We start from the raw sequence: 144179 nt of genomic DNA, 5'->3' as shown, positions 1-144179 counted from the left end.
CATGCACATGCACATGCATATGCACACAGTTCATTTTTAAGAAATCTGCATTGATGTGCCCCCTAAATCTGTCTGTGTACACCCAGAATGCTTTGTAATTAAATCAAGTTCAGTGTACTTATTGATCCCTTTATCATAGCAGGTTTAAGTCAGACACAGGACACCAAATCTCAGCAAGAATCAGCTTCTGTGTGATGTCTATGTTACACAGGTTCAGTGTGTAATAGATGGTCTTCATCTTCTTTAGTGGTCCACTCCGGGAGGTTGGCTGTTGCTGCTGCTGCTGCAGTGAGGGCAGTCGCACGGAACTGTTCTGTCCTCTTCATGACCTGATAGAAGCAAGGAGAAGTGGGAGGGAGGGAGGGAGGGAGGGAGGGAGGGAGGGAGGGAGGGAAAAGAAACAAAGTAACAAAAAAGTCAATTAATTTGATGAGATCTTCTTGTACACTTTCCATTCTGAAACCAGTGATCTGTGCAACCGTGAAAATACATAGCGATTGACAGTATAGCAATAGTCTTGACCCATCATTTTCAATCCCTCAGTTACATACATTGTGAAAGGGTTATACAACAGACCATTTACCATTCCAAGTTCTTCAATGTGTGTGTTGACATTTGTTCTCATCTTGTCACGACTTCCGCCGAAATTGGTTCCTCTCCTTGTTCAGGCGGCGTTCGGTGGTCGGCGTCGCCGGTCTTCTAGCCATCATCGATCCACTTTTCATTTTCCTTTTTTTTTTCTTGTCTAACCACACACCTGGTTTCAATTCCATCATTACATGTTGTGTATTTAACCCTATGTTCCCCCCATGTCCTTGTCCGGAATTGTTTATTGTAAGTGCTTGTGCACGTTATTCTGGTGTGCAACGGGTTTTGTACCCATTGTATTGATTGTTCTGTTTACAGTGATTTTTATTATTAAACTGCGCCGTTGTAACACAGTTTTTGCTCTCCTGCGCCTGACTCGGGGCGGCAGGGTAGCCTAGTGGTTAGAGCGTTGGACTAGTAACCGAAAGGTTGCAAGTTCAAATCCCCGAGCTGACAAGGTACAAATCTGTCGTTCTGCCCCTGAACAGGCAGTTAACCCACTGTTCCTAGGCCGTCATTGAAAATAAGAATTTGTTCTTAACTGACTTGCCTAGTTAAATAAAGGTTAATAAAATAAAAAAAACTTCTCTGCCGCCAGTGCGCACCCCTTACACATCTCCTTTTGTGCATACCCATTGTTAATCTTTGAGAGGAGTTTTATTTTTTTATAATTTTACTTCTTAAGGCTTTTGACATACTCAAGGGATAATTTCCCTCACCCATCACATAGCTTTCTGATCTTTCCTCTGACCTGGTCTCCTTGGACAAATACAACAAAAACATCCTTCTTAACTAGATCCTCATATGAGCAGAAAACAGTCAAAACCACCACAAACCTGCCAGAGGAAAGAAGAGGAAGGCATCATGCTTCTAAGGGGGCAAAAATATGTTGTTACTTGGTTGTAATCTGGTTATCTGACTTCTCAACAACCAGACAACAACCTGAAAATGATGTAATAATGACTTCCCACGCCCATTGGGTAGCAGGCACACACACTGTAAGACCTTCTCTAGTGCTTTTTTCCATAGTTAGCCTGACTAGTAACATGAGGTTAAACATCCACCCAAGTTGGTGCTGGTGTAACTGTTGCGTTGGCTTGTCATCCTGGACGAGTACACTGAGTCCTCAGAAGGAAGATCAGCTGGGACTCAGCCTATAGGCACAACATGAGAAAAGAACAGGACTGTTAATGTTATTATTCTTTATGACATTTACGCCCTCCTGCCATCCCAGTATTGGTCATAGGAGGGCGTAAGTCTAATGCTATCGGTCATTTACCTCCTCAAAAAAGTCAGCAGTCATCTGCAGGAGATGGTTGATCTCCATTAGTTGAGTGAAGTTCTTCCTGAGTGTCTCAGTTTGAGTTGGTCTTCAGATCCTACTCCAGTTTATCAAAGATAGACTGAGGTAACAGAAATAGAGGAATGTGGATGCCATTCAAATCAATTTGTTTCAAAGGATAGTCGTTGGCATAACTTGGCATAAACAAGTTAAACTTAAAACTAATGATAACACAAGCTGGGAAAGATATTATGTTGGAGAAAACCATGAGAGCAAGGATCTCACCTCTGAATCCAGAACATTTTGTGCTAAAGATATTCTCTCACTGCTGGGATGGGGATGTTTGCCTTCACAACCTCCTTTTTCAGGAATCCTGGTAGAAGTGTAGCACAATATTTAGTCAGGAAATATTATATGTATCAATCAAAAGGGGCTTTCGTCCAGAGTCCTATTGTAACAGTCCTGACCTATTTATGTTAGTTTTTATGTGTTTTTGGTCAGGGCATGTGTTTTGGGTGGGCAGTCTATGTTACCTGTTTCTATGTTGGTTTCGGTTTGCCTGGTATGGCTCTTGATTAGAGGCAGGTGGTTTGCATTTTCCTCTAATCAAGAGTCATATTTAGGTAGGGCATTATCACTGTGTGTTTGTGGGTGATTGTCTCCTGTGATGTCTTCGTTATGTTAGATGTATTCACTTTTGGAGCTGTTTGGCTGTTCGTTCGTTTCGATGTCCGTTCCTGTTCGTGAGTTTACGTTTGTCCATGTAAGTTTATGTTCAGGTTGCGTGTACGTCGTTTTCTTATTTTGTAGTTTGTTGAAAGTGTTTTGTTTAGTTTTCGTGTTGCTATTTTCATCGTTGTCATATGTAAAATAAAGATGGCATATTTCCCTAACTCCGCATTTTGGTCCGAAGATCCTTCTCTCCTCACCTCATCTGAGGATGAGGAGAGCGGCAGCTATGACAGAATCACCCACCAAAATACAGAGACCAAGCGGTATGGAAAAAATGCTCGACGGAGCAACAAGGACTTTTGGACTTGGGAGGAGATCCTGTCTGGTAGAGGACCCTGGGCGCAAACTGGAGGAAATCGCTGCTCTCGTGAGAAGAGTGAGGCAGCCACAGCCCAGGAGCGCTGGTATGAGGAGGCAGCTAGGAGACGTGGATGGAAGCCGGAGATTCAAGCTCGTAACCGGAATTATGAGGGGACACGTCTTGCACGGAAGCCCGAAAAGCCCGTGAGTAACTCCCAAAAATTTCTTGGGGGGGGGGCTAAGGGGTTGTGGGCCAAGGGCAGGTAGGAGACCTGCGCCCACTTCCCAGGCTAACCGTGGAGAGCGGGAGTACGGGCAGACACCGTGTTACGCAGTAGAGCGCACGGTGTCTCCTGTACGTGTGCATAGCCCAGTGCGGGTTATTCCACCTCCCCGCACTGGTAGGGCTAGATTGGGCATTGAGCCAGGTGTCATGAGGCCGGCTCAACGCGTCTGGTCTCCAGTGCGTCTCCTCGGGCCGGCATACATGGCACCTGCCTTACGCATGGTTTCCCCGGTTCGCCTGCATAGCCCAGTGCGGGCTATTCCACCTCGCCGCACTGGCAGGGCGACCGGGAGCATTCAACCAGGTAAGGTTGGGCAGGCTCAATGCTCAAGAGAGCCAGTACGCCTGCACGGTCCGGTATTTCCGGCGCCACCTCCCCACCCCAGCCTAGTACCTACAGTGCCTATATTACGCACTAGGCTACCAGTGCATTTCCAGAGCCCTGTTCCTCCTCCACGCACTCTCCCTGTAGTGCGTGTATCCAGTTCGGTGCCTCCAGTTCCGGCCCCACGCACTAAGCCACCTGTGCGTCTCCCAAGTCCTGTACACACTGTCACTTCTCCCCGTACTAGTCCTGAGGTGCGTGCCCTCAGCCAGGTGCCACCAGTGCCGGTACCACGCACCAGGTATAGAGTACGCTTTGAGAGTTCAGTGTGCCCTGTCTCTGCTCCCCGCACTAGTAGGAAGGTGCTTATCATTAGCACGGTGCCTCCAGTTCCGGCACCACGCACCAGGTCTACAGTGCGCCATATCCGGCCAGAGCCATCCGTCTCCCCAGCGCCATCTGAGCCATCCGTCTCCCCAGCGCCATCTGAGCCATCTGTCTCCCCAGCGCCATCTGAGCCATCTGTCTCCTCAGCGCCATCTGAGCCATCCGTCTCCCCAGCGCCATCTGAGCCATCCGTCTGCCAGGAGCCTGCAAAGCCGCCCGTCTGCCATGAGCCTGCAAAGCCGCCCGTCTGCCATGAGCCTACAGAGCCGTCAGCCAGACAGGAGCCGCTAGAGCCATCAGCCAGACAGGAGCCGCTAGAGCCGCCAGCCAGACAGGATCTGCCAGAGCCGCCAACCAGACAGGATCTGCCAGAGCCGCCAACCAGACAGGATCTGCCAGAGCCGCCAACCAGACAGGATCTGCCAGAGCCGCCAACCAGACAGGATCTGCCAGAGCCGCCAACCAGACAGGATCTGCCAGAGCCGCCAACCAGACAGGATCTGCCAGAGCCGCCAACCAGACAGGATCTGCCAGAGCCGCTAACCAGACAGGATCTGCCAGAGCCGTCAGTGAGCCATGAGCAGCCAGAGCCGTCAGTGAGCCATGAGCAGCCAGAGCCGTCAGTGAGCCATGAGCAGCCAGAGCCGTCAGTGAGCCATGAGCAGCCAGAGCCGTCAGTGAGCCATGAGCAGCCAGAGCCGTCAGTGAGCCATGAGCAGCCAGAGCCGTCAAAGAGCCATGAGCAGCCAGAGCCGTCAGTGAGCCATGAGCAGCCAGAGCCGTCAGAGCGCCATGAGCGTCGTGAGCCGTCAGAGCGCCATGAGCGTCGTGAGCCGTCAGCCTGCCATGAGCGTCGAGAGCCGTCAGCCTGCCATGAGCGTCGAGAGCCGTCAGCCTGCCATGAGCGTCGAGAGCCGTCAGCCTGCCATGAGCGTCGAGAGCCGTCAGCCTGCCATGAGCGTCGAGAGCCGTCAGCCTGCCATGAGCGTCGAGAGCCGTCAGCCTGCCATGAGCGTCGAGAGCCGTCAGCCTGCCATGAGCGTCGAGAGCCGTCAGTCTGCCATGAGCGTCGAGAGCCGTCAGCCAGCATGGACCTGCCAGAGCCGTCCAAACAGGACCTGCCAGAGTCCTTCAGCCGGGATCTGCCCCTTGTCCCGGTGTTGCCCCTTGTCCCGGTGTTGCCCCTTGTCCCGGTGCTGCCCCTTGTCCCGGTGCTGCCCCTTGTCCCGGTGCTGCCCCTTGTCCCGGTGCTGCCCCTTGTCCCGGTGCTGCCCCTTGTCCCGGTGCTGCCCCTTGTCCCGGTGCTGCCCCTTGTCCCGGTGCTGCCCCTTGTCCCGGTGCTGCCCCTTGTCCCGGTGCTGCCCCTTGTCCCGGTGCTGCCCCTTGTCCCGGTGCTGCCCCTTGTCCCGGTGCTGCCCCTTGTCCCAGTGATGGTCCTTATCCTGGTGCTGCCCCTTGTTTTTGTGCTGCCCCTTGTCCCGGTGCTACCCCTTGTCCCGGTGCTGCCCCTTGTTCCGGTGCTAGCTGATTATTTAGGGGAAGGTAATGTTTGGGTGGTCAGTGGTAGGGGTAGACAGAAGAGGGGAGTGACTATGGTGGTATGGGGACAGCGTCCGGAACCGGAACCACCACCGTGGTCAACTGCCCACCCGGACCCTCCCCTGGACTTTGTGCTGGTGCGCCCGGCGTTCGCACCTTGGGGGGGGGGGTACTGTAACAGTCCTGACCTATTTATGTTAGTTTTTATGTGTTTTTGGTCAGGGCATGTGTTTTGGGTGGGCAGTCTGTTACCTGTTTCTATGTTGGTTTCGGTTTGCCTGGTATGGCTCTTGATTAGAGGCAGGTGGTTTGCATTTTCCTCTAATCAAGAGTCATATTTAGGTAGGGCATTATCACTGTGTGTTTGTGGGTGATTGTCTCCTGTGATGTCTTCGTTATGTTAGATGTATTCACTTTTGGAGCTGTTTGGCTGTTCGTTCGTTTCGATGTCCGTTCCTGTTCGTGAGTTTACGTTTGTCCATGTAAGTTTATGTTCAGGTTGCGTGTACGTCGTTTTCTTATTTTGTAGTTTGTTGAAAGATTTTTGTTTAGTTTTCGTGTTGCTATTTTCATCGTTGTCATATGTAAAATAAAGATGGCATATTTCCCTAACTCCGCATTTTGGTCCGAAGATCCTTCTCTCCTCACCTCATCCGAGGATGAGGAGAGCGGCAGCTATGACACCTATGTATTTAAATCTACCTTTAAAAACACCAAACTTATGAATAATTCTCTCCATCTCCTCACATTTCTTCACTGCCCTCAAAAATCTACACTGTAAGGCCACTGTTCCAGGATTTAGCTAAAACATACAAATATACTGTATACTTCAATTGGCTTATATAGCCTACCTGTTAGGAATAGCCCAATTAGCTGTTTAATTAATGATTTCAGTGTCAACTATTTTCTCATACTCTGTGTGAAGTGTTTACCTTTATTAGAAAACACAACTAACACTAAACCAAGTAATTTAACCAAACTTAACGACAAAAATAATCAATAACCTTTTACAATCATGTAATTTCATAAGTAAATGCATGATAATAAATTATGGACAAAAAGAAAGTGTGGTTTTGCATGGTGAATGTTTTTGGGGAAGGCTTCACAGACAACATCCATTAATCTTAACCTGAGAGGGCAATCAAAAGGCCTATCCATGTATAATACAGACCATCCACGTTTTGCGTGTTATTTGACATTACAATGCATTATACATTGGATAGTTTCAGCTCTTTCCTTCAATGACTATATGATTTCAACTTACAGTAACATTTTAATACGAACACACATTTTAGAGTGATATTGCATTCCGAGTACATGGTAGAATCAATATGTTATAGACTGTTGTGCAGATAAATGGATGTGTCACGCCCTGGCCTTATTATTCTTTGTTTTCTTTATTATTTTAGTTAGGTCAGGGTGTGACATGGGTAATGTTTATGTTTTGTTGGTTTTGGGTGTTTATTTGGTAAAGGGGTTATGGGGTGTAGTAGATGGTTTTGTGTTGAGTGTATATGTCTAGCGTTGTCTATGTTGGTTAGTTATCTAGGAGAGTCTATGGTTACCTGAATGAGTTCCCAATTAGAGACAGCTGATTTCGGTTGTCTCTGATTGGGAGCCTTATTTAGGGTAGCCATAGGCTCTCATTGGTTGTGGGTAATTGTCTATGTAAGAACGTTAGTAGCCTGTATGTTTGTGCACAACGTTTGTAGCTTCACGGTCGTTTTGTTGTTTTGTTAAAGTGTTTTTGTGTCGTGTTCATCTTCGTGTTATAATAAAAGAAGATGGCTTATTTTCCAAAAGCTGCATTTTGGTCCGTTAATCCGCCACACGATCGTGACAGAATTACCCACCATAGGACCAAGCGGCATGGAAGGCGGCAACAGGACCTACCCACAAAGGATTTCTGGACATGGGAGGAGATACTGGATGGTAAGGGGCCGTGGGATCAACCTGGAGAATATCGCCTCCCTCGTGAAGAGCTGGAGGCAGCGAAAGCCGAGAGGAGGCGATATGAGGAGGCAGCACGGAGACAAGGCTGGAAGCCCGTGAGTACAACCCAAAAATTTCTTGGGGGGGCCTTAAAGGGAGTGTGGCGAAGTCAGGTAGGAAACCTGCGCCTACTCCCTGTACTTACCGTGGAGAGCGAGAGTACGGGCAGACACCGTGTTACGCAGTAGAGCGCACGGTGTCTCCTGTACGCGTGCATAGCCCGGTTCGGTACATTTCAGCTCCACGTATCGGCCGGGCTAGACTGAGCGTTGAGCCATATGTCATGAAGCCGGCCCAACGCATCTGGTCACCAGTGCGTCTCCTCGGGCCGGCGTACATGGCACCAGCCTTACGCATGGTGTCCCCGGTTCGCCTACATAGGCCGGTGCGGGTTATTCCACCTCCCCGCACTGGTCAGGCGACAGGGAGCATAGAACCAGGTAAGGTTGGGCAGGCTCGGCGTTCAAGGGAGCCAGTACGCCTGCACGGTCCGGTATTTCCGGCGCCACCTCCCCGCCCCAACCCAGTACCACCAGTGCCTCCTCCACGCACTAGCTATATGGTGCGTGTCTCCAGCCCTTTACCACCAGTGTCTAAACCACGCACCAAGCCTCCTGTGTGTCCCCAGAGTCCTGTGCGTCCTGTTGCTGCTCCCCGCACTAGCCCTGAGATGCGTGTCCCCAGCCCGGTGCCACCAGTCCCGGCACCACGCACCAGGCCTACAGTGCGCCTCAGCCGGCAGGAGTCTGCCGTCTGCACAGCGTTGACTGAACTGCTCGTCTCCCCAGCGCCATCTGAGCCATCCGTCTCCCCAGCGCCATCTGAGCCATCCGTCTCCCCAGCGCCATCTGAGCCATCCGTCTGCCATGAGCCTGCAAAGCCGCCCGTCTGCCATGAGCCCACTGAGCCGTCCGCCAGACAGGAGCCGCTAGAGCCGTCCGCCAGACAGGAGCCGCTAGAGCCGTCCGCCAGACAGGAGCCGCTAGAGCCGCCAGCCAGACAGGAGCCGCTAGAGCCGTCCGTCAGACAGGATCTGCCAGAGCCGCCAACCAGACAGGATCTGCCAGAGCCGCCAACCAGACAGGATCTGCCAGAGCCGCCAACCAGACAGGATCTGCCAGAGCCGCCAACCAGACAGGATCTGCCAGAGCCGCCAACCAGACAGGATCTGCCAGAGCCGCCAACCAGACAGGAGCAGCCAGATCAGTCAGCCAGCCATGAGCAGCCAGATCCGTCAGCTAGCCATGAGCAGCCAGATCCGTCAGCTAGCCATGAGCAGCCAGATCCGTCAGCTAGCCATGAGCAGCCAGATCCGTCAGCTAGCCATGAGCAGCCAGATCCGTCAGCTAGCCATGAGCAGCCAGATCCGTCAGCTAGCCATGAGCAGCCAGATCCGTCAGCTAGCCATGAGCAGCCAGATCCGTCAGCTAGCCATGAGCAGCCAGATCCGTCAGCTAGCCATGAGCAGCCAGATCCGTCAGCTAGCCATGAGCAGCCAGATCCGTCAGCTAGCCATGAGCAGCCAGATCCGTCAGCTAGCCATGAGCAGCCAGATCCGTCAGCTAGCCATGAGCAGCCAGATCCGTCAGCCAGCCATGAGCAGCCAGATCCGTTAGCCAGCCATGAGCAGCCAGATCCGTTAGCCAGCCATGAGCAGCCAGATCCGTTAGCCAGCCATGAGCAGCCAGATCTGTCAGCCAGCCATGGGCCGTCCCTCAGTCCGGAGCTGCAGTCCCTCAGTCCGGAGCTGCAGTCCCTCAGTCCGGAGCTGCAGTCCCTCAGTCCGGAGCTGCAGTCCCTCAGTCCGGAGCTGCCATTCCTCAGTCCGGAGCTGCCCCTTACCCTGGAGCTGCCCCTTACCCTGGAGCTGCCCCTTACCCTGGTACTGCCCCTTATCCTGGTACTGCCCCTGACCCTGGTACTGCCCCTTACCCTGGTACTGGTCCTTAGTCCGGAGCTGTCCCTTAGTCCGGAACTCCCCCTTAATGCAATGGGGTTAATGTGGAGGGGGGTCGTTTGGAGGAAGCCTAGGAGGTGGTTAGGTACTGTGGTGACGTGGGGACTACGACCGGAGCCGCCACCGTGGAGGGGAGCCCACCCAGACCCTCCCCTAGACTGTGTATGGTGCGCCCGGAGTTCGCGCCTCAAGGGGGGGGTTATGTCACGCCCTGGCCTTATTATTCTTTGTTTTCTTTATTATTTTAGTTAGGTCAGGGTGTGACATGGGTAATGTTTATGTTTTGTTGGTTTTGGGTGTTTATTTGGTAAAGGGGTTATGGGGTGTAGTAGATGGTTTTGTGTTGAGTGTATATGTCTAGCGTTGTCTATGTTGGTTAGTTATCTAGGAGAGTCTATGGTTACCTGAATGAGTTCCCAATTAGAGACAGCTGATTTCGGTTGTCTCTGATTGGGAGCCTTATTTAGGGTAGCCATAGGCTCTCATTGGTTGTGGGTAATTGTCTATGTAAGAACGTTAGTAGCCTGTATGTTTGTGCACAACGTTTGTAGCTTCACGGTCGTTTTGTTGTTTTGTTGTTTTGTTAAAGTGTTTTTGTGTCGTGTTCATCTTCGTGTTATAATAAAAGAAGATGGCTTATTTTCCAAAAGCTGCATTTTGGTCCGTTAATCCGCCACACGATCGTGACAGGATGTAACCTTCATGCCATTAGCCATATTGTGCTCAGTTTAACACCTATTTAAACTGGGGTGACCGTTACAAAAAAATGTTTTTTTATTTGATTAATTGAATATGAAAAAAATATCAACTAAATTAATATTTCAACATATTCATGAGAAACATAAACGTGGTAGATACAGTGAACAACACAGTGCACCACATTTCCACTGATTTGACTGTAAATGTGATTGTTTTACTCACATCTTTAAATTGCACCAGTCCTAGATGCTCAAACTCATTGATGCAGTTGTGAGCTGACTCAGTTAGTGAAAACAGCCCCGCAAGGCACATGTCTTCACTCCGAAAAAAAGAATCCATCTTTTAGTCAAACTAGTCCTGATTTATCTTTGGTAATCTCTTTGGTGATCCTGAAATCTCAGGTGTCTGGCAAAGGCTTGACTGTGATTGCATTGTTATATGTGGTAATACTTATCAATGTGTCTTTTGAACAGCAGCCCAAACATGAAATGGAAAGAGTGGTTGTGTTATCAGGATCAATAATGCCACTGATGTTGTGGTCTACAACACCACATGGTATGCTGCGCCACTGCAGTGCAAGGACTGAGAGAACCATAGAGACGCAATATGAGCCATGTAATAAGTCATGTAATATATAAGCCATGTTATCAAAATGTATTGTACCAAATATTTTACCATGAAATGCTTGCTTGCGAGCCCTTCCCAACATGTATAAGCGTGTAATAAACCATGTAATAAGCCTCTAGTTAGGCTACTCATGAGGTCAACTGCTACTGACAGTGCCAGAACAATCAGTTTGAGTGTTTTGAACATAATTATTATTTAGAAATGTCATGATTCACAATTTGTGAAATTGTAATTTATACTAGTTGGTAAGTAACCTGGGAATCATCAATTTAACATGGATTGGTAAACTGTCAATCTGTATTTTCTATCTGCCAGATAGGCAGAGAAGATATTTTTTTATACGTGAAAGAGCACATATGGCTTGCATTTTTTATACTTTAATTAACGTAATTGTCTTACTCCTTGATTACGAAATAAAGTTAGTATCCTTAGGCTGTAGCCTTTGTACAGTTTTAGCAAATGTCGCTTTATAACGTATCCCAGTAGGCTACAACCGGAATCCCCTCCCCACACATTTTATGGTGTGATCTTGCCGCTCCACCGCAAAGTGTGCTTCAATGATTGGGGGTGGCCTCGCGTCATGTGATACCTAAGCGTCACCGAAATCCTTTGTTGATGGTGATTCACAAAACCTCACTCAGACATTGTCTGGGTAAATTGCTACAACAAAATCATTTATTTTCGCCTTTGTGGGATTGTGTTGTGGAAGGATGCAGAGATATTCTCGGAGGGACATTTTAAACCAGCTGTTTGCCGCTGGGATAAAATAGAGGCAGACGCGTCAAAGGTAAATGCGACAGTCAAAATAGCTCATTATCGCACACCCTATCCCGTACGACGGCCAGACGAGCGATCAATAGAGCAAAGCCAACATTTCGTTTGTGCAATTTGTGAGCTAAAGTCCGATATAATGCCGTTTTTTTCTATGGCTATGCTGGGAGATAATCCCCGTTCTGCAAAGGAGATGAAACCTTTTTTTAGCCGTGGGTGAAACAGTTTGCCAACAACAACGCGTTTTGTTCTCCGTCTATCAATTCACATCTGGTGGATTCGTTGATGTTTTTCTGCCATTTGAATGAAAAAAGGCATATGTTGTGATTTGGAGAAAATACGGTGTCCACTCAGCATCTTAAGCATCATGTCCATAGGATATCCCCTCTCATCTCACGGACCCTCGGCAGGCCGTTTTTTCTCTCTCCTCTGCCTTTTGGCCGTCTCTACACTGCCTGGAGCACAAGCCTCTTACCCCGAGAGCAGCGAATGTATCTCAGGAAAAGGCAAGGACTGCTTGGGTGAGTATCAATACATTTTCTTTATCAATAAACTTTTCCAAAGCAAGCACTTCTATGGGAATGATATGTGTTTATCCGACACACATCCTGGGTTTCTGCAACACAGGAGCTCATGAGGTGTGTATCGTCCTTGCTGAATGAACGCTGGTCGGTAATTGGGCAATCTCCTATCCCAGCAGACAAAGCACATCATGCTCAATTGGTCTGGATTAGACAGACATAAAGCTGGCAGTGTCACTGCTTCATAAGAGGAATCACTGAGTCAATGCATGTTAAAAAAAAAATATATGTATACATTTGGGAAATGTGATTTCATAGGCCTATGTTTATTGGGGGGTGGCTCGATCTGTCCCCTCTTGTTGGTGAGGTGCATGCAGGGAAACATTTCCATATTTGAACCCCACCCTGGATTGTCCTGCTGTTTTTGTTTGGGTTTCATTATTAAATGGAAACAGTAATTTCTCAGTTTCCTGGTTAGGAGTAATGACTTTTGTTTATATACACCAGTTGTAGAAAAAGTACCCAACCGACCTAATTGAGTAAAAAAAGTAAAGATACCTTAATAGAAAATGACTCAAGTAAAAGTGAAAGTCACCCAGTAAAATACTACTTGAGTAAAAGTCTAAAAGTATTTGGCATTAAATATCCTTAAGTATCAAAATTAAATGTAATTGCTAAAATATAATTAAGTATCGAAAGTAAAAGTAAATTATTTCAAATTCCTTATGTTAAGCAAACTAGACGGCACCACTTAGTTTTTGTTTATTTACAGATAGCCAGGTGCAACCTTCGACATAATTTACAAACGAAGCATGTGTGTTCAGTGAGTCCGCCAGATCAGAGGCAGTAGGGATGACCAGGGATGTTCTCTGCATAACACCTTGCCCAAACCGGCTGCGCGTGTGCGCTATCGTGCATACATTTATTTTGCCCCCCCACACTAAACGTGATCACGACACGCAGGTTAAAATATCAAAACAAACTTTAATCCAATGACATTAATTTGGGGACAGGTCGAAAAGCATTAAACATGTATGGTAATTTAGCTAGTTAGCTTGCTCTTGCTAGCTAACGTTAATTTGTCCTATTCAGCTAGCTTGCTGTTGCTAGCTAATTTGTCCTGGGATATAAGCATTGAGTTGTTATTTTACCTGAAATGCACAAGGATCTCTACTCCGACAATTAATCCACATATAAAACGGCCAACTGAATCGTTTCTAGTCATCTCTCCTCCTTCCAGGCTTTTTCGTCGTTTAAATGATATGGTGATCGCATCTAAACATTCATTGTATTACCACGACTACCGGCAAAACAGTTCGTCTTTCTATCACCCACGTGGGTATAACCAATGAGGAGATGGCACGTGAGTACCTGCTTCTATAAACCAATGAGGAGATGGGAGAGGCAGGACTTGCAGTGCGATCTGCGTCAGAAATAGGAACGACATCTATTTTAGCCCTTGGTGCCGCAGACGCTCGTTGGCGCGCGCAAGCAGTGTGGGTGCAATAATTGAATAACATGGATTTCTAAATGTATTTTGCGACGCACGCAACGTGTCCGGTCTGGTCAGCATGTGAGTGCGGGAATTGGAACATTTTCCTGTCCTGCTTAGCATTCAAAATGTAATGAGTACTTTTGGGTGTTAGGGAAAATGTATGGAGTAAAAAGTACATTATTTTCTGTAGGAATGTAGTGAAGTAAAAGCAATCAAAAATATAAATTACCCCACCCATCCACCCCCAAACGACTTAAGTATTACTTTAAAGTAGTTTTACTCAAGTACTTTACACCACCGGTATACAGTGTCATCGTGGGTTAAATTGAGGGTAAATAAATTTTACTCTTTATATCCGGAATATATAATATGCTTGCTAAAAGTTCACATCTGCTATGTGGTTTCCTAAGGGGTTCCACCCAAAGCCAACATTATGGGACTTTGACAGATTGGCCTATGTTTGATGATATTTAAGATGAATGGAAACGTAAACCTGTTGTGGATCTAGTTCCACCCTCTCCATAATCCCATAAACCATGAGTGATGTCCTCTCGTTCCCATAATAACTGTTTGTTATGAAGGCCTATGTATTGTGTTCATTCAGTAGGCTACGGTTTCCCCTTTTATTTAAAAGCAGTCCAATTTATAGCGAAGAGTGAGCTGTCCTGATAAAGCCAAATGTTTTCCTCTTGTCAAGCTATTTGTTTACATTTGCTGCTTGCCTGATTAACTTCCGTCCTTAAGCAGGCCATTCCTTTTCCCCATGGTCCTGGTTGCTCCTCAATGCTCCTAAAAACAACCTATAATTGGGTGCTGATCCCAAACCTCTTAGGAAACCCCATAGCAGATGTGACCTTAGCAACCGTTAGTATTCTGGATATAAAGATTCATTTCAGAAATGAATGGAAAATATAATCACTGTATCATTTCTTGCCTTTATTCGGGGCTTTTCTTTTCCATGGTTTTCAGGTTGAGGCATGTTGCTGGATCTAGGATACCCAAATGATAATGTGGGATGTGGATTAAGCTTGACCTGGCATTAGACTACTTCTGAAAATATTGGACAACATTTTAATTTTAGAGTGAACTGTCCCTTTAAATGCAGTGAAGTGTGGTGTTTCCCCACTGTTACTGAGAAATACAGATTGTATTTCTCAAGGCATCCATTGATTGGGTTGAATTCAGTGGAAGCGCGGTTGTTGTTAACCTGCACTGCTGTAAAGAACAAACATTGGTAAAACAGCCAGAATTACCGTACTTACATTACTGCACCTATGCGCCTATTTTGCAGGTCAGGATCAATGCTATTTCATTAGGGTTTTATTTAATTCAAGCCCTGGTACCACTATGACTTCTACTGCAGTGTTTTAAAGGCTAGTGTTCCTATACAGTGGTGGTATTGATTGATTACAGAGGAGTTTTAGGTCATGGCCTGTATTTAATGGGCTAGCTTCGGAATCCCAGGGTGACAGTGACTGTAATGAGGAAATGAACAGTTTGGTCAATAGTCCTTTATGTACAAGGTGACTAGGATCGGGGCTAGCCCCTTTATATCGAGACTGTGACCATTGGTTGAGTAACACACAGATCTATTTAGAAGAGGGGATTGTTAGGAGTGGCTGATTATAATCTTTGGCCTGGAACTACTTTGCCTCCCATTTGTTGAAAGGTTGGGTTATTATTAGTCCCTGTGGCGTGCTTACCTGTCTAAAGACAATGGATTAGTTGTGTAGTGGCTTCCTCTTCTTAAACCTTCTCTAACAGTGGGGATAAGACAACATAAAGCTCCTACTGCATGTTGAGATATGTCTTCCCTCATGGGGACTGGCGATGAGAGCAGGAGGGAACTTCAGTTCAAACCTCGGTGGGGTAGGATTCTTCCATTCCCATCACCTCTCCTATTCTCTCTTTTTCTCTCTCCCTACCTCCATCCATCCCTCTCTCTCACTCTCCTTCACTCCCTCTTTTTCTGTCCTTCGCTCCCTCTTATCTCTTCCTCTCCTTTTATGTCTTCATTTCTCTCTCATTCTCTCTCCTTCTCTCCCTCCCCCCTATGTCTCCCCCCTCACTGTAAATCTCACAGACCAGGGGTTTTCCAATGTTCTGCTAGTTGATAGGAGTGCTGTGTGATAATGTTGTTGACCCCAGGAGGATGTAAATGGCTGCTGTCAAACCTGCCTGGAAGGCTGGGAAGGTCTTCTCATTCCTCCATTAGAGCTCTGTGAGATTCAAACTCTCCCTCAGGGTGTCCATGAACCTAGAGTTGTTCTAGCACAGTAGCACAGCAGTCATTTTGCTCACCTACTGTAGTTATCAAAGCTAGTGAAAAACAGATTATACTACAACTGAATGTCAACAGGGGAAATAAAATCCTCTAAGTTCACTTCATCCGTAATGTTTTTGACAGTTTACTGTTACTGGTTGGTTAAAGTTAATATTGAAGACTTGCAGCACTGAGAAGTTGTTTTGACCAAATTCATTGATCCTGATGATATAATCCAATGTAATTCCCTACTTCTGACCAGGCTAATGATGAACTTATTCAAACAATATTGTGATGGCATACTTTACTATAAGTGCCTTGTAAGCCCACTTTGGCAACCTGAAATCATATTTTTCCTATCAGGAATGCCTCTCACGCATAATGTGCTTGAGCTCCTGATCAAAGATTATCAGATCGGACTTGACCCTCTTCTCCAATCTTTTCAAGTCAGCTTTCTGGGTCCCTGTTGATGGTTCGTGGCTTTGCTTTCCCTTGATCATGCAATGCCAAGGCATTACTGTGTAAACGAGGACCAACTTGTCCGAATGACCAGTAGTGACTCAATTTCTCAGTCCAGTTATGCTGGGCAGTGACTGTTGTACCTTGCACATTCCATTGACTCTCAGTAAAGTTGTACAAATGATGCGTAGCTAAGCTCTCTCTGTACCGGATCTCTCAATAGTCCAACCATTGACGAAATGAGGCGATGACTATTGATGTCTTGTGGCAAAGGAGTCGGATGGCTACGTGTTGCTAATGACCCGGGTCTTCGCTACATTGACTCCTCTCTTCCATTGATTTGTCCTTCTCCTTCCTCTGATAAATACCGCTCCGTGTGAGAGAGTGAGAGATGTTCAAGTGTATTTCTGGCTAAAGGGGAAGCTATGGGCTTTGGTGTGTCGGATGGATGAAAGTCATTACTGGAAGATGTATTCAAGTGGCCGTGAACTCTTATCAGGGCTTTGGTTCATAGTGTATTTTAGCCTGGAATCCAGACAGATTTACTCTGTTTTGTGATGAAACAGAGCATATCAGTTTGGATTCAAGGCTAGCTGTATTTTAGGTAAAGAAAAGTGCTTCCAGGTAGGCTATACCATAGCAGTTTTTTCTCAAAGGCTGTAGTTTGGGAAAGAATTGTGTTTTGAGTTTAACGTTTTCACACACTATTTGCTCCAATCTTCATGTTAGAAAGTTTTTCCCAGATAGAAAAGCAATGTCACATAAATACTAGTACACAACATAGACTATACTAGATATTCATATGGTTTTACAATTGGAGCAATAAAATAAGGGTATTTCACTGCCTTGCTGATAAGAACACCTTGTTTTTACCAGATTTGTCTGAGAAGAAAAGTGACCTGAGAGTGTGTGACGCTGCGTCATGTCGTTACGGGGGGACATGTCAAGAGAACGGGGCTGACCTGAAATGTGTCTGCCAGTTCCATGTAAGTAACACAGCGGAATAAAGGCTATCATGTTCTCTGTTGTCAAGTAAGACTGTCATTACCATTGCCATGAGCAAGAAAGCAAGCAGGAATGGCTTTGCCAAAGCAAATCAGCTCCAATTGATTTTAATTTCGGAACTCTGTTCCCATAGTATTCCCACACATAATATAGAGATATACTGTATGTGATCGTATACAAATGTAAACAAGGTGTTAGTCAAATGTAATATCTGTTTGGGCTTCTTGCAGTACATTTGGTCCCGTGGCTGAATCTACTTGCTGATCCCTGGTCTAGACTATGATGGTTCAGTAACATCCTTTCATTGCCCGTTGTGTCTTAGTGCTCGAAGAAGTACATCCCTGTTTGTGGGTCCAACGGAGACACCTATCAGAATGAGTGCTTCTTGAGGAGAGCAGCATGCAAGCAGCAGAAGTCCATATCACAGGTCTCTGACGTGGCCTGTTATACAGGTGAGTCTTAGTCGCAGGTTGCACACTTTCACTCAAGAGAGTACAGAATCACCTTTATGGAGCGCATTTTTCATCACCTGGGTTCTGTCCCTAGTCATTTTGTTATTAGTCATTTTAGACCAAGCTGAAGCTAACTCATTTTTTTATGCTGTAACACACAGATGGCAGTTCTGGATCAGGCGACGGAGGTACAGTGTCGTAACTTGGTCTTGCTTCACTTTAATACGTTTGACTTGACAACCCATGTTACAATGTTACAGTAAAAGCTGGTTAAACATAGCCTGCTTAAACAAAAACTTTGCAGATCCAACCACTAATAGAACAATATTAACTCTGTTTGACAGCTAACATTTTTTAAATACTCTCCTTTTCTACAGATGATGAAGGATCAGGCACAGGCAGAGGGAAAAAGCCCACAAAATGCGTCAACTGCAAGTTTGGAGCAGAATGCGATGTGGACTCTGAGGATATATTGTGAGTACTTTCCACTGCAGCTATTGTGCTCTCAGTAGTCTCTAAGGAGGACTCGTCTTCATCAGCTGTTGTACTCTCAGTAGTCTAAGGAGGACTCGTCTTCATCAGCTACTGTGCTCTCAGTAGTTTCTGAAAGGAGGGCTCGTCTTCATCAGCTGTTGTACTCTCAGTAGTCTCTGAGGATTCTTCTTCATCAGCTATTGTGCTCTCAGTAGTTTCTGAAAGGAGGACTCGTCTTCATCAGCTGTTGTACTCTCAGTAGTCTAAGGAGGACTCGTCTTCATCAGCTATTGTGCTCTCAGCAGTCTCTGAGGATTCTTCTTCATCAGCTATTGTGCTCTCAGTAGTTTTTGAAAGGAGGACTCGTCTTCATCAGCTGTTGTGCTCTCAGTAGTTTCTGAAAGGAAGACTCGTCTTCATCAGCTATTGGGCTCTCAGTAGTCTCTGAGGATTCTTCTTCATCAGCTATTGTGCTCTCAGTAGTTTCTGAAAGGAGGACTCGTCTTCATCAGCTGTGCTCTCATTAGTTTCTGAATGGAGGACTCGTCTTCATCAGCTGTGCTCTCAGTAGTTTCTGAAAGGAAGACTCGTCTTCATCAGCTATTGGGCTCTCAGTAGTCTCTGAGGATTCTTCTTCATCAGCTATTGTGCTCTCAGTAGTTTCTGAAAGGAGGACTCGTCTTCATCAGCTGTGCTCTCATTAGTTTCTGAATGGAGGACTCGTCTTCATCAGCTGTGCTGTCAGTAGTTTCTGAAAGGAGGACTCGTCTTCATGAGCTGTTGTGCTCTCAGTAGTTTCTGAAAGGAGGACTCTTCTTCATCAGCTATTGTGCTCTCAGTAGTTTCTGAAAGGAGGACTCGTCTTCATCAGCTATTGTGCTCTCAGTAGTTTCTGAAAGGAGGACTCGTCTTCATCAGCTATTGGGCTCTCAGTAGTCTCTGAGGATTCTTCTTCATCAGCTATTGGGCTCTCAGTAGTCTCTGAGGACTCGTCTTCATCAGCTGTTGTACTCTCAGTAGTTTCTTAAAGGAGGTCTCATCTTCATCAGCTATTGTGCTCTCGGTAGTTTCTGAAAGGAGGACTCGTCTTCATCTGGAAGACGACTAGTGAACACTAGTCCATCATAGATATCTTCGCTTATTTTCTCCATGTACTGGGGTCCTGGATTGTCACATTCGATTCAAATTGATTGATGATGTATGTTTGGCACTTTTAGTGAACACAGTGTTAATACAGTGTTCATTAAACAGATTTTTATATCAATGTTTTCTTCGACACCCAGGTGTATGTGCAACATTGACTGCAGTGGCCATAATGACAACCCGGTGTGTGGAACAGACGGAAAATCTTACATTACCCCCTGTCACGTAAGAGAGGCTTCGTGCTTGAAGCAGGTGAAGATTGACGTGAAGCATCTAGGGAGGTGTCCAGGTAATGCCATGTTCTAACATCAAAATGTCATTTGGAAACATGTAATTTTGTGCCCCATGTCCTGTATTTGCACTGCATTGTGGGAAAAAAACAATGGATTGTGGTTTTCGATGGATTTGATTTATTATTCACAATCTCAAGGAAGGAAAATAAATCAAAATTTTATATTTGACTGAGATTTTTGGTGTAGAGATGAGGGGATCCTGCTGTAATGCGACATCCTACTTAATAGTTGAATACAATGTCCTAGATATTCTCCCCTGCATGGGTTGCTGGTGCCAGTCCTGATATTCCTGATATGTGCTGTTTATATAAGCATCCCACCCACCAGTCTTGACTTTCCTCTAATTCTTTATCACTTTATCCTGCCAGTGACCTATATGATGGCTAGTTCCTGTCAAACTCTGATGTTTATGACGCCCACCCCAATTGGTTGATTGATCCTCACTATGACAATGCCGTGCGGTGATGACTGAGACTATTAGGTTTGTCCCGACATACAACATCTTTCTACAGCGCATCAAAAGACTTAAGATTCTTCTTTCAAATGCAGACTGCTTTGTGGACATAACCTCAATCTGGATGCACACAATTAGGATTTGGGCCACATTATAATGACCAAGGGGCATCGGGCAACCAGCTGGTCAAATAACTACAAAGATGTTTCTTACCAGAACATCTGTTTAAAGCCGTTCAAAAAATGTAATTCTCCATTTGAGGGCGAAGATTTACTACCCCAAATATGTCCCTGTTTTCAAAAACGTCCCACAATCAAGTTCTAAAGTGTAGGGCTAAAAGATCTATTTACATAAATAATCTATATATTTTTTGTTTCACAGAGCATACATTGACCCTAAATATTACATGAACTTGCATACCTTATTCAAAATGCAATAGAATGCATCCCAACTTGGAAATCTGAGAACAAGTTATGGATGTTCCAATATTCCTAGAATAGGATTCCTATCATTTCACATTACTAATGTCAGTCGCTCTGGATAAGAGTGTTTATTTGTTACCATAGTGATATTACATTTCTTCTCAGAGACTAATTGTTGTGCATGTCCTGAGATGTTTTTTAACAACATTTGTCATGTGACCCTATGTACGTGTCTATCTCTTAAATCAGTTTGGAGGCATTTCTGCTGATGGTGCAGTTGGCCAATTCTTGCAGGAGGGCCATTAAATGTAGTGAAGCATGCCTGTGTGTCACCCTACATCCTAACAGGCCAAATTGCCCTCAAGTTAAACCCAGTCACTCGCCACTTATCTGTCATTTATTTCATTTTGTAATGCAAATGAGCATTGCAAAGGCATGCGTGCATTACTATAACTGTCTGTCAGAGTAATGTTACCAACAGCCTCATGCTTCGACTGGCCCAAATAGAAACCCGCCATACCTCTCACATTGTATCTATGGTTATCTTATTGTTATATATCAGAAATGTGCATCCTAAACAGCACCGTTGGTTATTAGTTTGTAATAGAAAATGGTAGGTATCTTTTACATTTACATTTACATTTAAGTCATTTAGCAGACGCTCTTATCCAGAGCGACTTACAAATTGGTGCATTCACCTTATGATATCCAGTGGAACAACCACTTTACAATAGTGCATCTAACTCTTTTAAGGGGGGGGGGGTTAGAAGGATTACTTTATCCTATCCTAGGTATTCCTTAAAGAGGTGGGGTTTCAGGTGTCTCCGGAAGGTGGTGATTGACTCCGCTGACCTGGCGTCGTGAGGGAGTTTGTTCCACCATTGGGGTGCCAGAGCAGCGAACAGTTTTGACTGGGCTGAGCGGGAACTGTACTTCCTCAGAGGTAGGGAGGCGAGCAGGCCAGAGGTGGATGAACGCAGTGCCCTTGTTTGGGTGTAGGGCCTGATCAGAGCCTGAAGGTACGGAGGTGCCGTTCCCCTCACAGCTCCGTAGGCAAGCACCATGGTCTTGTAGCGGATGCGAGCTTCAACTGGAAGCCAGTGGAGAGAGCGGAGGAGCGGGGTGACGTGAGAGAACTTGGGAAAGTTGAACACCAGACGGGCTGCGGCGTTCTGGATGAGTTGTAGGGGTTTAATGGCACAGGCAGGGAGCCCAGCCAACAGCGAGTTGCAGTAATCCAGACGGGAGATGACAAGTGCCTGGATTAGGACCTGCGCCGCTTCCTGCGTGAGGCAGGGTCGTACTCTGCGAATGTTGTAGAGCATGAACCTACAGGAACGGGTCACCGCCTTGATGTTAGTTGAGAACGACAGGGTGTTGTCCAGGATCACGCCAAGGTTCTTAGCACTCTGGGAGGAGGACACAATGGAGTTGTCAACCGTGATGGCGAGATCATGGAACGGGCAGTCCTTCCCCGGGAGGAAGAGCAGCTCCGTCTTGCCGAGGTTCAGCTTGAGGTGGTGATCCGTCATCCACACTGATATGTCTGCCAGACATGCAGAGATGCGATTCACCACCTGGTTATCAGAGGGGGGAAAGGAGAAGAAGTATCTTGTACAAAATCTACATCATATAACTAACATTCAACTGGTTTGTTGATTAACCAAATGTATTTTAATGAGGCCATGTCAGAATGCTAGTTAACTGCTATTTTTACTTGGGATATTAACTATATTACAGCAGACATAGTATTTATAGTCCGTCCTTGAGGTGGAGCTGAAATGTATGTAAAATACTATGACAGCTTTTCCTCTCTAGCAAGCCACCGCTTGCTCCAGAAGTGGGGGCACTTTTCAAGCCATGGTGCGCTCTCTGATAACCAAGCCACTGTGCGCTCTCTGATAATCAAGCCACGGTGCGCTCTCTGATAATCAAGCCACGGTGCGCTCTCAGATAATCAAGCCACGGTGCGCTCTCTGATAATCAAGCCACGGTGCGCTCTCTGATAATCAAGCCACGGTGCGCTCTCTGATAATCAAGCCACGGTGCGCTCTCTGATAATCAAGCCACGGTGCGCTCTCTGATAATCAAGCCACGGTGCGCTCTCTGATAATCAAGCTACGGTGCGCTCTCTGATAATCAAGCCACGGTGCGCTCTCTGATAATCAAGCCACGGTGCGCTCTCTGATAATCAAGCCACGGTGCGCTCTCTGATAATCAAGCCACGGTGCGCTCTCTGATAATCAATCTACGGTGCGCTCTCTGATAATCAAGCCACGGTGCGCTCTCTGATAATCAAGCCACGGTGCGCTCTCTGATAATCAAGCCACGCTGCGCTCTCTGATAATCGTATAATCCTTGTGGTTAGGGCTCTCTTAGAACATGGAGCTTGAACACTATTTCCCTGGAGTCCCTCCAATTCGATTTCTTTTCAACTTCTTACAGTTGAAAAACAATTTTTAAGCAACCACAAGCCTAATGAATTCTTTCACATTTTAAAATGCTGCTGTCTGTAGCTACTGAAAGGATGGCTCGCTCAGAAAATAATTTTTGCAATATTGGGAAATTTCTGTCTTGCACTCAAAAATATTTGTTTTTTTTTCAGAAAAAGGGAAGAAGAAAAACGAAGACGATGGTAGCAACAGCAAGACTGATCTTTTTGGTATGGCTGCTCCCTTTTACCACATTCTGTTAGGATGTTGTTATGGTAGTTGATTTACCTCAGACCATGGTTCATGTTGTCTATATGGAAATAATACTGTTGTACTATTTCAACTGTTCTGCCTGAGGCTATGGAACCCTGACCTGTTCACCGGACGTGCTACCTGTCCCAGACCTGCTGTTTTCAACTCTCTAGAGACCGCAGGAGCGGTAGACATACTCTTAATGATCGGCTATGAAAAGCCAACTGACATTTACTCCTGAGGTGCTGACTCGACAACTACTGTGATTATTATTATTTGACCATGCTGGTCATTTATGAACATTTGAACATCTTGGCCATGTTCTGTTATATTCGCCACCCGTCACAGCCAGAAGAGGACTGGCCACCTCTCATAGCCTGGTTCCTCTCTAGGTTTCTTCCTAGGTTTTGGCCTTTCTAGGGAGTTCTTCCTAGGTTTTGGCCTTTCTAGGGAGTTTTTCCTAGCCACCGTGCTTCTACACCTGCATTGCTTGCTGTTTGGTGTTTTAGGCTGGGTTTCTGTACAGCACTTTGAGATATCAGCTGATATAAGAAGGGCTATATAAATAAAATTTGATTTGATACTATTACATATCTGCAAAGCATATTTCTGCTCTGTCATGTCAGTTATATTTGATTTGCAACTGAGAACAAGGCCTAGCTCGCTCTTTAATATTTATATGATCCATATTAATATTTGTGATTTTCTGTATACCTTTAAAGACACGGTAGACATAGGGGAGGATAGCGCTTATGGAGGGATCCCCACCCTCTGCACAGAGGACTACGCCAACTTCTGTGAACACGGCCAATGTGAAATGAAGTATAGCATCCCCACCTGCCGGTAAGATAACATGGTGTCCTTTTGTCTTACATACCTGCGTATGCTATGTTTCATCTCTTTTTGACCTAATTCATAGATAATTATTGTGTAATTACCATCTCACCATGTAATTTCTTAGTAAACACCTGGTAATTTCTGTATCAGGAAATTAAGTGCCAGCGGTTTGGTTGTCTCCCCAGGTGTGACTCGGGCTACACTGGCCAGCAGTGTGATGAAATCCAAGACTTCAACATCCTGTACGTGGTTCCCAGTGGACAGAAACTCCACTACGTTCTCATAGCAGCCGTCATCGGAGCCGTACAGATCGCCATCATTGTCGCTGTTGTCATGTGTTTCACAAGGTGGGTGTGCTCTCCAAAGTGACCTATCTGATCTTATTAGCACATTTCTGATAAGCAGATGTAAATATTCTTTATTTTATAAGCTGTGTTTTGTACAGTAGCATACATTAGTCTCAAGTCTTATGGAAGATTCTATTCCAAATGTGACAATGTGTGTCATTTGACAAATGATGGTTACTCTATGAAAGGTGTATACTTAGCTATACAAATTTTTACAATCGTAATTGATTTCATATTTTTCAAACTAATTTCTAAAGTGCTGAGTAATGTGTTTTATGAGGCAGTCAAAAATGAGAGATTGATGTCATTCCATTGTCTTTTGTTTAATAGGAGGTGTCCCAAAACCCAGAGGGGACGAAGACAACAGCAACACCTTGGACACTTTCCCTCTGGGACTTCATCCAGGATGATGTAGCAGTTTTTTTGTGTGCATTTTTGCACCATATGGATCACATTTTTTGATATCTGTTGTTTTGTCTCCTTTATTTTGAATGGATGTTTATTTATTTATTTTCTCTAATGGGGCCTTAGTTTGCTCTCCCTTCTGGACATATGCAGCTCTTGCTGCTTTTTTTCAGACTGCTGCATTATTTATTTTTTCCTACGGGCAGAAAATGGACAGCCATTCTACTCTGATCATCCATTGTTTGCAAGGTGGTATTGGTATATTTAGGCACACAAACCTTGGATACCTAGGGTCTGGACTCCTGCTATTTATCAGCATCTCTGACTTTCTCTCAGTACCTTTTCTTTTCTTTTTTTAACGAAATACAACTATATACCAAATGCAGTTTTCTATAAATGAGGTAAAAGCTGATGTGTACAGTTTGTTTTGGTTACTTTTCAATATACCATTCCGGGGATGGAACAATTTTTTTGCCTAGGTACTAATTTAAATGTTTTTATATATAATTTTTTTTCTTCTATGTTCTAATGTTGTTTGTATTATTGCTAATGAAATAGTTGCATATAGCATGAGCTGTGAATGTGTTTAGGGATGTAGTTTTAGTAGTATTAAATTATCTGTATTTCAAACACTCGTGTTGCCTTCATATTATTATGACTAGTTCAATGACGGAGCCGAAATAATTTATCACAATGTTAAAGTTGTTATGGAAGAAAAGGCCTATTCATATGATGTTATTGTAAAAATAAATTCACTGATTTTAATGCAGTTCTTGATTTACTTTGTTAAATCAAAAAATCTATAACATTGTATAACATTTGGAATCAAACAGGTATTTTATCAGACAGCATTATTGCAGTTTTGTTTTCCCTGGACAAGTCACATGGCTGGGAAAGACTCTGAGCCCTAGTTATAAAACTCCATGTACAGTGCCTATCAGAAAGTATTCACATCCCTTGACTTGTTGCACATTTTGTTGTGTTACATCCTGAATTTAAAATTGAGATTATTTGTCACTGGCCGACACACAATACCCTATTAATGGATGTCATAAGGTGAATGCACCAATTTGTAAGTCGCTCTGGATAAGAGCGTCTGCTAAATGACTTAAATGTAAATGTAATGTCAAAGTGGGATTATGTTTTTAGACATTTTTACAAATTAATTAAAAATTAAACTGAAATGTCTTGAGTCAATAAGTATTCAACCACTTTGTTATGGCAAGCCTAAATACATTCTGGAGTAGAAATGTGTCAAATAATAAGTTGCATGGACTGATTCTTTGTGCAATAATAGTGTTTAACATGATTTTTGAATGACTCCCTCATCTCTGTACCCCACACATACAATTATCTGTAAGGTCCTTCAGTCGAGCGGTACATTTCAAACAAATTGAACCACAAAGACCAGGGGGTTTTCCAATGCCTCGCAAAGAATGGCACCTATTGGTAGATGGGTAAAAAAAGAAAAAGGCAGACATTGAATATCCCTTTGAGCATGGTGAAGTTATTAATTACACTTTGGATGGTGTACCAATACACCCAGTCACTACAAAGATACAGACATCCTTCCTAACTCAGTTTCCGGAGAGGAAGGAAACCGCTCAGGGATTTCACCATGAAACAGTTAGAGTTAAATGGTGTGATAGGAGAAAACTGAGGATGGGTGAACAACATTGTAGTTACTCCACAATATTAACCTAAATGACAGAGTGAAAAGAAGGAAGCCTGTACAGAATAAACATATTCTAAAACCTGTTTGCAAAAAGGCACGAATGTAATACTGCAAAAAATGTGGCAAAGCAATTTACTCTTTTGTCCTGTATACAAAGTGTTATGTTGGGGCAAATACAATAACACTCTCCATATTTTCAAGCATAGTGGTGGCTAAATCATGTTATGGCACTCAGTCAGCTGTATGAGGAAATGAGCAAACAGGAAAACGCCCACCCAGAGGTGGCACTCCTAGTGGCCGGGGACGTTAATGCAGGAAAACTGAAATCTGTCTTACCTCATTTCTATCAGCATGTTAAATGTGCAACCAGAGGAAAAAAACTCTAGACCACCTTTACACCACACAGAGACGCATACAAAGCACTCCCTTGCCCCCCATTTGGCAAATCTGACCATAATTCTATCCTCCTGATTCCTGCCTACAAGCAAAACTAAAGCACGAAGCACCAGTGACTCGGTCGATAAAGAAGTGGTCAGATGACGCAGATGCTAAGCTACAGGACTGTTTTGCTATACACAGACTGGAATATGTTCTGGGATTCCTCTGATGGCATTCAGGAGTACACCACATTAGTCACTGGCTTCATCAATAAGTGCATTGGTGTCGTCGTCCCCACAGTGACTGTACGTACATACCCCAATCAGAAACTATGGATTACAGGCAACATCTGCACTGAGCTAAAGGGTAGAGCTGCTGCCTTCAAGGAGCGGGACTCTAACCCGGACGCTTATAAGAAATCCCGCTATGCCCTCAGACGAACCATCAAACAGGCAAAGCGCCAATACAGACTACAAAGGGAAGCACAGCCACAAGCTTCCCAGTGACACGAGCCTACCAGACGAGCTAAATCACTTCTATGCTCTCTTCGAGGCAAGCAACTCTGAGGCGTGCATGAGAGCACCAGCTGTTCTGGACAACTGTGTGATCACGCTCTCCGTAGCCGACGTAAGACCTTTAAACAGGTCAACATTCACAAGGCCGCTGGGCCAGACGGATTACCAGGACGGGTGCTCCGGGCATGTGCTGACCAACTGGCAGGTGTCTTCACTGACATTTTCAACATGTCCCTGATTGAGTCTGTAATATCAACATGTTTCAAGCAGACCACCATAGTCCCTGTGCCCAAGAACACTTAGGTAACCTGCCTAACGGCTGGTCATGGCTCACATTAACACCATTACCCCAGAAACCCTAGACCCACTCTACAAGAGGGAACTGAGCACACACCCCTGAGGGGCTCCAGTGTTGAGGATCGGCGTGGCAAATGTGTTTTTACCTACCCTTACCACCTGGGGGCAGCCCGTCAGGAAGTCCAGGATAACATTATATAGAGGCATTTGTGTGAACATTAACCTGGGGAATGTTTTCTGTAGTATTATAAATGTAAGAGTTCTAAACTTCCTTAATAAGTACAATGTCCTGAGTAAAAGCCAATCTGGATTTATACCAAAACATCGCACGACCAATCGTATTTACACCCATACACACCCTGATATATAAACATCTCCACCAAAATAATACCAAAATGTACGCTTGCTTTATCGACTTCCAAAAGCATTTGATTCTATTTGGCACACAGTTCAAAGGTTAAATGCCTGCTCTTCGCAGATGACCTGTGCTTGCTGTGTCCCACAGCACATGGCCTACAGCAGAGCCCTGGGCCCTGGCAGTAAACCCCAAAACCCCCAAAATAATGATTTTCTGAAGAATATCCAGATTTCAGGGATATTCAAGTTCTCAAATGGTCCTAAATATACAGAGTACTGCACACACTACTATTACTTAGGTTTAAAAAATAAGCTCAACTGGACACCTAAATGAGACAGTGAATGAATCGAGAGATAAATACATTTAGCCTAAACTAATTGAAAATGTAATTGAACCAATTGCACTTTATGGCAGCGAGGTGTGGGGTCCATTTGCAAAACACGATTTCCCCAACGGGAAAAACACCCCATTCACACCCTGCATACAGAGTTCTGTAAGATTCTCTTACATGTCCAGAGGAAAACTACAAACAATGCATGTTGGGGGAAGACGCAGAGAGCTGTGTGTTGAATTCGTGTGTGAGAGATATATTATGTATAACCTACCTAAAAGCAAGAGATTGCTATGTGCACAGTTAAGATCAAGGATATTGCCTCTGCGTATGGAAACAGGTCGGTATTGAGGTGAAATGGAAGCGGAACAGCTATGTAACTATTGTGACCTCGAAGAAATAGAGAATGAAACTCATTTTATCCTCTATTGCCCTTTCTACCACATGGAATAATGCTTGCTCTTATTCCAGAAAGCACACCAGATATACCCTGCCATTATGTGGCTGAGTGATGAGGAGAAACTGAAATGTTTTTTTGTTCATTGTGTATTTCCGTTTGCGGAATACTTAGATAAAGCCTGGAATAAATAAAAAAGGGCTACCTATAATTGAATTGTACAAATATTTAGCTTCTATTTGGTAAATGACACGTGTGTATATAGATTGTGTATAGGCTTGTCTGCCATATGTATCTCCTCTTTTTGCCAGACTGGGTTCAAATGGCTTCTGTTTCTTTTTTTCTGAATTTATTTATCTGTATATGTTATGTATGTTATGTATGTTATGTATGTATGTATGTATGTATGTTATTTTACTGCTCTAGGGATATAATTATTGTTTGGATAACCTTATTTACTATTATGTATAGATTTTTACCTTACATTTGTTTTCACTCTTTATGTGATGCACAATGCAGAGAACACCAGAAGAAGAATGATCATTTAATTACCACAGTGAATTATTGTATTGTTTGTTTATGTGTCAATTAATCCCATAAGGGATGGGTTGCCAATTGACGATTTGACGCAGAAATACAATTTCATTCATTCCTTCAGCAGGAGTCTGTCTGGACAAAGGGAGAACATCACTGTCTCCAAAATTAGTCTGAATGAGAATGACTCCAACTGTGAAGCTGAGACTGACTCTGGTCAATCTGCCCAGAGTCATCAAACGGACCTGGACTCCACATTCAGTGTAAGCTAAAAAAATATGTCAGCAAACAGACATTTAGTAAACAGTGAACATCTTTCTGTTTGCCTTGATTGTATGATAAACACCCGACATAATTTGGACTGACATATTTGTTTATGCTTGATACAGTATGTCTTTAATTTATTCCTTTAATATATACACAGAGCCTCAAACTAAATTTCCCCACAAAGTCATGACCTTATCTTCTCTATTTCGTTTCTTTTTAATTGTTTGTTTCAATTGGTTGAGGGAAATGTCATATTTTTTTGTTGTAAGGAACGACCTGAAGAGGTTCAAGGGGATTCTTCGTAAAGCATACCAAGAGTGGACAGACAGGAAGTGATGGACACTGAAAATCAGAAGTAGGCGAGCAGTGCCAGAGAGGGTGCTCTGAACATCACACTACATGTTATGAGAAACATGAATCAAATGGAGCACGCTGACACGCTGGAGAAAAGTAAGAGATACAATACTTTGTACTTTCACATAGAAATAGCATGACTGGAGACAAATCAGTTGGAAGAGGTAAAACCAAACAGCCAAACAAATGTTCTATAAAATTGTATATTTTGTGCATCATACAGATACGTTTATTGACGAGGACCAAGATAAACTAAAATCCAACCTGAAGACGTTTTAAAGTGTATTTGAAGGAACTGCAGTATAAGGAAACCCAACACTTGTCAATATAAGATACACACAGAGGTCTACATCACAGACGGTGGAAATGGAGAGGTACGTGATGAACATGAGATGAGACAGATTGACACAGTATCCTGGAGACCAGCCATCCAATATACACCAATCACATGCAACAACTTCTTCAGACCTTTACCTGGAAAAGACAAACCTATTAGAACTGTACTGACAAAGGGTGTCACTGGTAAAAACAGTCTCTGTGCAGAAATTAATTCTGAATTGGAAAAGCCAATCAGGATACCCAATTCATATTCCCAATTCCTTTTCAATAGCTGAATTTGATGACAGAGACAAAACAAAGCTTTTCTGAACTTCTTGGATATTTCTTTCCTGAAATAAATTAATCAGGAATATCTAACTATAACAAATACAAGGTTTTGGTTGTCCTTGATGGTCTTGATGAGTGCCGACTTCCTCTAGTCTTCAAGAACATAAGGAGCTTGTACGATGTCACAAAGCCAACCTCAGTGGACATGCTGCTGACAAACCTCATCAAGGGGAATCTGCTTCCCTCTGCTCTCCTCTGGATAACCTCCCGTCCTGCAGCAGCCAATCAGATCCCTCCTGAGTGTGTTGGCCAGGTGACAGAGGTACGAGAGTTCAATGACCCGCAGAAGGAGTACTACTTCAGGAAGAGAACCCTGATGAGAACCTAGCCAGAAGAATAATCTCACACATAAAGACGTGAAGGAGCCTCCACATCATGTGCCACATATCTGTCTTCTACGGGATTACTTCAATTCTTCTACAGATACTGTTAGGTGAAGTGGAGAGTGGAGTGATCCCCAACACTCTTACTCAAATGTACATATATTTCCTGATATTTCAAACCAAACAGAGGAATCAGAAGTATGTCGGAGACCATGATGGGGACCTTGTCTGGTGTATAAAGAGCATTCTGGCACTGGGAAAGCTGGCCTTCAAACAGCTGGAGAAAGGCAATCTGATTTTCTACGCGGGAGACCTGAGAGAGTGCGGCATTGATGTCAGAGATGCATCAGTGTACTCAGGAGTGTCTACACAGATCACCAGAGAGGATTATGGGCTGCATTATGGAAAGGTCTACTGCTTTGTGCATCTGAACATCCAGGAGTTTCTGTCTGCTTTATATGTGTTTCTCACCTTCAATGACAGCAATACGAATCCACTAGTCAGCCAGAGATTAGTTTCCAAATGTCCAACATTGTTGAAATGTCAACCATCAATCAACATACAGTATACAAGAATGCAGTGGATGAGTCCATACAGAGTATATATGGACACCTGGACCTGCTCCTCTGTTTCCTTCTCGGCCTCTCACTAGAGTCCATTCAGACTATTATAGGCCTACGAACAAAACAAACAAAATCTTCTGCTGACTTCAGAAGAGGTGCTGGAAGTCTTTGACCTGAAGAAATACTATAGATCTGGGAAGGGTCTTCTAAGGCTTTTGTCTGTAGTCAAAGCCTCCAGAACTGCACTGTGAGTATTTGAACAAACCAATTCACAGAACCATTCTGTCTACCAGTCAGATTATGACTGACTTTAGATAGGCTATTACGATGCTATAATTCTGTATCAAATGTAAATTTTGTTTCAGTTTGAAGAATTCACACCCATCCCTAACATACCTCTGAGTGGTCTAATATTTCTGTCTAGATTGAGTAACCCAGTAATTATATTTTCTTATTTAGTGTGAATTGATGCCACATCACAGAGAGGCTGTGAATTATTGTCTTTAGCAATCAGCTCAAACTCTTCACACCTGACAGAGTTGAAGCTGCTCTCCGTTGGACTGGGGAATCCACACTGTAGGCTGGAGACACTGAGGGGACAAATGCTGTTCATAATCAAACCTTTTCAGTTGTCTGTAGATTGTACATGGCCCAAATGTTATAGTTCTTATTATTTTCTCTTGTCCAGATTGAATCAATGTCAATTCAAAGAGAAAGGCTGGGAAGTGTTGGCATCAGTTCTCAGGTCACATCTTTTATTTAACTAGGCAGTCAGTTAAAAAAATCTTATTTACAATGACAGCCTAGGAACAATGGGATAACTGCCTTGTTCAGGGGCAAAACAACAGATTTTTACCTTGTCAGCTCAGGGATTCGATCTTGCAAGCGTTCGGTTACTGGCCCAACACTCTAACCACTAGGCTACCTGCCACCACATCTGAGAGAATTTGACCTGAGTTACAACGACCTACAGGATTCAGGAGTGAAACAGCTCTGGGAGGACTGGGAAATCCCTGGTGTAAATTGGAGACACTGAGGTCAGTACTTTTAGTGTGTACGAGATATACAATATTCTGTTGTATTTACTTATCTATCTTTTCTAGAAATGTGGATTTAATAAAGACAGGTTGATAGTTTGAGACCTCTGTAGTACCATCTACTTTAACGTTATGTATGAGTTTTTGTCAGATCTAGATTTGACAGATCACGTTTCTTTTGCAGGTTGCAGAAGAAGGCTTTGTCTTCTCTGTCTTCGACTCTGAGATCTAACCCCTCACACCTGAGAGAGCTACACCAATCATCCAGGACAGGGTGCAATTAATACAAATATATACATAATAGACAATATAATACGCAGAGACACAATTACGCTGGGTTTAACTAAATAGTCCCTGTGCCCAAGAACACTAAGGTAACTTGCCTAAATGACTACCGACCCATAGCACTCACATCTGTAGCCATGAAGTGCTTTCAAAGGCTGGTCATGGCTCACAACACCATCATCCCAGATACCCTAGACCCACCCCAATTTGCATACCGCCTCAACAGATCCACAGATGATGCAATCTCTATTGCTCTCCTTTCCCACCTGGACTAAAGGAACACCTATATGAGAATGCTATTCATTGACTACACCTCAGTGTTCAACACCATAGTGCCCTCAAAGCTCATCAATAAGCTAAGGACCCTGGGACTTAATACCTTCCTCTGCAACTGGACTTCAGCCACCCAAGTCATAAACTGTTCTCTCTGCTACCGCACGGCAAGCGGTACCCAATGTCCAAGAGGCTTCTAAACAGCGTCTACCCCCAAGCCATAAGACTACTGACCATCTAATCACATGGCTAACCAGACTATTTGCATTGCCCCCTGCACACCCTCTTCACCCTTTTACACTGCTGCTACTCTCCGTTATTATCTATGCATAAGTCACTTAAATAACTCTACCTACATGCATACTGTATATTACCTCAATTACCTCGACTAACCGGTGCCCCCGCACATTGACTCTGTACCGATACCCCCTGTATATACCCTCTCTATTGTTATTTTACTGCTGCTCTTAATTATTTGTTACTTTTATTATTATTATTATATATATTTTTAAGGTCTTTTTCTTAAAACTGCATTGTTGGATAAGGGCTTGTAAGTAAGCATTTCACTGTAAGGTTTACACCTGTTGTATTCGGCGCATGTGACAAATAAAATGTGATTTGATAAAAATAAATAAAACTATGTTTTTGGTTTACTTGGGTAGGTGTAAAAAGCCATAACATTGGTGACCTCATTAGAACTACAGTAGACACAAGGCTACAGCAGAGGGAGATAAAGCCACATACAGTGTCTGTTATACCTCTGACCATTACTGTCAAAATGTCTCTGAAGATTCCATGTCAATGAATAGGATTAGAGTGAATGACTATTCAAAGGTGATGTGCTGAAATCTTAGAGCTTTTTAGCTTTTCAAAATGTGGACTTTGAGTTGAATTGAAATGACAAAATGTCATTATTTTTTATTTTATTTTTCATTACAAAGACAACTAAACCTGCTGCAATGAGCCCAAGTGAACCCACACGGAGAAGCTTCAAGCTATCAACTGACAGTGGCCAATTACGTAAAGGGAGACACCTTACTCATCAAAGATGCAGTAAATTTACACTTGGCACATCAGGTCAGTGTTTTTATAACGATAAATAAGCCAGCCTAGAAGGTGGGTCAGAAGAGGAGAGTTTAAAGAGCGAAGAGGCATCACTGAATAATAACGTTTTTTTAACCTTTATTTAGGCAAGTCAGTCAAGAACAAATTCTTATTTACAATGACAGCCTAGGGACAGTGGGTTAACTGCCTTGTTCAGGAGTAGAACTACAGATTTTTACCTTGTCAGCTCAGGGATTTGATCCAGCAGCCTTTCGGCTACTGGCCCAACACTCTAACCACTAGGCTACCTGCCGCCCCTATTTATGTTATACACAGTATTCAATTCAGTGTAACACCCCTTTCACATGATAAACATGTCATTTTCTGGACAGAACCCTGAAGGGTACGATGCTGACGGGTACAAAAGTGTCTGGCAGCAGACCCTTTTACTTCTCAACATTCATTACATTTACAGACACTTTGTAGCTCAGTTGGTAGAGCATGCTGCTGCTTCTAACACCAGGGTACCGGGTTAAATTCCCACGACCACCCATATGTAAAATGAATTCACGCATGACTATCACTTTGGGTAAGTGTCTGCTAAATGGCATATATTATTATGACTTGACCGGTTTAGCCAATTCTGTCAAGGATTGCCCTCTGATCCTACCCTGTGATTGTAAGGAGTTCAATTCTGTCAGCATAAAACAGGGCTGTGAAATAGTTTAAGAGTTCTCGGGGAGGGACACATGGGGATATGAGGCAGAGATGGGCGATGGTATTTGGGGATATTATCTACACTGGGTGATGTTAGTGAGTAAGGGGTAACTTTCATATGGATGAAGAGTTCATTTGTATGAAGTAAGCCTGCCCTCTGCTATGACAGGACATGGATAATTATAGATATGGCAAGAGTTTAATTATAGACAACAGCTGGTGGCATCATTTTAGGAGTTGGAGAGTCCCCTTTTCCCTCTCTAGTTCCCACTGGAAGTGCCTAGCCCCCTCCCTGTCAGGAAGGATCGCCTCGCACAGATTGCTAAGTGATGGAGGCCAACTCATCCAGCCCGACCTTTTGGTATTTAGAAAAATATGTGCTCGTTGTTGTAAATGGGAATGTGTTCTCAATCAACGTACCTGTTGAAATGAAGGTAAAAACCATTCAACACACGTCCTTTGTTTTCTTCCAATGAAGTTGCGCCTGGGTCGCTCCGTGTGTCACTCTGAACAACCTGCTTGCAACTCAATTGTAACTTATCACATGAAATAGAAATCAACCTATTTTTTTTATTTTGATCAGTGGCAAGAGAAAAGTCAATCTACAGCAGGGATCCACAACTCGCAAGGGCTTCTGATTCTACTGATAATGTAGAATGTTTTCCATGCACCTTTTAGAATTTAATGGACCAATCAGTAACTGATTAGTCGACTTTATTTGATACTGAGGATACTGAGTACTGACACACTGAATTGAGTCAAATTCTTTGTCCAATAATAATCTTCCTCTGATTAACAGAGATTACATTACCCATGCTATACTGAGACACCCAATCATGGAAGTTCCCTTGGACTAGCCTAAATAAAATGATGTGTAGAAGACAAGCTAAGCATTCATATCATAAAAGGCACAACACTACACAAGGGAATACACAATTATTGAACTCTTAGGCCTGTGATCCTGTTGGACCCATGTTTTAAGTCTGTATGCAGTATCACAAGGTCACACGTGTGATGTCACTCCCATAGTATGCAGGAGGCTTGGGCTGTTCCAACCTCCATACTAGCATATACTTCATGGAACGCATGCCCATCCTCTGTTCCGACGGGTCTGCCAGGGGATAGCATAGACCTCTCAGGGGACAACATAGACCTCTGGATACCAATGTTAAATGGGGCAACAGTTGGCATGTACCTTAGTGTAAAAGGTCTAATGTATTTGATGATAGACTCAGAGGCTTTTCCAATTAAAGGCATGCTCTTGATTGTGCTATAGACACTCAAAGCAATATATACAGTTGAAGTTGGAAGTTTACATACACCTTAGCCAAATACATTTAAACTCCGTTTTTCACAATTCCTGACATTTAATCCTAGTAAAAATTCCTATGTCTTAGGTCAGTTAGGATCACCACTTTATTTTAAGAATGTGAAATGTCAGAATAATAGCAGAGAGAATGATTAATTTCAGCATTTATTTATTTCATCACATTCCCCGTGGGTCAGAAGTTTACATACACTCAATTAGTATTTGGTAGCTTCGCCTTTACATTGTTTAACTTGGGTCAAACGTTTCGGGTAGTCTTCCACAAGCTTCTCACAAGAAGTTGGGTGAATGTTGGCCCATTCCTCCTGACAGAGCTGGTGTAACTGAGTCAGGTTTGTAGGCCTCCTTGCTCGCACACACTTTTTCAGTTCTGCCCACAAATTTTCTATGGGATTGAGGTCAGGGCTTTGTGATGGCCACTCCAATACCTTGACTTTGTTGTCCTTAAGACATTTTGCCACAACTTTGGAAGTATGCTTGGGGTCATTGTCCATTTGGAAGACTCATTTGCGACCAAGCTTTAACTTCGTGACTGATGTCTTGAGTTGTTGCTTCAATATATCCACGTAATTTTCTTTCCTCGTGTTGCCATCTATTTTGTGAAGTGCACCAGTCCCTCCTGCAGCAAAGCACCCCCACAACATGATGCTGCCACCCCCGTGATTCATGTTTGGGATGATCATCAGCTTGAAAGCCTCCTCCTTTTTCCTCCAAACATAACAATGGTCATTATGGCCAAACAGTTCTATTTTTGTTTCATTACATCAGAGGACATTTGTCCAAACAGTACGATCTTTGTCCCCATGTGCAATTGCAAACCGTAGTCTGGCTTTTTTATGGTGGTTTCGGAGCAGGCTTCTTCCTTGCTGAGTGGCCTTTCAGGTTATGTCGATATAGGACGTTTTACTGTGGATATAGATACTTTTGGACCTGTTTCCTTCAGCATCTTCACAAGGTCCTTTGCTGTTGTTCTGGGATTGATTTTCACTTTTCGAACCAAAGTACATTCATCTCTAGGAGACAGAACACATCTCCTTCCTGAGCGGTATGACGGCTGCGTGGTCCCATGGTGTTTATACTTGCGTACTATTGTTTGTACAGATGAATGTGGTACCTTCAGGTGTTTGGAAATTGCTCCCAAGAATGAATCAGACTTGTGGAGGTCTACAATTTTGTTTCTGAGGTCTTGGCTGATTTCTTTTGATTTTCCCATGATTTCAAGCAAAGAGGCACTGAGTTTGAAGGTAGGCCTTGAAATACATCCACAGGTACACCTCTAATTGACTCAAATGATGTCAATTAGCCTATCAGAAGCTTCTAAAGCCATGACATCATTTTCTGGAATTTTCCAAGCTGTTTAAAGGCACAGTCAACTTGGTGTATGTAAATCTCTGACCCACTGGAATTGTGATACGGTGAATTATAAGTTAAATAATCTGTTTGTAAACAATTGTTGGAAAGATTACTTGTGTTATGCACAAAGTAGATGTTTTAACCGACTTGCCAAAACTATAGTTTGTTAACAAGAAATTTGTGGAGAGGTTGAAAAATGAGTTTTAATGACTCCAACCTAAGTGTAACTTCCAACTTCAACTGTAGCTAGTTGTCCAATGGTGCAATGGAAAAAATAATAACTCGCTTATAGAAGATGAGTGTAGAATGGATAGGGGTGTTTCCATTATCCCAGCCACACATCTTCCAAAAATGTAGAGGAGTCACTTAACGCTCAGTATTTTTAGCTTGGGCGAACGCATGTCAAGTCTGGCCCCCATGTCTCTCTCTTTGTCTCTCTCGCTGAGCCCTGACTGGCGGCATCTGCCCTCTCATATCCCCCTGAGCTGCCCACACCCTAGAGAGGAGGAGCCTCCATGTCCTTTTGCATTTGACCTGGGTGAGGGACCAGTAGCACGGTGAGTCTCTTTGGCCGAGGTGTCTGCTGCCCTCCATGGCCCAATGATCCAGCAAGCAAACCCTTCCTAACACCTGCTGGTCTGACAAGTCTCAGGTCGAAGCTACCTAGAGGCCTGGTTATCCTTTCTGCGGTTTCTACTGACCACTAAGAAAAACAAAGATTTCTAACCTCAACCCTTTCCCTTTGGATCCGAGACGAGGCGGTTGACGACACCAACCATGGCTGATAAACTGGGTCTGGCTGTGGGGGACGACACGACGTCCATCATGGCGCTATTGGAGCGTGTGGCGGGCATCATTGACAACGTGCAGACGTGTCAGACACGTATGGAGGAGAGGCAGCTAGAATTGGAGAACAGCGTCAAGACCATCCAGGAGGACGTGGTGAAGCTGACGGTAAACCACGCCGCCACCAGCAGCACGGTGGACAAGCTGCTGGAGAAAACACGGACGGTCAGCTGCCACATCAAGGATGTCCGGGTACGGGTGGAGAATCAGAACATCCGCGTCAAGAAGGTGGAAATAACCCAGGAGGAACTGTTGGCCAAGAACAAGTTCCGGGTTGTTATCTACCAGGTAAGCCCATTCAGCCAATGTCATTGCTGTCAGAAGCAAGGGGTACTCACCATTGTCATCTTCACCCTCTAACTAGTTATTTAAGGATCATACTCTCAAGAGTTGTAGAAGAATGTGGTAAATTGTTCAAACTCATGGACTTCAGTTGAGATTTTGATGGCAGAAACAACATGGAGACAGGGGGCCTGAAAGAATCTGTTAAAATTGAGGGTGTTAAAAGTTAAATCAAAGCATGGACTCTTTCAGATGGTTTATTGGTGCAGGCTTAATTTTACTTTGGCCTTCAAAGCTAACAGCTGCAAGCCTGCCGTTGACCTGATTATTTCAGGGCCTGAGTTGCCTTGACAGAACGTAAGATATAGTGCAGTCTATTAAAAGGTTAGATGCTGCACTCAAGAATACGAATCTATGTGGCAAATTGCAAATGACGATACGATTTGGATTAAGCAGCCACGGATGGGGCGGAGTGAATCTTGGCTGCCATTTTATTTCAGACTAGGAAAGAAAGGGGGAGGTCAAATAACAAAGAACAACATGCTTTTTCTATAAACAAACTGGATTCACTGGCAGCCGCATAATCAATGAAAAATATGCAGTTTGGCATGCAAGTGTGTGTGTGACATACAGTACTAATGTTGAATAAGAAACTATTGCTTTGAAGGCATGCAATGAGTTGATTTAATTCATACTCTCCCTTCTATGAAAATGGATGCTGTAATTAAAGATGACTCTAACACCGGATCAATTTTCAAACATTTTAACACCAGTTTTTACTCAAATGCATTACAGATAATGTTCTATTTTATATTAATATTACCACTGGTGTTTATCATTTTTTTATTGTGAAATTACTACCAACAGTAATTTCTAGAAGTTACTTCAAATATTTTTGTAACAGTACGTACTAATGCTGTTTCCCTACAGTCTTGAAGTAAATACCAGGTAATAAGGGGGTAAAGTAAAGTGATACCAATTTAATTCTACTAATTGCTCAGTACTCAATTTTGCAATACTTCAACTAACGTTTGCCTGGTCCAGAATGGGTCATACGGTTAAGACACTTACATTCCATTTTTACGCTATAGGGGGAAGTGAAAATGAAACATGATAGGGAGGTTTAGGAATCAAACAAGGAGTGGGGACATCTGTAGCATGGTTACAGTAATGTTGGTTGATTCTCTTGGTATACTGGGATTGACTAATTCACCACACTGTCTGCCATTCTGCGGTTGTGCCATTTAGTGACCACTAGGTGCTCTTTTTATGTCATCATTTAAATGAAAATTGGTAAATGCAAATTAGAATTCAAATTTAGCAATTTTTTGGGATAAGCTGCACAAACCCAACATGTACATGGTTAGTGATGATTCACTTATATTTAGATCGATATAAGAGGATCGAAAGAAAAAGATTATGGATGTAACTAATCTTCCTAGATTTCCCTTGTAGCCTAAACCTGCAGTGGCACAGATTTATCAAATCAAATCTTATTTGTCACATGCGCCGAATACAACAGGTATAGACTTTACTGTAAAATGCTTACTTACGAGCCCTTCCCAACAATGCAGAGCTGAATAGTATGAACATTTGTAAAAAATAAAATTTAAAAAAGATTAAGGAAATACAGTGGTAACATAAAATAACAACAACAAGAGTACCGGTACCGAGTCAATGTGCTGGGGGTACGAGGTAGCTGAGGTGATTGAGGTAATATAATTCACAATGTTTGGTCTCAGCAAAAGAGATGGCTCTAATGTTGACAACACATTAAAGTATCTCCCAATTTCTTTAGAGAAATAAACTGTAAAACATGTTACTCTCTTGACAGAAATCAGCTCGACGTACTGTAAGGCAGTTCATGAATATTAATAAAGAGCACTCTCTTTGTTTTTCCAGCTAATGTTGGGCAAGAGAACATTGAAATGGCAAAAAAAAGACTTATTTGGAATTTAAGTCAGAATATAACACTAATAGAACAGTCTCGCTCTCCAGTCTTTGTAAAGGGGTCTGCTGCTATTTGCTGGGTCTTAATGACAGCTGACAACATTATTCAAAGTTATTATACAAGGTTATTATACAAAGTTATTATACAAGGTTATTATACAAGGTTATTATACAAAGTTATTATACAAGGTTATTCTGAGAGCCTGCTGTGCACAGGGTCCTCTTTCTGTTTTTATGCTGAGAGCCTTTTCCTGTCAAGGCCCTCACCTCCTAATAAAGTATTAGGTATGAGGCTGTGATTGTCAATAAATCTCTCTTAGAATTATATGAATGCAAGGGCATAATGTAAGACATATTATTAAGTAAGGCTAATTAGTAAGTAAGACAATTTAGTAATTAAGTAAGACAAATTAGTAATTAAATAAGACAAATTAGTAAGTAAGATTAATGAGTAAGTAAGTAAGTAAGTAGGTAAGACAAATTAATAAGTAAGTAGGTAAAACAAATTAGTAAGTAAGACAAATTAGTTAGTAAGTAGTTTAGTAAGTAAGACACATTAGTAATTAAATAAGTAAGACCAATTAGTAAGTAAGTAGGTAAGTCAGTATGTAAATAAGTAAGTAAATATATAACTATGTACAAAATGACATAGTTTATACAGAAAATGAGGGAGGACATTCTCAGAACGATGTCCTTGTGATAGGGCTAAGTTATATATTGAAATTGTATTTAATAGACTTCAAAAGTGATCATTTCTTTGGCTTCATTTCGCAGAGTTTTATTGGGCTTGGCCTATCATAAAGGTTTAGCATGTTAATCCTACGTGTGTGAGGCTGTCATTTTATAAAGTCATAGGTTTGAACTTTTAGCTTAAGTGTTTAGATCAGGTGTTCTATTATACGTAAGAGGCATATTAATGACACAGTACATTAATAGTAGTAATATTTCATACAGCAAATGGTACATGCCTCGTTAGAGTATATTGGAACAGCACTGCAACTCTGAATTCAGCATTGGAAGCAAACTTCCTCACCTATAAATGGAACTTGAATACGTGTAAGGCTTTGGCATGATATTTTGAAATTCGAAAGTTTTCAGACCACTTGACTTTTTCCACATTTTGTTATGTTACAGCCTTATTCTAAAATTGATTAAATTACTTTCCCCCCTCTTCAATCTACACACTGTACCCCATAATGACAAAGTGAAAACAGGTTTATATACATTTTTGCTAATTTATTTTTAATAAATGTGTAAGTTAATGCTTAGAGCTGACCTCCCGGCCAAACTGAGCAATCGGGGTAGAAGGGCCTTGGTCAGGGAGGTACCAAGAACCCAATGGTGACTCTGATAGAGTTCCAGAGTTCCTCTGTGGAGATGGGAGAACCTTCCAGAAGGACAACCATCTCTGCAGCACTCCACCAATCAGGCCTTTATGGTAGTGGCCAGACGGAAGCCACTCCTCAGTAAAAGGCACATGACAGCCCACTTGGAGTTTCCCAAAAGGCACCTAAAGGACTCAGTCCATGAGAAACAAGATTCTCTGGTCTGATGAAACTCTTTGATTGGAATGCCAAGCTTCACGTCTGGAGGAAACCTGGCACCATCCCTACGGTGAAGCTTGGTGGTGGCAGCATCATGCTGTGGGGATGTTTTTCAGTACCAGGGACTGGGAGGCTAGTCAGGATCGAGAGGAAAGATGAACAGATCAAAGTACAGAGAGATCCTTGATGAAAACCTGCTCCATAGCGCTCAGTATCTCAGACTGGGGCGAAGGTTCACCTTCCAACAAGACAACGACCCTGAAAATAGCAGTGCAGCAACGCTCTCCAACCAACCTGACAGAGCTTGAGAGGATCTGCAGAGAAGAATGGGAGAAACTCCCCAAATACAGGTGTGCCAAGCTTGTAGCGTCATACCCAGAAAGACTCAAGGCTGTAATCGCTGCCTAAGGTGCTTCAACAAAGTAATGAGTAACGGGTCTGAATCCTTGTGTAAATGGGACATTTCCGTTTTTTATTATTAATACACTTGCAAACATTTTAAAAACCTGTTTTTGTTTTGTCATTATGGGGTAGATTGATGAGGGGAAAAAACTACTTAATCCAGTTTAGAATTGAGGCGGTAATGTCACAAAATGTAGAAAAAGTGAAGGGTTCTGAATACTTTCCGAATGCACTCTATGTAACTGCCATTCAAACACATGAAACAGTTGATGTATAATGTTAAGATGTGATGTTAAGACATGGTTTTTCTCTTGTGAACATTTCTTGAAAGGATGAATGAGCTGGAGGCCCATGGAAAACGTACTGAAGCATCTCCAATTCCCAAATAACTTCAAGCAGGAGAGGGAAACGAGAGACCCAAGTGAACCAGTACACATCTGATATATGCCAAAGACTATCAAACCAGTTCTCCTTAAACGCGTTATTTAATGAACACATATCTAAATGAATGGTGCTAAACTCTCAGGTGAAACAATGTTGTATCAAAACCTTAGTCTTTCTACCCAACTTTTGACATGTTGTGAAATACTGTAGGCCTTTATGGCATATTCTATAAAGTGCATACATTTCGAATTATGTAATAAATTATTATTTTTGAAATATCATTAAAGTCTTGTGTTTTCATAGAATATTAGAGGCCAATAACTTAATTCTGAGATGCACGTAGAACATAATTAATTTACATTTTAGAATGGAGGGTGTTTTCTTGTAATACTGAAATCATACTGTTATTAAGTGATTGTAGGTGGGGAAAAAACAGCCCATTAGGGTCAATCTGTGAAATTTTGTGGACCTGTCTTATTAACCCTATCAGTCTCGAGACCCCAGCAAAAATCTCCTTTTCATTGACTTTCATTTATCTGCATGTCCAGCCTTTATATTTAGCCTCCCAATTAAGTGTTTAACCATTTTCCTTTCAGGACAACCAGGGTTACAAGTAGAACACAAGTTAATTTGACATAAACAGTTGTATTCATAAGTTTTATTGACCAATGTTAATAAGAAAAGGTCAGCCAAAGCAAAAACCTGATCATTTTGTATTTATTTATATGAATGCACTAAGTACAGAAATTGTTTGCTAACTGGGAAATTAATATCCAACTAGTCAGCGACAACTGTGCAGAGTTTGGTGTTTAAGACAGCAACTATGTGAGCTTATTGCAGTATTATATACGCCATGTCCTTGGACTTCCTATGATCTTCTATGTAGAAGAACCCCTTACCTTCTAATGACTCTTGTGTAGCTTGTGAGCATCATAGAGCAGAGCATGTTACATGTGCGTGTTTGTGAGAGCCTTTCAATGATAGCTTTTAATAGTTTGTAGCTCAAGTCATTCAAAGTCCAGTTTAAAAGGGGTTAGAATTCCAATTTGCGCCGTCATCACGGTGGGACTCATTGGGTTGACAGATATAGAGTCCCAAATAATGGTTTGAACCAAATTCACTGATTAACTGAAGCTCACAGTGTGGGCTGGATACAGTGTTGGGTTGCAGATACCAATTTAGCTGCCATCTATGGTAATTCATACAATTATTTATGGTTCTTGGCAATGTCTTCATGAGTGGCTGCTCTCATTTCAAACATTGACTTTAATGAGTGAAGTACTGTATGAAACATGAACCCATTAAATAACTGAGTTACGGGACACGCAGCAATAAGCGAGAGCAGTTGGTCTATGCTTCTCAGGATTGTCAAGACGTCAGATTCTTCATTCAACAACTAAGGCAAAAAAGTCAATATTATCAACATCAAGACTTTTAATTTCGGTCTTTATTTTCTATGTATTCAACCTCAATACTATTGCAATCCTTCTGTCAGAGCTCAGATATCATTAAACCTGAAACAAAGTGCTACCACTTGATATTACAGATGTATACTAGCAGGCAGACAAAAAAAAGAAATGTTTTATTGTCACATACACTGGATAGGTGCAGTGAAATGTGTGGTTTTACAGGTTACAGATGTATACTAGCAAGCAGACACACAAGCGCTTTTGTGTGTCCCTTTGGTTGTTTTGAGGTGGTTCTGAGACACTCAACCTGGTTTCTGATCTCATTACAGGGTGACAGTGAGGTGCCAGCTGTGGCAGCCGGAAAGGAACCCAAAGGACCCAGTCAACCCAAGGCACCCAAACCGTCGGCGGCCGAAGTGGAGCCAGACCACTTTGAGCTCCCCCCTGAGTCTGATGAGGAGTACATGGTGGTGGAGGAAGCCTCGTCCACAGCCGCCAAGATGAAGAAATCAGGCCTGAGTCGCATCGAGAGCTTCAAATCTACCTTCTCCCGCGCGAACATGACCAAGACGAAAGAGAACATGAACAGCAAGGTTGGCCAGATGGGTGAGCGCATCGTATCGACTGAGCGCCGGGAGAAGATCCGCCAGTCTGGCGAGAGGCTCAAGCAGTCCGGCTCGCGGCTCAAGGAATCTATTGCCAGCCATGTGCCAGCCAAACTGAAGAAGGAGAGGACTGTGGCGGAGGGCCAGGAGGGGGCCGAGGGGGTCACTGAGGGTGCCGCACCCATCCCGCCACCCAAGGGACGCAAATCCGCAAGCCCTGACCTCGCCTACACGGAGGTGACCAAGGAGGCTGAGGATGGAGAGGATGAGGTACCGATAAATGATATCAAGCAGCTCTCCTAAAACAGCGGTCAAGAAACTGAAAAACAACAACATACATGTTATTTTTCCTTGTTTTCATTTTTTTTTTTAGGATTGGCCTGTGACCCATAGTCCCAGTAGTCCCGGTCCCAGAAACAGGCCAGTTAGGGTGTCAACACGATGAGTTTATATAATCCACACACTCCTGTAACATTTGTAAGTCATCTTTGTTTTGGGAATTAAAGGATTTATATAGAACAAGTAAATATATATATATTTTTTTCTTTTTTTCCTGTTTACATTAGACATGGACTTTCAAGTATTCAAAACAAATAAACTGAAAAGAATTACAGCAAGTTTGAGGGATTGGACATTTTCTACAGACTTTCAACATCTTCATAATCAACATACTTACAACATAACGGACATTCAATTGTCGTTAATTTGCATGTTGAAAGGCTGAATATGGGATGTTAAGGCTAAACTACTGAAATGATGGAAGTTGAAATTGAGTTTAGGTATGAATGGTTTAATTAAGGTTAATGTTACATATGAAAAACAATAACTTGACAGAGAAATGTCTTGTGTGAAGTTATGTGAAGAGTGATGAGCTTCAGGACTGAATGATGTCAACTCATGCCCGCCGAACCAGAATTCAGTGAATAGATAACATTTCTTGTGCAGTTTTTGCAGAGAAAAACTAAAATCAGCTGTTGTCTGAGGAGTAATGCATATATAAACATATATAACAAGTATATATCATTTCATTGGAAAATGGGTTAATTTCTAAATTGGTCCTTTGTAGCTCAGTTGGTAGAGGATGGCGCTTCTAACACCAGGGTAGTGGGTTCGATTCCCGGAACCAGACATACGTACAGTTATGCACGCATGACTAAGATAAAAGCTTCTGCTAAATGGCAAATATGATTATATTATATGAAACGGTGAGTGAGGAAACTACTGTGTATTATGTCAAATATCTATGATATGACATTTAAAAAATAAACAATAATTAGCTATACAAATGGCCAGTAGGAATAGACATTGTAAGTACATCATTTAACTCCCTATGGACACAAGCAGATTCTTGAATATTTGCATCTTCTGCTCATTTAGTATGGTTAAATATATGAAGCCATTTCTAGATATTTTTTGCTGTTATAGTGTGAGTGATTTGGCATGACTATAGATATTATTTCAAGTTTATGCCACTTTACATATATAGGATGGATTTTAAGCCTCTCTGCTGCTAAGGAGAGGTAACACATTGTGCATGTTATTATTTATTCAATTGTCCAATACTCTTGTTAACTGTAGATTTTGTTTCTATTCAATGAACACGGTTTAAAAAGGTCTAACCTCGGTGCAGTACTACACCAACTGTTGCTATGGTAATTATCTTCTACACGTCCAAAATATGTTAATTAAGATAGTAGACAAGACAGTAGTCGAAAGCTTTTGTAAATTCCCATAAAATGTGTCCTAACAGCTTATGACAACCACACTCGTATTACAACACACATAACCCAGTCATAAGGTATAGAACTGTGAAAAAAAATTACTGGCATCCTTGTTTGCTATGCTATGATTTATTACATAATTATTCAAATGTTATAAAAGTGTTATTACTATGATGCGACATGATGCTATTCAAATGCTTTTTGACAGGGTAAAGTGTCAGAGGGGTTGATTTTAGTGGATAAATTGGAATAGGGGAAACATGCCATAACAGCTATCTTTTCTACAGCACTTCAACAAATAAAATACCAGGATATGATGAGTTATTCAAAAACAAGAATTTATATACGACTTGTGCATTGTTTACATCTACTTGTATTCTTTGAAAATGTGTTTAATAAAAATTCCAAATATAGTAATTTGCCTGCACAAAATACTAGCATTATTGATTAATCAATTCATTTGCACTACGTAGACAGATAGTAATTCTGAGAAATCACTTGGAATTAGATAAACACACACATTGTCGTCATTGTCATATTCAGTATGTGGTTGAGACACACACACAGTCACTCATTCACACACACGCACCCCTACCTATCCACTGCCTCCCCCCACACCAACATGTTTTGCAAAACTAAAATGACTAACCACTTGAAATGAAATGTCCACTCATTTGCAGTCACAGAGCAGAGCCACTCCCCTCAGCGTCCAGTGGTCAGGGGCCTGGAAGGTGCGCAGCAGCAGGGAGAATATGAAGGTGAGGTCTGTGCGTCTGGGTTTCTTATACACGGGACAGGCGTACAGGCTTATCCCTTGCTGACGCTTGGCATCGGAAGCCAACGTGCTGATAGCGTAGACGTGGACCACAGGAAGGACTGTGAAAAGGACCTGGAAGTGAAAGACGGGGGTGAGACTCAATAGGCTGGTTTCTAACAACTTCAGACTCAAAGGAAATTCATTACAGACCTGGGTGAAATACATTATGTCAAATACAAGTCATCAAGGTGCACTTGAATTTAGAGTTTTCACTTTCGGGACTATTTCATTGGTATGATGTTGTTGTTGACAGAACCCAGGTCTGGTTCATTCAAAGTTTTTACCATCGATCTTAGTGAAGCAAATAATAATGAGCATAAATATTCTCAGTGGAAAATGAGATAATGCTATATGCTAACCTTTGGAGGTGACTCTGTGAGTTTGGCGTTTCTTTTGTCCCACCCTGCCCCATCCAGGAAGAGTCCGTAGATGTAGACTCCGCCCATGTCGTCTGGCGGTGGCGCTGTGACGTCCTCCCTCATCATCCGGGTGACATCGTTGTGCAAGACGACAGTGTCCAGAGCCCAGCCTTTGGCCAGGTTCATCCTCGTGGTCTCCTGCCTCATGGCAGTCAGAAAGCCCTATGACAAACCACACACAGTTTATCATGGCAAGACTTTGAAAACATTGTTGCTGGGTGCTTTAAAAGAACACTATTTAAAATCATAACATTTCTATCATAATGTAATATACATTATTCCCAGGTAATACATAAACAGTACAAGTTCCACACGAAGTACTGTAACCAGATATTCATTGGTGCGACTGCCATGTCTGCTCCACCTCTGAGCTTGTACATTTGCAGTAAGTGACTCGTTTCAGGAAACTAGGCATATGTCGCGGGTCACCACTTCACAGGTGAGCCATTTGAACATAAAGTCGTTTTCATTTTAAGTTAAAAAGTGTACTGTTAGCTAGCTAGCATTACGTGTATGATCGTATTATTTGTGTCTCAGAGCCCTTTGCATTGCTAGTTATAGCCTAATGTTAGCTAGCTAACATTGAACCTGGTTGGTTAGCTACCTGCAGATTCATGCAGGGTAGTAATGTCATGAGTTGTGATTATGGTTAATTGTTTACCTAGCTAGCTAGCTACATGTCTTAACAAAAGACTCCACTATGCAAGTAACCATTTCAATAGAATGTCACAGCGACAACTGTTGATAGATGTAGCTGGTAAAGTCACTCTGGCTAACTACTCCGATTTCAGAGCACTCTCGTCTGAGTATGTCAGAGCGCAGAATAACTGACAAATTTACGAACACTCAACACCAGTTGAATATGTCCGGTGTCAGTAAACGTTGGCAAAAAAGCATAAATTGTTGCCAGCAGCACAGTTGCCGTCAACAACGCTCTGGATAATATAAAAACAGCCTAACCAGCTCTGCTAGGGCGAGAAAAATAGTCAGTGAGCTGTTCTCTCATTTGTGTCTTGAAGTAGCTAGCCAACGTTCGCCAGTTAGCTTGGGTGCTTGACTGTCGTTAGGACAGAACACTCAGATCAACCCTTAAAGAGTTGGGTGGGACTAAAACTTAAGAGGGTGTAAACGATGCTGAAGGGGTGTAGACAAAGAAGAGCTCTCCAGTAGGTACCAAAACATTCAAAGGCCATTTTCTCAAAGTTGATCAACTTTCAAAGCAGAATTACTTTCCCATTGTTCTTCAAATGCAGTGTATGATACACCACTGTAGCTCTGTGTCTCTGCTTTTATCCAATGTAAAGAAACACAATTTCAAATTTTGCTACATAAGATTGAATCAAGGCGGTCCTACCTGTGGGTTGAAGAAGCCAGTGAGCCAGAACTGGTGGGGCCGTCCACTGGAGATCCAGGTATGAAACTGCTGGTTCCTCTCCAGTAGCTCCGTGAACCAGAAGCCCAGCGTCGCTGAGTCCCAGCTGATCTTCTGCCACAGCTTGGGGATGCGAGCGTCATACATGCTGTCCAGGGCATCCCTCAAATCCTCTGACATGATAATGGTCCCTAATGGTAGATCATTTAGTTCAGGGACTTGAAACCTATAACCAGACTCGAAGGTCTCACTTCGATTTTGGAGTAGAGAAAACTGTTGTTTAATTTCTTTTCAAAAGTTGCTAACTAGCTATATATTGTATTTCCATGCTAATTACACTGTACAGTGTGAAAGTTGTTGATTTTATTACAGATTATCTTTTTTATAGTACCTCTGTATGCATTTACAGTATGTGTTTTTTAGAGACTTACCATCAATGGCCAGTTTCAGATCGGTGAGAGTACTCCGTACACAGCCTATGATTCGCTGCATGCGGTCAAGCTCCTGCCGCAGAAAGATGTTCATGGGCTGAAAAAGGCCCATTTTCTGAAGATGAGCTCTCACCTGAAGCACAAAGTAGAGGGGACCTTATTAATGATGTAGTTGTTCAGTTGATCTGTGGTACATATGGTATCTTTACAGAGCCAAGATATAACAATTGTTGACCCCAACCCCTGATTGACACAATCAACCTTGTCCATGTCAGGTTGGTTACCTCATGTGGAACGTAGTCTGGTGGCAGCTTGTCCAGCATCTCGTTGGCCAGTTTCTGGACAGTGGCCTCTCTTGTCTCCCCTCCCCCTCCTCCACTGTCCTTGGGTTGGATATTGATGATGGTGCTTAGGATCTCGTTGGCCATGTTTGTCTGGTACGTAATGTCAGCATTAGGATGAAGACCGAATACCTGTTGGTCACACAACTGTGGTTAGTATATGTGTTGTATGTTTGAGTAGAGGAAAATATGTTTGTTGCTCCAGTGTGATAGTGGCCTATTCAAAAATAACCAAAACCTGTCTAACATGAACCGTCTGCTAACTGCAAGCAGAAAATAAAGATGTAGCACTAATGTCACACCAATAACATCTCTCCCCCCTCTTACCTCTGGCGAGTCGACCAGCGGCAGGGTCTCAATGTGGAGCAGGTAATCCGGCACATTCTTGGCTTTGGGTATAGTATAACCCTTGTAGAAACAGAACTTGTCCGCGAATGTGCTCTCGCTGAACCACACGCGGGTGAAGGTGTTGAGAAGGTGTTTGTCCAGGTCGTCTGTTACTCGGCCCCCATATTGGACCTCGCCCAGCATGTAGCGCAGGCAGCTCCAGTTGACGCCACGCTTCACGTCCAACTCGTCCAGGTGGTTCTGGACAAACTGCATGCTGGAGGTGAAGTCTGCCTGGTTGAACTCGTACGGGATGTTCCAACCCAGGGGGCCAAACTTACGCCTCTCCTGCATGGAGAAAAACCAACACACATGAGATTGATAGAGAGATTGATGGACATCATTGGTTCATCCATTCATTCATTTATTTTCACTGGGTAAAATATCATTAGAAGTAATAACTGTATAGTTAAAGCATAGATTGTAATGTAAAGAATGTGAGCGTTTCACAGTAGACCTACTGATTTTCAAAGGGTTCCCTGTCCTGCAGAGGGGAAAGAGAGAGGTACAGAGGCAGAGCACTAGTAAGAACAGAGAAATACAGAGGCAGATCACTAGTAAGAACCAGAGAAATAAGAGGCAGATCACTAGTAAGAACCAGAGAAATAAGAGGCAGATCACTAGTAAGAACAGAGAAATACAGAGGCAGAGTACTAGTAATAACAGAGAAATACAGAGGCAGAGTACTAGTAATAACCAGAGAAATACAGAGGCAGAGCACTAGTAATAACCAGAGAAATACAGAGGCAGAGCACTAGTAATAACCAGAGAAATACAGAGGCAGAGTACTAGTAATAACCAGAGAAATACAGAGGGAGAGTACTAGTAATAACCAGACAAATACAGAGGCAGAGCACTAGTAATAACCAGAGAAATACAGAGGCAGAGTACTAGTAATAACCAGAGAAATACAGAGGCAGAGTACTAGTAATAACCAGAGAAATACAGAGGTAGAGCACTAGTAATAACCAGAGAAATACAGAGGCAGAGTACTATTAAGAACCAGAGAAATACAGAGGCAGAGCACTAGTAATAACCAGAGAAATACAGAGGCAGAGTACTAGTAATAACCAGAGAAATACAGAGGCAGAGTACTAGTAATAACCAGAGAAATACAGAGACAGAGTACTAGTAATAACCAGAGAAATACAGAGGCAGAGTACTAGTAATAACCAGAGAAATACAGAGGCAGAGTACTAGTAATAACCAGAGAAATACAGAGGCAGAGTACTAGTAATAACCAGAGAAATACAGAGGCAGAGCACTAGTAATAACCAGAGAAATACAGAGGCAGAGTACTAGTAATAACCAGAGAAATACAGAGGCAGAGCACTAGTAATAACCAGAGAAATACAGAGGTAGAGCACTAGTAATAACCAGAGAAATACAGAGGCAGAGTACTATTAAGAACCAGAGAAATACAGAGGCAGAGCACTAGTAATAACCAGAGAAATACAGAGGCAGAGTACTAGTAATAACCAGAGAAATACAGAGGCAGAGTACTAGTAATAACCAGAGAAATACAGAGGCAGAGCACTAGTAATAACCAGAGAAATACAGAGGCAGAGCACTAGTAATAACCAGAGAAATACAGAGGCAGAGCACTAGTAATAACCAGAGAAATACAGAGGCAGAGTACTAGTAATAACCAGAGAAATACAGAGGGAGAGTACTAGTAATAACCAGACAAATACAGAGGCAGAGCACTAGTAATAACCAGAGAAATACAGAGGCAGAGCACTAGTAATAACCAGAGAAATACAGAGGCAGAGTACTATTAAGAACCAGAGAAATACAGAGGCAGAGTACTAGTAATAACCAGAGAAATACAGAGGCAGAGCACTAGTAATAACCAGAGAAATACAGAGGCAGAGCACTAGTAATAACCAGAGAAATACAGAGGCAGAGCACTAGTAATAACCAGAGAAATACAGAGGCAGAGTACTAGTAATAACCAGAGAAATACAGAGGCAGAGCACTAGTAATAACCAGAGAAATACAGAGGCAGAGCACTAGTAATAACCAGAGAAATACAGAGGCAGAGCACTAGTAATAACCAGAGAAATACAGAGGCAGAGCACTAGTAATAACCAGAGAAATACAGAGGCAGAGCACTAGTAATAACCAGAGAAATACAGAGGCAGAGCACTAGTAATAACCAGAGAAATACAGAGGCAGAGCACTAGTAATAACCAGAGAAATACAGAGGCAGAGCACTAGTAATAACCAGAGAAATACAGAGGCAGAGCACTAGTAATAACCAGAGAAATACAGAGGCAGAGCACTAGTAATAACCAGAGAAATACAGAGGCAGAGCACTAGTAATAACCAGAGAAATACAGAGGCAGAGCACTAGTAATAACCAGAGAAATACAGAGGCAGAGCACTAGTAATAACCAGAGAAATACAGAGGCAGAGCACTAGTAATAACCAGAGAAATACAGAGGCAGAGCACTAGTAATAACCAGAGAAATACAGAGGCAGAGCACTAGTAATAACCAGAGAAATACAGAGGCAGAGTACTAGTAATAACCAGAGAAATACAGAGGCAGAGCACTAGTAATAACCAGAGAAATACAGAGGCAGAGCACTAGTAATAACCAGAGAAATACAGAGGCAGAGCACTAGTAATAACCAGAGAAATACAGAGGGAGAGTACTAGTAATAACCAGAGAAATACAGAGGCAGAGCACTAGTAATAACCAGAGAAATACAGAGGCAGAGCACTAGTAATAACCAGAGAAATACAGAGGCAGAGCACTAGTAATAACCAGAGAAATACAGAGGCAGAGCACTAGTAATAACCAGAGAAATACAGAGGCAGAGTACTATTAAGAACCAGAGAAATACAGAGGCAGAGTACTAGTAATAACCAGAGAAATACAGAGGCAGAGCACTAGTAATAACCAGAGAAATACAGAGGCAGAGCACTAGTAATAACCAGAGAAATACAGAGGCAGAGCACTAGTAATAACCAGAGAAATACAGAGGCAGAGCACTAGTAATAACCAGAGAAATACAGAGGGAGAGTACTAGTAATAACCAGAGAAATACAGAGGCAGAGCACTAGTAATAACCAGAGAAATACAGAGGCAGAGCACTAGTAATAACCAGAGAAATACAGAGGCAGAGCACTAGTAATAACCAGAGAAATACAGAGGCAGAGCACTAGTAATAACCAGAGAAATACAGAGGCAGAGTACTATTAAGAACCAGAGAAATACAGAGGCAGAGTACTATTAAGAACCAGAGAAAAGGGAAGGAAAACATGGAACAGTAGATGGAAAGACTGTTATTGATGTGAACGCTGAAAATGTTGGAGAAACAACAGCCATTGGGGATATGGGTATTTCATTTGATGGTATGATATGGGGATATGGGATTATGATACGGGGTATGATATGGGGGTGAATCAGGTTTGAAATGATGTTGTTCAGTCAGACCTGAACAGTAGTGTGGAGGAATGCCACAGCGTATAACAGAGGTCTCCACTGGGGCAGGTTAGTGATCTCCAGCATCTCCTGAGTCACACCATTGTAGGTCCTTTTCAACCCTGCTTTCATACCTGGACACAACATAAGACCACAAATCTGGTATGACACAAATTAATAATACGAAGATACTGTATATGCCATGTTCATCAATCCAGATAATGAAGTTAACACAGAAGAAGTGGTTTGCATGTACCTTGAGGAGGCTCATTGGTGAACTTGATGGACGACTGCAGGAAGTTGATGGGGAACTTGGGGTGGACCTCGGTGGTCAGCCACACCCTACAACCGCTGTGGATGTTTTCGGTGTTGGTGACCGACTCCAGCAGCTCGTCCAGGAAGTCCAGGCCCAGGTGGCAGTTCTGGAGGAGGAGCCAACCTCCGTCAGCCATACTGTTGGCCAATAACCTGCGAGCGTGCACTTCCTGGCCCTGTCCCATGGAGATGGGTCTGCATGGTGCTCCCTACAGGTACACGCCGTACACAAGATCAGCAAAACAGTCAAATACATACAGTAGAAAACAGATGCATCATGCTTTTTAGTCTAGGAGTAGGCTTAATCTATGTCTGAGAAACTTGCCACTTAAGTTACCTTTGCTTTTGCAAGCCTCTCTATGTTCTCGGTGGGGTCGGAGCCCATAGACAGGAAGCACACCATGGGAGTCCTCTTGTCACTCTCCGCCCACATGGACTCCATGTCCAGAATGACCCCCTCGGCGTACTTAGGCCCCAGCGACTCAGCGATGTAATGCCGAGCCTGGAACAAAAACCAAAGGGATTCACCAGCTAATGTGGAGAACACAGGCTATACCACTGCAGCTGAGGATTTTCAACACGGAAATGTTTAGCTTTGGATAATGCTTTAGATAAATCTATGGCTTTATTGGAGGTTTTCATTTTGTCATTATTGAAGAGGCAACATTTGGTGGATCAACCTGGGTTCTAAGATGACAGAGAACTATGAAATAAAAACCTACATGTTTGAATCCACCTATTTTTATTTGAGAAAAGTTTATATTGCAAGGTGATAATTGTATGGCCAATGGGGAAAAGATTTTATTCGGATCACATAGCAATAACCTAAAGCAGAATCATTGACATGTTGCACAGAGGATCTGCAGCCTAAGAGCATAGAGAGCAGTACTGTACAGTTGTTCTTCCTTTAAAAGTGAGTCGCATTCTATTAATAGAGATGATTGGAAATGCGTTGGCTGAAGAGACATAGACAGGTAGTATTCAACACCACACTGCCCAAAGGAGAAGAAACATCTCTGGAGAACAAAACATTAGTTTTCAATTGAATATGATTTTTTTTTGTTTACAGCACAATGCACAGTACATTGAGTGCATACATTTGTGTTCAGTGTATGTGATCCTTGCAGGACTTCAACCCACAACCTTGCCATTACTATCACCACAGCCACGGTCTTACCAACTATGTCCCTCCACTTCCAGGAGCATGTAGGGTGATTCCACGTCAGCGTAGGTCAAAAATATATATGGTATCTGAAGAGGGCATTTTAGGTCTAAAAGGGCCTAAAATGGCCACTTTCATCATGATTTTCTCAAAAATGGTTTGTGATACAAATGTAAAAAGCATGTCAAACATCCTTCCGCCCTATGAAGTTTCTTTGTAAAAATTGCCAGAACAATCTGAGATACAAACAATATTTTGGGGCTCCGCTAGCATGGAATCACCCTGTAGGTTTGTGGAAGAGTCCTAGCCAGTGGTGGAAAAAGCACCAAATTGTCATACTTGAGTAAAAGTAAAGATATGTTAATAGAAAATGACTCAAGTTAAAGTGAAAGTCACCCAGTAAAATGCTACTTGAGTAAAAGTCTAAAAGTATTTGGTTTTAAATATAGTTAAGTATCAAAGGTAAATGTAACTGTTAAAATGTATGTAAGTAAGTATAAAAAGTAAAAGTATAAATCATTTCAAATTCCTTATATTAAGCAAACCAGATATCACCATTTTCTTGTTTTCTAAATTACAGATAGCCAGGGGCACACTCCAACACTTTAGTGAGTCCACCAAATCAGAGGCAGTAGATGACCAGGAATGTTCTCTTGATAAGTGAGTGAATTGGACCATTTTCCTGTCCTGCTAAGCATTCAAAATGTAAGGAGTACTTTTAGGTGTCAGGGAAAATGTATGGAGTAAATAGTGCATTGTTTTCTTTAGGAATGTAGTGAAGCAAAAGTTGTCAAAAATAAAAATAGTAAAGTAAAGTACAGATCCCCAAAAAACCTACTTAAGTAGTAGTTGAAAGTATTTTTTACTTAAGTACTTCACACCACTGGTCCTAGCTTAGTAGATATTTGGCAAAGAGCCTCAAACTCAGTTTCCACCTGTCATGCGTGTCAAAATGTAATCAGCTGCCTCCCCTTAGTACGTACATGTGGGGAGCATTTCTAAAGTGGAGACCTCAGATCAGATTTGACATGGGAATTCAGTGCCTTAGCTCCTCCGGCTGTCCAAAAGTGGGGAGAAGTGTGACATTTCACAAAAGGTGGGAAAGTACCACACCCTAACCCTACTTCTATGCCTATTCATTTTAATAGAGTTCCTGCATACTTAGTGCCAAATTCATTTGGAACTTGTTGAAATATTTTCGAAGCCATTACATTTCGCTGATATTAAATGATGATAAAATGTATTCACTTTGGTTTACTGATGTAAAACTAGGCATTGTACCATCAACGGTTCTTTGTCTTGTTTCTTCAGACAAACATAACATTTACTCAGTGTTTGAAGGATTTGGACCCACCCTACAAAGTCTGGTTTGTGTAACTTGGCAATGGTTTGGTCGAGAAGGAGAGATGGTGGATTTGAATGGGTAATCGCTGGCTATGCGGACTGTCAGCTGTTCGCTCATTTCAGAGAGGCTTTTTATAGTTCCCTCCCAAGTCAGAACTGAAAGGGGAGACGCTTGTCTGTAACGTACGCATTTGTAAATGATTACAGTACACCTGTGCTTTTCTCTCTTTCTCACCGTCTTCCCCAGAGTTTCCACGGTTACTAAGTAAATGAACTTGTCGAATTACATCACTCAGCAAGTCTTAATTTAGATTTGAAAAAAAGGTAATTTGCTCTTGAATGGTATGACAAGTTTGAGGCCAGCATGTTTATTTTACATTTACATTTTAGTATTTTAGCAGATGGTCTTATCCAGAGCAACTTTCAGAAGCAATTATGATGAAGTGCCTTGCTCAAGGGAACACCGGCAGATTTTTCACAGAGTCGGCTCTGGGATTTGAACCAGCGACCTTTCTGTCACTGGCTCAAAGCTCTTCACCGCTAGGCTACCTGCCACCTTCATTTCTGGAGCACTGTGCCTGCATAAAAATATTAAAGGTACCATCCAGACTCAAGGAAAGATGAGTAACGTTTGGGTTGTTCTGGGTCAAAAGCTTTTGCTGTATGTGGGAAAATACATTTTATTGAAGGGGTAAATACAAACTAGTATCTTGAAAATACACGGATATCCATTTCTTCTGTTGAAACAAAAATATATTGTTGCCGATAGCACAGGAAATGTTGATTGAGCAGACTCTGACCCAATTCGTACGTGAGGCCTAAATAACAACAGATAGGCCCACCCACCTGTGCAATGGTCCGGTCGGGGCACCAGCTCCTGATCAACAATAACTTCCTGAATGTGTCCAGCATGCTGTCGTATCCGTCAGGCACCGGGGCCTCCTCGGGGGCAGGCTCGTCGAACCAGGCCCTCCAGGAGCGGTCGTTGTGGGTGACCTGGGTCAGCAGCTGGGTGAAGGGGTGCACGCTGGACAGCTGGACCAGGTTCAGCCACGTTATGTCCAGGATCCAGCGCCGCGGCTTGGGCTCCACAGAGTTCAGGTCCAGAGCTGCACCTCCTAGGAGAGGAGGAGATATATTCCATATGTGTATAACTATACTCATTTGAAGTTCGAAATATGTGTAGGATCTTCTGTAATGCATGGTGCACAGTTAATATCCTTACTACTCATGGTTTAATAATGATTGAATTGAATAACGGCAACAAATGTAAGAGAGAGAAAGTGAGAATTATTAAGCTTCCCATATGACGACGCACTGCCGATTTGTAACAAATCTCACATCTCAATTTACACAAATCTAAGTGGCGTTGAGGGTGAAGAAGCACATTAAACTCAGAGGGTTTGCTTAGTGAATACTGGGTTCATTTTAAGATGGAAGCATGACGGATAACAATTCTCTTTACTGTAAAGGTTGAAAACTAGTCAATGTTGGAAATAAGAAGAACTGTATGCAAATACAATAAGAGAAAATAAAAACAATTCCAAATACATAGCTTGATGTACATTATCGCAGTCAAAGAAAGTCCTAATACCATTGGCGTGTGAGAGGGGGAATTCAGGGGGCTAAAATAGATCTGGATGCATACAGTCAGCAGTGTGATGTAAGCTGAACTAGGGCTGGGGTATTCAGTTACCCCCCTTGTGAGTGGGCCAAGTCGCATGTGAGACACACTATGAGATACCCTACATGGGTGATAAGAGCAAAGTGATGGGTGTCACTTTTTCGTTGTGAAAAGACACATTGATAAAGGTATGTGTGATTAGTAATGACTGATATTAATTGAAGGGTTACTTTGAAATTGTCTTTTTTAAATCAGATAGGTGACCAGGAAAATATAGGCTCTAGGCTACAGTTAGGCCTCACAGTTTATCCTGGCCAGGTCATGTTGCCAGTCTTATCATAACCTAATCATAAATCATACACGGTAGTAGTCAGGTAGGGATAAAACTAGTTTCCGTTATTGGAATGCTACTGTTTAAACTCATTGCTTCTATGACAGGTTCTGAAATCTTATTACACAGAAATAAAAATTGGATGCAAAAACAAAAAAAAGGTAAGCTCTATTTAGCTATCAATGTAATTTCCAAGTTGGATGTCTGGGAAGTTGAAAACATCAGCCACATTCATAACAAATCAGGAGGTACTGAAACAATCCAATGTTAATGTGATAAAGGTCTGAAAGTTGCAATGGAAAATATGAATGTAACTGGCCGAACCTTTGATGAAGGTTTGAAAGTCACTGTGGGAGATGTTCCTGGCCTGCAGGTCGACCTTCAGGGCCAGCAGGAGGGTGAAGAGGAACTTGTGATCCTCATACAGGCCTCTAGCTGTATATCGAAATGCCTGGTAGGTCAGAAACTCAATGATGTTGAGGATCCTTTTAGAGGTGATCTGGGACTTGGTGGATTTCTCCATTGACGAGTCGAAGATGCCCAGGAACTGGCGGAGGGAGGTCTGGTACATGATGTTGACCAGGCTCATCTCCACTATGAGGAAGTAGAGGATACTGCCCCGTGTGGCCACCAGACGGTACTCCTCCCTGGCCAGATTGATCTTCACCTCGGTATCGGCTGCCACCTTTAGCTTCTCACTCACCTGTTGGGAACATTTTAAGTACAATGTTGGACTACTGTGTTACAAATCTGAGAACATTTAAATCAATACATATAGTGGAAATACATATAGGTATATCTAAAAATGTATTTAGAAAATGATGCTCTTGCATGCATTAATTTCTTTCATACTTCATAATCGGAAAGAAATCCTGCACATTTGGCCAATCCAAAACACAGATACCTCCTCTGCTGTGGTCTTGGTGACTCTCAGGACCTCGATAAGGGACTCGTCCTCCACCAGAGAGCCCTCAGTGCTGGTCAGTCTGTACAGGAGGTTATCCTCCAGCTCCTGCATCTTCCTCTTGTTGGAAGTCACTTCTTCCAAGAGCTTCACACGCTCTGACTCCAGCTCCTGAGAGAGAGAGAGAGAGAGAGAGAGAGAGAGAGAGAGAGAGAAACGCACACACAGACAGAGAGAAATAAGCATGTCTTGTAAGAGCAAGGAGGTACTTGTATTTCTTTAAACTCTGTATAAACTCTGTGTGACTGACAGCTGTATTTGACTAGCTTTACTCAAACAATATGAATGGCAACCCCAGTTATGTACTCTATAGGTATACTGCATAAATGGGATCCCTGTACCTGTTTCTCTATTTGGATGACCCGGCCAAGCAGCTGGTCCTCCAGGCCTTTGAGAGTGACAGTGAAGTCCACCACAGCAGTCTTAGCACTGACCTCAGGGGTGTAGGCTGGGTTAGCCAGCTTAGTGGTGATATAGAGGGTGAACTCCTTCATCACATCCACCTCTTTGTCTCCTACCTTCACCTGGGGACAGGACAGGCAACAGAGGGCTGGAAGAGATACTCTATGAAATGGCAACAGAGAGCCGGAGGCTTGTTGTCATAGCACGGGCATCTTGGACCCAATATTAAAAACATATCCCACATGGAGCTTAATAAAACTAAAGGAGGTCGAAACTAGAGCAAAAATTACCGTTTTCCAGGCACTAGTGTAATTATCTATCAGATAGTATTTGCAAACTATCAGCTATGCAAGCACAAACACGACTCCAAAACGTTAAACTCCAAGACAGCACAAACCCTATACATCTACATTGATGACAAAAAGCAGCATATTACTTTATACGTGGAGCCAGACTTGATGAAGTTCTTCTCCAGAATGTTGTCCAGGGCAGGGTCTAGCTCCTCTCCTACGTCCTCAATCAGTAGGGGGCGCCCCAGAGACATGCTGTCCTCCAGGTGGGAGCGGAAGTACTTGTGGTTCAAAGATGTCACCTGAAACAGTCAGTAACAGAGATGGTAATAAAAACCTATGTTCACTTCATGGTTTATTTTTATTGTTTTATGCAAAACAGGTAGGGTCAAGTTCGTTTGGATTAAAGAAATGTTGTCTGTTTCTCCAGACATTTATCTCATACAGACTGACTTTTTATGGGTGAGATAACTGTAGCTACTCAGTCCTCGTTACCTCTAGCTCCCTATCCTTCTCACGGTTCTTGATCCATATCTTTCCCTGGCCTTGTGGGTCGATGAGGAGGGGGTAGCGTGAGGCCTTGGTGACGATAATGCCGTTCTGGATGGACAGGTCGTCATTGGGTAGGCCCTGAAGGTTCCACTCCCCCACAGTGGCATTGTCCACCAGCATGCTGATCACATTCAGCTCCTACAGCGATTATGGTCAATTCAAGGTCAATTCCAGTATGGTCTCAAACAGCACAACTAATCAGCTCAATGTGATAATTTTGTCCAATGATAATATCAAATGTAGTGACTACGTACTAACATCACTGTTACAAAGTTAAGACCTTGAATCTATATGGACAAATGGGACAAGAACAGTGAAGAGTGTAGCTGAGTCTTACATCACTGTAGGGGATGTGGTGGCTGCCCATCTCCTTTCTCCAGAGCTGCAGCAATAGGTTGCGGTATTCCTGGTTAAAGGGACCAGCGTAGGACAGGAAGCCAGTAGCCAGCAACACATCCCCAACCAGATGTCTGATCTGAGTCTGGAACAGGGTGCTGCTCTCTGTCCAGCGGATCTGACAGACAAACACAACAAGATAGACGCATGGAGATGTCAACAATCATATGGCATGACAGTTTGAGGAGTTGGCTAAAGCGCCTCACCTTCTCACCACCAAGCCCGTCGATTAGTGCGGTGGCGTTGGCCATCTTGCGTCGACAGACTGTGGCGTCGTCCATTAGGGTCTGCTTCTCCCTCATGGCGGCGTCATAGAGCGCCTGCACCTCATCCAGCTCTCGCTGCTTAGCGTCTAGCTGCTCCTGAGCCCGGGACAACTCCCCCTGGGCCACACCAAGTCGGGCCTCCTGCAGGGTCAGGTTGGCCTGGGGACATATTCAAAAGAATTGGTTAGGTGAGTAACCTTGTTTGAGAACTAAGGATTTGTGTTAGCTCCCTGAGTTAATGACTAGGCTGTATGTAACTCAGTGGGCTAACACAGACTTACACAGTAGTGTGCAGAAGACCTGGGTTTGTACCCAGCCAGTCAAGGGGGGTGAAGTGTAATGGAAGTGGTCCTGTTCAAAACTTTGGGGTCACTTAGAAATGTCCTTGTTTTTGAAAGAAAGGCATTTTTTTTGTCCATACAATTAACATAAAATTGATTAGAAATACAGTGTAGACATTGTTAATGTCGTAAATGACTAATGTTGCTGGAAGGAAACAGCTGATTTTTAATGGAATATCTACATAGGCGTACAGAGGCCCATTATCAGCAACCATCACTCCTGTGTTTCAATGTCACGTTATGTTAGCTAATCCAAGTTTATCATTTTAAAAGGCTAATTGATCATTAGATAACCCTTTTGCAATTATGTTAGCACAGCTGAAAACTGTTGTTGTAATTAAAGAAGCAGTAAAACTGCTTTAGACTAGTTGAGTGTCTGGAGCATCAGCATTTGTGGGTTCGATTACAGACTCAAAATGACCAGAAACAAAGAGCTTTCTTCTGAAACTCGTCTATTCTTGTTCTGAGAAATGAAGGCTATTCCATGCGAGAAATTGCCTAGAAACTGAAGATCTCGTTCAACGCCGTATACTACTCCCTTCACAGAACAGCGCAAACTGGCTCTAACCAGAATAGAAAGGGGAGTGGGAGGCCCCGGTGCACAACTGAGCAAGAGGACCCATTCATAAGTATACAGTATATTCCCTTCAAAGAAGGGTCCATGGTTGTTGAGTAGTGTACCTTCAAAGGGAGGACCTCTTTATTAATGGAAAAGAAGTCCTTCATAGCTTCAGTCCAGGAACAGAGGCCAGCCACGTTACCACAGATCCTCTTGGCTGCCTCCAGGTTGTAGTCCTCCATGTCCAGGTATGGTGCCAACAGCTCCACTACCTCCTCAGTTATAGAATCCTGGTGACGTGAGAGTACAAGAGTAAACAAATGCATTGGAAGTGATGTGGGGGCATAATAGTAATGGAAAGTACAGAAAACTGGAATCTGACATCCGTTATGTTGTAATTACATGTTCTATTACAGGGATATTCAACTTCAGGCAAGGAAGCCTGAAAAAAACTGTAATTCTGATGTTCAGTCTCTTTTAAATCAGCGTCACCAGGTAAGTGGGCTATCTGGCCAATTAGTTCATTTGATAAACATCTATTAAAAGGCTCATGACAGATTGGACAGAGGAAGGTCAGTCAGTCATATCAGACGGCATGTTGTTTCACAACTCCAGTGAAGTTCCTTGACTTCACTGGCACCTCTGGCACCTCTGTTTCTATTTCACACTGCCACACAGTCACTATGCGGGGGCTATCCCCTGGCGTCCATATTTCACTGCCTGGACAGCTTTCCTAATCCCCTCCTAAGTAAGTGAATGTGTGTGTGTGTGTGTGTGTGTGTGTGTGTGTGTGTGCGTGCGTGCGTGCGTGCGTGCGTGCGTGCGTGCGTGCGTGCGTGCGTGTGTCAGATGAGTGCAGACAGTTTGGGGAAAAAAACTCTAGAGCTGCTATAGACAGTGAATGAAAGTGCTGTATTGAAGCCACAAATACTGATAGACAGTGAATGACAGAGTTGTATTTATAACCCAGGCTAGTAATGATCTGAGAAGGGGCTTTACTTTGAAACCTGTTAGCTATACTGTAGGTGAGACATTTTAGACAGAGAGTCCCCATAGGGTTAACACGTCTCAGACGGACAGGTTTAATCAAGCTGCCCACTCAAGAAAAAGCTTCAAACTGTAACCAGTGCCTGCAACCTGGTTCAGGTTATCAGCCAACCTACCAAAGTAGTTACAAACAGCACAGGAATGAAATCATCAACATGTATTGATCACATCTGTACTAATGCTGCAGAAATTTGCTTGAAAGTAGTATCCAGATCCATCGGATGTAGTGATCACAATATAGTAGCCACATCTAGGAAAACCAAAGTTACAAAGGCTGGGCCTAATATAGTGTATAAGAGGTCATACAAGAAGTTTTGTAGTGATTTCTATGTTGTTGATGTAAGAATATCTATTGGTCCATGGTGTGTAATGACGAGCAAACACTTGATACATTTATGAAACTGCTTATTCCAGTTGCTAATAAGCATGCATCCATTAAGAAAATGACTGTAAAAACTGTTAAATCCCCTTGTATAGATGAGGAATTGAAAAATTGTAATGTTGAGAGGGATGAGGCAAAAGGAATGGCAAATAAGTCTGGCTGCACAAATGTGACTAAACTGAATAAAAAGAAGAAGAAACTACACTATGAAACCAAGATAAATGATATACAAAAATGATAGTAAAAAGCTTTGGAGCACCTTAAAGGAAATTCTAGGAAAAAAGGCAAACTCAGCTCCATCATTCATTGAAACAGATGGCTCATTCATCACAAAACCAACTGATATTGCCAACTATTTTAATTATTTTTTGGCAAGATTAGCAAACTTAGGCATAGCATGCCATCAACAAATGCTGACACTACACATCCAAGTATTTATGACCAAATTATGAAAGAGAAGCATTGTAATTTTAAATTCCATAAAGTTAGTGTGGAAGAGGTGAAAAAATTATTGTTGTCTATCAACAATGACAAGCCACCAGGGTCTGTCAACTTGGATGGAAAATTACTGAGGATAATAGTGGACGATACTGTCACTCCTATTTGCCACATCTGCAATTTAAGCCTACTAGAAAATATGTGCCCTCAGGCTTGGAGGGAAGTAAAAGTCATTCCGCTACCTAAGAGTAGTAAAGCCCCCTTTACTGGGTCAAATAGGCAACCAATCAGCCTGTTACCAACTCCTAGTAAACTTTTGGAAAAAATTGTGTTTGACCAGATACAATACTGTTTTACAAAAAACAAATTGACAACAAACTTTCAGCATGCTTATAGAGAAGTACAGCACTTACACAAATGACTGATGATTGGCTGAGAGAAATTGATAATAAAAATGTTTTGTTAGACTTCAGTCTGGCCTTTGACATTATCAATCATAGTCTGCTGCTGGCAAAATGTATGTGTTATGGCTTTACACCCACTGCTATACTGTGGATAAAGAGTTGCCTGTGTAACAGAACACAGAGGGTGTTCTTTAATGGAAGCCTATCCAACATAATCCAGGTAGAATCAGGAATTCCCCAAGGCATCTGTCTAGGCCCTTTACTTTTTTCAATCTTTACTAATGAATTGCCACTGGCTTTGAAGAAAGCCAGAGTGTCTATGTATGCGGATGACTCAACACTACACATGTCAGCTACTACATCAACTGAAATTACTGCAACACTTAACAAAGAGTTGCGGTTAGTTTCAGAGTGGGTGGCAAGGAATACGTTAGTCCTAAATGTTTTTTTAAACTAAAAGCATTGTATTTGGGACAAATCATTCACTAAACCCTAAAACTCAACTAAATCTTGTAATAAATAATGTGGACTTTAGCAAGTTGAGGTGACTAAACTGCTTGGAGTTACCCTGGATTGTAAACTGTCATGGTCAAAACATATTGATACAACAGTAGCTAAAATGGGGAGAAGTATGTCCATGATAAGGCGATGCTGTCACGCCCTGACCTTAGAGAGCCTTTTTATTTCTCTATTTGGTGAGGTCAGGGTGTGATTTGGGTGGGCATTCTAGTTTGTCTGTTTCTTTGTTGGCCGGGTATGGTTCCCAATCAGAGGCAGCTGTCTATCGCTGTCTCTGATTGGGAATCATACTTAGGCAGCCTTTTTCCCACCTGTGTTTGTGGGTAATTATTTATTTTCTGTGTGTGTTTGTGTGCGCCACATTCGGTTTCTGTTTACCTGTTTTTTTGTGAAGGTTTCACTTTATTAAAGATGTGGAATTACATGTCCGCTGCGCCTTGGCTCATTTATGACAAGGAGTTTGAAGACAGTGATCGTGACAGATGCTCTACCTTCTTATCAGCACTGTCAACAAGGCAGGTCCTACAGCCCCTAGTTTTGTCGGACCTGGTGCCACAAAAAAGGACTTAGGAAAATTGCAATTAGTTCAGAACAGGACACACATGTACACGTGGATTTTGTACTATATATATGTGGTAGTGGTGGAGTAGGGGCCTGATGGCACACAGTCTGTGAATGTATTGTAATGTTTTTAAAATTGTATAAACTGCCTTAGTTTTGCTGGACCCAAGGAAGAGTAGCTGCTGCCTTGGTAGCAGCTAATGGGGAGCTAAATGTAAGCTAAATGTAAAACCTGTAGTGTATTTGAGGTTTAAAAATGCTTCTGGAGTTTGTCATTTCCACTTCGACATTTCAAACTTGATTTTCCCCTGACAAAAAATGTTTCGACCCCTACAAAAATGTCCATTAATTATAATCCAAATAATAATTCACAATTCCTGTTGCAGCAAACGGGCTCAAATGAAAATCCTCCATACTCTAGATACAGTACATATGACTCTGGCCATACTGTTCAAGGCAGACGTTAAAGATTATGGCCGCATGGCTGAAAATTCCTAGTTAAAGCCTTGCATGGAAAGGAAAATGGCTGGTTATATCGAGCATATAGTTGGTGTAAGTCAGTGGTTGCCAACCGGGTCGATTGCGATCTACTGGTCGATCTTCAAGGCATTCCTAGTCGATCACCAAATATTTCTGTAGAAAAGCCAACAAACGATAAAGGCTTGCGCTCCTTTTTTAAAATTGTGTTGAGCTGATCCCAGTAGGTGCACTTGATTCAAAAGTCCTGCGCACCGAATAAGCAAAATGTTCCCATGAGACAAACTCTGCCTACGCAGCGGACCGGCATATCTGTGACTAAATCGAGTGAACCTACTGCACTGCCCAATTGGTTAGCTCAAATCACCGTGGCTACAGAGCTTCCATGACCCTGGCCACAGCCAAGTTTAATAGGCTACTAGCCTATGTAAGATTTAATAACTTTTAAAACCATGACCACAGAGAGACTGTCAATGAATACAGAAAAGAGCTGGTGTTGTTATGAGTGAGTTCATGTTTAAGTTGATATTCAACACTGTCACTGTTTTTATTAAACACTATTACAAAACGTGTTTCTCCGTACATCCGCTTGGGCTGCAGCTGCAGTGAATGAGTAGCCAAGTATCGTTGTGTCGATTTTAATATGAAGGAATATTTAACTTTCTCTGGTCATAGGAACAACATGAATTTGTGCATGAAGCAGATGCGGTGCGACTCAAGTTTCGCCATCAGGTGGACGACGGTGTCCCCTCTCTATGGTCAGTCTCACCGGAGGAAAGGAAGGAGAGAGCAGGGACCGTGAGAGGCGGTTGGGAAAAATGGTTTTGAACGGTCATCCAACTCGGAATTCCAAGTCGGAAACTCTAGCATCTTTCTAGAGCTCCGACTTTTCGACCTGAAGATCATTGACCTTTTGATTTTACCTTGTTGACCATCAGATGTAGTTACCATCAGTCCAGTAAAATAAAAAAGCGAATTATTTCAATTCATGCTCCACAGTGCCTCAACAGTGCTAAACCAACGGATCTATTTTATTATCAAAGCTCGAGTTTTGAAATATAATATGGTCTGATTAACAATAATGGCAGGCCAATCATATAGCCAATATGCTGTGATAATGTATTAGGCCTACTGCCCAAACCTCATTCCTACAAAACTGTTTGTGTGAGGTTAATGTAAAAAAAAATCTGAGCTGTAGATCTCAGCTGCTTTTTGACTGCGAAAGTGATCTTGAGGTTGGTGACCACGGGTGTAAGTCTATGTGAAGTCTTAAGACTTTTATAACCACTCGAGAATGCACTTGGACAAGGTGAATTTGATAATTTAAGACTGATTAAATATGCCCATACATCTTGGAACCTCTTCTACCTTTAGTATGGCTTACCTTACTAAAGTTGACCAGCATGCTGACGAAGCCAGACTGCTGCATTAGTTTGAGGGCCTCGCTCCACGAGGGCCGGGGGCAGGGTCTCTCTGGGTCCTGGGTGACAGGGTCCACCCTGCGCTGGAACAGCAGCAGCACGGCGTCCATGATGCGCATGATCAGGTGTGGGGGCTTGCCCAGTTTCCTCACTGTGGCGATGTCCGCAGGCTTAATGGTCTGGGGAAATCAGGACACTGAAAAAATAATTCTGATTTCCCTTTTCAAATGGCTTTAATTTTAGTCACTTTCTGAAACACTCAGTTAACTTGGGGTTGGTGGCACCATAATGGTGTGGGATATTTACTGTACTAATGGTGCGGGATATTTACTGTACTAATGGTGTGGGAACATTACTATACTAATGGTGCGGGATCACCACTGTACTAATGGTGCATGATCATTACTGTACTAATGGTGCGGGATCACTACTGTACTAATGGTGCGGGATCACTACTGTACTAATGGTGCGGGATCACTACTGTACTAATGGTGCGAGATCATTACTGTACTAATGGTGCGGGATCATTACTGTACTAATGGTGCGGGATCTTTACTGTACTAATGGTGCGGGATCACTACTGTACTAATGGTGCGGGATCATTACTGTACTAATGGTGCGGGATCACTACTGTACTAATGGTGCGGGATCACTACTGTACTAATGGTGCGGGATCACTACTGTACTAATGGTGCGGGATCACTACTGTACTAATGGTGCGGGATCACTACTGTACTAATGGTGCGGGATCTTTACTGTACTAATGGTGCGGGATCACTACTGTACTAATGGTGCGGGATCATTACTGTACTAATGGTGCGGGATCACTACTGTACTAATGGTGCGGGATCTTTACTGTACTAATGATACAGGATCACTACTGTACTAATGGTGCGGGATCACTACTGTATTAATGGTGCGGGATCTTTACTGTACTAATGGTGCAAGATCATTACTGTACTAATGGTGCGGGATCACTACTGTACTAATGGTGCGGGATCACTACTGTATTAATGGTGCGGGATCACCACTGTACTAATGGTGCAAGATCATTGTTCCAAGAAGGCGTAGCAGTCGGACGTGTGTTTGTCTTGTCTTGTCCCGTCTTGTCTTAAATAGTCCTCGTATTTTTTGTATACATTTCGTATATATTTTAATTTCACTTTCCATCTTGGAACTGAATATACATTCCCGCAACCCGCCTCACCCAATGTGGTACAGATCTGCTATTTTTTATACTTTAGAACCGTATCCCCAATCAGAAGCTAGCCAGATAACTAGCTACTAGCTAGTAGTCAGTTAGCCACTGCTGCGGTCTTCGCCCTTAACTCGGACACCAGCCAGCTTCAGCTCGGGCAAATACCTGCCAGTCTGCAAGCGCGATATCAACCCAGAGAATATAGGACTGCTTTTTCTCTACCACATCACCGGATTCCTGACGCAAGCTCTGGACAATTACACCGAATCATCGTCGCTAGCTAGCTGCAACCAGGTGACTACTACTGGCTAATACCTCTGTCCCGAAACAAGCACCAGTTAGCCTTGAGCTAGCCTCGAGCTAGGCCCATCTGCCGGCTAGCCGAAGAGGCCTACCAGCGAATTATTGGGCTACAATACCTCTTTTGCCAATTGGACTGGACCCTTTATTGCCGACACGGAGCCCCGCCGATCCATCACGACTGTTCTGCCGACGTAATTGTCCGAGGTGGTTTCAACAGGCTTTTCCATTGCGACGTTTCTGAATACCCATCTGCTAATTATTAGCTGTCTTATCGGCTGCTATCTAAATAAATATACCGGACAATTTTTTTTTTTTTTTTTTTTTTTTTTTTCCTGGGTCACTATATCTATTTTGCCAATTGGATCGATCCCCTCTACCACACGGAACCCCACTAATCTACCGACGGAAACGAACGAGGTGACACATTTTTTTTTTTTTTTTAATAAAATAAAAACAGACCTCCATCCTATGTTATCTTGCTACCGATAGCCAGCTACCCGGCCAGCTGTCTGGATCGCCGTGCCCCCAACCAACCTCTACTCACTGGACCCTTATGATCACTCGATTAAGCATGCCTCTCCTTAATGTAAATATGCCTTGTCCATTGCTGTTCTGGTTAGTGTTTATTGGCTTATTTCACTGTAGAGCCTCTAGCCCTGCTCACTATATATCCAACCTCTCAGTTCCACCATCTACATATGCGATGACATCACCTGGTTTCAATGATGTTTCTAGAGACAATATCTCTCTCATCATCACCCATTACCTAGGTTTACCTCCACTGTATTCACATCCTACCATACGTTTGTCTGTACATTATTCCTTGAAGCTATTTTATCGCCCCCAGAAACTTCCTTTTACTCTCTGTTCTAGACGTTCCAAACGACCAATTCTCATAGCTTTTAGCCGTACCCTTATCCTACTCGTCCTCTGTTCCTCTGGTGATGTAGAGGTGAATCCAGGCCCTGCAGTACCTAGCTCCACTCCTATTCCCCAGGCGCTCTCTTTTGATGACTTCTGTAACCGTAATAGCCTTGGTTTCATGCATGTTAACATTAGAAGCCTCCTCCCTAAGTTTGTTTTGTTCACTGCTTTAGCACACTCTGCCAACCCAGATGTTTTAGCCGTGTCTGAATCCTGGCTTAGGAAGACCACCAAAAATTCTGACATTTTCATCCCTAACGACAAGATCTTCAGACAAGATAGAACGGGGGGGGGGCGGTGTTGCAATCTACTGCAAGGATTGCCTGCAGAGTTCTGTTTTACTATCCAGGTCTGTTCCGAAACAATTTGAACTCCTACTTTTAAAAATCCACCTCTCTAAAAACAAGTCTCTCACTGTTGCCGCCTGCTATAGACCACCCTCTGCCCCCAGCTGTGCTCTGGACACCATATGTGAACTGATTGCCCCCCATCTATCTTCAGAGCTTGTGCTGCTAGGCGACCTAAATTGGAACATGCTTAACACCCCAGCCATCCTACAATCTAAGCTTGATGCCCTCAATCTCACACAAATTATCAATGAACCTACCAGGTATCACCCCAATTCCGTAAACACGGGCACCCTCATAGACATCATCCTAACCAACTTGCCCTCCAAATACACCTCTGCTGTTTTCAACCAAGATCTCAGCGATCACTGCCTCATTGCCTGTATCCGTAATGGGTCAGCGATCCACTCATCACTGTCAAACGCTCCCTGAAACACTTCAGCGAGCAGGCCTTTCTAATCGACCTGGCCGAGGTATCCTGGAAGGATATTGATCTCATCCCGTCAGTAGAGGATGCCTGGATATTTTTTAAAAATGCCTTCCTCACCATCTTGAATAAGCATGCCCCATTCAAGAAATTTAGAACCAGGAACAGATATAGCCCTTGGTTCTCTCCTGACCTGACTGCCCTTAACCAACAGAAAAACATCCTATGGCGTTCTGCATTAGCATCGAACAGCCCCCGTGATATGCAACTTTTCAGGGAAGCTAGAAACCAGTATACACAGGCAGTTAGAAAAGCCAAGGCTAGCTTTTTCAAGCAGAAATTTGCTTCCTGCAACACAAACTCAAAAAAGTTCTGGGACACTGTAAAGTCCATGGAGAATAAGAACACCTCCTCCCAGCTTCCAACTGCACTGAAGATAGGAAATACTGTCACCACCGACAAATCCATTATAATTGAGCATTTCAATAAGCATTTTTCTACGGCTGGCCATGCTTTCCACCTGGCTACCCCTACCCCGGTCAACAGCACTGCCCTCCCCTCTGCTACTCGCCCAAGCCTTCCCCATTTCTCTTTCTCCCAAATACAGTCAGCTGATGTTCTGAAAGAGCTGCAAAATCTGGACCCTTACAAATCAGCCGGGCTAGATAATCTGGACCCTTTCTTTCTAAAACTATCTGCTGAAATTGTTGCCACCCCTATTACCAGCCTTTTCAACCTCTCTTTCGTTTCGTCTGAGATTTCCAAAGATTGGAAAGCAGCTGCGGTTATCCCCCTCTTCAAAGGGGGAGACACTCTAGACCCAAACTGCTACAGACCTATATCTATCCTACCCTGCCTTTCTAAGGTCTTCGAAAGCCAAGTCAACAAACAGATTACCGACCATCTCGAATCCCACCATACCTTCTCCGCTATGCAATCTGGTTTCAGAGCTGGTCATGGGTGCACCTCAGCCACGCTCAAGGTCATAAACGATATCTTAACCGCTATCGATAGGAAACAGTACTGTGCAGCCATATTCATTGACCTGGCCAAGGCTTTTGACTCTGTCAATCACCACATCCTCATCGGCAGACTCGACAGCCTTGGTTTCTCTAATGATTGCCTCGCCTGGTTCACCAACTACTTCTCTGATCGAGTTCAGTGTGTAAAATCGGAGGGTCTGTTGTCCGGACCTCTGGCAGTCTCTATGGGGGTGCCACAGGGTTCAATTCTTGGACCGACTCTCTTCTCTGTATACATCAATGATGTCGCTCTTGCTGCTGGTGAGTCTCTGATCCACCTCTACGCAGACGACACTATTCTGTATACTTCTGGCCCTTCTCTTGACACTGTGTTAACAACCCTCCAGGCGAGCTTCAATGCCATACAACTCTCCTTCCGTGGCCTCCAATTGCTCTTAAATACAAGTAAAACTAAATGCATGCTCTTCAACCGATCGCTGCCTGCACCTGCCCGCCTGTCCAGCATCACTACTCTGGACGGCTCTGACTTAGAATATGTGGACATCTACAAATACCTAGGTGTCTGGTTAGACTGTAAACTCTCCTTCCAGACTCACATCAAGCATCTCCAATCCAAAGTTAAATCTAGAATCGGCTTCCTATTCCGCAACAAAGCATCCTTCACTCATGCTGCCAAACATACCCTTGTAAAACTGACCATCCTACCAATCCTCGACTTCGGTGATGTCATTTACAAAATAGCCTCCAAAACCCTACTCAATAAATTGGATGCAGTCTATCACAGTGCCATCCGTTTTGTCACCAAAGCCCCATATACTACCCACCACTGCGACCTGTACGCTCTCGTTGGCTGGCCCTCGCTTCACACTCGTCGCCAAACCCACTGGATCCAGGTCATCTACAAGACCCTGCTAGGTAAAGTCCCCCCTTATCTCAGGTCGCTGGTCACCATAGCAACGCCCACCCGTAGCACGCGCTCCAGCAGGTATATCTCTCTGGTCACCCCCAAAACCAATTCTTCCTTTGGCCGCCTCTCCTTCCAGTTCTCTGCTGCCAATGACTGGAACGAACTACAAAAATCTCTGAAACTGGAAACACTTATCTCCCTCACTAGCTTTAAGCACCAGCTGTCAGAGCAGCTCATAGATTACTGCACCTGTACATAGCCCATCTATAATTTAGCCCAAACAACTACCTCTTTACCTACTGTATTTATTTATTTTGCTCCTTTGCACCCCATTATTTCTATCTCTACTTTGCACCTTCTTCCATTGCAAACCAACCATTCCAGTGTTATTTTTTTACTTGCTATATTGTATTTACTTCGCCACCATGGCCTTTTTATATATTTTTTTATTTATTTATATATATATTTTGTTTGCCTTCACCTCCCTTATCTCACCTCACTTGCTCATATTGTATATAGACTTATTTTCACTGTATTATTGACTGTATGTTTGTTTTACTCCATGTGTAACTATGTGTTGTTGTATGTGTCGAACTGCTTTGCTTTATCTTGGCCAGGTCGCAATTGTAAATGAGAACGTGTTCTCAATTTGCCTACCTGGTTAAATAAAGGTGAAATAAAAAATAAATAAATAAAATTACTGTACTAATGGTGCGGGATCTTTACTGTACTAATGGTGCGATATCATTACTGTACTAATGGTGCGGGATCTTTACTGTACTAATGGTGCGAGATCATTACTGTACTAATGGTGCGGGATCTTTACTGTACTAATGGTGCGAGATCATTACTGTACTAATGGTGCGGGATCACCACTGTACTAATGGTGCATGATCATTACTGTACTAATGGTGCGGGATCACTACTGTACTAATGGTGCGGGATCACTACTGTACTAATGGTGCGGGATCATTACTGTACTAATGGTGCGGGATCACCACTGTACTAATGGTGCATGATCTTTACTGTACTAATGGTGCGGGATCACTACTGTACTAATGGTGCGGGATATCTACTGTACTAATGGTGCGGGATCACTACTGTACTAATGGTGCGGGATCATTACTGTACTAATTGTGCGGGATCATTACTGTACTAATGGTGCGGGATATCTACTGTACTAATGGTGCGGGATCACTACTGTACTAATGGTGCGGGATATCTACTGTACTAATGGTGCGGGATATTTACTGTACTAATTGTGCGGGATCATTACTGTACTAATGGTGCGGGATCACCACTGTACTAATGGTGCGGGATATCTACTGTACTAATGGTGCGGGATCACTACTGTACTAATGGTGCGGGATCACTACTGTACTAATTGTGCGAGATCATTACTGTACTAATAGTGCGGGATCACCACTGTACTAATGGTGTGGGATATTTACTGTACTAATGGTGCATGATCATTACTGTACTAATGGTGCGGGATATCTACTGTACTAATGGTGCGGGATCACTACTGTACTAATGGTGCGAGATCATTACTGTAGTAATAGTGCGGGATCACCACTGTACTAATGGTGCGGGATCTTTACTGTACTAATGATACAGGATCACTACTGTACTAATGGTGCGGGATCACTACTGTATTAATGGTGCGGGATCTTTACTGTACTAATGGTGCAAGATCATTACTGTACTAATGGTGCGGGATCACTACTGTACTAATGGTGCATGATCATTACTGTACTAATGGTGCGGGATCACTACTGTACTAATGGTGCGGGATCTTTACTGTACTAATGATACAGGATCACTACTGTACTAATGGTGCGGGATCACTACTGTATTAATGGTGCGGGATCTTTACTGTACTAATGGTGCAAGATCATTACTGTACTAATGGTGCGGGATCACTACTGTACTAATGGTGCGGGATCTTTACTGTACTAATGGTGCAGGATCACAACTGTACTAATGGTGCGGGATCTTTACTGTACTAAGGGTGCAGGATCACTACTATACTAATGGTGCAGGATCACTACTATACTAATGGTGTGGGATCATTACTGCAATAATGGTGTGGGATCATTACTGCACTAATGGTTTGGGATCATTACTGTACTTCGACTGATACGATGGACAGAAAAAGCAAACTCAACAATGTAACAAATCCTATTCTCACCTGCAATGCGGTCTCTGCGGCTGCTAATGCAGGCTTGGCTGCCTCTAGCTTCCTCTCGGCGACTTTCTTATCGGCTTCAATCTCGTCCACGATGGCCTGAGCCTTGTCCTTCACTTTCTGAACCTGCAGCTTGACCTTCTCGGCCGCCTGGGCCTTGGCTGTTACCTCCTGCAAGACGCCGTCAGCCTTCTTGGAGGCCACCTCCAGCTCCTGTTCCTTAACAGCCAGCTCCTTGGACAGCTGGCTCACAGACTGCTCTGCCTCCATCAGCTTGGCCAGGCCTGGGGAGAGTGAGATTTTGTCAGGTGGTGAAAAATAACTTTAATCGGTGTTCCTCAAGGTTCCGTTTTAGGACCACTATTGTTTTCACTATATATTTTACCTCTTGGGGATGTCATTTGAAAATATAATGTTAACTTTCACTGCTATGCGAATGACACACAGCTGTACATTTCAATGAAACATGGTGAAGCCCCAAAATAGCCCTCGCTAGAAGCCTGTGTTTCATACATAAGGAAGTGGATGGCTGCAAACTTTCTACTTTTAAACTCGGACAAAACAGAGATGCTTGTTCTAGGTCCCAAGAAGCAAAGAAATCTTCTGTTGAATCTGACAATTAATCTTGATGGTTGTACAGTCGTCTCAAATAAAACTGTGAAGGACCTCGGCGTTACTCTGGACCCTGATCTCTCTTTTGACGAACATATCAAGATTGTTTCAAGGACAGCTTTTTTCCATTTACGTAACATTGCAAAAATCTGAAATTTTCTGTCCAAAACTTATGCTGAAAAATTCATCCATGCTTTTGTTACTTCTTGGTTAGACTACTGCAATGCTCTGCTTTCCGGCTACCCGGAGAAAGCACTAAATAAACTTCAGTTAGTGCTAAATACGGCTGCTAGAATCCTGACTAGAACCAACAAATTTGATCATATTACACTGGCTTCCTGTTAAGGCAAGGTTTTACTGCTAATCTACAAAGCATTACATGGGCTTGCTCCTACCTATCTTTCCGATTTGGTCCTGTCGTACATAACTACACGTACGCTATGGTCACAAGACGCAGGCCTCCTAATTGTCCCTAGAATTTCTAAGCAAACAGCTGGAGGCAGGGCTTTCTCCTATAAGAGCTCCATTTTTATGGAATGGTCTGCCTACCCATGTGAGAGACGCAGACTCGGTCTCAACCTTTAAGTCTTTATTGAAGACTCATCTCTTCAGTAGGTCCTATGATTGAGTATAGTCTGGCCCAGGAGTGTGAAGGTGAACGGAAAGGCACTGGAGCAGCGAACCGCCCTTGCTGTCTCTGCCTGGCCGGTTCCCCTCTCTCAACTGGGATTCTCTGCCTCTAACCCTATTCCTGACCCCTCCTGTCTCAATCTCCAGTATTTATGTGTCGGGGGGCTAGGGTCAGTCTGTTATATCTGGAGTATTTCTCCTGTCTTATCTGGTGTCCTGTGTGAATTTAAGTATGCTCTCTCTAATTCTCTCTTTCTCTCTTTCTTTCTCTCTCTCAGAGGACCTGAGCACTAAGACCATGCCTCAGGACTACCTGGCATGGTGACTCCTTGTTGTCCCCAGTCCACCTGGCCGTGCTGCTGCTCCAGTTTCAACTGTTCTGCCTGCGGCTATGGAACCCTGACCTGTTCACTGTGATTACTATTATTTGACCATGCTGGTCATTTATGAACATTTGAACATCTTGGCCATGTTCTGTTATAATCTCCACCCGGCACAGCCAGAAGAGGACTGGCCACCCCTCATAGCCTGGTTCCTCTCTAGGTTTCTTCCTAGGTTCTGGCCTTTCTAGGGAGTTTTTCCTAGCCACCGTGCTTCTACGCCTGCATTGCTTGCTGTGTGAGGTTTTAGGCTGGGTTTCTGTACAGCACTTTGATATATCAGCTGATGTAAGAAGGGCTATATAAATACATTTGATTTGATTTGAAATTTGATTTGATTAATGGCGATAAACAAGACGTTATAGCCATTCACTTATAATAAATTAATACTGTCTGTCAGTGCAAAAAGTGCAACAATGCACTTGTTACAATGTCTCCAGCTTTGCTCCAGTGGTGCCGTAGTACTATGGCTGACCCTGTAAAACAACACATTTCACTGCACCTATCCGGTGTATGTGACAATAAAACATAACACATATATTTGTTTTTGAATAGTATTACCTTACCTGTTTTCATGCGCTCAGCAAGCATGCCCACTTGAGCGATCTTCTCTGAGTAGATGATCTTATAGCCGTCGATGAAGGACAGGTAGGACCTGGGAGTGACATAGGTTTGACGGCGGAACCGTTCAAAGTACTCTGTGCACTTCTCGGCCACCAGGTCCTGAAAGGTCCCCATGGTGTGGACTACACTCTGCTTAACTTCTTCAGAGCATTGGAACGTATACTGGGACAGAAAGTGATGTGCGACTGCCACTAGTGCGTCCCGTGGCCAACGCTGGAACCAGTCAATAGTACAGCCCGATATCAGACCTGGGAACTTGAGGGCTCTTGTTCGGAACTTCTCCCCCACCGGCGAGAAGCACAACACCACGTGCAGGTTGCTCCTCACACGCGACAGGAAGTAGTCGTAGAGGTTTTCGGCGGTAGGTGGGCGGCGAGGGTGCTCGCGTTTCATAGCTGGGATGAGGTCCTGGGAGATTTCATCGACTTCGTCACGGGCGAACAGGTTGGAGACTTCCCCCGAGGCCAGCACATTGTTCATGTACTCCAGGAAGGACTCCTCCTTGATGTCGTTGTCGGTGAAGATGAAGGTGACTCCTTTGCCCTGTTGTCCAGCGATGCGGTACAAAGACTTCAGGTCCTCCATGAGGTTGTTGGTGTTGTACGTCCTGTCGAATTAATGAGATAAACAGAATTTTCTTCACACCAACTCCAGTTAAACAAGATTCAATCAAATGGTAATCCACTATTTCATCTTCTAAAATCTACTATGGTACTGTCATTATCAAAAAGGTACACGGTCTACCCAGGGGCAAAAATCTGAGATCAACCTTGGAGGGGACAATTACATTAAATTTTCTCAAGAGCAATTCCTGAGGGGGACACCAAAAGTAGTGCTGTAACACATAGCATACGTTGTTAAATGTATATTGAGGAACCATAATTCCTACAACTGGATAATTGATAGGTACAGTAGTTAACTGAAGGGTTTTCCCAACTTGTTCAAATGTTTAAATCATTATAATTCTACTACTAATAATAGTTATAGCAGTGCTCCTTACCAGTCCAGTATGTATGCAGGTATTCGTACTTACAACCAGCAATATCAAGAAAGGTCAGTAGGTGACAATGGTACTGTACACTGTATGGGTGTAGTTTTCATAAATACAATGAACATGGTGTGATCACATCTAAAAGAATCTCCATTGAGAACCATCACAAAGTTGGTCTCCGTATTGAATTGACCTTTTAATTTGACTTTTTCTGATACATTTATATAATCATTAAATATGTGCACCTGGCCTGAGTCTACAATATCTTTGCAAGAACAAAAAGCTTAAAATAAGTACAGTTCTAAAAGCAAAATAACTACTTCAATGAAAAACCCAAATAAATCAAACAAAATATCCTTCAGTGTCTCAACTCTTCAAACAGCAGCTATGGACAAGTATGTCGCACAAAGTATGCCATTTTAAATAAAATAACATGAAATAAATCATTTGTAAGTGTACTGAAAACTACTAAACAAAAGAACAACTATCAATTACACCATGGGTTCTCAAACAGGGGTCCATGGACTAATTGCCAGGGGTCCGTGAAATAAAAAAGTGTAATGAATGTAGTCAGTACCACAAGGTTTCCAGTAAGTTTACATATAATATAGAGGGGGTGGAGGACCGCTCAAAACCTTGCCTGCCTTGCCTCAAAATATGCAGGGGTTCCAGTACCCCAAAAAGGTTGAGAACCACTGCTATACACACTACTGAACAAAAGAACCGAGCATATGTTTGCGGGTTTCCTCAACAACACATCAGTTGGCACTTTCGCAATGCCCTCGCCTGTTGTCTCCGACACCCTGTATAGCCCAATAAACTCCTTGTGAGGGACATGGTCATGGTCAACATAACGCAGACAGACATTCTCCTGTTCAGCACTAGAGACATCTTGAGTACCATCAACAATTAATGAAAATTGTACAATCGGAAGAGACCTAATCTCAGCTGCAATGCCTCGAATGACTATTGGCCATGATGTTCAGAATTTCATTCTGTGCTTTTGGGCCTGTGTACATTGTGGTACGCTCTGTTAACCACTTCAGTAAAATGGGATCATCCTCTTCTGCCCTAAGTTTCAAAATCTGGTATAAATTCCCACTGTCATCCGTGTGGCCTCTAAAGGCTTGTCCCTGTCTTACTACATGCCGCACCGAACTAACAATTTTCATCAAGCAATGCCTTGCGTCATCCTGCAGTTTACCCCACGCGCTGGACACAACTGGACACTGATTGGATTTAGCTGGTGTGCTGTTACAATTACAAAGTGGCGGTGGGTTTGGCAATTTTGATGTGCTGTGAATTTTTCAATGCCTTTTCTCCAGTTCCTAAATCCTGCACTAATGAAGGCAGCATCAGCTCTTTGGCCAAAAGATGGCTGGCTTGAAAACCCTTGGCTACAGTGAAAACACAACACTCCTTTTATTGATGGATTATAATGTAGCCAGGGGAAATCGCGAAACCATCTCTCTTGAAACGTCAACACTCTGTTGGCAAGAGTTTGCGGTTCTATAAATTGTGGGTGTGGCTGATATGGTTTTGTGCCATCACTGTGGTAACTGGACAATGCTGTGCCACTGTCCCCTATACTGGTGCTGCTGGCAACAAGGGTGACACTTGGTCCTGCCGTGGCTGTGACACTGTCCTCTGAAGTCTCTCTCCCTGGCTCTTTCCCTTTCACCACCCTAACTGACTCAGTCTGTCTCCTAGAAAATAAATAAGGTGTTTGCCGTACTCCTAACTACCGGTACCCAAAACTACACAATTAATCACAACAGCAATACCATTGCCGTAAACAAATCTTAGTTTAGTCACCAGTTTAAGTTGAGAGTGGGGGTATCCATGGCATTTTCCAATTATGTCCCTATTTTACAAGTCAAAAAAATTGAGAACCTTTCATAATGTTGCCAAACAAAGACTCAACAAACTTACCTGAGACTCCCTGTCTGCCAATCTGTCCCTGCATATCTGTCCCCAACTCTGCTGTCTGTGTGCCATCTGTTGCCTGCTCTGTCTAATGACATCATTGTGAAACATTTCCATTAGCATTTCACTTCTTTCTTATGAACATTTTATCAACTAGTCTTTGAGATATTAGGATACTAGAGTTCTTACTATGCGTTTTGGTGTACTGACAAATACTCTGATGTCCGTCTTCTTACTTTTTTCTGCCATTTTTCTACCTGGCTGGCTGGCCTAGCTGCACACACACACATTTACACAACACATACTGCAACCTTTTGTAATTTAAATAGTTTGTTTCATATTGGCTGGCTTCCAACAATAGCTGAATTTGTAAAGCTAGCGAGCACCAATTCCGTTTCTGTGTGTTTGCTATAATCTTTGCTACCTGGTTAAATAAAGGTGAAATAAAATAAAAAAAGTTCACTAGCGACAATTTATCTTTTGCAACGAGACCATTATATATATTTAAGACAATGGTAGAAGAGAGTGTAGTTCTGTTCTGTTCAGTTTGGACTTCAGTTTATTGCTAACCTTATCACAGGGACGTCGAAGCACTACAGCTGCATGCTGATCTTGGAATAAACTGACGATAGCAAAGATTCCATCTTTGACGACGCCACATAAATGGAATAGGTACTAGCTAGCTTGATAGTTAATGTTTGCTTTAGTTTGCGCGCTAGCTCTGCAAATTCCCCAAGTGTGTGAACCCTGCCAACATAAAAATAAATAAATAACATTGCTATGGACCTGCTATGGATTGACTGAATTGACCTCACGTCAGTTACGTACATGTCCCTTTCGGACAGTAGATACGAACTCTCTATTACCTTGCCAGCTAAAGAACTGGCAGTGGATCAAACCATTGTGAGGCAAAGGGCGGGGAGGGTCGCAATCTTTTGAAATTTAAATGCGCTATTAAGTGTCTATAATCAGCACAAGTGCTTTCATTGCGTATTATTAATATTATTGAAATTACATAGTTATGTTTACAATGATATATTGGGGGGGACAAATCATATTTTTCCCAAGATGGGGGGGTCGTGTCCCCCCCGTCCCCCCTGGGATTTCCGCCTATGGTCTACCGCATGCTCCACTGATCTATGAGGATCAATTATGTGATTATTAGCCCAATCTCTCTGTAACTGAATACAGAGTACAGACCACAGGATCCAGACCAGGGTTGGGAACCACTGGTTAGGTTGTCTGTATGATGATGATTAGGGTTTGGGTGTCTTTATGATGATGACTAGGCTAGTATCTAGAAGGCCAACCTGGTCAGGATGATTTGAAAGCTCTGGTATCCAGCGATGAAGGAGGCCAGGCGGGTGAGGCTCTGCTTCCCTGAGCCACCCACCCCCACCAAGAGGGCGTTCCCTTGAGGGGTGCGGACGATACGACTGATCTTCATCAGGTGGATCATGGCATCCTGCCCGGCAATAAAGAGAAGGAGCATCAGCCAATAGGAATACAGAGCTACTGCAGGATACTACTACATGTTGTTGAGTGAAAACATGGTAGTGTATTTGTGTGTACTAACGTGTCAGTCAATAATGACAATGGCTGAAGCTACCGGAAGATAGGGGAGTATGCCAACTGGTAAATCCCATCATACAGGATACTTAAGCAATAAGGCACCTCGGGGGTTTGTGGTAGATGGCCAATATACCACGGCTAAGGGCTTGTTTTATCTACAACTCAAAGCGGAGTGCCTGGATACAGCCCTTAGCCGTAGTATAATGGCCATCTACCACAAACCCCAGAGGTGCCTTATTGCTATTATAAACTGGTTACCAATGCAATTATAGCAGTAAAATAAATATTTTGTCATACCCGTGGTATACAGTCTGATATACCACAGCTGTCAGCCAATCAGCATTCAGTGATCGAACCACCAAGTTTATAATTTAGAATAGAACGCTAAATTCACTGTTATCCTTTTCACACTGTCAAGCCAACCAGAACTGTACTGTACAGTGTAAACAGGTCACTGATGTATTGCTTGACTCGTTTCGCTAGTGTGAAAGGGGTAATACTGTAGTTTGTTTTTACCTTGAAGAAGACCAGGTCCATCGCACTGCCTCTGACTGCCTCGTTGTACTGCAGTTGGAACGTGGCGAGGCGCTCCGACAGGGCCTGGAAGGACGGGATGGGCTCATAGACCTTGGGGGCCTCCAGCTCCATGTCCTCCGGCTCCTCCCCTGTGGTTTCGGGGGCATCCTTCAGGAAGTCCACAAAGTAGGCTTCCCACTGGGGGTGCTCTATCATGGCTGTTCCATGCTCCTCCATTGTAACCTAAGGGAAACAGCTCTCTGGGGTTGGTAACCAGTTTGATAATGTGTTTAACAATGCGAGTAAGATTGATGTTTAAATATAAATATGTTTTCAGAAATATAGTGAGAAAGATGTAGTGTTATTAAAAGTAAAATATGAAATCAAAACACTTGTTATTCTATAACGAAACAAAGCCAATTTCAAAAAAATCTATAAATAGAAAATGTGATATTCAAATGCATAACTATGTGTCCATCTTTTATAAAGTAACACCTGTTGAGAACAGGACACCAATTCAAACTGCATAACAGAGGATATATGAAAAGAATCCACACTCCATACCCACCTTCTCCAGCATGCTGTCAAAGCTCTGTCTGTCCTTGTGGTCAACGAAACGGTCAGCAATGACCCGGGTACACTCGTGGTGGAAGAGTGACGCCAGCACCTCTGGCCCCTGGCACACCTCGGTCCTCACCGTTAGAATACCCTGCCAGATACGACTGAGATCCCGCAGGTTGAAGATGTAGTGAAACTTGGCTGGGGAGGGCAGCATCTGAGGATCTCACATAAATGGATAAAATGAATTAATCATTCATTTTTTTGCAACACGGCCTACACCCCCGAAGCACAAGCAGCAGCACAGCGGCAAGGAAAAACTCATCTCAAGAGGAACCAGACTCCCTCCATCCTCCTCTGGCTGTGTTAGGTATGTCACAGTACTGTACCTTGGCTTTGACAGCTTGCCACACCCTCCTAGTGGTGGGCACCAGGGCGCTGGCCAGGGTGCACACCTCCTCAGGGAAGCCCCTCTCGGGGCAGAAGTAGCCCTGTGCCACAGTGCGGAAGATCTTGTCGATGGAGGAGTTGGAGGGCAGAGTGCAGTTGAAGGTGCTGAACTGCCTCTTGAGGCGCTGAGGCACGTCGTTGCGCCCGCCTCCGGGGTGGATCATGGCCGCCACCAGCTGAACATCCACCACACTGGTGAACTCCCCTGGTCTCTCCAGGCTGTAGAAACCACCCTGCTCCATCAGCTGACGCACTATCTCATTGGTTATCTGTTGGATGGACACACAATCTCATTGGTTATCTGTTGGATGGACGCACAATCTCATTGGTTATCTGTTGGATGGACACACAATCTCATTGGTTATCTGTTGGATGGACACACAATCTCATTGGTTATCTGTTGGATGGACACACAATCTCATTGGTTATCTGTTGGATGGACACACAATCTCATTGGTTATCTGTTGGATGGATGCACAATCTCATTTGTTATCTGTGTGCAAGAGACAGGGAGATGAGATTACAATTTATTTACAATATTTTGGTAAAGTGTAAATAAAGCCAGGTTCATGTTGATTGCTACGATCAACATTAATGTCTGGATTCATGTTACAAAATGGCACTAACCTGGTCACCCCACTCGTTGATATCGGGCATGTTGATGTCATCCACAAACACAGTCATCTTCTTGCCTGCCGGCGGCCCGTAGGTGGAGCCCATCCTCTTGTCAATGTAGCTCTCTATGGTCCTCTGGAACATACTGGGCAGGGTGGCCGAGGAGAAGTTTAAGCTCTTGCTCAGTTGAGTTTCAGGATCAAACTTACTGGTATAGCCCTGCAATGGAACGACTAGGATTGAGATCCTATAAAGAGGTATTATGGTCATAGATAGTCATAAAACCCACATCTACATTCACAAATCTATATCTCAGACCTTGATCATGACGGTCTTAGCGGTCCCCTGTTCCCCTATGAGCAACACGGCTTTGCCTTGTTTCATGATGGTCTGCATCAGGAAGTCTGTCCTCACGTTGTCCACGTTGGGCACCAGGATAGATGAGTAGTCCGGGACAGAGTCTGTGGGATACTTGTACTCTGGCACCTGGAGGTGACGTCATCATGCAGAGAGAGAGCAATGATTAGTGGAGTGATTGATTGATCAATTAACAGCAACAGCACAAGCCATACCTTCTTGGACCAGTGCTCCCACTGGCCACGTTCATTGACCATGAACTCAAAGATGGTCTGGTCTCCTTGGGTCTGGGGCAGGTCCAGAGTGGCAGGGTGTGCCTCTAAGAAGGCCTCCATCTTGGATCTGTCCTCCAGCTCCAGCAGAGCCCCCACTGACCACATGACAGCAAACACAAAGAGCCGTGATACATCCCCCTGAGACTGCTTTTCCTCCACTGCAGGAAGTAGACCCTGGAAAAAGGTTCCACATTGAGCTTTGCCTTTTAAATAAGTTTGATATGTTCAACACTTCAGCCGTTGGGGTGGACATGTCTATTGAATTCAATGTTATTGTCATAATAGAATGTGGGAGATATTATGACTAGTTCAGCTTGATTAAAATTACATATATTTCTAAGAATAAATAAGTAAAATATTTGAATTTCAAGTGTGCCTTTTACAGGATTTCAGTGTGGCTATTCTGCTTACCTGCAGGAGGTCAATGGTCTGCTTGATGTACATACACTCCAGGATGGGCATTTTGGGAGACACAGCAGTGAAGACAAAGTTGATCAAATCCTGTACATGGAATAAGGTAGAGACTCAGGAGATTCAGGAAGACCACAGAGGATTATTCTCATGGGAACAAATGTCAGCAAAGTGTGTGTATGTCTCCATACTGCATGTGTTTGTGTCTCTTTCTGGGTTTGACCCTACAGTAGGGAAAGATAATGGAAGTACAGTATGATATTCAGACAGACCTGGAAAACACTATGGAAGCAGCCCTGGAGCACCTCTGCTTGCTGTGGTGGCACCCTCTGGAGCCAGGCCTGAAGAATAGGCTTCCAGTCCAGAACAGAGGAGCTCATGAACACCATGCCGTTGCGGGACACTGTGGCAGGGGAAGCGTTGTCGATGTTGTGGGGCTCAAACACCACCTTACAGTTAGGCGCCATAGGGATGCGGTCACCATTAGCCAGGGTCAGGGTCTTGTTGTCATCTAGGACTGAGTTGAGGTTTTCAATCCAGATGGCGTCCACAGGGCCGTCCAGCACGATCCAGATGTGCTCCCCCTTGGGAAGAGAAACAGTTAAATAGAATAAAAATGAGAACTAGTACGACAACCATCTGGCGTAGATAGTCATAACTCATAACTAATTGTGAGGGGCCTAATTGGAGGAGCCTAATGGGAGGGATATGTAACCCCGAAACTAGCTGTTATTGGCAGAGGAGGGCGATCCAAAAACCCCACCCATGCAAACAAGCGGAAATTTCAAACCGCTCTTACAGTAAAATGGCAATATCATAATTTTCACAATTTCACAGTATTATTCCATACTCAGCTGTCATCATACCTACAGGCGAGAGAATGGACTGGAAGCCATCTCTCGGTGAGTGTGGACATATATATAAAACACAGGAAATTCACATTTGACTGCACTGCCCTTTTAACTTCCCAGTACACCTGACTACAGTGACACTATTCGGACAGTGACACTTATGTGTGTCTAATTTTCTCACTCATAATTTTTCACGATTCATTCAGGATTATCCATAATCATGGCAGCATCCACATTTATGTAGAAGTGTTTAGAAACATATTCTATTCTTATTTACAATAAAAGTGACTCCTAAATGAGACAATACATTATGTCCCATTCATTTCTACTGGGCACAAAATAATCTGAAACACAACCAAAACAAAAAACAGTAAATGCATCCAACAATTTTGTAGAGACACAAGCTTGATAAATATGGGATCAAATACTTCATTTTTGACTACTTTGATACACATAAGTGAATTTGACCCAATACTTTTGGTCCCCTAAAATGGGGGGACTATGTACAAAAAGTTCTGTAATTTCTAAATGCGTCACCTGATATGGATGAAAATACGCTCAAATTAAAGCTGACAGTGTGCACTTTAACCTCATAGTCCTCATTGTATCATTTCAAATCCAAAGTGCTGGAGTACAGAGCCAAAACGACAAACAATGTGTCACTGTCCCAATACTTTTGGAGCACACTGTAACTAGTACACCACCCTTCCAACTCTATTGACCTTGCTGACCTTCTTGGCTTTAAGTGTTTTCCTCCACAGGGTTGAGAAGACCCCATCAGTCCAGTCGTTGGTGGCTACATCCAGAGTACCAAACATCTGGGAGGCAGTAATGGCCTTGGGGTTCATCCTCATCTCTCGGTGAGGGGTGCCACAATCCAACATGGCCCTCATCAGTGTGTGGATGCACGTGGTTTTTCCAGCTCCACTGGGGCCTAGTGTCATCATACCTGCAGGCGAGAGAATGAGATCAACACAGAATGAGAGGAAGAGAAGGGGCTGTGGCCTGCAGAGGAATATCAGTGTGTAGAGCAAACGGTTCACACTAGTTTGCACTACCTGTTACAACTGCTTGTGGCACGTGTTATGACATGCATTAGTCTAATGCATGCTTTACAATAGAGGGCTGTGGTAAAGCAGGGATAGCCAGCTCCAAGACCATAAAATGCCAGGTTTGTATTACTTCCTCCTAATCAGAGACTGATTTAGACCTGGGACACCAGGTGAGTGCAATTAACTAACTGGTAGAAGAAGAAAACAGAATGGTTTCTGCCCTCCAGGACAGGAGTTGCCAAACCATGTAGTGAAGAATCACTGACCGTGGCAAACACCAAATTATTTCCATTACAGCTTTAAAACAGAAGGATCCAGTGCACGTTGACTAACCGTGGCGAACACCAAACCATCTCCAGCTTTAAAACAAAGGTTTCAGTGCACGTTGACTAACTGTGGCGAACACCAAACCATCTCCAGCTTTAAAACAGAAGGTTTCAGTGCACGTTGACTAACTGTGGCGAACACCAAACCATCTCCAGCTTTAAAACAAAGGTTTCAGTGCACGTTGACTAACCGTGGCGAACACCAAACCATCTCCAGCTTTAAAACAAAGGTTTCAGTGCACATTGACTGACTGTGACAAACACCAAACCATCTCCACTACAGTTTTAAAACAGAAGGTTCCAGTGCACGTTGACTGACCGTGGCGAACCCGCTGGGTCTCGTAGAGCTGCACCAGTTTGAGTACCCAGGGCTGGTGAGGTATGAGGCCAGCCTGCTGGGTCTGCGTGTGGATGGCAGCCTCCAGGTCGGGGTAGCCTGCTTTGTCCAGAATGATCCCAGGGAACAGGTCGTTGATCAGACTCATGAACAGAGGCTCGTCCTCATCCACCTGGTCAGAGACACGGGGATTTGGTAGATTTTTTTTTACCATAAAAAATGTAAATCATTCATGTGAATTCATAAAATGATTGAGGATGACACAAATTCAGATCCTTCTAGATTCAGTGTGAAGGATAGAGGTGAAGTACCACTTGGATTGTAGGGTAGAAGAAAACTTGAGTGTACCAGTTTGGAGAGGTTCATGTCGCGCAGCACCCGCATCACTACCGTTTTCTCTGGCTCAGTGGGGTTGGACCTCTTCACTGAACCCAGTGTCCTCAACACTGACAAGATGTTCCGCAGCCCAAAGTCATAGTGGACCTTGAAGAGCATGTGAGAGGAGACGTTTATAATCAATCTGACTGGTGACCAAAGTTCTTGATGAGGATTGATTACAAGTGTGTACTGTCTATGGTGCTACTGTGACCTTTTGACCTTTATTTTATTTTTATTTCACCTTTATTTAACCAGGTAGGCTAGTTGAGAACAAGTTCTCATTTACAACTGCGACCTGGCCAAGATAAAGTAAAACAGTGCGACACAAACAACAACACAGTTACACATTGAATAAACAAACATACAGTCAATAATACAATAGAGAAAGTCTATATACAGTGTGTGCAAATGAGGTAGGACAAAGGAGGTAAGGCAATAAGTAGGCCATAGTGGCAAAATAATTACAATAGAGCAATTAAACACTGGAGTAATAGATGTGCAGAAGATGAATGTGCAAGTAGAGATACTGGGGTGAAAAGGAGCAAAATAAATAAATAACAGTATGGGGATGAGAGAGTTGGATGGGCTATTTACAGATGGGCTATGTACAGGTGCAGTGATCTGTGAGCTGCTCTGACCGCTGGTGCTTAAAGTTAATGAGGGAGATATGAGTCTCCAGCTCCAGTGATTTTTGCAGTTCGTTCCAGTCATTGGCAGCAGAGAACTGAAAGGAAAGATGGCCAAAGTAGGAATTGGCTTTGGGGGTGACCAGTGAAATATACCTGCTGGAGCGCGTGATACGGGTGGGTGCTGCTATGGTGACCAGTGAGCTGAGATATGGTGGGGCTTTACCTAGCAAAGACTTATAGATGACCTGGAGCCAGTGGGTTTGGCGACGAATATGAAGCGAGGGCCAGCCAACGAGAGCATACAGGTCGCAGTGGTGGACAGTATATGGAGGTTTGGTGACAAAACGGATGGCACTGTGATAGACTGCATCCAATTTGCTGAGTAGAGTGTTGGAGGCTATTTTGTAAATGACATCGCAGATCGGTAGGATAGTCAGTTTTACGAGGGTATGTTTGGCAGCATGAGTGAAGGATGCTTTGTTGCGAAATAGGAAGCCGATTCTAGATTTAATTTTGGATTGGAGATGTTTAATGTTAGTCTGGAAGGAGAGTTTACAGTCTAACCAGACACCTAGGTATTTGTAGTTGTCCACATATTCTATGTCAGAACTGTCCAGAGTAGTGATGCTGGACGGGCGGGCAGATGCGGGCAGCGATCGGTTGAAGAGCATGCATTTAGTTTTACTAGCATTTAAGAGCAGTTGGAGGCCACGGAAGGAGAGTTGTATGGCTTTGAAGCTCGTCTGGAGGTTAGTTAACACAGTGTCCAAAGAAGGGCCAGAAGTATAGAGAATGGTGTCGTCTGCATAGAGGTGGATCAGAGAATCACCAGCAGCAAGAGTGACATCATTGATGTATACAGAGAAGAGAGTCGGCCGAGAATTGAACCCTGTGGCACCCCCATAGAGACTGCCAGAGGTCCGGACAACAGGTCCTCCGATTTGACACACTGAACTCTGTCTGAGAAGTAGTTGGTGAACCAGGAGAGGAAGTCATTTGAGAAACCAACCACCTTGATGTTACCTGCTTGGAGAGCTGCTCTTCACACAGCTTGTACAGGGTGTAGAACTTGCGGCTGAGGACTTGGTTGTCACGGAAACCAGCGCTGGCTAGCTTCACCCTCATGATGATGGCTCTGTCTGGAACCATCATGGCCACCGTACGGAACTGGATCTTCAGGTTCTCCGGAAGCTCCTGGCGGCCAGCATATCCAGGGTTCTGCCGTTTGAGAAGACCAGTAGAACAGAGATAATATGAGACAAAACGTTGACAATTGACTCAAGAAGGAATTAAGTAAACCAAGGGGCCTCCCGAGTGGTGCAGCGGTCTAAGGTACTGCATTGCAGTGCGAGAGGCATCACTACAGACCTGGGTTCAATCCCTGGCTGTATCACAACCGGCCGTGATCGGAAGTCCCATAGGGCGCCTCACAATTGGCCCAGCGTTGCCCAGGTTAGGGGAGGGTTTGGCAGGGGGCCTTTACTTTGCTCATCGCGCTCTAGCAACTCCTACAGGCTGACCTCGGTCGTCAGGTGAACGGTGTTATCTCCTACACATTGGTGCGGCTGGCTTCCGGGTTAAGCGGGCAGGTATTAAGAAGCGGGGTTTGGCGGGTCATGTTTCAGTGGATGCATGACTCGACCTTCACCTCCCGAGCACGTTGGAGAGTTGCAGCGATGAGACAAGATCGAAATTGGTAGTGAAAAAAATAAAAGAGTGTGCATCCCACACTAAATAATGTCTAGTAAATCTTCCTTTCACAGTTGGTATTTGAACCTTACATGCATGAGGCACAATGTTAGTGAAAATGTGAAATGTGATATTCTCTCACCATGGTTAAGAAGATGCCAAACTCTCTGTCCATTTCCACCAAGTCCCCATCCGTGAAGATAAACTGTGTCTTCTTGTTCTTTTTGCACTGCAACACTATATAGATCTGCTGGGCTGCTACTGACAGGACAGGGAGCTCAATGCGGTTGAACTCATCGAAGCAGCCCCATGCACCTGACTGAGCCAAACCTGCAGATAACGTTTGCTCTTCGTTTATGCAGAGTACATACCCTGCATAATGTATGTACTCTGCATAATTCCATATGCTATGGTGGTTATTTTTTAGGAAATGCTTCATTTAAAGGGGCCGTACTGTACATATGTCTTTCTGACACATTTAGTAAAACCCTCATAACCTCTTTATGTGTGTCAGAGCAACATTCATAACAATGTTTTATGACTATTGACAGATCATATTTAGCTTTGATTAATTGTTAAGTCAGAGACCTTTCCATGTTATCTCCACATGGACAAGCTTTAGTACCTTTATAGATTCGTCCTAGCCCTCTATAGTCCATCTGGTCAGAGCAGTTGAAGACGACAACGTACTTCCCCAGGCAACGGCCCATGTCTTTGGTGGTCTCGGTCTTACCTGTACCAGCCGGCCCTGCCGGGGCTCCGCCCATACTCATACCCAGGGCCTGGGACAGGGTGATGTAACACCTAGTGGAGTCCTAACATGTCAGTCATCATTGTGCTGACGGTCAAATCAAATGAAACTTCATTAGTCACATGCGCAGAATACAGCAAGTGTAGACTTTACCGTGAAATCCTTACTTATAAGCCCTTAACCCAACAGTGCATTTCAAGAAGAGTTAAGAAATTATTTACCTAGTAGTCTAAAATAAAAAGTAATAATAAAAAGTAACACAATAAGAATAACAATAACGAGGCTATATACAGGGGGCACCGGTACCGAGTCAGTGTGTGAGGGTACAGGTTAGTTGAGGTAATTTGTACATGTAGGTGGGGGTGAAGTGACTATGCATAGATAATAAACAGCGAGTTTCAGCAATGTACAAAAGGGAGGGGGGGGGGGGTCAATGTAAATTGTCCGGTGGCGATTTTACAAATTTTTCAGTAGTCTAATGGCTTGGGGGTAGAAGCTGTCGAGGAGCCTTTTGATCTTAGACTTGGCGCTCCGGTACCGCTTGCCGTGTGGTAGCAGAGAAAACAGTCTGTAACTTGGGTGACTGGAGTCTCTGACAATTTTATGGGCTTTCCTTTGACACTGCCTATTGTATATGTCCTGGATGGCAGGAAGCTTGGCCCAAGTGATGTAGTGGGCCGTACGCACTACCCTCTGTAGCGCCTTACGGTCAGATGCCGAGCAGTTGCCAAACCAGCCATTGATGTAACCAGTCAGGATGCTCTCGATGGTGCAGCTGTAGAACCTTTTGAGGATCTGGGGACCCATTCCAAATCTTTTCAGTCTTCTGAGGGGGAAAAGGTTTTGTCGTACCCTCTTCACGACTGTCTTGGTATATTTGGACCATGATTGATTGTTGGTGATGTGGACACCAAAGAACTTGAAACTCTCGACCCGCTCCATTACAGCCCCGTTGATAAAAGGCATTTAGCTAATCTGGTAGGCTCGCGTCTCTAGGCAGCTCGCGTCTGGGTTTCCCTTTGTAATTCATAATAGTTTTCAAGCCCTGCCACATCCGACGAGCGTCAGAGCCGGTGTAGTAGGATTCAATCTTAATCCTGTATTGACGGTTTGCTTGTTTGATAGTTCGTCTGAGGGCATAGCATAATTTTTTACAAGCGTCCAGATTAGTCTCCCACTCCTTGAAAGTGGCTGCTCTAGCCTTTAGCTCGATGCGGATGTTGCCTGTAATCCATGGCTTCTGGTTGGGATATGTATGTACAGTCGCTGTGGGGACGACGTTGTCGATGCACTTATTGATGAACCCGATGACTGAGGTGGTGTCCTCCTCAATGCCATTGAATGAATCCCGGAACATTTTCCAGTCTGTGCTAGCAAAACAGTCCTGTAGTGGAGCATCCGTGTCATCTGACCACTTCCCTATTGAGCGAGTCACTGGTGCTTCCTGCTTTAGTTTTTGCTTGTAAGCAGGAATCAGGAGGATAGAATTATGGTCAGATTTGCCAAATGGAGGGCGAGGGAGAGCTTTGTAAGCATCTCTGTGTGGCGTAAAGGTGGTCTAGGATTTTTTTTCTCTGGTTGCACGTGACATGCTGGTAAAAATTTGGTAAAACTGATTTAAGTTTGCTTAGTTGTTACAACAAACTCATTCTTGCAATTGGATAAGATCTTTTCAGCCGTATTGTCTGCGCGGGTATGCATTACAGTAGATATCATAGAGCTGGGTTCCCAGAGATTTATCCTGAATCATCACTGAATATGCTTTTTTGACCAGCACTAGGCTTAATCTGTGCTTGGGAAATCTGCCCATAATATGTCCCAGTAGGACAATAACACTATAATACAAGCAGGAGTTTCAGAGTAGATAGAATACCATTAGTGTAATTATTAAAGACCTGTCAGTGAGAGGGGTGATGACCAGTCTGTCGGTACAGCCCAGATACTCATTGCAGTAGCTAAACTCCACGTCAGTGATCTGGATTATACATCTGTCCTTGTCCTCGATGAAGTAGAAGCGGGATTGCTTCTGCCACTCAAAGTCTAATGTCGATCGGATGTTCATTCGCACCTGAGTGATATTGGGATGTGGATTTAGTCATGGATTACGTTTATATAGTATAACCTGAGGGAGACTCATGCAAAGCTTAATAAGATACCTTATGAAATGCCCAATGAATATTCTAGAGGTTGTTCATGAAAAATGTGCCCCCTTTCTTACTGAAAAATAGGTTGTATAAATGTTGCATTGAAAAAAAAGATGTCATTCCAATATCTTACTATTGCGGGGCTTTGCAAAAAAATACTATAAGGCTTCTAAGATAATTAATACATCAACTTGTATGTGGTTGGGGAAAAGTCTTGTAAAAATATGTAGGGTTCTTTGAAAAAATGCAAAAGGGATGCTCACCAGGTCGTCGAATATGTCTTTCTGATGCACATGGATGGTGATCAGAGTCTCATACTTGGTGCGTTCATTCCTGGTCAATTCTCGAGTGGTCATATCAATCAGCTCATTCAGGATATCCCCAAACTTTTGATTGGTAGTTTGCATGATCTGTGCAATCAAGTCAAGAAGTAAGAAGAAGACACAAAAGAGATTATTCAACAATGAATCAACACAATCAAATTTAAGAAATAAAGCTACTTCTTGTCTAGAGGTGAAGATTCCGGCTCCCAAGTGGCGCAGCCGTCTATGGCACTGCATCTCAGTGCTACAGACTCTGGTTTGATTCCAGGCTGTATTACAACCGGCCGTGATTGGGAGTCCCATAGGGCGGTGCACAATTGGCCCAGCGTCGTTCGGGTTAAGGTTCGGCCAGGGTAGGCCGTCATTGTAAATAAGAATTTGTTCTTAACTGACTTGCCTAGTTAAATAAAATAAAAAAAATACAATTCCCTTTCAGGTACAGTATAACCACATTCTACAATATATACTTTGCCCAGTACATTAGCACCAATGGAATGGTCCCAAAAGTGGAAGCTTCAAGCTAAATCAAGCACAACTGAAATACTTGCAAGTATCTTACATGTACAGTAGTGGAATGCCCAGATTGTTACCTTTTTGTCTCCCTTGCTGAACCCCAGGGCTTCCTCTGCATCCCTGGTCCAGATCATCTGGATGCCCAGAAGACCCACCTGGGCTGGGAACACAGACTGGAACTCCACCATCTTTAGTCCTGCGTCACTGATGGACATGTGAGCCTGCCGGATAATGCCATGGATGGTCTTCCTCACTCTGTCCAGCAAAAGCCCCAGCCAGGCTTCCACATTTCCCTATCGGACACCATCAGAGAACAATGTTCAGTAATGGATCTGGGCCTCATGATTAGTCTACCAGTGAACATATGAAATAGATGGATGATCAGGAATGAAAGCAGAATGGCTTTTTATTATGGGAATAAGAAACTTCCATTTTGTATTGAAACGTATCCGAACACCAATGCCAACTGTGAGTCACGCATTGAGGAGCATTGCCTTCAACTCAGCAGTGTGTACAGTAGGTTAAGTGTACCTGAGCCAAAACAGGTTCGGACAAGTCTACTGTCTCTCCCTCCTGGGACTGGAAGCTTAGGATCTGGTCATAGTTCTTATCATGGAAAACCACACAGTTCACATTGTCGAAAAGACTCAGCATATGAGCCTGTACCCAAAGGAGAAGAGAAGTTACAGTTTGAGAGAGGTTTAATTTGTGATAACGACAAATGATAGAACTAGAACCTCACTACATTTCATTGATTTTGATTGATTTCATTTTATGCAGTCAAAAACATCATGCAGACTGCACAGTTACACATTGAGACAATAGTTAAAACACCAAGCAATTAATACATGTGGACACCTCTTCAAATTAGTGGTTTCGGCTATAGCAGCCACACCCGTTGCGGCAGGTCTATAAAATTGAGCACACAGCCATGCGATCTCCATAGACAAACATTGGCAGCAGAATGGCCTTACTGAAGAAGGAAAGGGGGATACCTAGTCAGTTATACCACTGAATGAATTCCACTGAAATGTGTCTTCCGCATTTAACCCAACCACTCTGAATCAGAGAGGTGGGGGGGCTGCCTTACTCAACATCCATGTCATCAGCGCATGTGGAACAGTGGGTTAACTATTTGCTCAGAGGCAGAACGAAAGATTTTTACCATGTCAGCTCAGGGATTCGATCCAGCTACCTTTCGGTTACTGGCCCAACGCTCCTAACTGCCAGACTACCTGCCGCCCCTCAGTGACATTCAACGTGGCACCGTCATAGTATGCCACCTTTTCAACAAGTCAGTTAGTCAAATTTCTGCCCTGCTAGAGCAGAAGTAAAAATGTCTAGGAGCAACAACAGCTCAGCCGCGAATTGGTAAGCCACACAACTTCAGAGAATGGGACCACTGAGTGCTGAAGCGTGTACAAATCATCTGTCCTCGGTTGCAACACTCATTACTGAGTTCCAAACTGCCTCCAGAAGCAACGTCAGCACAATAACTGTTCGTCGGAAGCTTCATGAAATGGGTTTCAAGCGTTGGCTGAAGGGGTGTAAAGCTTGCCACCATTAGACTCTGGAGCAGTGGAAACGCGTTCTCTGGAGTGATTAATCACGCTTCACCAGGTGGCAGCCCGACGGACAAATCTGGGTTTGGCAGATGCCAGGAGAACGCTACCTGCCCCAATGCATAGTGCCAACTGTAAAGTTTGATGGAGGGGGAATAATGGTCTGGGGCTGTTTTTCATGGTTCGGGCTCGGCCCCTTAGCTCCAGTGAAGGGAAATCATAATGCTACAGCATGCAATGACATTCTAGACGATTCTGTGCTTCCAACTTTGTGGCAACAGTTTGGGGAACGTCCTTTCCTGTTTCAGCATGACAATGCCCCCGTGCACAAAGTGAGGTCCATACAGAAATGGTTTGTCGAGATCGGTGTGGAAGAAATTGACTGGCCTGCACAGAGCCTTGACCTCAACTCCATCGAACGTCTTTGGGACGAATTGGAACGCCGACTGCGAGACAGGCCTAATCACCCAACCTCAGTGCCCTAATGCTATTGTGGATTAATGGAAGCAAGTCCCCGTAGCAATGTTCCAACATCTAGTGGAAAGCCTTCCCAGAAGAGTGGAGGCTGTTATTGCAGCAAAGGTGGGACCAAGTCTATACTAATCCCCAAGATGTTGGATTGAGCTGTTCAATGAGCAGGTGTCCACATACTTTTGGCATGGTAGTGTATCTATGGTATCTATGGCCATACCAGACATGGAGAAATAGTAGAAGAAAATGTTGCCCTAACGTAACCCAGCCATAGAATGTTTTTAGTTTGTCCAGTCCAGTACCTGTATGGTGTGGGAGTCTGAGGCCTGTCCCAGGATCTCCAGTAGAGCAGGGTCGGAGACAAAGAAGAACCGAGGGAACACAAGCCTCTTCTTCTCCAGGTAGCCGCTCAGAGACTTCTGACACACCTCCAGCTGCTCCAGAAGATGGGGCAACAGCTGGCTGAGGGTCTCGTCCCCCACACAGCACTGCACCACACCTGTCATCTCGTGGGCACGCTGCATGATCTTCTGCCAGGACTTGTCGATGTTCTGGAACCTCTTGGCTTCCTATATGGGACAAATTTAGTAGCCATGTTCTTACTTGAGTAGCCTGGAATCCACACTAAGCTCCAATTGAATCCACATTCATGTGAAACAATAGTGAATCAACAGGTTAACAGAGCATGGTTCAGCTTGTTATGACCTGGGGCAGCTGCTTAGCGATATCCCCTCCGACAAATACGGCCTCCAGGTAGATCCACAGGTTCTGAACCGTCAACCATTTCTCTATGACCTCAGTGGTGTTAGACAGCTTCAGCACCCACTGCTGGATGGAAGGCTTGAATGGGGCATTATACCTGGAAAAGTATAATTTCACACATGTACAGTGGGTATTAATACACGTGTGAATTGGAAATGTGTTTTTTGTTGCATATCCCACTCTCCCCGAGACACCCTTGGAGAGTGGGGTCACAGCCAGAGTCGCCATTATCAACAGCGACCTTGGAGCAATTAGGGTTAAATGCCTTGCTCAAGGGCACAGATCGATTTTTCACCTTGTCGGGTCAGGGATTCGAAATAGCAACCTTTCTGTTACTGGCCCAATTCTCAAACCGCTACGCTATCTGCCGCTCAACCACTAGGCTACCTGCCGCCATCGACAACTTTCTGTATGGTCACCTAGAAGAGGTACAGTAAACATTGAATTTAATTCTGAATTTATGTCTGATTACTAATATTGTGGTACCTGGGTTCGAAACCCAGCTGATCAAATCAGACATGAGGATGTGGTGGTACCTACCGGTTGCTCATGAGCGAGGCCAGCACCATCAGACTGTCCTCCATGAGGGCCACCTTCTCTGCAGTGTCAGTACCCTTCAGTAGCAGTTCCCCCCGGTTCCTGAAGGGGGCGAAGGTGAGCGTGTGGCTGCTCCACTCTGCCACTACGTCTTTCAGTTTGGCCTCAATGTCCCTCTCCTTCACCGCGCTGATGCACACATCCTGTCCAGATAAACATAGCATGCCTAATTCTATTTTACAAGTATATTGTTTGCCCATTTTGGTGAGGTGATTTGGTGACATAGTACCTCAATATCCTCTTTGTATTTGAGCAGTGGTGCCTCCATGATGTTTCTGAGGGCAAAGCTCTCTGACTCCACCTCAAAGATGTGACCTGTGAGGTCACTCAGGCGGCTCCAATGCCTGGACATCATCGCCTGAAAGGGAGAGGGGATTGAAAGGGACAAACGTCAGGAAAAGCAATATGAGTTGTAGATGATTAAATGAAAGGTATTGTTTCACCTTGTTAGCCATCATGTAAAGTAGGGGGCACGTCTCGTTGAAGTCATCGATTGTCTTCTTCAGGTCACTAAAGGCTTGCCACTCCTTCAACGCCTTGGGAAGTTTCCGGATTCTTATGGAAAGTGGAAAAATAGAGGAATCACAATGTTCACAAGGATTAGTCAGCAACTCAATTTTAACTGTTATCTATCGTTTAGATTATTTTCCAATACAGCATATTGACATGTATATATTACAGTCTATGGGATTCTACCTGTTCTGGAAATCCTGCAGTTCATTGTTGATCTTGTCTATGTTTAGGTCAGCCCATTGGATATCATAGTAACTAGTGACACTTTCAGTGACAGAGTTGTAGAGCGTGTAAAGTTTCGACAAAAGACCCAGCTCTCTTTTAATTCTCTGAAGATCGGGATATTCTGTTAATGAGAGATATTAGCCATATTAGCCTAGTCCTGAATCTCCATTGAAAGTGTTTTGACGTCCAAAGATATGTAAAATATGGTTCCAGGAAACAGTCTATTTCAATGTGGATATGAATGTGAGAATAGTCACCGTTAACTGAGAGGCCGAATAGCTCCTCCCCTCCAGAGTAGGTAACATATTTTCTCCACAGCTCATTGAACTGGGCCTGGAAGCTCTGCAGTCTGTCGCTGGCTTCATCTGGGGTCAACCCCTCCACTCCAGGGCCACTTGATGAACATAAAGCATGTGGATTACAGGAATCTATCAACTATTGAGCAAAATGTCTGAATGGAAAATATAACTGTATTCTACCTTTTGTCATAATCTGAGTAGTAGGTCTGGACAGAGTTCTGGAAGGTCTCCACCCCTGACAGTAGGTCTGCCTTCATGGCAGGTTGAATCTTCACCAGGGTGTTTTGGGTTTCCATCACCTTTTGATGGACATTGTTTTGGTTTCAGATGCAGAGCACAGCTCAAACAGAGATGGAAGAGGAAGTGAGACATCTCACTTGCTCCTTTTTTCTGATTCATTTACAGTTAATGAACTAAGCAGACCAGATCAAGCTGCTAAAGCATTGGTGGCTATGGGAGAGCCAGCCCTTAAAGGTCCAATGCAACTGTTTATATCTCAATGTCAAATCATTTCTGGGTAACAATTAAATACCTTACTGTGATTTTTTTCAATTAAAATGGTCAAGCTGGCAGAGAGGTTTGGAACTCTTTATTTTTGACCAGGCAGGCCAAAAATCCATCCCACTAAAAGAGGTGGACATACGGGATCTGTGAAATGTGTATAGGTGCGGAGCTATTGTGAAATAGCACAGTTACAAGTGGAAATCAAACTGGATGGACAAAAGAAATAGAGGAAGGACTAAGAACAAACAAGAGAGAACTATTATAAAGTAGACTGTGTCTGTAAAATGTGTATAAGATGTAGAAATTGAAGGTAAAAACAGAAATGTTTATCAGTTTACTCCAATTGGGGGATCGGTGGTAGGGTTTGCAGGGAATAATAATAAAGGTATACTCTTTAAAAAAAGTATGTATGTCTATGTAGGTATGTGTATGTATATATGTGTATATGTATGCATACATGAATAGATATATATTATTCATTTACCCCAAAAAATATGGGGGATTGGAAATGATGCAGACAATTACATTGGAAGCAACATTCTTTCCGCAATATTAAGCTGATCCACCCCCCCCCAAAAAAAAAAAAAAAAAAAAAAAAAAGAGGTGGACATTTCAGGCGGTCTTTTCAAACAGCTCTTACACTAAAAGGGCATTATCATAATTCTCACAATTTCACAGTATTAGTCCAACCGCATGGTGTGTAAATATATATATAAAACACAGGAAATCATGTTTTTGAATGCACTGGGCCTTAAAGCAGACAGGAACCCTGACATAAATAAAAATGGTAAACGGCCTTCATTTATCCACCATCTTTGACTCATTCTTGAGAGAGAGCATGTTCATCACATACTCAGTGGTTTGCTGCCCTCTACTGCCACATGTACAGAATATATGTCTTGGTTGGCTGCAACAACTACCACAGTCAATGTACATGAGTCTTAAACTTCATCAAATTCCAAATTCCTTTTCTTATATTTTGCCTCAGTGGGTTACAAGGTGATTGACAAGCCATGCAGAGCTCAAGAGAATGTTTGGCATCAGAAACAGCACTCCACACAGGACAAGTGAATAGAGGAACAATAAAATGTCAGGTGAGAAAATGTGTGGTGAAATACATGACAGGTTTCGTTTTCCACCCACCAGTGCATTGAGGTTCCTCCAGGTGTACGTCAGCCCATCCACCTTCTCTGCGTTCCCGTCGCTGAAGATCAACTCGTGGCGGTTGAGCAGGGCAAACGACTCCTCCACGGGGCCGATGGTGGCGTCTATCCGGATCTCTGCCTCTCTGACCTCTCGGAGAGAGGCCATGGCTCCCCTAACGTCCTCCAGGTCTTCGACAGGCCTCTGGAGCCTCTTGGTCAGGCCGTCCACAAAGGAGTAGATGTCGGCCATGTCGGCTGAGGCCTGGCTGTTCAGCGCAGCTCCAAAGGCCCGTTTCCAGGCACGGCACTCCTGGGTCAGGGAGAGCTTAAGGTGGTCTGTGTGGAACAGGACTGAACCCACAGTGCAGGAGGCTGGCAAGCCTTCAATCTGAGCTTCCATTGTCTGCATGAGGTGAGCAAGTAACACATCAAACAGATCAAAATCGAATGACAACCATCCAATATGTAAAACAATGAGTGAATGTCACTAACAGAGTAGGAGGAAATCTGAGTGCTGAACGCTGGGAGGGATGGACTGGTCTCCAGGAAGGTTTTCACTTCCTCCTCTGGGTCCTGGGGAGAACAATACGAGTCATGTTATACAGTAGATCCGAACGGTCAAATATGATCAAATCATATCAAATCATTGGATACAGTACATCAATTCATCGACATTGTGTCTTTCTCTCTTTCATTCTTGGCTTCGTACATTCCTGGCTCTGGTAGAACTTGAATACTAATGGATCATTCAAAGATGATGCCACCAGCATTCTTTATGTATCGCTAACATTTCCAGCCCAGCAGACCTGATTCCACAGGGTGGAGAATTGATGGAACTCCTGCAGTACATCCCCAGCCTCGGTCCTGAGGGAGGACACGATGGAACCCAGCTGGATGACGGCCTTGGTGACGTCCTTGTGCTCGGCCAGCTGCCGGTCCAGAGGCTTGAGGACCAGCTGCTTGGTCAGGGGGCCGTCGTCCCCAGCGTCCCTCACTGCAGCCTGCTCTGCCTGGAGAGGGGCACAGGAAAAGACCCCAATTTGGATCACTTCTTACATTCAATTTCTGAACAATATTTAAGGTAGGAATAATTATAAGAAAGAAATATGATAGTAATACCATTCAGGAATCTTTAGTTTATTTATTTGATTTATTTATTCCACTTTTATTTAACCAGAGAAGTCAATTGAGAACCAATTCTCATTTACAATACAACCTGGCTAACAGTGAACAGGACAACACACAATAAAAAGAAATATAACACTAAAAATAAATAAAACACACTATATGGAGAAAAGGTACAAATTCATCAAATATACAACAATAAGAAATATTCACAGTAGAGAAGTCCAAGGCAACACAACAGACGTAATAAGCAGCAGATACATCGACCAGATAGCAAGCATACCTGAAGCTGCTTGTGATGTAGATGGGAAAATGTCCATAGTGGGATGTCTGTAGCCATTGACAGCACAATGCTCACAACTTTGTTGACAGTACTCTGTGAGACACAAGCAAGGGACAAAGACAGAGGACAATGCCACCATACTATGTGATTTATCAGTGGAAAATAATTCAATAGTGAAGAGATAGCAATAAACACACTAACGTGTATATTCATAACATAAAATAGACTTAAATATATATATTCTCCATTAATCTTTTTTATCCAATTTGCCAACAAACTTTGACTGTGGACTATTTCTTTAAATGTGTCAAGGAGCACCTGGATGTCCTCCAGACTGGGCTTGAGGACGATGTTGGGAATGGCCAGCTGAATAGAGGCCTTGAAGAGAGGAACCTGGACCTGTGCTCGACTCAGGTACGAGGACGACTGGTACTTGGAACTCGCCACATGAAGCCTTCGCCTCAGAGAATCAAGGGATGACCTTGTAGCTATGAAAATGTAAATGATTATAGGAAAACATACGTCAGTTTAGGGCAGTTTTGGTACTCAGTCGAAAGCAACTAACTATTATTGCCAATGTGTATTGTTTTCATTAAATTATTGCATTTGAATGAATGGTTTGGTTTGGTCATGGTTTGATTAAAACAGAGTTGATCCCAACCCCGATGACCTCACATAGGTAAAAGAACAATCGGAAATCTCACCTTTGACCAGGGCCTCTGTGTTCCTCTGGCACAGCTGAGCCATCAGGTTGTAAAAGCAACAGGCTAGACACGACTGGCAGCGTGTCTTCTGTTTAGCATCCGGGTGTAGACACTGGAGAGACCCCTGAATCAGAGAACATTGAGGCGTTACACAAAGGCTCTATCATTGTTGACAGGTGTAGTTGTGCGTTTACTGCTAATGTAACAGAGGTGGTTTCTTGAACCACACTTGTGTGAAAAGTAACTTTGTCCTGAGACCTGAAAACTTGCGCTGTTCCCCGAGTCAGTCACACTAACCCACCTCTAGGTTGACTACTTCTGCTGGCGTCATCCTCTTTTTCAGCTCATCAGTCATCTCGTACATTGACATTTCCACTTGTTTACTTTGGCTGCAGTGAAATCAAGATAAACAGCTGAAGTGAAACTGAGCAAACAATGATACCCTGATGATTTGATCAACGATGCTGTTGTTGGTAATGGTAATAGAGAGACCGATTACTCTGAAAACACCAATCATTTATTATCCTTTGTCTGTTGGTCACTTGTTGCAAGTCCATATCAAACCATGTAATGACACTAAGATTTCACATATTGGACTAACCCAACATAGGCATATGTAACAGTATAACTTTAAACCGTCCCCTCGCCCCGACCCGGGCGCGAACCAGGGACCCTCTGCACACATCAACAACTGACACCCACGATGCGTCGTTACCCATCGCTCCACAAAAGCCACGGCCCTTGCAGAGCAAGGGGAAACCCTACTTAAAGTCTCAGAGCAAGTGACGTAACTGATTGAAATGCTCATAGCGCGTACCCGCTAACTAGCTAGCCATTTCACATCCGTTACACTCACCCCCCTTTCAACCTCCTCCTTTTCCGCAGCAACCAGTGATCCGGGTCAACAGCATCAATGTAACAGTATAACTTTACGTCGTCCCCTCGCCCCGACACGGGCGCGAACCAGGGACCCTCTGCACACATCAACAACGGTCGCCCACGAAGCATCGTTACCCATCGCTCCACAAAGGCCACGGCCCTTGCAGAGCAAGGGGAAACCCTACATAAAGTCTCAGAGCAAGTGACGTAACTGATTGAAATGCTCATAGCGCGTACCCGCTAACTAGCTAGCCATTTCACATCCGTTACACATAATTGACCTTTCTGTATAATTTGTAGAGCTCAGTCAGCACTCACATGCTCAGTGCCTTCCCAGCAGACCTCACAGTGTCCTCAGCTTGGCTATGAAAGTTTTGGGATGAAACGGGCATATCCTCGGGCAGCACCAGCAGGGCAGTGGATGACATGGCCTGTAGGATTCTCTCGATGCGACACTCCAGTGTATCCATGGCAACCTTTGCAACTTGCTCCAGTTCTTGCAGTACTCCATATACATTCTCTATGACTACAAGAAAAGGACAGTCTGTTTGGTTAAGTCTGAATATTACTGAAAGAACACAATCCCAGATTCAATGCTTAAATCCAGCCCTGCAGTAACACACCTGATTCAGATATTTAACCCAATCATAATCCTCCTAATGGGTTATGATTAGCTGAATCAGGTGTATTACCACAGGGTTGGAACTAACGCCTGCACACATACTGTACAACCGTCCCCAGGACTGGAATAGGAGAACCCTGTCGAATTGTACCAGTAAACTACAGAGTGTTTCTCTCACATCTGTCAGTGTTGAGTGATGTCCAGGAGAGAGTAGTGAGCCCTGGGGAGAGAGAGTTCTCCACGTGTCTGATGAAGGGCTGCATCAGGGGGAGGAGGTTGGGAGGGATCCTGGACAAGACTGCTTCAAAGTCCTGCAGCATTTCCTGTAGCCTGGGACAAAGGGATTTCACTATTAAAACATCCTCTATGATACCATGGGCATTTTTGCTTCAACTGTTGTAAAAAATAGACATGTATTGTACATTAGACCCATAGTCAACACCTGGTCACCAAACCTGGTCCTGGGAGATACAGGGTGTTTTGGTTTAGTTCAACACTTGATTACTGAAACACTTGATTCAATCAATAATATCTCACCTGTTTTGCTGGGCCTTCAGCTCGACTTCTTTGGCACACATATTCAGGATCACCGTTGGGACCGCTACGCCAAGCTTATGCATGCACTTAGCCTCATGCAGAACCTCCAGGACCAAGCAGTCAAGATTAACATATATCTTCTGGGCAGGTAAGAATCACAATATTGAAGGGTGAGTTAACAGAGAGAAATGGGAGAGGGTAGGCCTAGCGGTGAAAAGCGTTGGGCCAATAACGGAAAGGTTGCGGGTTCGAATCCACAATACAACCATGTGAAAAATGTGCCGATGTGTCCTTGAGCAAGGCACTTAACCCTAATTGCTCCTGTAAGTCGCTAAGAATAAGAGCGTCTGCTAAATGACAAAAATGTTAATGTAAATCTCAAATTTGCACAACACACGCTTATATAATGTTGACATTATGAAAAATAATGCAAGGTGTTGCTTTGGCCTCTAAGTAAAAGGCCATTGTCTGAATATAATGTCGACATTAGCAGCACTTTGGAATGGGCAGAACCTTTGTTTCTGGGTCTCTGACGAGCAGCGATGCATTCAGGCCGTGACGACCCATCTCCACGGCTTGGCTCCAGCCTCTGTGGTACAGGAGCTCGAACTCAAGGAGAACGGCGGCCATCTTGTTATAGCTTCTGATCACCTTCCTCATCTCAGGGGTCTGCCAGACAAAAAGAGAAGCATGAGTCTCTGTAACAATATCTACGTGAGCATACTGCTCAGAATGAAGCAATGTACTGGGAATGCATTCTAAATACACTGCTCAAAAAAATAAAGGGAACACTTAAACAACACAATGTAACTCCAAGTCAATCACACTTCTGTGGAATCAAACTGTCCACTTAGGAAGCAACACTGATTGACAATACATTTCACATGCTGTTGTGCAAATGGAATAGACAAAAGGTGGAAATTATAGGCAATTAGCAAGACACCCACCCACCATACAAATTAGGCACTGTAGATATAACATTTCAACGACGTCACATTACATTTAATTTCCTTTGATTTGCTTCCCACACAAAAGTATGAATTCAGAAGACACAAAGTTGGTAAAGTGTCAATCCAAAGTATCACATCTACCTAATTTAGGGTTACATATGAAACAAAACAATTGAGGAAATGTTATTGAAATTGTAAAACACTACCTTTAGAATGTCCATTTTGTTTTTCAGGATAGACATAGGTAACTCAATCTTTCGGAATAGTTGCCGCGACCACATAATCTTCCCTGCAACCTGCCAGAGAGAGAAGCATTTTAAAACTTATGAAGACCAAAAAGACTCTTGACATTCTGTATGTGCTGACTGTGTTCTTCACACTGTATTTGTTTAGTACGCCTTAAATGTCTGAAAAGGGATAAATGCATTAGATCAGGGCTCTCCAACCCTGTTCCTGGAGAGCTACCCTCCTGTAGGTTTTCACTCCAACCCGGCTTGGTTCTAACCGGATTCATCTCATCAACCAGCTAATTATTATAATCAGATGTGAAAAAAATACAGGACGGTTGCTCTCCAGGAACAGGGTTGGAGGAGCCCTGCATTAGATCCTCTTTCATACAGGCTGTGACATTAACACCATAGTCATCCTACATCAAATGTAACTGAGGAAGTGCTGCATAGCTCTATGGGCAGCCAGCAAATGTGCAAAATGTATTTTGCAGTAGCCACAGAGGTCTGAGTACATTATACTATAAAAAAACAGTGAATGAGACATGACGTTTTTCAAGGGCAGTCTCGCAAAAAGACGCATTCTTGCATTCTAACTACCTGCTATTCAAAGCGCTCTGAACAAATTAAGGGAATCGTTCACAAACATTGGCTCATTCTAAAATCCAATGATAATCTCGGTAATGTGTTTTCGGACCTTCCCTTGGTCGTATTTTCGCGGGGCAGAAATCTCAGAGACCAATTGGGTACACTCTGATTTACCATCCCAAGATATTCCTGAACAACGTCTATTTGCGCCCCTACTGGATGGAAATTACAAATGTAATGGCTGTGCTCAATGCAATGGCACTTATAAATGCAGATCCTTCAAACACCCACAAACAGGGAAATCGATCCCAATCAAAGGTGTTATTACGTGCTCCACTAAGGCAGTTATTTATCTTATAACTTGTCCTTGGGGTAAAAATGATGTGGCTAAAACAAAGCGTGAATTAAAAGTACGTATCTCAGAGCATCGTAGCACCATTAGGTGCCAAAACTTGACCTACTCAGTTGCGGCTCACTTTTTGGAGGCAGGCCACTCGATTTCGTCTCTGCGTTATATTGGCATATAATGGAGAGGGGGTGACCTTGATAATTTATTGTTAAAATGAGAGGCTGCCTGGATCTTTAACTTAAAGACCCTTGCTCCCTTCGGTCTCAACGTGGACTTTGATCTGAAGCCATTCTTGTGATTGTTGTGACTTTGCCATTGTGGTTGTTTGTAGGCTTGTGTGGTCTTAAGTGAGTCTATGATCGTATGCCATCCATTTGTATTTATTGTATGCTGCTCTTTCTATGCCATTTTAATATTTGAGAAATTAACCAATGATATTAGGCCACTCTTGGCCATGATTACAGACACCTGTGTGTCTTGACACTATATATAAACGAGTCATCCCGCAGTGTATGTGATTGTACATTTACATTTTAGTCATTTAGCAGACGCTCTTATCCAGAGCGACTTACAGTACACATTTTATTACATTTTTTTACATACTGAGATAAGGATATCCCTACCGGCCAAACCCTCCATAACCCCTAACCCGGACGACGCTATGCCAATTGTGCGTCGCCCCACGGACCTCACGGTTGCGGCCGGCTGCGACAGAGCCTGGGCGTGAACCCAGAGACTCTGGTGGCGCAGCTAGCACTGCGATGCAGTGCCCTAGACCACTGCGCCACTCGGGAGCCACCATTGTACCCTGATGAAGACAGCTTGCCTGTCGAAATGTTGGTAAATTAAATATTTTTTGCATCTGAGCTCCTAGAGTGTGCGGCTCTCCTTTATTTTTAAGAATGCTGGAAGAAAAACACATAATTCATCATGCTTTTATCATGAAATGCTACCAATTTGCTGGACTCACAGGAGGCATGTTTCGCGGAATGGGAGGGTTGTCCTTCTGCTTTTGATAGAGCTTCCTGACAAGCTCCAGGTCTCGGCTATAGCGCTGCAGTACTGCCATGTATTTGTCTGTGAGGTCCAGCTGCTTACCGACGCCATTCTCAAACTTAGAGAGGAGTTCAAGCATTCGCTCAGTCTAATGGTAGAGAAAGAATTCAGCGAAGTGAAAGGTGACCAATCATCATAGAAGCATGCTTTACAATTCGAGATTAGTTGGTACCCTTAGATGTCATAGAGACTTTTTGGATCAGAACTCACGGTTAGTGACTGCTCAAACCAGGTCACTAGCAATGACTGGAGAGACTGGAAGAGTCCTTGGATCTGGAACTTGAACTCTGTGTAGTCACTGTCAAACTGAGCAAAGAGCAGGATCTGTAGCACTCATACAATTCAGAGACAATTCAATACAATTCTTTTGATCAACTTAAAACCCTCACAGAAACCATTTTATTACAATTTCATGGAGTTATGGCAGTTGTACTAGCCAGATTGATCAATTGGTATTATCGTCTGTTTTTACAACCAGCACTTCATCATACATTTGATATTAAGGACTCAATCATGGACACTCTCACTCTGTTTTCTGACTGGCTGCTTGCGCTGCTATTATTTGTTGCCTCTATCTGTCCATTTGGCTATTCAGTAGTGCTATGATCCTTGTATTGTGGTCTGACACTTTGTCGTTTTCTCTTGTTCTGTTGTCTGCCCTTAACATTGTTTGTGCCATGGTGTTTGTTGCCATAGGACTCTCTTCATGTAGTGCGGCGATGACTTTCTTGTCGTGATGTGCTTTGCTTCCACTGTCTGTCTGGTGATGTATCTGTACTGTTGCCAAGTGTCTTCCGTCTGTGTTTTATTTTTATCCCCGCCCCCTGCCCCACAGTAGGCTTTATGTCTCTTGCCAGGCAATCATTGTAAATGCAATGTTTTTCTTAATTGACCTGCCTGGTAAAATATAGGTCAAATATCTAATTAAAATAAAATAGTACCTCCAACTTGCGGTGGTCAAGCACATTGTAGGTCTTGGACTTGGCGGTGGTCACAATGGTCTGATAGCGAACAAAGATCTTTTCGATCCCCTCCACTTTCATGTGTTGCAGAGATGCGAGGTCCTCCAAAATGGAGGCCATGTCTGCAATCTTCTCCAGTCGCTTGCAGAATGTGTCGAATTTGCCGAAGATGTAATTCTCACTGCAGTGGAATGAAGTGTTTATTTGAGGTGCGCTAAATTCGTTTTTGAACTATTTTATTGGTAAAACTGAGTTTTTTATTGAAAAGAAAAGTTTACCTGAACTCAAACTGCTTGTCGTTGGGGTTGTCCCGAAGCTTCTCTCGCACCCTCTGGAAGCACAGCTGATACTCCTGGTTGAGCTGTGTGCATTCTCTGATCCTCCTCAACATCTCCTTTCTGAGAGGAGACATGCCATAGACGTCCTTCAACAACACTGTTTCATATGCTAACAAATAAGGCATAGAAATCCTTCCAAAGTGTGAATAATATAATTATACTATAATATTTATTTCGCAATAGTTGCTTGGCACAGTCGTAGGTTTACTTTACTTAAGCACAATTTTAAACATAACCTCACATGCATCACCATAGTTGTTGATTATTTGGAAGCTAAAATGTCAAATTAACTGCTTTAATTTGAATGTCCTCTAGAATAGACAAATGTACTTATGAATGAAGCAACATTTTTAGATTTGAGAGAGAGTAGATTTGTCCTGAAATATGAGCATAATACTGCAGTTTACAGAGTCTTTGAGTTGGAAAGCAGGGTCACTTTCTGCAAGAAGTTATTGGGTGACTTATAATATTGCTTGCATACCATGACTGTGCTGAAAAATTGCCTGCATCCCTACTTCAATTTCAGAGGCTTACTTACTTTACGGAAATAGGTCGAAACGGTTTATAGCTGCAGTTTGTTAGATTGCAAAATAAATCAATATTTTTCATTCAGGGTTTAATTTGTCACACATGGAGATTGATTAATATGCGGTATATTTATGTGTATAATGTGGTTTAATTATGGCATACAGTATATATACAGTGGCAAGAAAAAGTATGTGAACCCTTTGGAATTTCCTGGATTTCTGCATAAATTGGTCATCAAATTTGATTTGATCTTCATCTAAGTCACAACAATAGACAAACATAGTGTGCTTAAACTAATAACACACAAATGATTGTATTTTCTTGTCTATATTGAATACATCATTTAAACTTTCACAGTGTAGGTTGGAAAAGTATGTGAACCCCTAGGCTAATGACTTCTCCAAAAGCTAATTGGAGTCAGGAGTCAGCTAACCTCGAGTCCAATCAATGAGACGAGATTGGTGATGTTGGTTAGAGCTGCCCTGCCCTATAAAAACACTCACAAAATTTGAGTTTGCTATTCACAAAAAGCATTGCCTGATGTGAACCATCCCTGGAAGAAAAGAGATCTCAAAATACCTAAGATTAAGAATTGTTGACTTGCATAAAGCAGGAAATGATTGCAAAAGTATCTCTAAAAGCCTTGATGTTGATCAGTCCATGGTAAGGCAAATTGTCTATAAATGGAGAAAGTTCAGCCCTGTTGCTACTCTCCCTAAGAGTGGCTGTCTTGCAAAGAAGACTGCAAGAACACAGCTCAGAATACTCAATGAGGATAAGAAGAATCCTATAGTTTCAGCTAAAGACTTACAGAAATCTCTGGAACATGCTAACATCTCTGTTGACGAGTCTACGATACGTAAAACACGAAACAAGAATGGTGTTCATGGGAGGACACCACGGAAGAAGCCACTGCTGTCCAAAAAAAACATTGCTGCACGCCAGAGGTTTGCAAAAGAGCACCTGGATGTTCCACAGCACTACTGGCAAAATATTCTGTGGACAGATGAAACTACAGTTGAGTTGTTTGGAAGGAACATACAACACTATGTGTGGAGAAAAAAAGGCCCAGCACACCAACATCAAAACTTCATCCCCACTGTAAAGTATAGTGGAGGGAGCATCGGGGTTTGGGGCTGCTTTGCTGCCTCAGGGCCTAGACAGCTTGCTATCATCGACGGAAAAATGAATTCCCAAGTTAATCAACACATTTTGCAGGAGAATGTAAGGCTATCTGTCCGCCAATTGAAGCTCAACAAGTTGAGTGGTGCAACAGGACAACGACAAAAAACACAGAAGTAAATCAACAACAGAATGGCTTTAACAGAAGAAACTATGCCTTTTGGAGTGGCCCAGTCAGAGTCCTGACCTCAACCCGATTGAGATGCTGTGGCATGACCTCAAAAGAGCAGTTCACACCAGACATCCCAAGAATATTGCTGAACTGACATGGTTTTGTAAAGACGAATGGTCCAAAAATCCTCCTGACCGTTGTGCAGGTCTGATCCGCTCCGACAGAAAATGTTCGGTTGAGGTTATTGCTGCAAAAAGGAGGGTCAACCAGTTATTAAATCCAAGGGTTCACATACTTTTCCCACCCTGCACTGTGAATGTTTACACAGTGTGTTCAATAAAGGCATGAAAACGTATAATTGTTTGTGTGTTATTAGTTTAAGCAGCCTGTGTTTGTCTATTGTTGTGACTTAGATGAAGATCAGATCAAATTTTATGACAAATCTATACAGAAATCCAGGTAATTCCAAAGGTTTCACATACAGTTTGCTTGCCACTGTGTGTGTGTATATATATATATATATATCAATTAGTATCTAAATTAGTATCTAAGTCACAACAATAGACAAACACAGGCTGCTTAAACTAATAACATATATATATATACATACAGTTGAAGTTGGAAGTTTACATACACCTTAGCCAAATACATTTAAACTCAGTTTTCACAATTCCTGACATTTAATCCTAGTAAAGATTCCCTGTCTTAGGTCAGTTAGGATCACCACTTTATTTTAAGAATGTGAAATGTCAGAATAATAGTAGAGAGAATGATTTATTTCAGCTTTAATTTGTTTCATCACATTCCCAGTGGGTCAGCTGTTTACAGGCACTCAATTAGTATTTGGTAGCATTGCCTTTAAATTGTTTAACTTGGGTCAAATGTTTGGGTAGCCTTCCACAAGCTTCCCACAATAAATGGAGTGAATTTTGGCCCATTCCTCCTGACAGAGCTGGTGTAACCGAGTCAGGTTTGTAGGCATCCTTGTTCGCACACACTTTTTCAGTTCTGCCCACAAATGTTCTATAGGATTGAGGTCAGGGCTTTGTGATGGCCACTCCAATACCTTGACTTTGTTGTCCTTAAGCCATTTTGCCACAACTTTGGAAGTATGCTTGGGGTCATTGTCCATTTGGAAGACCCATTTGCAACCAAGCTTTAACTTCCTGATTGATGTCTTGAGATGTTGCTTCAATATGTCTACATCATTTTCCTCCCTCATGATGCCATCTATTTTGTGAAGTGCACCAGTCCCTCCTGCAGCAAAGCACCCCCACAACATGTTGCTGCCACCCCCGTGCTTCACAGTTGGGATGGTGTTCTTCGGCTTGCAAGCCTCCCCCTTTTTCCTCCAAACATAACAATGGTCATTATTGCCAAACAGTTCTATTTTTGTTTCATCAGACCAGTGGACATTTCTCCAAAAAGTACGATCTTTGTCCCCATGTGCAGTTGCAAACCGTAGTCTGTATTTTTTATGGCGGTTTTGGAGCAGTGGCTTCTTCCTTGCTGAGCGGCCTTTCAGGTAATGTCGATATAGAACTCGTTTTACTGTGGATATAGATACTTTTGTACCTGTTTCCTCCAGCATCTTCACAAGGTCCTTTGCTGTTGTTCTGGGATTGATTTGCACTTTCGCACCAAAGTACGTTCATCTCTAGGAGACAGAACGTGTCTCCTTCCTGAGCAGTATGACGGTTGCGTGGTCCCATGGTGCTTATACTTGCGTACTATTGTTTGTACAGATGAACGTGGTGCCTTCAGGCATTAGGAAATTGCTCCCAAGGATGAACCAGACTTGTGGAGGTCTACAATTTTGTTGCTGAGGTCTTGGCTGATTTCTTTTGATTTTCACCTGATGTCAAGCAAAGAGGCACTGAGTTTGAAGGTAGGCCTTGAAATACATCCACAGGTACACCTCTAATTGACTCAAATGATGTCAATTAGCCTATCAGAAGCTTCAAAAGCCACGACACCATGTTCTGTAATTTTCCAAGCTGTTTAAAGCCACAGTCAACTTAGTGTATGTAAACTTCTGACCCACTGGAATTGTGATACAGTGAATTATAAGTGAAATAATCTGTCTGTAAACAATTGTTGGAAAAATTACTTGTGTCATGCCCAAACTATAGTTTGTTAACAAGAGATTTGTTAACAAGAGATTTGCTTCTGGTGTGCAGGTCTACAATTTTGTTTCTGAAAAACAAGTTTTAATGACTCCAACCTAAGTGTATGTGAACTTCCGACTTTAACTGTGTACATATACAGTGGGGCAATAACAAAAGTTTATCTCAATTATTTGTTATATACCCTTTGTTGGCAATTACAGAGGTCAAACGTTTTCTGTAAGGTTTTCACACACTGTTGCTGGTATTTTGGCCCATTCCTCCATGCAGAGCTCCTCTAGAGCAGTGATGTTTTGGGGCTGTTGCTGGGCAACACGGACTTTCAACTCCCTCCAAAGATTTTCTATGGGGTTGAGATCTGGAGACTGGCTAGGCCACTCCAGGACCTTGAAATGCTCCTTACGAAGCCACTCCTTTGTTGCCCGGGCGGTGTGTTTGGGATCATTGTCATGCTGAAAGACCCAGCCACGTTTCATCTTCAATGCCCTTGCTGATGGAAGGAGGTTTTCACAAAAAATCTCAATCTCAATCTCTCCATTCATTCTGTCCTTTACACGGATCAGTCGTCCTGGTCCCTTTGCAGAAAAACAGCCCCAAAGCATGATGTTTCCACCCCCATGCTTCACAGTAGGTATGGTGTTCTTTGGATGCAACTCAGCATTCTTTGTCCTCCAAACACGACGAGTTGAGTTTTTACCAAAAAGTTCTATTTTGGTTTTATCTGACCATATGACATTCTCCCAATCTTCTTCTGGATCATCCAAATGCTCTCTAGCAAACTTCAGACAGGCCTGGACATGTACTGGCTTAAGCAGGGGGACACGTCTGGCACTGCAGGATTTGAGTCCCTGGCGGCGTAGTGTGTTACTGATGGTAGGCTTTGTTACTTTGGTCCCAGCTCTCTGCAGGTCATTCACTAGGTCCCCCCATGTGGTTCTGGGATTTTTGCTCACCGTTCTTGTGATCATTTTGACCCCACGGGGTGAGATCTTGCGTGGAGCCCCAGATCAAGGGAGATTATCAGTGGTCTTGTATGTCTTCCATTTCCTAATAATTGCTCCCACAGTTGATTTCTTCAAACCAAGCTGCTTACCTATTGCAGATTCAGTCTTTCCAGCCTGGTGCAGGTCTACAATTTTGTTTCTGGTGTCCTTCTTTCTGGTGACAGCTCTTTGGTCTTGGCCATAGTGGAGTTTGGAGTGTGACTGTTTGAGGTTGTGGACAGGTGTCTTTTATACTGATAACAAGTTCAAACAGGTGCCATTAATACAGGTAACGAGTGGAGGACAGAGGAGCCTCTTAAAGAAGGTCTGTGAGAGTCAGAAATCTTGCTTGTTTGTAGGTGACCAAATACTTATTTTCCACCATAATTTGCAAATAAATTCATTAAAAATCCTACAATGTGATTTTCTGGATTTTTTTTTCTCATTTTGTCTGTCATAGTTGAAGTGTACCTATGATGAAAATTACAGGCATCTTTCATCTTTTTAGTGGGAGAACTTGCACAATTGGTGGCTGACTAAATACTTTTTTGCCCCACTGTATATATAACACACACACAGTACCAGTCAAAAGTTTGGACACACCTACTTATTCAGGGGTTTTTCTATATTTTTACTATTTTCTACATTGTAGAATAATAGTGAAGACATCAAACCTATGAAATAACACGTGACCTGTTTCACGGGTCACTATTAATGTAAACTCTTTTTAAAATAAAAATGTGTTTTTTGGCAGAAATGCCTTCTCAAACATGGGAACTTTTATATGCCTTTATAACAAACTTGTATGCCACCTGGAAATACGAATAAAATTGTTAAATACAAGCCTAGTTGGTTTAGCCACGGAAAAAGTGAGCAACCTTCCCGCTAGCCATGATTGGTTAAGATAATGAGTCGGCTGGACATGCTGAGAGATGAGTTTGGATTGGTCTGCCATATAGCACGCTTCTGTCAATTTCAGCTGGTCAGTCTGTCTAGGTAATCCTGTCTAACACTGCTTTTTTTATTTTTTAAATGTATCGCTGAAGGACTGAGTTTTGAAATCAGTGGAATTCGAGTATGATAGCTAAGGAGATGGAGAAAACACCTGTCACTGGATTGTAAGTCGCTCTGGATAAGAGCGTCTGCTAAATGATTTAAATGTAAATGTTATGTCTTCAAACTAAGGGCAACCATCGCATTCGACAGGAGACGCGTCCAACAATGAATGATGTATACGATGTATATGTATAATGATGTAAGATAGTCTAGCTAGATACATTTTCAGATATTACACGTTTCTAATTTTGACAGAAAGAGCTATTTGCTTGGTTAGCTATAGTTTATCAAGTTTATCAACTTCCAAAGCCAAATTTCCTCAACTGTAGGGAATGATATACCATTTTGTAGCGCTGCGTCTCTACTTTTATCCAATGTAAAAACCACAATTGCATATTTTGCTACTTAAGACCGATTTGAAACCGTCAGTCACACACACATGGAATCATGTCGTAATCAAAAAAGAGTTAAACAAATCAGGCCTCCACAATCACTTGACCGCAACCCAATTGAGATGGTTTGGGATGAGTTGGACCGCAGAGTGAAGGAAAAGCAGCCAACAAGTGCTCAGCATATGTGGGAACTCCTTCAAGGTTGTTTGAAAAGCATTCCAGGTGAAGCTGGTTGAGAGAATGCCAAGCATGTGGAAAGCTGTCATCAAGTCAAAGGGTGGCTACTTTGAAGAATAAAAAATATATTTGGATTTGTTTAAAACTTTTTGGGTTACTACATGATTCCATATGTGATATTTCATAGTTTTGATGTCTTCACTATTATTCTACAATGTAGAAAATAGTAAAAATAAAGAAAAAACCTTGAATGAGTAGGTGTGTCCAAACTGACTCGTACTGTATATATATATATATATATTCTGAGCCTGTAATCGAACCCAAAAATGCTGATGCTACAGATTCTCAACTAGTCTAAAGAAGGACCGTTTTATTGCTTCTTTAATCAGTACAACAGTTTTCAGCTGTGCAAACATAATTGGAAAAGTGTTATCTAATGATCAATTAGTCTTTTAAAATGATAAACTTGGATTAGCTAACACAGCGTGCCATTGGAACACAGGAGTGATGGTTGCTGATAATGTGCCTATGTATGCCGACGTAGATATTCCATTAAAAAATCTGCCGTTTCGAGCTACAATAGTCATTTACAACAATAACAATGTCTACACTGTATTTCTGACCAAAAATGTGCCTTTCTTTCAAAAACAAGGACATTTCTAAGTGAACCAAATATATATATATATACATACACACACACACAGTGCATTCGGAATGTATTCAGACCCCTTCCCTTTTTCCACATTTTGTTACGTTACAGCCTTATTCTAAAATGTATTTAAATTCAATTTTTTTCCTTATTTATCTACACACAATACTCCACAATGACAAAATGAGAACAGGTTTTTAGAAATGTTTGCAAATGTATTAAAAAAAAAACAGAAATACCTTGTTGTAAGTGTTCAGACCCTGCTCAGGTGCATCCTGTTTCCGTTAAGGCACACACCTGTCTATATGAGGATCCACAGTTGACAATGCATGTCAGAACATAAACCAAGCCATAAGGTCGAAGGAATTGTCCGTAGAGCTCAGAGACAGGATTGTGTCGAGGCACAGATCTGGGGAAGGTTACCAAAAAATGTCTGCAGCATTGAAGGTCCGCAAGAACACAGTGGCCTTCAGCGTATTTAAATGGAAGTCTGGAACCACCAAGACTCTTCCTAGAGCTGACCGCCCAGCCAAACTGAGCAAGCGGGGGAGAAGGGCCTTGGTCAGAGAGGTGACCAAGAACCCGATGGTCACTCTGACAGAGCTCCAGAGTTCCTCTGTGGAGATGGGAGAACCTTCCAGAATGACAACCATCTCTGCAGCACTCCACCAATCAGGCCTTTATGGTAGAGTGGCCAGACGGAAGACACTCCTCAGTAAAAGGTAAATGACAGCCTGCTTGGAGTTTGCCAAAAGGCACCCAAAGGACTAAAAAACAAGATTCTCTGGTCTGATGAAACCAGGATGGAACTCTTTTGCCTGAACGCCAAACGTCACGTCTGGAGGAAACCTGATACCATCCCTATGGTAAATCATGGTGGTGGCAGCATCATGCTGTGGGGATGTTTTTCAGCAGTAGGGACTGGGAGACCAGTCAGGATTGAGGGAAAGATGAACAGAGAAAAGTACAGAGAGATCCTTGATGAAATCCTGCTCCAGAGCGCTCAGGACCTCAGACTGAGGCGACGGTTCACCTTCCAACAGGACAAGGACCCTAAGCACACAGCCAAGACAACGCAGGAGTGGCTTCGGGACAGTCTCTGAATGTCCTTGAGTGGCCCAGCCAGAGCCCGGACTTGAACCCGATCTAACATCTCTGGAGAGACCTGAAAATAGCTGTGCAGCAACGCTCCCCATCCAACCTGACAGAACTTGAGAGTATCTGCCGAGAAGAATGGGAGAAACTCACCAAATACAGGTGTGCCAAGCATGTAGTGTTATACACAAGAAGTCTCGAAGCTGTAATCGCTGCCAAAGGTGCTTCAACAAAGTACTGAGCAAAGCGTATGAATATTTATGTAAATATTTTATTTATGTTTTTATTTTTAATACATTTGCAATTCTAAAAACCTGTTTTTGCTTTGTCATTATGGGGTATTGTGTGTTGATTGTTGAGGGAACAATCTATTTAATCAATTTTAGAATACGACTGTAACGTAATAAAATGTGAAAAAAGTCAAGGGGTCTGAATACTTTCCGAATGCATTGTATGTATATATATATATATATATATATATATATATATATATATATATATATATATATACATAAATTGCATAACAAGGGCATTTTTTATGTTAAGAATGCAACATGTCATAAATCTGACAATACAGGTTTAAAACGTTAACAATGTCCCCTCGTGTTTCTGTAGCAACCAGGCAGGAACACTGCTAAGGACGTGTGATACATGTTTACTTCAGCAGACCAGAACAATTGCAGAGCATCATTGATTTTGTACCAGGGAGGATGACAGCCAGCTGTGTGGCTCATTTGCTAAGAGTGTGCTGCTAGCAATGCCTAGGTTGTGGGTTCAATTCCTTCAGTGATCACATATATTATTATATCCGGATAAATACCTGTCATGATCCTGGCATAGGTAGGCCTTGCAGGTTGTAATCATCTGGTTGGTGACCTTGACAAAGAGAGAGGTCATTCTCTCTGAGGTGTTGTAGTACTGGGAGATGCTGTGGATCATACGGATGCTGTTCATCAGGCTGGGGATGTGTTCCAACATGGTCGTCTAGAAGAGGTAATAAACAAGGACATCTCTTGTATAATTGGTCGTACACATACAGGTGCAGTGTTTTAGTCTTGTCGTCTTATATTTTATGTTTGTTTGTGGCATGCATATTTCCAAGGATCTGCATATAAACATACATGAGCTAAGGCTGTGAGGACTGTTTGCACTTTGCAAAAGCATTAATCCGAATGGCTAAAGTCATAAGCATTAGAATTTCTAGCCTTCAGAATATATAGTCTTAGAATATTATTTGGCAGCATTTTCATCAATCTATTGCTTATTTCCACCCACCCTGATATCACTGAAAAACAGATTTTTTTTATCTCAAAGCCATTAGAATGTTAAAAAGCTATCACCAGCCTCCACACAGTACTCTGCCCTGAACTTAGTCACTGTCACTAGCCGGCTACAACCCGGTTACTCTACCATGCACCTTAAAGGCTGCTGCCCTATGTACATAGACATGAAACATCGGTCACTTTAATAATGTTTACATATTGTTTTACCTATTTCACATGTATATACTGTATTCTAGTCAAGGCCACCCTATTTAACTATTGCTGTACATATACTATTCCTCGGATATACTACACATTCTATCCACATACTGTCCATAATGTCTGTACATCCCATCACATACTGTCCATAATGTCTGTACATCCCACCACATACTGTCCATAATGTCTGTACATCCTACCACATACTGTCCATAATGTCTGTACATCCCATCACATAATGTCCATAATGTCTGTACATCCCATCACATAATGTCCATAATGTCTGTACATCCCATCACATACTGTCCATAATGTCTGTACATCCCATCACATACTGTCCATAATGTCTGTACATCCATCACATACTGTCCATAATGTCTGTACATCCCATCACATACTGTCCATAATGTCTGTACATCCCATCACATACTGTCCATAATGTCTGTACATCCCATCACATACTGTCCATAATGTCTGTACATCCTACCACATACTGTCCATAATGTCTGTACATCCCATCACATACTGTCCATAATGTCTGTACATCCCATCACATACTGTCCATAATGTCTGTACATCCCATCACATACTGTCCATAATATCTGTACATCCCATCACATACTGTCCATAATGTCTGTACATCCTACCACATACTGTCCATAATGTCTGTACATCCCATCACATACTGTCCATAATGTCTGTACATCCCATCACATACTGTCCATAATGTCTGTACATCCCATCAAATACTGTCCATAATGTCTGTACATCCCATCACATACTGTCTATAATGTCTGTACATCCTACCACATACTGTCCATAATGTCTGTACATCCATCACATACTGTCCATAATGTCTGTACATCCCATCACATACTGTCCATAATGTCTGTACATCCCATCACATACTGTCCATAATGTCTGTACATCCCACCACATACTGTCTATAATGTCTGTACATCATACCACATACTGTCCATAATGTCTGTACATCCCATCACATACTGTCTATAATGTCTGTACATCCCATACTGTCTATAATGTCTGTACAGCCTACCAAATACTGTCCATAATGTCTGTACATCCCACCACATACTGTCCATAATGTCTGTACATCCCATCACATACTGTCCATAATGTCTGTACATCCTACCACATACTGTCCATAATGTCTGTACATCCTACCACATACTGTCCATAATGTCTGTACATCCCATCACATACTGTCCATAATGTCTGTACATCCCACCACATACTGTCTATAATGTCTGTACATCCTACCAAATACTGTCCATAATGTCTGTACATCCCACCACATACTGTCCATAATGTCTGTACATCCCATCACATACTGTCCATAATGTCTGTACATCCCACCACATACTGTCTATAATGTCTGTACATCCCATCACATACTGTCCATAATGTCTGTACATCTCATCACATACTGTCCATAATGTCTGTACATCCCATCACATACTGTCCATAATGTCTGTACATCCCATCACATACTGTCCATAATGTCTGTACATCCCACCACATACTGTCTATAATGTCTGTACATCCCATCACATACTGTCTATAATGTCTGTACATCCCACCACATACTGTCCATAATGTCTGTACATCCCACCACATACTGTCCATAATGTCTGTACATCCCATCACATACTGTCCATAATGTCTGTACATCCCACCACATACTGTCCATAATGTCTGTACATCCCATCACATACTGTCCATAATGTCTGTACATCTTGCATTTTCCAAGATGGCGTAGCAGTCGGACGTGTGTTTGTCTTGTCCCGTCTTGTCCCGCGTAAATAGTCCTCGTATTTTTTGTATACATTTCGTATATATTTTAATTTCACTTTCCATCTTGGAACTGAATGTACATTCACGCAACCCGCCCCACCCAATGTGGTACGGATCTGCAATTTTTTTTTATACTTTAGAACCGTAACCCCAATCAGAAGCTAGCCAGATAACTAGCTACTAGCTAGTAGTCAGTTAGCCACTGCTGCGGTCTTCACCCTTAACTCGGACACCAGCCAGCTTCAGCTCGGGTCAATACCTGCCAGTCTGCAGGCGCGATATCAACCCAGAGAATATAGGACTGCTTTTTCTCTACCACATCACCGGATTCCTGACGCAAGCTCTGGACAATTACACCGGATCATCGTCGCTAGCTAGCTGCAACCAAGTGTCTACTACTGGCTAATACCTCTGTCCCGAAACAAGCACCAGTTAGCCTTGAGCTAGCCTCGAGCTAGGCCCATCTGCCGGCTAGCCGAAGAGGTCTACCAGCGAATTCTTGGGCTACAATACCTCTTTTCCCAATTGGACTGGACCCTTTATTGCCGACACGGAGCCCCGCCGATCCATCACGACTGGTCTGCCGACGTAATTGTCCGAGGTGGTTTCAACAGGCTTTTCCATTGCGACGTTTCTGAATACCCATCTGCTAATTATTAGCGGTCTTATCGGCTGCTATCTAAATAAATATACCGGACAATCTTTTTCTTTTTTTTCTTGGGTCACTATATCTATTTTGCCAATTGGATCGATCCCCTCTACCACACGGAACCCCACTAATCTACCGACGGAAACGAACGAGGTGACAAAAAAAAAAAAAAAAAAAAAAAACAGACCTCCATCCTATGTCATCTTGCTACCGATAGCCAGCTACCCGGCCAGCTGTCTGGATCGCCGTGACCCCAACCAACCTCTACTCACTGGACCCTTATGATCACTCGATTAAGCATGCCTCTCCTTAATGTAAATATGCCTTGTCCATTGCTGTTCTGGTTAGTGTTTATTGGCTTATTTCACTGTAGAGCCTCTAGCCCTGCTCACTATATATCCAACCTCTCAGTTCCACCACCCACATATGCGATGACATCACCTGGTTTCAATGATGTTTCTAGAGACAATATCTCTCTCATCATCACTCATTACCTAGGTTTACCTCCACTGTATTCACATCCTACCATACCTTTGTCTGTACATTATTCCTTGAAGCTATTTTATCGCCCCCAGAAACTTCCTTTTACTCTCTGTTCTAGACGTTCTAAACGACCAATTCTCATAGCTTTTAGCCGTACCCTTATCCTACTCCTCCTCTGTTCCTCTGGTGATGTAGAGGTGAATCCAGGCCCTGCAGTACCTAGCTCCACTCCTATTCCCCAGGCGCTCTCTTTTGATGACTTCTGTAACCGTAATAGCCTTGGTTTCATGCATGTTAACATTAGAAGCCTCCTCCCTAAGTTTGTTTTGTTCACTGCTTTAGCACACTCTGCCAACCCAGATGTTTTAGCCGTGTCTGAATCCTGGCTTAGGAAGACCACCAAAAATTCTGACATTTTCATCCCTAACTACAAGACTTTCAGACAAGATAGAACGGCCAAAGGGGGCGGTGTTGCAATCTACTGCAAGGATTGCCTGCAGAGTTCTGTTTTACTATCCAGGTCTGTTCTGAAACAATTTGAACTCCTACTTTTAAAAATCCACCTCTCTAAAAACAAGTCTCTCACTGTTGCCGCCTGCTATAGACCACCCTCTGCCCCCAGCTGTGCTCTGGACACCATATGTGAACTGATTGCCCCCCATCTATCTTCAGAGCTTGTGCTGCTAGGCGACCTAAATTGGAACATGCTTAACACCCCAGCCATCCTACAATCTAAGCTTGATGCCCTCAATCTCACACAAATTATCAATGAACCTACCAGGTATCACCCCAATTCCGTAAACACGGGTACCCTCATAGACATCATCCTAACCAACTTGCCCTCCAAATACACCTCTGCTGTTTTCAACCAAGATCTCAGCGATCACTGCCTCATTGCCTGTATCCGTAATGGGTCAGCGATCAAACGACCTCCACTCATCACTGTCAAACGCTCCCTGAAACACTTCAGCGAGCAGGCCTTTCTAATCGACCTGGCCGAGGTATCCTGGAAGGATATTGATCTCATCCCGTCAGTAGAGGATGCCTGGATATTTTTAAAAAATGCCTTCCTCACCATCTTGAATAAGCATGCCCCATTCAATAAATTTAGAACCAGGAACAGATATAGCCCTTGGTTCTCTCCTGACCTGACTGCCCTTAACCAACAGAAAAACATCCTATGGCGTTCTGCATTAGCATCGAACAGCCCCCGTGATATGCAACTTTTCAGGGAAGCTAGAAACCAGTATACACAGGCAGTTAGAAAAGCCAAGGCTAGCTTTTTCAAGCAGAAATTTGCTTCCTGCAACACAAACTCAAAAAAGTTCTGGGACACTGTAAAGTCCATGGAGAATAAGAACACCTCCTCCCAGCTTCCAACTGCACTGAAGATAGGAAATACTGTCACCACCGACAAATCCACTATAATTGAGAATTTCAATAAGCATTTTTCTACGGCTGGCCATGCTTTCCACCTGGCTACCCCTACCCCGGTCAACAGCACTGCCCTCCCCTCTGCTACTCGCCCAAGCCTTCCCCATTTCTCTTTCTCCCAAATACAGTCAGCTGATGTTCTGAAAGAGCTGCAAAATCTGGACCCTTACAAATCAGCCGGGCTAGATAATCTGGACCCTTTCTTCCTAAAACTATCTGCTGAAATTGTTGCCACCCCTATTACCAGCCTTTTCAACCTCTCTTTCGTGTCATCTGAGATTCCCAAAGATTGGAAAGCAGCTGCGGTTATCCCCCTCTTCAAAGGGGGAGACACTCTAGACCCAAACTGCTACAGACCTATATCTATCCTACCCTGCCTTTCTAAGGTCTTCGAAAGCCAAGTCAACAAACAGATAACCGACCATCTCGAATCCCACCATACCTTCTCCGCTATGCAATCTGGTTTCAGAGCTGGTCATGGGTGCACCTCAGCCACGCTCAAGGTCATAAACGATATCTTAACCGCTATCGATAGGAAACAGTACTGTGCAGCCATATTCATTGACCTGGCCAAGGCTTTTGACTCTGTCAATCACCACATCCTCATCGGCAGACTCGACAGCCTTGGTTTCTCTAATGATTGCCTCGCCTGGTTCACCAACTACTTCTCTGATCGAGTTCAGTGTGTCAAATCGGAGGGTCTGTTGTCCGGACCTCTGGCAGTCTCTATGGGGGGTGCCACAGGGTTCAATTCTTGGACCGACTCTCTTCTCTGTATACATCAATGATGTCGCTCTTGCTGCTGGTGAGTCTCTGATCCACCTCTACGCAGACGACACTATTCTGTATACTTCTGGCCCTTCTTTTGACACTGTGTTAACAACCCTCCAGGCGAGCTTCAATGCCATACAACTCTCCTTCCGTGGCCTCCAATTGCTCTTAAATACAAGTAAAACTAAATGCATGCTCTTCAACCGATCGCTGCCTGCACCTGCCCGCCTGTCCAACATCACTACTCTGGACGGCTCTGACTTAGAATATGTGGACAACTACAAATACCTAGGTGTCTGGTTAGACTGTAAACTCTCCTTCCAGACTCACATCAAGCATCTCCAATCCAAAGTTAAATCTAGAATCGGCTTCCTATTCCGCAACAAAGCATCCTTCACTCATGCTGCCAAACATACCCTTGTAAAACTGACCATCCTACCAATCCTCGACTTTGGTGATGTCATTTACAAAATAGCCTCCAAAACCCTACTCAATAAATTGGATGCAGTCTATCACAGTGCCATCCGTTTTGTCACCAAAGCCCCATATACTACCCACCACTGCGACCTGTACGCTCTCGTTGGCTGGCCCTCGCTTCACACTCGTCGCCAAACCCACTGGATCCAGGTCATCTACAAGACCCTGCTAGGTAAAGTCCCCCCTTATCTCAGCTCGCTGGTCACCATAGCAACGCCCACCCGTAGCACGCGCTCCAGCAGGTATATCTCTCTGGTCACCCCCAAAACCAATTCTTCCTTTGGCCGCCTCTCCTTCCAGTTCTCTGCTGCCAATGACTGGAACGAACTACAAAAATCTCTGAAACTGGAAACACTTATCTCCCTCACTAGCTTTAAGCACCAGCTGTCAGAGCAGCTCATAGATTACTGCACTTGTACATAGCCCATCTATAATTTAGCCCAAACAACTACCTCTTTACCTACTGTATTTATTTATTTTGCTCCTTTGCACCCCATTATTTCTATCTCTACTTTGCACCTTCTTCCACTGCAAACCAACCATTCCAGTGTTTTTTTTTTTTACTTGCTATATTGTATTTACTTCGCCACCATGGCCTTTTTATATTTTTATTTATTTATATATATATTTTGTTTGCCTTCACCTCCCTTATCTCACCTCACTTGCTCATATTGTATATAGACTTATTTTTCACTGTATTATTGACTGTATGTTTGTTTTACTCCATGTGTAACTATGTGTTGTTGTATGTGTCGAACTGCTTTGCTTTATCTTGGCCAGGTCGCAATTGTAAATGAGAACGTGTTCTCAATTTGCCTACCTGGTTAAATAAAGGTGAAATAAATAAAATAAATAAATAAACATCCCACCACATACTGTCCATAATGTCTGTACATCCCATCACATACTGTCCATAATGTCTGTACATCCCATCACATACTGTCCATAATGTCTGTACATCCTACCACATACTGTCCATAATGTCTGTACATCCCATCACATACTGTCCATAATGTCTGTACATCCCACCACATACTGTCCATAATGTCTGTACATCCCATCACATACTGTCCATAATGTCTGTACATCCCACCACATACTGTCCATAATGTCTGTACATCCCATCACATACTGTCTATAATGTCTGTACATCCTACCACATACTGTCCATAATGTATGTACATCCCATCACATACTGTCCATAATGTCTGTACATCCCATCACATACTGTCCATAATGTCTGTACATCCCATCACATACTGTCCATAATGTCTGTACATCCCATCACATACTGTCCATAATGTCTGTACATCCCATCACATACTGTCTATAATGTCTGTTTATCCCATCACATACTGTCCATAATGTCTGTACATCCCATCACATACTGTCTATATAATGTCTATATGTATGTATTAAAATGTAATTAACTGTATATATACACACACAGTATATATACAGTATATCACAAAAGTGAGTACACCCCTCACATTTTTGTAAATATTTGAGTATATCTTTTCATGTGACAACACTGAAGAAATGACACTTTGCTACAATGTAAAGTAGTGAGTGTACAGCTTGTATAACAGTGTGAATTTGCTGTCCCCTCAAAATAACTCAACACAGAGGCATTAATGTCTAAACCGCTGGCAACAAAAGTGAGTACACCCCTAAGTGAAAATGTCCAAATTGGGCCCAATTAGCCATTTTCCCTCCCCGGTGTCATGTGACTCGTTAGTGTTACAAGGTCTCAGGTATGAATGGGGAGCAGGTGTGTTAAATTTGGTGTCATCGCTCTCACACTCCCTCATACTGACTGGCCACTGGAAGTTCAACATGGCACCTCATGGCAAAGAACTCTCTGAGGATCTGAAAAAAATAATTGTTGCTCTACATAAAGATGGCCTCGGCTATAAGATTGCCAAGACTCTGAAACTGAGCTGCAGCACGGTGGCCAAGACCATACAGCGATTTAACTGGACAGGTTCCACTCAGAACAGGCCTCGCCATGGTCGACCAAAGAAGTTGAGTGCACGTGCTCAGCGTCATATCCAGAGGTTGTCTTTGGGAAATAGACGTATGATTGCTGCCAGCATTGCTGCAGAGGTTGAAGGGGTGGGGGGTCAGCCTGTGAGTGCTCAGACCATACGCCGTATACTGCATCAAATTGGTCTGCATGGCTGTCGTCCCAGAAGGAAGCCTCTTCTAAAAATGATGCACAAGAAAGCCCGCAAACAGTTTGCTGAAGACAAGCAGACTAAGGACATGGATTACTGGAACCATGTCCTGTGGTCTGATGAGACCAAGATAAACTTATTTGGTTCAGATGGTGTGTGGCGGCAACCAGGTGAGGAGTACAAAGACAAGTGTGTCTTGCCTACAGTCAAGCATGGTGGTGGGAGTGTCATGGTCTGGGGCTGCATGAGTGCTGCCGTCACTGGGGAGCTACAGTTCATTGAGGGAACCTTGAATGCCAACATGTACTGTGACATACTGAAGCAGAGTATGATCCCCTCCCTTCGGAGACTGGGCCGCAGGGCAGTATTCCAACACGATAACGACCCCAAACACACCTCCAAGACGACCACTGCCTTGCTAAAGAAGCTGAGGGTAAAGGTGATGGACTGGCCAAGCATGTCTCCAGACCTAAACCCTATTGAGCATCTGTGGGGCATCCTCAAACGGAAGGTGGAGGAATGCAAGGTCTCTAACATCCACCAGCTCCGTGATGTCGTCATGGAGGAGTGGAAGAGGACTCCAGTGGAAACCTGTGAAGCTCTGGTGAACTCCATGCCCAAGAGGGTTAAGGCAGTGCTGGAAAATGATGGTGGCCACACAAAATATTGACACTTTGGGCCCAATTTGGACATTTTCACTTAGGGGTGTACTCACTTTTGTTGCCAGCGGTTTAGACATTAATGCCTGTGTGTTGAGTTATTTTGAGGGGACAGCAAATTTATGCTGTTATACAAGCTGTACACTCACTACTTTACATTGTAGCAAAGTGTCATTTCTTCAGTGTTGTCACATGAAAAGATATACTCAAATATTTACAAAAATGTGAGGGGTGTACTCACTTTTGTGATATACTGTATATACTCCGGAATCCGACATTGCTCGTCCAAATATTTCTATATTTATTAATTCCATTCTTTTACTTTTAGATTTGTGCGTGTTGTTGTGTATTGTTAGATATTACTGCACTGTTGGAACTAGGAACACAAGCACTTCGCTGCCCCTGCAATAACATCTGCTAAACACGTGTATGCAGCCAATGAAATGTTGTTTGATGTCAACGTTCTTACCGGAGTGCACTTTCCAAGTGGACCAAAGAACTTCTCCAATGTGTAGAGGTATTTCACATTGTCTTTTGCTTCATTTGCCACAACAGTGATGTTTCCATCCTACAGCAGATAAGATTTGTGTTATGTTTCTACAGAGCTTGATTTGACTTCCACACAACCCCACTGAACTATGTGAAATGCACAATGAAAATCACTCTACTCTGTAGCAGGATATCAAATCAAACTTTATTTGTCACGTGCGCCGAACACAACAACCTTACTGAGAAATGCTTACTTACTGGCCATTAACCAACGGTGCAATTCAAGCATTATATGCATATATATTATAAGCATATATGAGCATTAGTCCAAAAAGTAACACTTGAATTCAAAATATCCATGTTAAAATTGACTGAATGTAACTGATAATAAATGCCTGCCTTTACATATAGAGTATATAGAAAATAGAGGCCTTTACATATAGAGTATATAGAAAATAGAGGCTTTTACATATAGAGTATATAGAAAATAGAGGCTTTTACATATAGAGTATATAGAAAATAGAGGCCTTTACATATACAGTATATAGAAAATAGAGGCCTTTACATATACAGTATATAGAAAATAGAGGCCTTTACTTATACAGTATATAGAAAATAGAGGCCTTTACTTATACAGTATATAGAAAATAGAGAGAGTGAAACTGACCAGCTCTCTCCAAGTCCTTAGTGTCTTTGACTTGGCCACCTGCAGCACTCCAATAACTTTCTTCACATGAGGTCGTTTGATCTCATCCATTAGGCTGAGAAAACATAGATCACATTCAATATAGACTAGTGTGCTCTCAACCAACACACCAAACAAGACATGCAGCATTTGCCAGCATAACAGAACAATTCATTGGAATAGGCAGGAAACATAGCAGTTAAGAGCATTGGGCCAGTAATCGAAAGGGCCTTGCCCTTGAGCAGGGCACTTGACCCTAATGTCTGCCAAATTACATAAATGTATCAGATGTTCTAAGGTTTTGTAATGAGACAGACTGAGTGTGGAGTTCACACCTGTGTCAGAAAAAGGGGGGATTGTTCTGGTGGGTGGCATGACAAGTGAGTACGGGTACCTGTTAAAAGTGGTCATGCGGCTTTTCCAATGCTCCAGTTCAGCAGAGGGCCCTATGTCATCGGCCTCCTTCCTCATTTGCTCGCCCTCTGTCAGCACCTGTTCGATCTGGTGGGCCCAGTGAAGGAGAACTCCCTCCAGCTCCTCCACCAGTTCAGAGTTATTGGCTGGAGGGAAGAGACAAACTGTCTATGCTACAGACTTACTTTGAGCATTTCTTTTCTCATATGCAGTATGAGCTTAGCAGTACCGCTGACGTTGACGTTTCTCTATGATGCTTGTTCATGTCCAGTATCTGCCCTTGTAGGATGTACACACAGGAGTTTGGTGGCATCTTTATTGGGGAGGATGGGCTTGTGGTAATGGCTGGAGCGGAATCGGGGGAACGGTATCAAATACATGAAACGCATGGTTTCCATGTGTTTGATGCCATTCTGTTTGTGCCATTCCAGCCATTATTTTGAGCCGTCCTCCCCTCAGCAGCCTCCTGTGGATGCGCTGTACTATACATCGTATATTCTACTCAAATAGATTTTTCAGAGGGTCTTTGCACAGGACTACCAATTAAATTAAATTAAATCAACTGTATTAATCCCTAAGGGGGAATAATTGCTCGGCATAACAGTGACAGGCAAATAAGTAATAATTAATACATTTCCCACAACATACAACAGATTGGACAGTCGCTAATCACACACAAAAACTTCAAAACCATGACTTAGGTAACCTCTATACCTGCAGCTGTGTAGTCTGCTGGGCCTAGCAGGCTGCTTAGGCTCTGTCCAGTGTCCACTCTGTGGAGTTGGAACCTTCCCTCCATATTCAGTCTGGCGGAGGAGAGGTTGCTAATGAACTTGTCCACTGAACTTAAGAAGTCCTGAATCTGAGCATTCTGAAGTCCATCCTTCATGGAGCCCCAATTCTGGTGAGCATTGAACAAAACATTTATTGGGGTTGAAGTAGAGGAGATATAGGAGAGTTCAAATCAAATTGTATATGTCACATGCGCTGAATACAACAGGTGTAGTAGACCTTATCGTGAAATGCTTACATACAAGCCCTTAAAACTTCTTGTGGGCAGGGGGCAGCATTTTCACTTTCGGATAAATAGCATGCCAAAATTCAACTGCCTGCTACTCATCCCCAGAATATAAGATATGTATATTATTAGTAGATTTGGATAGAAAACACTCTGAGGTTTCTAAAACTTGTCTGTGAGAATAACAGAACTTATGTAGCAGGCAAAACCCTGAGGACAAACCATTCAGAATTTTAATTTTTTTGATGTCACTGTCTTTTCAATGAGGTTTCTTAGAGACACCAGATTTCTAATGGACTTGCTTGCAGTTCCTACCGCTTCCAATGGATGTCACCAGTCCTTGGAAATCGGTTGAGGTTATTCCTTTGTGTAATGAAGAAGTAGGGCTATCGTAAATGAGGGTCACATGAAGTAAATTTTTTGAGAGAGGCACGTTACGAAAAAAGTTGCGTCAGTTTGTTTTCTTTTTGTACTGAACACCCGTCTTCAAATTGATCGATTATTAGCGTTTAAAAATACCTAACGTTGTATTACAAAAGTAGTTTGAAATGTTTTGGTAAAGTTTACATGTAACTTTTGATATATTTTGTAGTGAAGTGGTGAAAGTTGGAAGCTGTGTTTTTCTGGATGAAACAGTCCAAATAAATTGACATTTTGGATATATATCGACGGAATTAATCGAACAAAAGGACCATTTGTGATGTTTATGGGACATATTGGAGTGCCAACAAAAGAATTTCGTCAAAGGTAAGGCATGATTTATATTTTATTTCTGCGTTTTGTGTCGTGCTTGCAGTCTAGAAATATGCTACTCTGTTCGTTTACTGTTGCGCTATCATCAGATAATAGCATCTTATGCTTTCGCCGAAAAGCCTTTTGAAATCTGACATGTTGGCTGGATTCACAACGAGTGTAGCTTTAATTTGGTATCTTAGATGTGTGATTTAATGAAAGTTTGATTTTTATATCATTTTATTTGAATATGGCGCGCTGTATTTTCCCTGGCTATTGGCCGGTGGGACGATTGCGTCCCAGTTTTAAGAAAAAGGGTTAAGAAAATATTTACTAAATAAAAAGTACCACAATAACATGACAATAACGAGGCTATATACAGGGGGTACTGGTACCGAGTTAATGTGCGGGGGTACAGGTTATTCGAGGTAATTTGTACTTGTAGGTAGGGGTAAAGTGATTATACATAGATAAACACAGAGTAGCAGTAGTGTAAAAACAAAGAGGTTTGGGTGGGGGGGGGGGGGGGGGGTCAATGTAAATAGTCTGAGTGGCCATTGGATACATTGTTCATCAGTCTTATGACTTGGGGGTAGAAGCTGTTAAGGAGCCTTTTAGACCTAGACTTAGGCGCTCCGGTACCGCTTGCCGTGCTGTAGCAGAGATAACAGTCTATGACTTGGGTGACTGGAGTCTGTGACAATTTTTGGAGCCTTCCTCTGACACCACCTAGAATATAGGTCTTTGATGCAACCGGTCAAGATGCTCTCGATGGTGCAGCTGCAGAACTTTTTGAGGATCTGGGGACCCATACCAAATCTTTTCAGTCTCCTGAGGGGGAAACTGTGTTGTCGTGCCCTCTTCACGACCGTCTTGGTGTGTTTGGACCATGATAGTTTGTTGGTGATGTGGACATCAAGGAACTTGAAACTCTCGACCCGCTCCACTACATCCCCGTCGATGTTAATGGGGACCTGTTCGGCCCACCTTTTCTTGTAGTCTACGATCAGCTCCTTTGTCTTGCTCACATTGAGGGAGAAGTTGTTGTTCTGGCACCACACTGACAGTTCTCTGACCTCCTCCCTATAGGCTGTCTCATCGTTGTCGGTGATCAGGCCTACCACTGTTGTGTCGTCCGCTTCACTACAGCGCCCTGTTATGTTGTGTTTGATTATTCTGTCTACTTTGAACAACTTAGCATGCATGTTGATAGGGCATTATACTCAATAGGGAATTACCTCTTGAGACTTCAGTGCAGGCAGCATAATTTGTGAGAACAGTTTCTCCATACTGTACAAAATGCTCCCATTAGTGCAGTCTAGCATTCCGAAATTCACTTCCTGGAAGAAACAAGTGGTACAAGAGCAATAGCACAACAATGAAACAATCCATAAACAGTGCCACTAAAGTGGTGGCCAGAAACGCTAGGCTTACTGACCTGAGAAACATTGGCGGTCGTTATGGCCTTGTCTGTCGTTCTCAAGAAAAACAAACACTTTTCAAGTAAGGCCTGAAACATAAGAGCCAACCCATCACATGGTCTGGTGAATGAGAGACACAAAGAAAGCGTCTTGTTTTTTACTGATACCATGGAAATCAACACTTAAGAAGTGGCAGAGGCTCTGTCTCCAATACCAACGTAATACAAACATTACCAAACTAGTAATTATGAGATAATTCTGACACGCTTGTTTGGAGAAGGGTGGCTCTGGTATATTTAACGAAGAGTGTTCTTCCCCATGACTATGCCTGCAAGGTGTTGAGTGCAGGACTGTATACTTTAAAGAAATAATGTGAAAATTACAGCCTGCGTCTTGGAAAGCCATGATGGCATTCAAGTCCCTTTTTAGGGCTAGAAACTTTTGTCAGAGATAATTATTAAATGGAAGAAGTTCGGGACGAGGATTTCAAGTAGAAGTAGAACCAACACCGACTTCAATCAATTCTGCAGCAAAACGTTACCTCTGAAGTTCCAGTGGTGACAAAGAGCTTTTTCTGCCCGGGCGTAGAACTGACTGTGTCTGCCCAGGTTGGGTGGTTTGATGAAGGCTGAAAAAAGGGAGATGGGGAAAGTACCATCATGTAATATTATAGGACTGATGTTCTTCACTCCATTTTTTAATGATGACAATGAAGAGACAGGTCAGTTTACCGCTTTCATGTCTTGATAGAAGAATATCAACCTCTTTGATCCATTAGGCGCAAAAAACTCCTCTATCAAATTGAACTAGAGCAGAGTTTATGACAGTTAGTATTACTGGAGTTTGGATGAATTTTGTGAATGTCTGACCAAACCCCCCACCCCCCTTACCTTGTCATCCGATATAAAGGCCTCCTCCACCTCAGTCTCCCCCAGGCTCACACTGTCCACAAGCTTGGCTATGAGGTACTTGTGGCGGGCATCTAGCATGGCCCGACGCTCATCCTTGGCAGCCCTGGCCTGCTTGGCCATCTCTTTCCTGGCTTCGTTGGAGAGTACCATCGTCCGTTTCCCTGAAACCTAATCACATCCGGACAGAATGGGAGTGAAAGAAAACACAACCTGGCGGAGCTACTGTGACATTCGTTTAGGGAGACAAGGTTTAGGGTTTTCCACATTAAGAAACTTCACCCATATTGTGAGATATGAATAACTGATCAGTTGTTGCCCATCAAAAGTTAAAATGACTGAGGGGTTAACGCCCTTTGTACCCTTTCAGCTGTCTTGACTTCGTAAATACTCACAGTTGTACTGGCAGTTGAGGAAGGAAGAGCTGCCGATGCCGTGTGATTGGTGCTTTTAGGGTTGTGAGCTCCTATTCGCCTGTGTCCACTCACACCCACGTCTGTTGATATGGCAAAACATGACTGTCTATTTTCGTGGCCAATAAAATCAGAGCTTCACATCTATATGTACTGTATGGCATGGTCTGTGTTTGTACTTCCTGTATGTCTATAGTTCTACCCATATACAGTGCCTTGCAAAAGTATTCATCCCCCTTGGTAGTTTTCCTATTTTGTTGCATTACAAGCTATAATTTAAATGTATTTTTATTTGGATTTCATGTAATGGACATACACAAAATAGTCCAAATTGGTGAAGTGAAATAAAAAAAAAAACTTGTTTCAAAAAATAAATGAAATAAATGCTATGAAGTTCCTAAATAAGACCTTTTGCAACCAATTAACTTCAGAAGTCACATAATTAGTTAAATAAAGCCCACCTGTGTGCAAACTAAGTGTCACATGATCTGTCACATGATCTCAGTATATATACACCTGTTCTGAAAGGCCAGTGTCTGCAACACCACTAAGCAAGGGGCACCATCAAGCATTTGGCACCATGAAGACCAAGGAGCTATCCAAACAGGTCAGGGACAAAGTTGTGGAGAAGTACAGATCAGGGTTGGGTTATAAAAAAATATCCCAAATGTTGAACATCCCACGGAGCACCATTAAATCCATTATTTAAAAATGGAAAGAATATGGCAACACAACAAACCTGCTAAGAGAGGGCCGCCCACCAAATCTCACAGACCAGGCAAGAAGGGCATTAATCAGAGAGGCACCAAAGAGACCAAAGATAACCCTGAAGGAGCTGCAAAGCTCCACAGCGGAGATTGGAGTATCTGTCCATAGGACCACTTTAATAAGCTATACTCTCCACAGAGCTGGGCTTTACGGAAGTATGGCCAGAAAAAAAGCCATTGCTGAAAGAAAAAAATAATCAAACATGTTTGGTGTTCGACATAAGACATGTGGGACACACCCTAAACATATGGAAGAAGGTACCCTGGTCAGATGAGACTCAAATTTAGCTTTTTGGCCATCAAGGAAAACGCTATGTCTGGCGCAAACCCAACACCTCTCATCACCTCGAGAACACCATTCCCATAGTGAAGCATGGTGGTGGCAGCATCATGCTGTGGGGATGTTTTTCATCAGCAGGGACTGGGAAACTGGTCAGAATTGAAGGAATGATGGATGGCGCTAAATACAAGGAAATTCGTGAGGGAAAGCTGTTTCAGTCTTCCAGAGATTTGAGACTGGGACAGAGGTTTACCTTCCAGCAGGACAATAACCCTAAGCATACTGCTAAAGCAACACTCAAGTGGTTTAAGGGGAAACATCTAAATGTCTTGGAATGGCCTAGTCAAAGCCCAGACCTCAATCCAATTGAGAATCTGTGGTATGACTTAAAGATTTTGTACACCGGAACCTATCCAACTTGAAGGAGCTGGAGCAGTTTTGCCTTGAAGAATGGGCAAAAATCCCAGTGGCTAGATGTGCCAAGCTTATTGAGACATACCCCAAGAGACTTGCAGCTGTAATTGCGGCAAAAGATGGCTCTTGTTTGTTTCACAATAAAAAAAATTGCATCTTCAAAGTGGTAGGCATGTTGTGTAAATCAAATGATACAACCCCCAAAAAAATCTATTTTAATTCCAGGTTGTAAGACAACAAAATAGGAAAAATGCCAAGGGGGGTGAATACTTTCGCAAGCCACTGCACTTGCACAATACCTTTTCGTATACTAACAAGTGGAGGTTTTAACTCATTTGAATGGTCGGGTGCAGTTGTCTGGCTTAGCTCTCCTTCGGCCTTGTTCTCTGGTTCCCTCTTTGCTTCCTCAGGGCTGTCCTGCATCGTCTCCCCAGAGTCAAGGCTTTCCTCTGTGGGAGGATTGGACACTTCCTCCCCTGGATCCACCTTCTCCGCTGGGGGGATGCCAGACCCCTCATCCACCTCAGGGTCCACTACTTCAACTGGCTGGAGATTCTGAGTGTCACACATCTTAAAGCGCAGAGGAGTTAGTTAATAGTCACTTTTGGGTTTTAGACTATTAGACGACATGGTTAAAATCATATCACCATGTAGGCCTCCAACTTGGAGTCCTACAAGTGTAGGATCTTAATTTGATCCAGTTTGCTAAAATGATCTTACACCTTTACATGATCTACGCATAACTTTATTGCAGTATTGAACAACATAGTCTTAACAAATAAACCCATTTGTCCATTGAAAATTATTATTAGAATAACTTATATTGTGCAATTGTCTAATGCTCCATGCCAGGTATAATGATAATCTGAAATCAAACTATGCGCTGCACTGTCTATAGATACTGTAGTTCAAGTGTTTCCATAACATTCACTATGCGCATCCACACAAATGGAAAAGAACACAGGATAAATAATCCAACAATTTCTAAATTAAATGTTGAATATACCAGACCTTCCCCTCAGTTGTTCTGCTCTGTCTCTTCCTGCTCTCCTGCTGGATGTGTGGTAAAAGAGCCTCTAGAGTCAGCTCAGCTAGCTGAAGCTAAAGGCACTCAATGGGTGAATTACTCTGACAAAGTTTGACTGTTGTCATGGCAACCCTAAACACGTTAGCCCTGGCCAGGATGACTAATCCACTGAAAACCAGCAGAGGAGTAAGTCAAACAAATGCCTGCCCACATATGAATACACTAGAGGTCATTCAAGTCTGGCAACGCGAATGATACTTGAATTATGTCTGTCTGTCGGTCTCTCTGTGTGTGTGTGTGTGTGTGTGTGTGTGTGTGTGTGTGTGTGTGTGTGTGTGTGTGTGTGTGTGTGTGTGTGTGTGTGTGTGTGTGTGTGTGTGTGTGTGTGTGTGTGTTGAACTGTAAAATTGATCAAATGATGTTATTGATTAATCAGGTAAGTTTTATTTTGAGGTGTGGTGAAGCTTAATAGATGTATTGGAGCATGCCCTTTGTAAGAGAAACAAACATAGATAATGCAATAAGGTAGTATTTCAAGTGGTAGATATCATCTTCTATTAATGAAAAGTATGTTAAATCACAGTGTGTTTTTGTATTTACCATGATTGACTAATCATTGTCTTGGTAACTTCCGTTATGACATCCATATCATATAACTACCTGGGGGTAGACTATTTCTAGGTAGTAGCTACAGCTTAAACAAAGCCACAGCGAATTAAATGTACATCATTTAGCAGACGTGATTTACAGGTGCAATTATGGCACAGACAGATTTTTCACCTAGTCTGTTCGGTGGTTCAAACCAGTGACCTTTCAGTTACTAGCCCAACGCTCTTAACCGCTAGGCTACCTGCCGCCAACGTCTCAATGTATTCTTATGCAGTATGGGATGATTGTAGGCATGTAGGGGATACATTTCAGCAAGGTTTATTATTAAGCAATAAGGCCCGAGGGGGTGTTGTATATGGCCAATATAGCACGGCTAAGGGCTGTTAGTAAGCACGGCGCAACACGGAGTGCCTGGACACAGCCCTTAGCCGTGGTACAGTACCAGTCAAAAGTTTGGACACACCTACTCATTCAAGGGTTTTTCTTTATTTCTATTATTTTCTACATTGTACAATAATAGTGAAGACCTCAAAACTATGAAATAACACATATGGAATCATGTGCCAAAAGGCACCAAAGACTCTCAGACCATCAAGATTCAAGACCACTCTCAGAAACAAGATTCAAGACCATCAAGACCACTCTCAGAAACAAGATTCTCTGGTCTGTATAAAAGTCAGTGCGCGATTACGTAGCACACAAAATGTATGTTCAATGTGTTTCCATTGATAGTTTAGTCACAAAAACTGTTTGCGTTGAATAGAAAATGTGCCTACTGTAGTCTTGGCACGTGAGCTCCAGCCAACAGCTCGCAGATACAGTGGGGGTAGGCTGTGCAGGTAGACTAGTCTACATGGGATTATATTTTTATTTGTCAAATGGCAGTCAAGCATCAATCAACATGTCACCAGAAAAAGACCCTTCATATTTATTGGAAAGTAGCATCAAGCTCTCTGTGTACGTTCACCCCCCTGTGAATATCATCATCATCATCATAATAATACTAATAATCTGTAGCCTAATAAACTGCATGGTTTCCTGAGTCGTAGTGGGAGGACCACACACCATATCATCGTGTGACTCCAAGTTTACTTTCAATATGATGGTTATTATATCAATATTTGCGCATAAAGGCGTTTCCACCACCATTTATTGCATAATAAATTTTACCCACACAAAAATATCCCACCATGTGAAACGAACAAATGATCTGTCGGCATTTATAATATTTACCGAAACGACCTGTTTCCATCACAGCTGTTGTGATTTTTTTCAGATTACTAGCTTGTGTTACTTTTCTGTATTTCCGGTTTAAAACCCTGCTTTACTTCAGGTTAAGTTGGCCGTGAAGAGAAGATGTCAAGATCCTTTCTTTTATTCATGCTTCTCATCAACATCAGGTTCAGCTGGTGCTATGGATTTAAGGGGTGTCAGGAAAACTATAATGACCCCTCCACTATCTGGTGTAGGAGTCAAAACATTGTGAATGTGTCGGATGCTATACAGACCATCCCCCAAAATGCCACCAAGATCAATCTGTCCAAGAACAAAATTCAAAACAGTCCACCTGAAACATTTCTCACGTTCCGTAATTTGGGTGTACTAACCCTGGACCAGAACGAACTCACATCTCTAAGTGGAGGTGAATTCAAAGGACTACACATTCTGTCTTTTCTAAACATCTCCAGAAACAACTCAGTGATCAAGGTTGACATATTCCCCGACCTGAAACAGTTAAGGGTCCTCGATTTGTCAGAAAAACAAAATTAACAAAATTTCCTATGAAATTTTTTAGTTCCTTCCTAACATTGAATTGGCTGACATTTATATGAATAAACTACAAAGTGTACAGAATGGGGTGCACAACACCACCTCTTTGTCCTGGCTTAGTCTTTTGGGCAACAACATTGACCATTTGAACGTCAGTGGCTTTCCTGCTCTTGTCTACATAAACCTTTCAAACAACTCTGGATTATATCCAAAGTCAGGCATTTTTGCTCACAACCACAGATTGAAGCTCTTGCTCCTTATGGGGATAGAAACAGAATTCCTGGCTGGAATTCCGATGGAGACAAAGAAAACTATTTCAATGGTGGCATTCTCTTTTTCGCTTGAAAGGTCTAATTTCACTATTTGCGGCCTCCTGGATGTAACGGACACACTTTCTAGAGTAGAGATCAATCTTGGATGATCCAAATTACCTCCAAATGTCTCTGTCCTGTTAGAATTTTCCACACCAAATATGGTAGTCTTCGAAAAAGCGAATCTTAGGGATTTCGGAGAATCCCAGCTCGTGCAGGATGGGAGCAAAATTAAAATACTTTATCTAGTTGACTGTGGTTTAAAGGAAATCTCTCACAGCACCTTCCAAGGCCTTGAGGGTCTTTAAACTTTACAACTTAATGATAACTAGCTGAACATTCAAATGGATACGTTTACTGGCCTCAGAAATTAGCTAACCACAGCGCTCATGTCGCGTGTGCGAGCGTTGCAAAATAAATGTACACATACATGTTATTCAATCATTGCACCCACACTGCTCGCGTGCGTTAGCGTAGCCGGGCGCTAAAATAGAACTTGGTTCTATTTGTGACGCTATAAGCGCTGCAAGTCCTGCCTCTTAAATCTCCTCCTTGGTTTTTAGGAGCAATTACCCACGTGCCATCTCCTCATTGGTTTGTAGGAGTATATACCCACAAGGGTGATTAAAAGATGAACTGAGGTCCACACTCCAGTCGGTTGTAGTAATGCACCGTAAATTTGGTTGCCAACCGCCTTATCAAGTCCAAAGAAGAAAAAGAAGCCTGAAGGAAGAAGGAAAGTTGACAAGAAACAAATCTGGTTTACCGTCTTGTCTGTGGATTAATTGTCGGAGTAGAGGACCTTGTTAATTTCATGTAAAATAACAACCCAATGTTTTTATCCCAGGACAAATTAGCTAGCAACAGCATGCTAGCTAGCTAAATTGCCATAAATGTTTCATGCTTTTCGACCTGTCCCTAAATTAATATAATTGGTTCAGAGTTTGTTTCGATATTTCAACCTGCGTGTCCTGATCGCGTCTGGTGTGGAGGGACAAAATCAACATGCGTGCTGTCTGGTCAGCATGTAAGTCTAGATAGAAGCAAGATTCAAGAACTCAACCCTCGCTGGTTCCTCCCTCTAAGGAACCTTAGATGCTTGTCTATTATCGAAATGAAATTATTGAATTCATAAAAAATACTTTCAGTGACTTACAGAACCTTGAAGAGTTTTACATGCTATACAGTGTCATTAGATACATCACCAATCAACCTTTCAGCAAACTCAGCAGACTTGTGAAGCTGGACCTCGGCCTCATTATCAAATACATTGAGGAAGGATCCCTCCAAGACCTGGAACATCTTGATTACCTGGACCTGGGAAGCATATCAAAAGATGAACTCCTGTCATCTTACAAGGTCTTGTGAAACTGAAACAGCCGGTGTTGTATAGCAACTGCCTTTATTTTGGTAAGGACAACACTCCGCCCTGGAGTATGTGGAGTTACGCTACCAAGGCCCTGGTGGAGATGGAGTTGAACATTTTGGACCGGGCTTCTTTAAGGAGTAAGTGCGCGTAAGAAGTTTATCCATAGTAAGCACAATTTTGAGCAATTTCCATCCAAATACCTTTGTCCCCCTTGTCAACTTAAGACGGAATTTTGGGGCCGGCATCACTTTCAGTAACACCAATCTAGTCCTGGCCTTCCACTTAAATCACAGGAAATGCTGACCTTTTACAAAACAGACCTGGATACTCTACCCGACAACTTACTGCCTCCAGGGAATTCCTTGAAGGTTTTACTAATTCAGTCCAACCATTTACACGTTTTGGAGAAATCTTTGTTTGATAACCTCCCTATGTTGCGATTCCTTGATATCAGCGACAACCCACTGTACTGTACCCGCCCAAATGCCAGGTTCAAAAGCTTTAAATGATCCTACTGTGCACATAGCCCATATCTATGACCGCCACTGTGACAATATGGGGACAGCTCACTACATGCGGGAATTAGATGACAAAGCAAGCTCTTATGACCAGTTCTCCCACAGCCTTTTCTTGGCCACCTTCCTTCTGGACTTGGTGACTGTGACCATGTGCCTAATCTGGGACAATCAGAAATTTGCCATCCATTAGATGCTCCGCCTTCTGCGGTCTCGCCATCGAAGGCATAAGGCAGCGGGGAAAGGTTGCTACAGCTCCAGATATGAGCCGTGAGTGAGCTGGTAGCCCGTCTAGAAAGGACTAGGATTAGGATCAGCTCTGTTCCGACTGTGCTTGCAACACTGCGACTTCCGTCCGGGCACGGCTATCCTAGAGAACATTGAAACAGCCATCTACAATGCCAGACGCACAATCTGCATGGTGACCCGTGACTTTCTCCGCAGTGAGTAGTGGCCCTGGAGTTCCAGGTGGCCAGTCAGAGTTCTGTGTGAGGGGAGCGATGTTCTTCTGATGGTGTTTCTCGAAGAGATCCCTGTCTCTCTACTTACACTCTACTGTCTCTCTCCTTACACTTGGTTATGAACGATGGTGCATCGGAAAACATACGTGTTGTGGCCCACAGACGAGCGAGACCAGGAGGTGTTCTGGATCAGACTTGAGAATGCCTTGAGGGAAAGCACACAGGAGGAAGATGATGGTGATGAGCTTGCCATGCTCACTGGCTAGACCTGGGATATTTTCAAATTAAGAAGCTTGAACAGCTGATGGAAACTCCTGTAGCATTGTACATACAGTTGAAGTCGGACGTTTACATGCACTTAGGTTGGAGTCATTAAAACTTGTTTTTCAAACACTCCACAAAACTCTTGTTAACAAACTATAGTTGGGGAAAGTCGGTTAGGACATCTACTTTGTGCATGACACAAGTAATTTGTCTAACAGACAGATTATTTCACTTATAATTCACTGTATCACAATTCCAGTGGGTCAGAAGTTTACATACACTAAGTTGACTGTGCCTTTAAACAGCTTGGAAAATTACAGAACATGGTGTCACGGCTTTTGAAGCTTCTGATAGGCTAATTGACATCATTTGAGTCAATTGGAGGTGTACCTGTGGATGTATTTCAAGGCCTACCTTCAAACTCAGTGCCTCTTTGCTTGACATCAGGTGAAAATCAAAAGAAATCAGCCAAGACCTCAGCAACAAAATTGTCTGGTTCATCCTTGGGAGCAATTTCCAAATGCCTGAAGGTACCACGTTCATCTGTATAAACAATAGTACACAAGTATAAACACCATGGGACCACGCAGCCATCATACCGCTCAGGAAGGAGACGCGTTCTGTGTCCTAGAGATGAACGTACTTTGGTGCGAAAAGTGAGTCAGTCAGGAAGTTAAAGCTTGGTCGCAAATGAGTCTTCCAAATGGACAATGACCCCAAGCATACTTCCAAAGTTGTGGCAAAATGGCTTAAGGACAACAAAGTCAAGGTATTGGAGTGGCCATAACAAAGCCCTGACCTCAATCCTATAGAAAATGTGCATGTGCGAGCAAGGAGGCCTACAAACCTGACTCCGTTACACCAGCTCTGTCAGGAGGAATGGGCCAAAATTCACCCAACTTATTGTGGGAAGCTTGTAGAAGGCTACACAACACATTTGACCCAGGTTAAACAATTTAAAGGCAATGCTACCAAATACTAATTGAGTGTATGTGAACTTCTGACCCACTGGGAATGTGATGAAATAAATGCTGAAATAAATCATTCTCTCTACTATTATTCTGACATTTCACATTCTTAAAATAAAGTGGTGATCCTAACTGACCTAAGACAGGACATTTTTACTAGGATTAAATGTCAGGTATTGTGAAAAACTGAGTTTAAATGTATTTGGCTAAGGTGTATGTAAACTTCCGACTTCAACTGTATGTGGTTATATAATGCAATTGTATATGTTGTCAGACTTGAAAAATTACAGCATCGAAAAACAATATAATATAAAGCTTTTATAAATGTTTATACTGCTTATACATGCTTATTACAAGTAATTATACAGTATACATGTTGGCTCTAAGTAAATCTTTCACTCAAACAATAAATGGGGACGTGTCCAGCTAATATGAGCAGGAATTGTTGTTGACAGGCAGCATATAGCCAGCAGATGGAGACAGAGCCTAATCTTTGTTAAACAGTTCAATATTTAATCAACATGAAGGCTCAGTGAAAAGTTTTGGTGCAGTCACCCTATGTCACCTCACAAAAACGATTTTGTTATGTCAATAAATACTTTGCTCAATGATATAAATACCGCTCAGAGTTGGAATGCTGTTGTTTTTGAATCAATTAATGTAACAGTTAGAATCACTCATCAAGGGAGACCAAATACACAAATAGTCTGAATCATTGAGACCATAACAAAAGCAGTCTTATTTTATTTAACTAGGCAAATCAGTTAAGAACAAATTACTATTTACAATGACAGCCTACTAGGAAGCAGTGGGTTAACTGCCTTGTTCAGGGGTAGAACAACAGATTTTTACCTTGTCAACTTGGGGATTCGATTCAGCAACCTTTCGGTTACTGGCCCAACACTCTAACCACTGGGCTACCTGCCTCCCCCTTTTGATCTTGTGGCATATAGAGCTTTATGCGAAGTAAGCTGTTTTATCTCACATACACTAATACCTCTGCTAATTCAATTCTGTCCCCACTAACACAATTTAAATGTAATGAGAAGTATAAGGAAAATGGCATTTCTGGAGCAAACCGAAAAATGCACAATACTACATGGGTTATCTTCCTGCTATTTCCTCAGCCTCTCTCTTTCTCTGCCAAATCCACAGATTTTTCAATGCAGTGTTTAGATGATATCTTTCTTTGGAGTTCTCTCCAGACACAGCCACCAGTTGACCCGACTTATTCATTGCGATTCAGACATGAAACAACATGTGTATCTATATCGGTATAAAGACTTGTTGTTCAGTTCATTCATGATGTCTGGGGTTTAGGTCAGATATAGTAACAAGTCACCCTGTTGTGTTTGTGGACACATGTTCATTTTAAACACAGTGAGAAAGAGGGACACACACATTTGAAAGAAAACTGTAAAAATGGAACTGTAATTGTGAGGTAAGTGGGAAACAAATTCAAGTAATGTTTCAACTATCAAATTGAAGAAAAAAACAACGGAACCCTTAAAGCTGGAATCTTTAATGGTGAAACAGACATGTCAGTTTGCAATATTACACCAACTAAGAGGTTACTGCCAACAATAAACAGAGTTCTCCGCCACAGACATCATTGCACGAGCAATAGAAGAGCACAATAATGTATTTCTTCTTCTGTTTTGCTGGGCGAGCAGCGCGACGCTCCTCAGCTCTGCTACCCAAACAATAACGCAGTGGGGCAGCCAGTGGCACTGTTTCCCTGTACTGCGGATTCCAGCTTTATGTTGATGTTCTCGCCGCATAGCATTCACAAGTACTACATATGACAACAACAAATGTAGGTTTACATTGTTTATCAAAGTCATGCTTACACTAGAAAATACTAAAACGTTTAGGACTAACTTCACCTATAAATTACCCAATTTCCATTCAAGCGGTTTGCTCTACTGTATGTTCTGATAAGTTACAACATGAACACAGAGAACATGCTACTAGTATTCCAAGAGAACAGCTGTGGTGCTGTCGTGTGTTTTGCGGCAGTGCTTTTATACATTGTTAATGCAATGTTTTTCTGTAGAGAATAATTATACATAATGGGTGAATGAATGTGACCTTGGTATGCCCTTAGCTATGCCTCATGTGGAGCTCAACTCGAGCAGATTTCCCCCCGGGTTAAACCTGGCCAGCTGTTGCCATTTGTTTGCCTGGCTCTGCAGGGACGGGAGAGCATGATAGTCCAAAAACCTCTCCGTTTCCACTGCCGCTTGTTCAAACCTACACAACTGTACACAATCTCAAAACGTTTCCTGATTTCCGTTTCCTGACTTTGTGCAGACGACACTGGGTTGAGAACAAGTCTCCGTTCTCAACCCAAAGCAACTCATTCATCTGTGGATTATTAATTTAAGCTTAAGCGTCAACTTACCTTGGCAATGAGTCTGCCTGACAAAATGGTGAAAGGCCAGAGTGATTGTCTGCAAGGCCTCTTACTTGGAAGATGTTTTAACTGATTTTTTTCTCCATCTGGCCACAATTTGGGTGGGCATTATTCATAAAGGGAATTACTTCTGTGTTGATCTAATGAAATGGGCTATGTTACTTTTGAAAACATTTCATAGAGATGCTACCATGATATGTATTAGCAGCCTCATCCTTTTCATTGCGG

General features: G+C 43.0%; 3 protein-coding genes and 1 pseudogene across 3 annotated transcripts; 3 read left to right on the top strand and 1 right to left on the bottom strand.

Annotated features, from left to right (window-relative positions):
• Positions 1 to 11288: 11288 nt before the first annotated feature.
• LOC129859182 (tomoregulin-1-like) lies at positions 11289 to 25504 on the top strand. Its single transcript, XM_055928627.1, has 10 exons — positions 11289 to 12006; positions 17100 to 17209; positions 17551 to 17680; positions 17842 to 17868; positions 18058 to 18154; positions 19438 to 19586; positions 23072 to 23128; positions 23873 to 23993; positions 24173 to 24334; positions 24665 to 25504. Exons 1-10 carry the CDS (start codon positions 11790 to 11792, stop codon positions 24747 to 24749), a joined length of 1155 nt encoding a protein of 384 aa, XP_055784602.1. The 5' UTR covers positions 11289 to 11789; the 3' UTR covers positions 24750 to 25504.
• Positions 25505 to 36928: 11424 nt separating this feature from the next.
• On the top strand, positions 36929 to 46918 carry LOC129859183 (caveolae-associated protein 4a-like). Its single transcript, XM_055928628.1, has 2 exons — positions 36929 to 38567; positions 44580 to 46918. The coding sequence occupies exons 1-2, from the start codon at positions 38211 to 38213 to the stop codon at positions 45156 to 45158; spliced, it is 936 nt and encodes a 311-aa protein (XP_055784603.1). The 5' UTR covers positions 36929 to 38210; the 3' UTR covers positions 45159 to 46918.
• Positions 46919 to 47060: 142 nt separating this feature from the next.
• Positions 47061 to 135347, bottom strand: dnah5l (dynein, axonemal, heavy chain 5 like). The gene is made up of 77 exons (XM_055928621.1): positions 135253 to 135347; positions 134541 to 134811; positions 132763 to 132863; positions 132350 to 132538; positions 132191 to 132265; positions 132001 to 132087; positions 131477 to 131548; positions 131277 to 131378; positions 129003 to 129189; positions 128269 to 128434; positions 127857 to 127950; positions 127170 to 127268; positions 117575 to 117738; positions 108395 to 108514; positions 108096 to 108297; positions 107365 to 107460; positions 107069 to 107242; positions 105141 to 105230; positions 104498 to 104653; positions 103985 to 104124; positions 103626 to 103777; positions 103144 to 103351; positions 102248 to 102335; positions 101947 to 102070; positions 101561 to 101730; positions 101243 to 101335; positions 100641 to 100844; positions 100327 to 100407; positions 99833 to 100237; positions 98366 to 98484; positions 98144 to 98280; positions 97845 to 98007; positions 97592 to 97703; positions 97378 to 97506; positions 97092 to 97291; positions 96495 to 96648; positions 96092 to 96358; positions 94288 to 94416; positions 93834 to 94049; positions 93184 to 93330; positions 92672 to 92844; positions 90651 to 90829; positions 90168 to 90355; positions 89360 to 89554; positions 87678 to 87812; positions 87312 to 87501; positions 86346 to 86563; positions 85036 to 85347; positions 84764 to 84853; positions 84293 to 84526; positions 84039 to 84206; positions 83733 to 83939; positions 83045 to 83374; positions 82666 to 82872; positions 82098 to 82340; positions 81320 to 81474; positions 77035 to 77699; positions 74850 to 75130; positions 67533 to 67748; positions 62443 to 62610; positions 61361 to 61579; positions 61096 to 61272; positions 60702 to 60896; positions 60353 to 60508; positions 59856 to 60038; positions 59455 to 59625; positions 58875 to 59253; positions 57442 to 57713; positions 54427 to 54591; positions 54031 to 54298; positions 53787 to 53908; positions 50284 to 50631; positions 49900 to 50088; positions 49616 to 49748; positions 49167 to 49375; positions 47753 to 47974; positions 47061 to 47465 (listed from the first exon to the last, which is right to left on the bottom strand). The coding sequence occupies exons 2-77, from the start codon at positions 134809 to 134811 to the stop codon at positions 47247 to 47249; spliced, it is 14064 nt and encodes a 4687-aa protein (XP_055784596.1). The 5' UTR covers positions 135253 to 135347; the 3' UTR covers positions 47061 to 47246.
• A 339-nt stretch (positions 135348 to 135686) lies between these two features.
• LOC129860044 (leucine-rich repeat-containing protein 15-like) lies at positions 135687 to 140035 on the top strand (annotated as a pseudogene).
• Positions 140036 to 144179: the final 4144 nt, after the last annotated feature.

This window comes from Salvelinus fontinalis, chromosome 7, assembly GCF_029448725.1.
Source record: "Salvelinus fontinalis isolate EN_2023a chromosome 7, ASM2944872v1, whole genome shotgun sequence".
NCBI classification, from domain to species: domain Eukaryota; kingdom Metazoa; phylum Chordata; class Actinopteri; order Salmoniformes; family Salmonidae; genus Salvelinus; species Salvelinus fontinalis.
This window is presented reverse-complemented; position numbering and strand designations above follow the sequence as displayed.

What these genes read in the sequence shown, in the direction of transcription:
- LOC129859182 (XM_055928627.1), top strand. Translation starts at nt 11,790, where the DNA reads ATGAAAAAAGGCATATGTTGTGATTTGGAGAAAATACGGTGTCCACTC. An exon ending in AAAAGGCAAGGACTGCTTGG is followed by an intron (nt 12,007 to 17,099) that starts GTGAGTATCAAT and finishes TGTTTTTACCAG; the next exon opens with ATTTGTCTGAGAAGAAAAGT. An exon ending in TATAGCATCCCCACCTGCCG is followed by an intron (nt 23,994 to 24,172) that starts GTAAGATAACAT and finishes TTGTCTCCCCAG; the next exon opens with GTGTGACTCGGGCTACACTG.
- dnah5l (XM_055928621.1), bottom strand. Translation starts at nt 134,811, where the DNA reads ATGTGTGACACTCAGAATCTCCAGCCAGTTGAAGTAGTGGACCCTGAG. An exon ending in CTCAGATTTCCTCCTACTCT is followed by an intron (nt 100,238 to 100,326) that starts GTTAGTGACATT and finishes CACCTCATGCAG; the next exon opens with ACAATGGAAGCTCAGATTGA. An exon ending in CAGACTCCCACACCATACAG is followed by an intron (nt 94,417 to 96,091) that starts GTACTGGACTGG and finishes CTTTGGGTACAG; the next exon opens with GCTCATATGCTGAGTCTTTT.
- LOC129859183 (XM_055928628.1), top strand. Translation starts at nt 38,211, where the DNA reads ATGGCTGATAAACTGGGTCTGGCTGTGGGGGACGACACGACGTCCATC. An exon ending in TCCGGGTTGTTATCTACCAG is followed by an intron (nt 38,568 to 44,579) that starts GTAAGCCCATTC and finishes ATCTCATTACAG; the next exon opens with GGTGACAGTGAGGTGCCAGC.